The sequence below is a fragment of the Leguminivora glycinivorella genome, chromosome 5 (genome assembly GCF_023078275.1).
Source record: "Leguminivora glycinivorella isolate SPB_JAAS2020 chromosome 5, LegGlyc_1.1, whole genome shotgun sequence".
NCBI lineage: Eukaryota > Metazoa > Arthropoda > Insecta > Lepidoptera > Tortricidae > Leguminivora > Leguminivora glycinivorella.
Window position 1 is genome coordinate 14588940 of NC_062975.1, and position 144179 is coordinate 14733118.

The following is a 144179-nucleotide window of genomic DNA, read 5'->3' on the forward strand; positions in this document are numbered from 1 at the left end:
GACTCGCACTTGGCCGGTTTTTTAGATGCAATAGTCCCATATGACGGAAATTAGTCACCTTAATTTGTATACACATAATAGCGTAATATCAAATATGCATTATATGCATATCAACATATGTTTGTTCCTGAGTCATGGATGTTTTCTATGTACATATATAAGTATTTGTATATTATATATATCGTTGTCTGAGTACCCGCAACACAAGCCTTCTTGAGCTCGCCGTGGGACTCAGCCAATCTGTGTAAGAATGTCATTATATTTATTTATTTATTTATTTGCAGAATATTATAAAAATGGGACAAAAACGATTGAGGACACATTGGTTGGGGAAAACCGGTACCTATCGTTTCTTTCTGTTCACACAGGTGAACTTTTTGGATAAGTAAGTATTTTCCTTAGACTTTTATGATCCACATTTTATAATGTAGCAAGTTTCTGAATATAAGGATAAAAGAAGAAAATAAGGCGTTGAAGCCCGTATTTTTAAATTCACATGGTATTTAAACTAGTTGCTGTTCATCTCATCGCCAAACGATTTAGGTAGGTACCTACTTAGCTTCATAAAATTAAATTTCATAAATCGTAGTCCCATTGGCCATTAACCCTGAACGCGTCACAGTCTTCGCAGTGACAAAGTGTCGAAGCATCACAAAACACCTCAAATTACTATGGAATTAACACGTTTCTAATGAGATTCTGTGCAATTTATAGTTTGTCTAAGCTGAAGTTCTGCACTGATCGAAAAGTTTCAGGTTTTTTAGGCGTTCTAAATTTACGAATAGTACCTTCTTGAAATTATAGTAAACATACTTGAAGTTAAATTTTAGAAAATACTGACCAGGGAGAAGAAAAAGTGTCGAAAAAATAGTCGTCCATATACAAAATACTTAAACGCCTGCGAAGTACCTACATTCAAAGGTAACTCAAGAGTTTGTAACTGATTGTTACATGTAGGCGTTACTTACAATGAATACTTATCGCAATAATCATGTTTTAATTTTTAAATTGGATATTTATTTTATTGCGTATTTTGTTACTATTGTATGAGCCATGTTGCTTGATTTAAATATATGTATAAATGAAATGAAATAGCTTAGGCAGATGTATTAATTAAAGATACTACAAATGTATTGCGGAAAGATTTGCCTTCGTATTGTTACGGAAACGTACGAACGTGTCATGCTATTTCAGTCAATCTCAGTACAAGATGTACTGACATTGATTGAACTAACATGACAAATACGAACGTTTCCGGAGAAATATGAAGGAAAGTGACCCTGTTTTCGCACTATATCTATAAAGGGATTAGGTTCGAAAAAAAAACTTGAATAATGAGGTCAGTCAAATTCAACTTCTACATTATCAAATCTTTCTTTGAACAGCTTTGCTACATCTCGGAGATTACACAATACCGATGAATACTTGGTGTGACCATTTTTATCGTGTTCTGAATATTGCAGACACACTTTTTTTGACTTATTTTTACATTTTCTTTTCCGACGTCTCCTTCCCGAGCTACTTTTTCTTGAGCTATGTTCCAAATATGGTTTTCTATGAAGAGGAAGTAACTCTGAAGTTCCGAGATTGCTCACATATTCTTTAATATCCATTCGGTTTTCTCTTGGAAATCTTAAGTAACCAAAACCCACAAATAAATTCAAAATGAATATTAATAACAACAATTTCATCTGCAGCCACATTATCGAGCCGAATAAAAATCCTAAAAAGAAATTGACGATCAGTAATTGGTCGACTAACGTTAACATGTTTTATTTATAAATTTAGGGATAGATACTTACGGCTCTTACGAATACTCGTAATGTATATCTATTAATTCACAAGAGATCCCTTTATTTAATTATTTACTTCCAAAGTGACAATATTGTCATAAAACCCGTCCATAGAAGTTGCGACTTAACTGTACCTAATGAAACCATGCAAATTAATGAAAAATCATGATTTAATCATACAGAGATAAAAAAACTCTAAGAAACAATTGATGGGTTTTACAGGCGGGAAAACTGATTACCTCATACACTTTAGTTATGGTGAGTAAATCTGTCAATTGTGTTTGTTGAATTAAAGTTTACTTTGACTTAGATAAGTGAAAGTGAGCGTGAAGTTCCTAAGTGCGTTTTCGGTTCACATTATCCGATCCGATACCGGATGTAGAACCGCGATATCCTATAATAATTTTTAAGAAAAAAAAACCGTCGCCTTTTGGGTTCTGGTAAAAGCTACTTGCGAATGTTGGATTATGTAGAAATGTGTAAGTATTTTTTAAAACTGCTTTTAATGCTTTCATTATTAGATGGCAACACAAATGAATATACGTATAACGTTAAGGTTTGAGGAGTTTCCTCAATTCCTCATGAATCCGATTATATTATAAGAAATCGAAGCTTGACAAACTTTGACTTGAAAACTCAATATGCTTAACAAACATAACTAAATAAATGTCACTGTTCTGCACTTAAATGCATGCTTTTCTTACAAAAATACCAAAGTCACTATGAGTGTGCCGTTCAGGTTTGAGGAGTTTGGTTCTGGCCATCATCAGCAGTTCCACTGCACCAAATGTCACTGTTCTGGACGAAAGTGCATGCTGTTCTTATAAAAATACCAAAGTCACTATAAGCGTGCCGTTCAGATTTGAGGAGTTCGGTTCTGACCATCATCAGAAATTCCACTGCACCAAATGTCACTGTTCTGGACGAAAGTGCATGCTGTTCGTATAAAAATACCAAAGTCACTGTAAGCGTGCCGTTCAGATTTGAAGAGTTCCGTTCTGGCCATCATCAGCAGTTCCACTGCACCAAATGTCACTGTTCCGTACCTAAATGCATGCTGTTCCTTTAAAAACACAAAAATCACCATATGTATGCCTTTCAGATTCGAGGAGTTCCCTCGATTTCTCCAGGATCCCATCATCAGAACTGGATTCTGAGAAAAATGGGACCAATCTGTATGCATATAAATTCAATCAAAAAAAAAATTTTCAAAATCGGTCAAGTAACGACGGAGATATCGAGGAACAAACATAAAAAATAAAAAAATAAAAAAAAATAAAAACATACAGACGACTTGATAACCGTCCTTCTTGAGATATGAGGCGACGGTTAATAAGTATACTAAAGGCATCATCTTTGACATTTTTTCTACATCCGATATCGGATCGGGTGATGTGAAAACGCTCTAATAACAGCATAAATTGCATGTTTTTTTTACAACAATACAGTAAAATACACTCTCCAGCGATTAGCGATTAGGTTGCCGAAGTGGATCACTACAACAGAGAAAGATAATTGTATTAATAGGCATCTGTTTTTGTACAGAGTAACTAAAGTAGTAGGTACCTTTTACTTATTTGGAATTTATATACGTTGGTGTGGTGCCAAATTCTTTAGCACGTTTCAAGTGCCAAGTTTACACAAAAACTGGGTGGTTAATATAGATACTCCTACTTTCCCTGGACTTTCCAAGTAGAAAGTTAAAGGAAAATTCCTGAATTGGACATGTGGACATTTTACATAACGGCGTATATTTAATTCCTAAGAATTTAGGATTCTAGGCCAAAATTGACAGGATCCTTACATCCGATCCATCTGATAGGAATTCGAAAATATTGATGAACAATCCAATTGTATGTAAGTGTCAATATTACTTAATTAGCAAAATAATATTTTCATTCTCGTTAGAATTACCTTAATCCCAAAAATAATCTTTCTCAATCCCGGCCAATTGTTATTCCGAGCTGCGGATCGTAACACCAAGTTCCGGCTGTTACGTCGTGTGTTGTCCTGTCGGTACAGCTATAAAACGTACGCTAGGCGCTTACAAATTACGATATTTAGGCTTGTTGTTGCCCAATCCCTCATACTTGGGCTAGATTTAACACGAGTAGCAAATTTGAGAAAACAGTATTATAGTTCTTATAGGATAGGTATAAAACGTCGTGTTTCATGATTTTAATGGTCTGTTCATTTAAGCGTAAAGCGTACACTTTGTTGACAATAATACAGTTAAAAGTAGTACCTAGCAGATTTACAAATGTGAGTGTGCATGGGAAAACGTCCCACTGTGTCGATTTCTATAAAGCCGCTTTGTCAGTTTATTCGCATAAAGATACAATAGTAAATCTCGCTTTAATGGTAACCAACAAAGTGGGGCGTTTTACTAAACACACTCACAAATAATTATAAATATTTATTCATAAAATCACTAAATCTGCATAAAAACATAAAAATAACTTAAACTACTAAATTTATACTAACACAGAATAAATATATGTACCTACATAAAAATATTCACAAATAAAAGACAGGAGCAAGCTCGGCGCGGAATGGTAGGGTGCCCAGGGTACGTAGCCGAATGGCACAAAAGCCCACGAAACGAAAGACTCGTAGATATCTATCTCTATCGCTCTTGCTAGTCTGGCTCTGTCGCGCCAATACGCGCGACAGAGCCAGACTACCTTTCGCGGCGTTTCGTTTTCGTTTCGCGTCGCAGAAATGCCATTCGGCTACGGCACCTGAAGGCTGGTAGCATTGCCGTGCTGGATCGCGATGCTTAATTATCCGCTGGGCAAGAAAGCAGCCAGTCCTCTGGTCACCCGTAGCATCAACAAGACGTTTCGACAACTCCTTGAACACCGAGTGTACTCCGGGTCCCCAGGGTCCGAGGGTCGCCACCCCAAACGGCTCAAACATGCAACCAGAGTCTATGGTTGCATATTTGCGCCGTTTGAGGCGTTCGGCCGCTTCGGCGGCGTGCCAGCTTTGGTAGAACTCCCTGGGAGGCGGGACGGTGCCAAAAAAATCCACATATGTGGCGTCCCAGACTAAGGGCCGTCCTAGCTTCCAGGGAATGAGGGTCATGCCATCTGGCCGCTTACCATTATAAGTCGAATTCAAAGTTTCACTTACGCAGCTAACCGATCGCGTCAGGTGTCAAGTTGGTATAGAGGTTTTCGGAAGCTGCCTTGAAAACAGCTCTTCATGGTATGTAGATTAAAGAATACCTACAATATGCTAGATGGTTACTTCAGATGCCAATCGCTGACGCATTGCAGCAAAGGAAACGCCTTGCCAATCTTATAAATAAAGTCCTACATCGCATGTGCCTGTCTATGTTTGTTTTCCCAATAAAACCAAAAACTATTGAACAGATTTTAAATGGGATTTCTTTCACCTATCAATATTAGAATTCCTGAGGAAAGTTTTGGAGTATGTACTGTAATTTGTTAATACGCGCACGAATGCGACGCGGGTCGCCAGTCAGTTTATGATCATCATCTTCCTTGCATTGTTGTCCCGGCTTTTTGCCACGAGTAATGGGAGCCTTCGGGTCCGCTTGGAAACTTTTCTATTTTTTACTAAACGTCCGCACCATCTGGTCTTCCAATCCATAATTACCCTATGGATTGGAAGGTCAGATGGTGGACGTTAGCTCCTATATTGACATAAGTCCGATTTACTCACGATATTTTCTTTCACCGAAATTCTATGATATTTCCTACATAAATTCCGGAAACTTATTGATACGAGCCGGGGGTTTGAACCTGTGCCCGTCAAATTGACTTTATTAGCGGTGAAAGCTTAAAGATTAGTAGAGGAGATATAGCCTTGGGAGTCATAATAATTACCACAGAACCGAAGTTTGGTTTTTTTAGTTCTTTGTGTGTGTCTTTTTGACATACTAAAAATATAGTAAAATATATTTATGCAAAATGCGTTTTTTCGACCGCCAAAAGTTGTATGAAAAATTACTATGGAAAAAAAATCCTAAAATTTAAAAATCGTCTCTGGTATCAACTTATGGGGAATTAGGCGGCAAATTTTTTTATAGCGTTGATGTTTAGCAAAAATATAAATATTTTTCACTATTTTGGTAAAATAAAAAAAGATAAAAATCATAAATTTGATGAAAGGAAGTAATTAAAACATAAATTTCAGCAATGTAATTTTTTTCATATGTCCCACACCATGGTAAATACGGGTACGATCCGCCTGGTGATTAGCAGTTACGGTAGCCTATGACGCCTGCCAATCTAGAGCCTCCACATGCGCGTTGCTGGCCCTTTAGGGTACCTTTCCACTAGAGATGCGCAACGTGATAGTGTTTGATATCCACCAATCATGTTCACTGTTCACAAAGCGTAGCGCTAGTAGGAACGGGTTCGACTAAGCTGATTGTGGATATCAGAAGTATCCATAACACATCTCTGGTGGAAAGGCACCCTTAACAGTCCTCAGCTAGCTCGCAGGATAACGCGCGTCCGCGGGAGAAAAATCCTCCTATTGGGTAACCGTATTTACCATGAACTTGTATTTTGGTGGGGTTCAATATAAGTATATAAATTGTCGCATCCCATAAAAAAACTGTCGATAAAGCATTATATCGAACACGAGAGAAAACCAAAACCTAATAATCATCGGTTTTTCTAGTCATAAATCTGCGCATCCACACACCCTGGACCCGTATATGGTCGCACAGTGCGGCTTCTTCTTCTTCAACCTAGCGTTTTCCCGGCCTAGCGCCAGGGTCCGCTTTCCTACTCAGTCTTCTCCACTTTGCCCGGTCTTCAGCATACTTAGACGTGAGATTGTTCTCTTGTATGTCCGCTCCCACGACGTCCAGCCAGCGCTTCTTTGGGCTACCGGGGCCGCGTGACTTAGAGCCTTGGACAGCGAGATTAAGGCATCTGTTTTCGATGTAGGCTTAGGAGGATTTTTCTCCCGCGGACGCGCGTTATCCTGCGAGCTAGCTGAGGACTGTTAAGGGTGCCTTTCCACCAGAGATGTGTTATGGATGCTTCTGATATCCACAATCAGCTTAGTCGAACCCTAGCGCTACGCTTTGTGAACAGTGAACATGATTGGTGGATATCAAACACTATCACGTTGCGCATCTCTAGTGGAAAGGTACTCTAAAGGGCCAGCAACGCGCATGTGGAGGCTCTAGATTGGCAGGCGTCATAGGCTACCGTAACTGCTAATCACCAGGCGGATCGTACCCGTATTTACCATGGTGTGGGACATATGAAAAAAATTACATTGCTGAAATTTATGTTTTAATTACTTCCTTTCATCAAATTTATGATTTTTGTCATTTTTTATTTTACCAAAATAGTGAAAAATATTTATATTTTTGCTAAACATCAACGCTATAAAAAAAATTGCCGCCTAATTCCCCATAAGTTGATACCAGAGACGATTTTTAAATTTTAGGATTTTTTTTCCATAGTAATTTTTCATACAACTTTTGGCGGTCGAAAAAACGCATTTTGCATAAATATATTTTACTATATTTTTAGTATGTCAAAAAGGCACACACAAAGAACTAAAAAAAACAAACTTCGGTTCTGTGGGAATTATTATGACCACCCCCATACAAATTCTCATTCCACTCCTCTACTAGATCGCACTGCTTCAGTTTATAATGTACCTAGTAGCTAGTAGGTAAAAATATGCCGTCACAGTCACCGTGACATTGCTACGCCACGAGATTATATTTTTTACATTTTGCCGAAGTAAAACACTAAACTGATAATAGGTATTTGTTTAAAAATAATACAGCGTGTGGATTCCATACGGGCGAATAATGTATCCAGTTATAGTATCTGATCATACGAATCAAATAGGATAATGATTTTGTTAAAAAGTGTTATTAATTAAGAGTAATGATTTTTTTAAATCTGGCCAGCAGCAATGTACGCCTTCCAACTTAATTTAACATGACATAAACGTCATGTCGTAATTACGTTCAGGTAGGTACGCTAATTGACGTGGACATAATACATTGCGTGCTGAATTATTATGTATGAAAAAAAAAATATGTCATCTATTAAAAAAAAAACATGTAGTTGCTTCTTAGATCCGATACTAATCGTTATTAAGATATTCGGCCGTATGGAATACACACGCTGTATACCCAAAGTCATATGGACGTAAGAACTTCAACTTGTATACACATGACAAATGCACTTAATCGCACAGGTATCAATCGGAATCCCTACACAAACGTAGTGACGTAACGTGCCGGTACTATCAGCCCATTCATATGTCGATCACCAGGTAATTGACTCAGTTTCAGCCCAGCCCGAGCCACAAGCACCCGCGGGCCGCGTCCTCCTATATAAGGAGATCTTGCAAAATCGTCGCACATTCGAACATCAACCTGTCCAGGAAGTCATCCTTTTGCAATTCATTCACACATCATGTTTTTATTTCTGGTAGGTACGCTTTGTTTATCTCTAGTGCCGAAAAGTTTGTTTATTGTATTGTATCTGTCATCAGACGAGACGTGATGTCGCAATGACTGGGATTAGTATGTGAATATTTAACGATTGCGAATTTTTAGTATAAATGTGGCCTTGTCTGTCCTTAGTTCTAGCTTCGGGCATACAAGGTAATGTCATAGGTCCCACTTGTTTTTGAAACTCTTCAATATTTTGGTGTCGAAGTAGCGAGTAATATGAGGTCAAGTACTTGTAAATCATTAGGCAAATTAAAACGTTGAAGAGCAACTAACATGTGTTAAATAAAGTTCTCCAACAAGTCAAGAACGTTACTTTAATAAATCCTGAACTCTAGAATTAACACCGAGATGAGACATAATGGAATAGATTACTGAAACAATCCAGTACCCCAGTGATGAAAGGAAAACGACTTTACTACCTTAACCTAACACTGACTGATCATTGGTGTTCTCAGACTTTATATAATATAATATATACTTTTTATAATTATGTATAAATTAAACATATTATATAGGATATATTACCTGAGTATCTGTCAATATATGTATAAGTATATCTATGATATATGTATGTACTGTTCGAACTATGTAAGTGTTTCGTTCGTTTCGAACTGTTTATTTAAACACGTGTTTTGTCCTTTAATACCAGCGGGTTCGTTCTAGTAATAAAGTTTCGTTGTAGTTTCCTCGCTATAGTGAGGGGAAAAGTTTTGTGTTACCAAATATGTTTATTTATTCTCGACTCGCTTCGCTCGTGGTTCAACTATAGAATCCTTTCACTTGCTCGTTTTTCAATTCCACACTCGGCGTTAAAATACAACTTTGCCCCTTGTATAACAAATAACTATTACTGGCTCTGTTTGTTCATTGGTGACTCTCACGGCATAATGCAGACAGCAAAGTAGAATCGCTAAATCGCTGTACAATTACATATAAATATAATTAAAACTGACTTATATCGAACATTTACTGACAATACTAACTTAACGAACTTTTGATGCAGAATTATTATGTAAACAATTATATTGTTGTAAATAAAACGATAATTAATTGGTTTGATCCTAAACAAGTATAAGCAGGATTTCGTATACCAGGTAAATACACATTGTTTATTATTTTATTTCGAAGGTCCTCGGAGCAGTTCTGACGCAATGTTGGGCGAGCCCTGCAGTGGCCGGGCAGGCGAAACCGCAGGTTATACACTACGAGATGCAAACGGCCGATATGCCCAACTCCTACAATTTCTAGTAAGTACGATATATTCATATATCTTTTAACTTAGGTAAAAGGAGATCCCATTTTTTGTAAACCTCTAGTATCGAGCTAATCTTAGTTTTGTTGTTTTAATCAATATTAGAAAATTTGTATTGTTTCTAACAGATTACATTTTCCCACATCAAAATAATATTATGTGTTAAAACACTTATCTGCTATACAGGCTGTGTATTTTCATATTTGAAGGTTTATTAGTATAAGCCACGGAACATATTTTTAAATATATGATTTAATTAAATTTTATTTTTTTCATACAAAATAATTCAGCACGCCATGCGTGTTATTTTTGTTAGCTAACTTGACATATGAATAACTGTCAATTAGTTCCGCGTCTCCGAGATGTCAAATACTTAGGTGTACGCAATACATTGCTGCTCAATATATAAAAAAATACGCTCTGTCAGTTTGGACTAAACTTATAATTACTTGTTATATGGGTTCTTAGCACTAAAACCTTGGTCTGGTTAAAGTTTGAGGTAATATCAAAAATACACTCTGTATAGTACGTAAAGTTCCTAGGAAAATTACTGCATATTATTATCTGCTTAACACATCTTGACTTATTCAATTGACATTCATTTATCAATATATAAAAAGAATTTCCAGTAAATTCATAAAAGTAAATGAACAGAAGATGAAATACCTAACCAATGCATTCAATCATAATGTATAGGATAATCTTAACTCACGAGCAATCGATTTACAAGTTAATAAACATAATAAATGTGATAATTCTAAAATCAATTTACTGTCTAGATGTCAGTCACGTCCGTTATGATGTATGGTTGACGAGATAGTATGGTGATGTAATGCACCTAACTTCAAAATGCAACTTGTTTTTATCAACAGGTATTGCATCCAAAAAGATGGAGATGTTGGGGAGGCTATGATTTGGCTTTTTACGATGAATTTATTTGGTATATGTACCATTTCATGAATTAGTCTAGCGCGTCTACAAAAGCGCTAGTTTACTTAAGATTTTCATGTTAAATTTTCCTTTATTTTGTGAAAAACCACATGTTTCTACACACATTAATAACCTGCCTACCTACCATTACCTGCCATTGCCTGTGTGGTGACGGGTTAAGAATTTCACCACCCCCTTTCTTCCCGTGGGTGTCGTAGAAGGCGACTATGGGATATGGGTTAAATTGTGGCGTAGGCGAGAGGCTGGCAACCTGTCACTGCAATGCCACAGTTTCGTTTTCTTTCAACCCCTTATTTGCCAAGAGTGGCACTGAAGCTTTAGTAGTTTCATGTGCTCTGCCTACCCCTTTATGGGATACAGGCGTGATTGTATGTATGTTGTATGTATGTATGTACATTAATAACGATACACACTCGAAATAAATTTTACATGAAAGACTTTTTTTTAAACCGCTCTTCAATTAACGTTGGTCGTTTGGACTTGAAATCTCGTTTAATCCAGAAATGAAGTACCCAATATAAAACAAGCGTCTCATATCGAAAATAAAAGTCAATTTTAGGCCTACATACAAGAATCATCTCTGAATGTATAAATATTTGTGTTGACAGGTACTGTCGTTCCACCTTGATCCGCGTTTTTAACGAGTTTTCTACCTCCATATTCAATGAATCGTCTCTGTTTGTTTATCCTTATTAGCCTCACGTGCTCAGGCACATAATAACCCGATTACCGCGAACACGTAGCTGTATCCAAACTTGAATGTTTTTCTCGTTTATAATAGAGCATTTACTCTACCTGCCAGAAGCACGGTATAAGACAGGTATGAATGGAGCATTCCTATATCTGTGGTGCAGCACTATGAATTTGTAACGATGTCCATTCACACCATAATTTCCTTAGAAAATAGGAAGAAAATTTCCTGTGTTTGCGATTGGCTTTTAACAGTAGTAGTATTATACTCGTCTACTAAAAACACATAATGTAGGTACAATTAAGAACAGTACAAAGGAGAACGTCTCCTTTTGACCTTTGAACTTTTTGGACTTATTCCTTTATTGTGTTCTGCAAGTTATTATATTGCCACGGACCATAGAAAATATGAATTTATGACCAGACGATGCTTGTATGATTTTGAAATGCGCAGTAAATCATGGTTGTAAATGTTATATTAGCTCTATAAATGTTATGATCTTATAATAGCTCTTGGTTAAAATACCTATTTAAAAGCCTGAGTTTTATAAAGTGCTTACATGGAATTAAAAGGACTAGGTAAAAATATAATCGTATCGAACCGTTAATTTATTATGTAGTGACTGTAATAGGATAAAGACTATCAAAAATAGTATTTTATGCAACAGGCGTTTAAAGGAGGTCAAAAAAAACGAGTGGCGTGGGTAACAATTTGAGGCGAAGCCGAAAATTGTTATTAAGACGCCACGAGTATTTTTTGATTCAGTTAAACACCGTTGCATACAATACTTTTTCTACGATCATACACTTAGTTTTTAATAGTTTTCTTGAAAAAATTTCGTGAAATTCACACTGTTTCCTGTATTTTGACGCAAAGGTTTGCACTGTCAACTCAGCTACCCAAAGTGCGCAGTATCGTTATAACAATGCGTTGCCATGGTTACAGAGCCAAACAATGCGTTTTCAGTTTTTTCGATACTGCGCGCATGCGCGGAAAGCCGGCGGACGCTGGCTTTGGGGAATAGACTGTTATGAAGGGTTTTAAAGATCTATGCACGACCCTGTAAATGACGAATAACAGTTCGGGAGTAGAAAAAACTATTTTTTTTGTACAAAAAGAACAACTTTGTAACACTGTCACATGTCCTTTCACTCTTCGAACAAAAATTATCCGCAAAGCATTAAATCAATGAATCACCCGCTTTCGGAGTTGCCTTACTTTAGCACTGGCTTGTCGCCAAACGTGCTCAAAACACATAAACCCATTGTACCTATTCCGGACAAATAAGTGCATATCGATCGAATGCTGTTCAATATTTGTATGTGCATTAGTTGTATTTGTTTGCAAATTAAGCATGGATGTAATTAGCCGTGACTAGGAAATTTGTTGTTTTTTAATATCCAGCAGCGCCATCTACAGTGTATGTTTGAATAAGGAATGCAATGTTCTAAATATAATTTTAAATATGACATGATGTTCATGACGTTGTATTCTAGTTGTAACTCAATAAATCATCTTCGGAGCATTTACACGTATTTGATTAACAATAGGTTATGGGTATATTTTATTGATCAATACGGGGGTTTAGTCAAGTATTAGATTGCAGTTTACAGTGTATTGTGTTATTTATTTATATTGTGAAGTGATCTGTGACTAATCTCCGGAGATGTCGTCACCAAACTATGTGGCGAATGTGCCCAAGTTACGTGGCCGAGAAAATTATTGTGAGTGGGTTTTCGCAGCAGAGAATTTTCTTATCCTAGAAGGCACGCAGAAGTTTGTTACGCGTAAGCCAGAAGCTACGGGTACAGAAGTTGCAGATGACGAAAAAGCCCGTGCGAAATTGATTTTGACTATCGACCCTTCCTTGTATGTCCATGTAAAAGGTGTCAAAACTACGTTTGAATTGTGGACAAAACTCAAAAGCTTATTTGACGACTCTGGTTTCGCCAGAAGAATTACGTTGTTACGAAATTTAATTTCCATAAGGCTCGAAAATTCAAATTCGATGACAGAATACGTAACAAAAATGGTAGAAAATGGTCAGAAATTAAGTGGCACAGGTTTTGCCATTAGTGATGAGTGGATCGGCTCGCTATTATTAGCAGGTTTGCCTGAGAAATATTCCCCGATGATTATGGCAATAGAGCATTCCGGCATTTCCATCACGACAGACGCCATCAAAACAAAGCTTTTAGACATGGAAGAGAAAAATTCAAATTTGACAGGGAATGGGAACGAGACTGAGAATGCATTCGCGAGTACGTCAAGTTACCAACATAACAAGAAAAACAAAACGAAATTTGTCTGTGGTAAACAGGATGGCGGCGAAATGACAACAAAAGTCAGAAATGTCAAAGTCAATTGTTTCAGATGCAAAGAATCGGGTCATTATAGAAATCAATGCCCGAATTACGAAAAGAATTCAGTTAAAAATAAAACTGGTATACGGAAACAGTCTCATGCATTCAGTGCTGTGTTTTTTTAAGTGCCGATTTTAAGAAAGACGAGTACTATATTGATAGTGGCGCTAGTACCCATTTAACACCAAACGAATGTTGGGTTATGAATGCATCGTACGAGCCGGCAACTAGTGAAATTATAGTTGCAAATAAGGCATGTTTGCCTGTGTTGTGTACCGGAAACGTACAGATTGCGACTGTGACTCCAGATAGTGAATTCGACATAACAGTTGAAGATGTTCTATGTGTACCGAGTTTAACTACAAACCTTTTATCGGTCAGCCAACTGATAAAGAAAGGGAACAGAGTGGACTTCACTAAAAAGGATTGTAAGATTTACAATAGAAGTGGACAGCATGTTGCTACGGCCGCTCTGACAAATGGCGTTTACAAATTGAATATGCCAGAAGATACGACCAACGTTGCTATGGCAGTGTCTGCCGAGACTTGGCACCGACGTCTCGCACATGTTAATGGCTCCTACATGGCGAAACTGAAGGATGCAGTGCAAGGCTACAGTATTGGCGGCAAGATAGACATCAGTAATTGCAAGGTATGTTGTGAAGGCAAACAGTGCAGACTGCCATTTCCTAATAATTGCAACAGAAGTCAGGATTTATTAAATATTATTCACATGGATATAGCTGGTCCAATGGAAGTAAAATCTCTTGGAGGATCAAGATATTATTTGCTATTTGTGGATGACTATAGTCGTATGGCATTTATTTATTTTTTGAAGGAGAAAAGTCAAGCTCTTGATTGTTTTAAAGAGTTTAAAGCTAGAGTTGAAAATGAACTTGACAAAAAGATTAAGATTATAAGAAGTGATAATGGTCTTGAATTTTGCAGTAAGAAGTTCAACGAGTTCCTGAAGCTAAATGGGATACTGCATCAAAGGACAAATCCTTATACTCCTGAACAAGATGGATTATGTGAACGGCAGAATCGTGTGGTCTGTGAGAAAGGTACACAAAGTTACACAAAGTTACATTTTATACTGACCCCCACACTAGGCTAGGCCTGTCAGTGTGTGCAGTGGTGTGTGTAGTGTGGTAGGTGTGTGTGGTGTAAGCTAGATGCTTATTATTTGATGCTGAGCTACCCACAGAGTTCTGGGCAGAAGCGTGTAATTGTGCAGTTTACTTAAGGAACCGGACAATAGCTTCAGGTTTGAACAACAAAACTCCTTTTGAAATGTGGACAGGGACACAGCCAGACCTGAGCCATCTAAGGATTTTCGGCAGTACTGTCATGGTCCACATTCCCAAAGAGAAAAGGTTGAAGTGGCAGAAGTCTAAAGAAGCTATCCTAATGGGTTACCCAGAAGGGGTCAAAGGATATAGACTATTTGATCCAGAAAAGAGAACCTTTTTTACAGCAAGGGATGTTAAAATTATTGAAAATAAAGTGACGTATTGTCAAATTGAAGTTCAACCACAGATACAGAAAGCTGAGGTAGGATGTCAAAGTTCAGTGGGGGATGAGAGTCCAGATAATTCCAGAACTTTGACTGATACATCATATGATTCGATCAATCCTAGTGAGTATGAGGATCCAGATACCACAGCGGAAAGTGTTTCAGTTCCGGATAATGTTCCTGCTCCTGAGAGAACCGGGCCAGTCCTGAGAACAGCAGAACAAAGAAAAGCTCCTGAAAGGTATGGAATTTCAAATCTTTGTTCAGACGCTAGCCCGAGGGACGATGCCAGTGGTCTGTCACTATCTGAGGCTTTACGCGGACCAGAGAAAGAGCAATGGAGACAAGCTATGGCAGAAGAGTTGAATAGTTTTGAAGAAAACCAGGCCTGGGAGCTTGTCAGTATTCCAAAAGACTCTAGTGTGGTAAAGTGCAAGTGGCTGCTTAAAAAGAAGTATGATAGTGAGGGCAATGTGCGGTTCAGAGCCAGGTTAGTAGCCAAGGGCTATACTCAGAAGTATGGAGTGGACTATGAGGAAACATTCGCGCCAGTGGTAAGGCATACAACTTTAAGACTTTTATTTGCTCTCTCTGTGCAGTTGAACTTAGATATTTGTCATTTAGATGTGACCACTGCTTTCCTGAACGGCTACCTTGAGGAGGATATTTATATGGAGAAACCAGAAGGTTTTCCTTCGCCTGTAGGTAAAGGGCAGGTACTTAAGTTGAAGCGAGCCATATATGGGCTCAAACAATCCTCAAGAGCGTGGTACAGGAGGGTAGATGATTGTTTAACCGAGCATGGTTATACAAGGTCTAAATTAGAACCTTGTTTATATGTGAAAAACGATAACGGTTTGACTGTAGTAGCTCTATATGTCGATGATTTCTTTGTTTTTTCAAACAACGCTGAAGAAACAAAATGCTTGAAACAGGTACTGTCTTCACAATTTAAATTAAAAGATCTTGGTCAAGTGAAACAGTGTTTAGGCATGAATGTTTGTGTTGATAAAGAAAACAATGTTATAACTTTAGATCAAGAAGATTATGTCGACAAATTGTTGCATAAGTTCAATATGACAGACTGTAAGACTGTTCAGACTCCTATGGAGGAAAGGTTGAACTTAGATAAGGGTGAGTGCTGTGATACTGAATTACCTTATCAACAACTCATTGGTAGTCTCATGTACTTAGCAGTTTTGACGCGACCCGACATTTCTTTCAGTGTAGGTTATCTGAGCCAGTTTAATAAATGCCATGGTAAAGAACATTGGGCTCATGCTAAACGTGTTTTGCGTTATCTTAAGAAAACAAAACACTATTGCCTCAGGTATAGTAGTGATTCTGATTCAAAACTTACCGGGTTTGTTGATGCAGACTGGGGCAGTAATGTTCTTGATAGGAGGTCCTATTCAGGATATTGTTTCACTTTGTCGGGAAGTGTAATCTCATGGTGTAGTAAGAAACAGACTAGCGTGTCCTTGAGCAGTTGTGAATCGGAATTCATTAGTATTTCTGAATGTATCAAAGAAGCTATGTACTTACGGTCATTATACCATGAAATTACAAATAAAATTTCATTGATTAGAATATACAATGATAATCAAGGTGCTCTGAAGTTATTGGCCAACCCTGTGTTTCACAATAGGTCGAAACACATTGACATTCGTTATCACTTTAGTAGAGATATAGTTGCTAAAGGTTTAGTAGAAACAAAATACTTATCGACAGCTGAGATGCCAGCCGATTTGCTGACTAAGGGTCTAGGGTTTGTCAAGCACTTTAGATTCCTTGAGAAGTTAGGACTTGTGCCTAAGTAGTAGTAGTAGGTATGTTTAGTTGGTTTTAAACCTGTTTCGCTTAATGCTGATGATGCCGATGGCTATGCTTAGATATAGTGGGGGTGTTGTTTTTTAATATCCAGCAGCGCCATCTACAGTGTATGTTTGAATAAGGAATGCAATGTTCTAAATATAATTTTAAATATGACATGATGTTCATGACGTTGTATTCTAGTTGTAACTCAATAAATCATCTTCGGAGCATTTACACGTATTTGATTAACAATAAAATTATATAGGTATTATGTTCCATCAACATGCCTTGAGGCCAGTTCGGACTTATATTTGGATGTCAAATGATATCTAAATTGGATTTACTTGATATTGATCCCACATAGATATCGATGTTATTTATTTATTAGCCACACACGTACGATCATAATTACTCAATTCTACTTCATAATTTTATTATTTTTGTAACGCCAAAAATGTTTTCTTTGTCTTTGTTTTTTTTGCGATTTTTCTGATATTACATTGCACTGGAACCTCCACGGTGCCCAGACCAAGGAGGCCGACACTGAACCCGTCGCTTAGAGCGGCAATATGTTTGAAATGTATGTAAAGTTTAGGTAGGTGTTTAAATTTAGAATGTTTGCTAAATACAATTATATTTTAACAACGGTAGGGAAACGGACGAAACCACTATCTTCAATCTTAACGAGTGCCAGGATGTCTCGTTACATTTGGTTGCGTTTTTAAACAAAGTACCTTTTGTAACTTTGCAGTCAGATATTAACATTCTTAGAAAATTGCTACAGACAAAAAAATATGTTTAACCGTATATTTTAGTAGCTAGATATAGAATAAAAAAGGTTACGAATAAGGTTACGAATTACGAATATTACAGTTACTATATGAATAACTCGCGTCCATTTATCTTGTAACCTGTCAAATATCTAAATACAAATCAAACAGCTTTGATGTCACATCAGATCACAATGGTGTCCTAAAAAGTAGAACAGAGCATTCGTTGTAAGGATCAGTGTGACAAAAACATGATCAACCGCCTCCATTCAGTTCAATGCCCGTCCATCACATACCCATTGATCAAATTAAATACCAATGTAACGAAACAAAAACCCTTATCAAAACGTTCATTCTTAAGTCACCTGCCTACTTTTCATTTTTAAGTCTGATCGGCTAATGTGGCTGGGAATAAATGCTGGTCACTTCGGCAGTATGATAAGAATACATATAATTATGAATATGATGAATCATTCAATGACATCGGCAGTTAAGTTGTTATCAGACCAAATTATAATAAAATCAGCATACATTATTAATACCCTAACATTTTCAAAAATGTATCTTTCTTTAAAATTAAACGAAACAAAAGCATGATCTGCACGGGTAGCATGGTCGCGCGATAGACGATAAAATATCAGGCCAGGCAGGCAATCATGGTCGCGCAATAGACAATAAAATATCAGGCCGTCCCTATCGCACTATTAGTAAGTGCGATAGGGACGGCCAGATGTTTTATCATTTATCGCGTGACCATGCTACCCGTGCAGATGTTTTATCATTTATCGCGCGACCATAATTGCCTGCCTGTTCTATTTAATAATGTTTTTTGTGGAACTAAAGGAGGCTAGCAAATTCAGCAATTTAAATTTATATAATCATGTAGGTACGCATCCTAAAAAGAAGTGAGAATCGTAAATGGAATGACACTTTACGAATAAATAGTTTTTCACCACACCAACTGATAAAGGCTTACTTTGCTATTCGAAAACAGATAGCAAAATTGCATTTTATCCACAAGAGTGCAAAGTAAACTCATACAAATTTTAACTTGATATCTTGAACTAGCTGGTATAATTTACCAATAAATTATGATTTTTAATCATAAATATTTAATAAATTAATAGATTTGATTTAGTTTCATGTTTTATAGCCAGTATTTTGTTCGTGTTGGTGTGGTGAAAAATTTTGTGTTTCACTCGGCGGCAAAGTTTGTTTAACCTTCGTGCCTTGAAACTCTCGCAACGCTCAAGATTCCACTTTTGAACCACTCGCTACGCTCGCGATTCAATATTGGAATCTTTCGCTTGCTCGGGTATCAATATTGGCACGTGCGGTTAAACAACAACTTTGCCCCCTTGTAAAACAAATAACTATGTATTTATGAAAGTTAAAATGTACAACTTTTAGTAATGATAACGTAACGTTGACCGTTATGACTGTTTTTAAGAGCCCGTCACGATGGGTAAAAATTCAGTATCTGTCAAATTACCCCATTTACACACACTAACGCACGTCACACTCACCAACATACTTTTCGCACACTACCGCAATTTACTGGAAGAGGTCAGTGACCTAAGTGAGAGGAACTTAAGACAGGTCTATAGTTTCACTGAAGATCAGTTGTAACGTTAAAATCCCATCAAAACCAAAAAAGGGAAATATGAGCCAAGTTCAATATTATATATGCCTTGGTTGTTGGCGTCAACGACAAAAGCAATGAGATCTAAACGGGTGCCAAGTTCAATGGCAGTCCTCAAAATGTTTTATGACAATTGATGACATAAAATATTATTTCTTATAACTTTTATAATAGAATAGAATAGAATATAATTAATTTATTCATTAACACACACACAAAATAAACGTTACAAATAATAAGACATAAACAAGAAGGAGATCCAACGAAATGGTCTAATCTTCCGATCAGACCATCCGGTGAAACAATCACGCCAGGCACATATGTATGTCACAAATATCAATATAAGAGCCAAATTTAAGACGTTTATGTGAAATAGTTTTTGTTGTGAGGACGCCCATAGAAGCTCCAAATAGTTCGTGTAATATTACACACGATGTTGTCTGCCAGTTCGGTTACTTGAACTTGGCTTGACACGCTGCCGCGTGTTTAGATTGCGGACAGTGTCAATTTAGTGTTACCATCTCACACGAATTGACTCCAATTATTTTTCAAAATAAATTTATGCAAACACCATATAAAATCAAAACAACTCTGGTGTAAAAAACAGTCCTTCGTTTATTCTAATTATAAATGGTTAAACCCTTTTCCGAATGAATTAAAATAATTCACTGTTCCTGATCGGTTTAGCCATTATAACATCCGTTATAAATGCACTGAGACAAAGGTTGAGGTTATGTATGAACAGAGGTTGACAGTCAGTTTACATGTAAAATTGTTGCCATATATAGAATTCTTCATTAAAATAATAATTTTCAAAATTTAGTTAAAGTTGTCTGAATCTAAAATTACGTGCCCCGTGTGCAAACACCATTTAAAAATTATATTGAACATAAGAAGGTAAGTCATACAGAACAATTTTGTGATAAGATAATATATTATTACAATTAATAATTTCGCCATTTACGTAAATAATCATTTATAGAATATAATTATAATGATTAGTTCTCTTAGTTTTTTCATACGCCACACTGAATGTCTCTTCGCGAAAGAGAATGTACACACACTGACACACTAAATAATGTGACCAGTATAATGAAAATAAAGTCCAACGAGTTAAAATTAATTTTAAAACTCTTTCATTTTAATAAAGTTTAGAAGACAAAAAATACCTATATTTCTTATCATTGTATTAAAGTTACATAATTATATTTTTTTATTTCTCAACAATACAAAAAAAACAAGTAAACAACACAAAAAAAAAACGATTTTAAACTGAGACTCTTTTAGACGTGACGATATTTATTTACCTTATTACTTTTGAATACATTCATAGCACTGGCAATCTTTTTGTATCCGTATATGATTTCCAGTGTCAAAAACAAATGTCATTGGAGCAAATTTGGCGACACGTCTGCTCCGAACGAGCCCGATCGGGCGTCTGACTCAATAGAATCTGTTCGCAGTTTTGACGTTTGTATGGAAAATTTACGAAAGTTTATATTCAACATTGATTTTATTCGTTCTCTTTGTAAGGAAAAATATGAAAAGGTAATAATTCTGTAGTCCAGTTATCTAGCTTATAAAATAACATTATTTTAAAACTAAAACACGGTCGTACATATTCAAATTTATGAAGATGCCGACAGGGGCCGACCGCATTTTAGTTACAACTTTAAGTAAGTATGTATCTAAAATTGGAAGTGTTTTCTGATTTGTATTACACACTATTTTGCATACACATACTTAAAGTTTATAATTATCAAGAAAGCCTTTTGTTTGCCTAAAAGGTTTTCGAAGTAATTGCCATTTGATTCGAAGTATTTTTTAGACAAATATTGATGTCGTTTAAGTTCCATTTACTGTATTTTAGTAGCATGATAACACACATGTAAACTACTGAATTTTTAGTTTAGGATATAAGTAATGCGACAACATCAATTTTAGCAGCCTAAAGTATACAAAATTGAGCTCAGCTCACTCAGACGTGAGCACTATTTGCGGGTCTTCTTAAACTAGCGTCAGGAAAAAAATCATAATTAATTCAGGGAGTAACTTTTCCTTGATGTTAACTACTGATTTTGTAGATAAGAATACGCGCTGTTTAAAACAAGTGCTTTTCTTATCAATAAGTATATACTGAAACTAAAACCGGACGTAGAAAACTACCAATTTTACGATTTTCTACTTTTTGATATTGACGGCCTCTTAAGCGCATCCGTTCTCGTATATATTGTATTATGAATACGTTTCAAACTAAGTTCTCAACTCAGTGTGTCAGCACAAAAGTGTCAACATGTTAAAAAACATTTCGTCCTATATTTCCAGTTACGACACGAGCGACGGCTCATCACGGACGGAGCACGGCGCCATCCTGAACCCCGGCACGGACCAGGCGGCGCTCGACGTACTGGGCACGGTGCGCTGGTACGACAACAAGGGACAGCTGTACGAGATGTCCTACAAGGCTGGCAAGAGAGGCTACAGGACGGTCATCAAGAAAGTCAAGCAACGCTAACGAAGCTTAGGAGCCCACAGCTTCCCAGAGCCTGGGTTTTTTCGTTTTAGGAAAAGTTACTCGATAACGTCACGACAAATAACATTTATTGTCAGAAAGTGAACAGCATCCCTAAACGGTTACTCTAACTAAAACCAGAAATTGGTAACAATTCAACAACGTATTCAAAAACGGCTAAAACTCGTGGTAGCGATTTACTTCGCCGGTCCGCTCTGTCAGCTATTTCCCACTTTTACCTGCTGATATTGTCAGGCGACAAGGGTACCCAGCCAACGTCACTATCACTTCCGGTAATATCGTTATCTTGGTACCCTAGTTATGTTACCCTTTACTGTTAGTCAATTTTGTCGTTCCAGAATCATTTTCTACATAGTAATTAATTAATTATTGAAAAGAGAAACGACAGATTAAATAAAATTTGCTGCAAAAAACTATTGCCAATTAATTTAGATAGATATGATATTAATAGCATGTTAAGACGATACAGGAGCGAAAATGCTAAAAAGGAAAAACTTTCAAATTAGAAATTTTAGTTAAATATAGTAATGTTATTAATTAGATTATACGAAAACAAATTGTCCATTAAGAACAACTCAGTTAAAAGATATTCGAATATATTTTTATTCCATTCGGCGTCGAGACCCTTGGTCCGTGGGGCCCTAGCGCTCTGAGTCTCTTCAAGGACTTATCGAAGAGACTAAGAGACGCCACCGGCGACCGAAGAGCTGGCACCTTCCTCGCTCAGCGTATTAGCTTGACAATCCAGCGAGGAAATGCTGCCAGCGTCTTCGGTACTATGCCACAGGGGCCGTTTTTAGATTTACTTTAGTTTAATTTTAGATTTATTTAGTTTAATTTAATTTGAATTTTTATTTTATTATAATATAATTGTCATGTGATTGTAAGTTTCAATAATAGTTATTTGTTATACAAGGGGGCAAAATTGTATTTTAACGCCGAGTGTGGTATTGAAAAACGAGCAAGTGAAAGGATTCTACAGTTAAACCACGAGCGAAGCGAGAGGTTCGAGAATAGAATCCTGAACTTGCGAGTTTTTTAACACACGAGAAGTAAAATACATTTGCACCCGAGTGTAACACAAAACTTTTCCCCTCACTACAGCGAGGAATATACAACGCAAAAAATGCGTTTATCACTGCTTCCAGTAGTTCCACAGGTGGTAAATCATCTTTATTACTAGATTCACTTACTTTTATCAATTTTAAAGCAGTTAATTGAACTTTATTCAAGGTCAATTTACTTTACCCACTAGTGGATAAAATGCGTTTTTACCCGCTGGTATTAAAGGACAAAACACGTGTTTCCGAGCTAGTGAGCGGAAAAAAAATTATTCAGTTAAAAGATATTGCGATTTTTTTTTTAAATCGAGGTTCGGCTTTCGACTGTTTCCTCCTTCAAAACTTAATCAATCGGAACGAAATTTAAGAATCTGAATAACAATGAAATAATCTGTGTTGGACCGTTTGGTTTTTTTGGTTAATTGTTACCAATCTTGATTATCACACCTTTTTTTGCGCCATAATGAAAAAGGCCGTTTTTGGAAATTTTTGAAAAATATCAAAAAAATCAAAATGGTCCGACACAGATAAAAATAATAATAATCTGTGTTGAAAAAATCATTGCTCTATCTTCAAAAACCAGGGAGGAAATAGTAGAGAGCGTCTATTGTATGGAGAATTGACCCCTCCTGTATCGTCTTAAGATTGCTAATTAGGTATGTGTCTATGTTGTGGTATTGTAATTTTATGGCAATTTTTTGAGTTTCACCGAGTTGGGATCAAGACTGGATTTTTTATACAAAAAGTAAAACGTAATGAACGTATTTTTTAAGAAAGTGATTGATAGTTTTAGAATTTATATTTATTTATTTATTCAGTTATGTTTTTTATTTCTCATTATATTTTTTAAACAAATGATAGTTTTATTATTTAATTTATGTAATTTAAATCAAAAACTGGCATTGGTCATTCATCTTTTCTGCAACGACTAAAACAACTTCTTTGAAAAAGTTTAAAATGAAAAAAATTGTGTGAGTAATGACTAATATTTTACAAAACTATGTTTTTAAATTAGCTTTTTACGTTACTACGAGTTGCTACGAGTATTAATAAAACATTAATTACTCGTAAAAGTATAGTGACTATGCGAGGGACGAACAGCGGAGTCCTAGTAATAAAGTGCCGGTTACCTTTCGGCACGGAACCCTAAAAAGAAGACTTAAAGATAATATATTTTAAAGTTTATAAGATATTAGATGATAATGTGAATGTGACTATTCTAGCCATTCTTCAACAGTTGCATGTCACTTTGACATCCTTGGCTAACTCGTACAATAGAGTTCATAAACATGTGTACTTTCCTTCAGCTTAACTCACTGGAATAAGGTGAAAAACAGCATACATATTAATGAACTCGTACAGAGTAGGCCCGCGATATTTCCTCACTTGATTCGAGTTATCACCTCATACGCATACATACATTTGCACATTGTCAATTGCTGTAATATTTGCAAACAAAAGTCCTATTTAAAGAACACATTCTCAATTTTGAATCATTCCACGCCTTCAGTTCACAATGATTGCTTTGGTGAGTTTATTTTGTTGAACACCTTACTTATAAAATGTAATAGTATAAAATGATAAGAATTAAATTTAAGGGCAATTTACTTGCTGATTCATTGAAACTGATATTTATTTTAATCGCTTTAAATTTTTCACCGACCCATGCACGAGTACGAAGGCTGTAGTACGAAGTTACACGAAAATTTATCTTTTTTATCGGATTTCGGCGTCTTATATATCGGACTATGGCGCTGAAAGGGTCAAAGATGAATTGCACTTACTTACTGCTATAAGAAATCTAATAACCATGAATATTTACTTTTAGAAAGTTGTGTTTGTCGCCATTTTGGCAGTCAGCTTAGCTGCTGAAGACGCATCCAAACCAGAAGTAGAAGTCCTAACTGAAAGAACATTCGTCAAAGAAGATGGGTACAATTTCGAGTAAGTTCTTTTCTTAATGAGAAATTTAAGTTTTGTTGTGGTTTGTAACATTTTGTGACGTACAAATGATTTGTTTGAGTTTTGGAGGCCGATTGTTTTTTAACATTTCGATACGGTTTTATAAAATAAGTTTCGCGCGACTTGGAAAGTTAATACCAAACAATAAAAACATCTATCAATCAAGTTATTTGTTGTCTATTTCTTTTCTTCTAGAAATAACTATGGGTAATATAAATGTGGAGTTAACAGGATTGTGGTATAAAAATTATTTAATAAAATAATTTGATTTGTTCCATAGTTGTATAGATGGCAGCACCATCTCTCTAGCTATATCGCAATCCTGTAAAGGATTCGTATAGGAGGTGCAAGCACACATTAGAGCCCCCTTACCCTTAGAGTTGGTTAGCCTTGTCAGAAATAACATACACTAGAGAAATTTCGTCGGATACCACGGCGGGCGGGTGGTCTAGTGGTAATGACGTTAATAGGCGCGTAAGCTGAGTTCGATTCCCGGCTCGGCCTCCAGTGGGCCTTGTCGTTTTTTCCTTTCGTGTGTGATATCTATTTCACTTTATAATTTATATATGTAATTGACTAGTGTGACTACTTGAAAAACAACAAATCAAAAAATATTTAATATAATAATTTGATTTGTTCCAGTATTGTTATTTTGCTGTTTTGCCTAAAGGTTGACTTGTAGAGAATGCCTAATGGCATTAAGTTCGCCTTTTGTACTTTAAGGTTGTCTTTTGTGCAATAAAGGTTAAATAAACAAATAAGTAATAGTTGTATCACTTTTGGTGTTTGCTGCAGTCCCATAAAAAACATTGTGCATTTGAAGGCACTTCATGTCAAAGGTTTCAATTCGAATATACAAAAATATTCGTTGTTCAAATTTAACTGCTATGACTTTGACATAAAGTGTCCATGTCCAATACTAGTTCAGCGTCGAGCATTAGTTCTTTCAATTTACATCAATAGGTTTTTAAATTTTACAAAATGCTATTTTCATTTCAGATACAAGTTAAGCGATGGCGTCTCCCGGACAGAAGAAGGCTCTCTGATCACGGTGGGCGATCACCAGGGCATCGCCGTGCGTGGCCAGTACTCGTACGTGGCTCCCGACGGCCAGGAGTATACGGTCACCTACACTGCTGATGATAAGGGGTTCAATCCTGTCATCCGCGCCCGGCCCGCTAAGGGACAATAAAATATTCTAAACATTTTTTACAATTTTCTTTTTTATATTTATTTTAAGTTTTCTTAATTTTGCTATAGAAGCAGTCTCAATGTTGTACTTACAGTTGTTTATTGACTAAAAGTGTTTAAGATTTTTGAATGCTGGTGAAATGGAATGAAATTGGATTTAAATTCAGAATATTTTACATTTATGTGATACGTAAAAAGAAGTCGAAAATGAATAACTATTATATGAAAATAGGTACAACTATTTATCAGTTTTATATGATAAAATTCATGTAAAAACCGGCCAAGAGCGTGTCGGGCCACGCTCAGTGTAGGGTTCCGTAGTTTTCAGTATTTTTCTCAAAAACTACTGAACCTATCAAGTTCAAAACAATTTTCCTAGAAAGTCTTTATAAAGTTCTACTTTTGTGATTTTTTTCATATTTTTTAAACATATGGTTCAAAAGTTAGAGGGGGGGGACGCACTTTTTTTTACTTTAGGAGCGATTATTTCCGAAAATATAAATATTATCAAAAAACTATCTTAGCAAACCCTTATTCATTTTTAAATACCTATCCAACAATATAACACACGTGTTGGGGTTAGAATGAAAAAAATATCAGCCCCCACTTTACATGTAGGGGGGTACCCTAATAAAACATTTTTTTCATTTTTTATTTTTGCACTTTGTTGGCGTGATTGATATACATATTGGTACCAAATTTCAGCTTTCTAGTGCTAACGGTTACTGAGATTATCCGCGGACGGACGGGACGGACGGACGGACGGACGGACGGACGGACGGACGGACGGACGGACGGACGGACGGACGGACGGACGGACGGACGGACGGACGGACGGACGGACGGACGGACGGACGGACGGACAGACAGACATGGCGAAACTATAAGGGTTCCTAGTTGACTACGGAACCCTAAAAAGACGTGTAGGTAATTTAGGAATAGTGAGGGTTTGAAAATTGGAGGGTTTGACCTTTTTATTATAAAAGGAGCGACGAATTGACATGATTTTTTTAGTGGAGATAATTGAAGGTATGGAGAGTGACATAGGCTAGGTACTTATTGTCTCTTTCTAACACGAGCGAAGCCGTGGGCAAAAGCTAGTATTAGATATATGGATGACCTCATCAAAAAATCTGCACGATGTATCAATAATACAAAAAAGTTTGACACTATCTAAGATAAGTACCTATTACAGTTTTTGAGATTATAAGGACTCATGAAATAAAAGCATGGAAATGGATTATATCGCGTATAAAGAATCTACAATCTATCCCGACGTTTCGTATACTTTACAGCGTTTGTGGTCAACGGGTGACTGCGCAAAATTACAATGTGCAAAAACTACCCACATAACATATAGTACATTGTGCAACAAGGGAGGTAAGGAGGACATTAAAGACGCGTGTTATTATTCTCGACTGCCGCAGGCAGGAGTGAATAATAGACACAAGTCTTTAATGTCCTTACCTCCTGAGTTACACACAATGTTTTTCATCACATTTGAGAGGAAACAGTTATAAGGCAAAACCTTCAACCGGCGGCGTTGCTTGCGTGTATCTTGATCTAGATCAGATTATTCCTATTAAATCCATTGTTTTTGATAACAAACACTTTTTGAACGAAAACAAACACGAAAACACTGCATATAAATTAAATGCAATGTTCAAAAAAGCATATAAATCATATAATTGAACTTAAATTATACTTATTTTTCATACATTTAAATATTTTGATCTGTTGTACTATCCGTTGCTAGGCAACGGTGGGTGCCCGCGTACGCACGCGGTCAAGCGCGAGTAGAGAGCATATCGTCAGATTGTAAATTATAACAATTTATCTGAGTTAAATTTACGAAATAAATGCAAAACACACTAAAATAATTGTAAAAGATAAATAAAATGCATTTTTCATACCGTATAATATCTTTTACAGCTTAATAGTAAAATTTTGGTTGTGCAATAAAAATCCTTGGCAGATTGAAACATCCTTTGCCTGAAGTATTGTATTCATTTTTAAAACTAAATCCATTATTCCCTTGGGAATAAAATAGTACATTATGCTTCAGTACACGTAGACGCAATGATACCTTACCTTTAAACAGCAAATGTGACGAAAAAAATATTAGTGAACCATAAATAACTATGCCACCACCATAAAATGAGTTCGCCAGGCTCGGTCTATGTGTATGTTTCGACAAGTTTTAATTTGACATCCTGTTGCAAAGTAATCATTTAAATATCTAAATAATGTTTCCCAACTAGGATAAGCAGCTCTCAGGCCAATACTAATTTACAGTAATATCATTTGGACATGTACCTAAAGGATATCATTTAAATATAGTGCATGTTTCTTATACTTTTCCCCAGTTATGTTGCCTGATGCGAGAGAGATGGACGATAATTAAATAACATCTCTTTTGATGTCAGTATACTCGGACGTTTATTCTAAGTATTCTAACTTACATGAGGTTTTTAACAATGCAACCGTTACACGAAAATATACCTACTTTTATTCTCCATTTACGATTACAACAGCCTCTAAGTTTTTAATAGCAAAGCTCATATTATATGCGTATTATTATATTTCACCAGATATCTAAAAACTAATTTGTTTGTAAGTTTTCAAGAGATATTAACTTAGAGAATAACTTACAGCATGTTTTTACAGAAATACCTTTAAATAAAGAATTTAAACATCGAATTTTGAGTTCTAATTAATAAGCACCTTCAGATTTTTGATTCTGAATGTTAAGTAGGTAAACAACGTCTAATATAAAAACGTGTTTATGACCATGCTGAGAGTGTCATCAGGCTTTGAAAATTAGTTTATTCTGATAGAACTCTACAGTTAAGTTATATTATGGACTACATAAGTATTAAGGCTAAGTGAAAAAATAGAAACCATGTCATTATGTCATCAAGATGTTGATCTTTATTTTAATGAAAAATGTCACCATAGCGACTAGAGTATATTATTTCCTATAAAACATTTGGTTACAGCGAAGTGTGCTTTGATGTGGTCTTCAGGGTTGGGCAGCACCAGGAGCAGGCTCGTTGAAAAGGTGCTGGGTGGGCTGGTAGCCATTCTTGTCGGCCACGAAGGTCACGGAGATGTGTTGTCCATCAGGAGCCACGTACTTGTAACTGCCCTTCACGGCGAGACCTTGTTGGTCGGTGTCGTTCTTGTATTCACCCTGTTCCTGTCGGGCTGTGCCGTCACTTGTTTCGAAGCTGGAAAAAAGTGCATATTAGTGCATATTATTATGAGTATTTGATGCTTTAGCGAACTTAGGATTGTACTTAATGGCCAACAGGTCTCATTGACCATTCGGTAAGGTAACACTGCAATAATTTATTGTGATGGGTAAATTTTGGCCACAAACAACCTAATTTATTTAACTTGAATTTTCATTTAGGTACTGTCACTTATGGAAGAAAGAGAGGCAGACCAATTCCTAACCAAATAGACCAAATAAAAGAAGAGAACTGGCGTCATGTCGTATCAAAAATGAGTATACGAGAGAGAGAAATAGAGGAGACTCCAACGGGAGGGACATCCTTTAAATTGGAGAAGTATCTATTGGTTTATTAACCACTTACTCAAAATTGTATCCATTGATGTTTACTTCAGAGTCCTGCTTCACGATCGCGACCGGCGCGGCTCCAGCAGCTGCAGGCTGGTCCTGAGGCACAGCACATACGAGCGCCAGCGTGGCCAGAGCGAACAAAGTCTGTCACAAACCAAACTTTTTATTGCAATTGTATTAATATCTAGTACTAAGCCTAGAGATAGACTAATGTGTACATTAAATCAACTTTATTTGGTTTAAATTATTAAAATATAATTTTATTTTCACTAAGGAGATGAAATGAAAGGAAGAAATAAATAAAAAGCAAAATATTGTTTAGGGAGTTTTAAAAATCAACAACTAAATAGGCATTATATGAATCGATAATATTTACTTATCTTTACGATCACAAACAGTTGCTTTGCCCAACTATGTATGTTTTTATTAAAGATATGGAGAGGTGCCCGTTATATTAGACTTGAAAATAGCTATGCTGCTGAGGCAGTGGGATGACATTTTGTGTAAGCTCGGGTTTGAAGATTTGGCACGTCTGAGAGCAACTTCAAAGCCGGAGTCAGGCGCGTGGTTGCATGCCTTGCTATCACCGCATTTGGGTACACTGCTTGATAATGATTCTTTGAGGATAGCAGTGGCCTTGAGGTTGGGGGCTAAGGTGTGTGAGGCGCACCGTTGTATATGCGGTGTTATGGTGGAGCAGAATGGTCACCATGGGCTGAGTTGCCAGAAGTGTGCTGGACGTTTTCCGAGGCACCATTCAATAAACGATATAGTACGTCGGGCTATGGTGTCGGCTAATGTCCCGTGTGTTTTAGAGCCGCCGGGTTTGTCACGCACGGATGGCAAGAGACCTGACGGTTTGACGTTGGTCCCTTGGCGGAGGGGGCGTTGTCTCTTGTGGGATGCAACATGTGTAAGTACGTATGCTGCATCTCATTTGAGGCACACCCTTAAGTCAGCGGGAGCGGCGGCGGAGGCGGCTGCAAAACTAAAACATGCGAAGTACTCCACCTTGGAAGCGACGTACGATTTTGTACCGGTCGCTGTTGAGACTGCTGGACCCTGGGGTATTGAGGCGTTAGGGCTATTTAGGGAGTTGGGCAGATGTTTGCGGGACAAGGGTAGTGATCCCCGTTCTGGGTCTTGGCTGGTCCAACAAGTTTCCATCGCTATACAGCGTGGGAATGCGGCCAGTGTGATGGGAACTTTCGGGCCAGGCACGGTGCAGAGAGGGGATGGAAATAGTTTGTAGTTATGTTAGTTTTTGTGTGTTGACGAAGCGTGTTGCAGATATTGTGGTTTGTTTTATTGATAATGTAGAATAAGAATCTGACGACGCTTGGGCGGATTACATCTGTGTTTTGACGAAGCGTGTGGTGGATCAAGTAAATAAATTACAATAAATAGGTATTAATATACATTATGCTGTTTTAATCTAGTTGAAAATTTATTCCACATAACAATTTTTTCATTATACTTTGTTACAATGGAAATTATGTAAAAATTTTATTGTAGGTACAGGGGTATAAGACGGATTTCTGATCCGGAAGCTGTATAAGGTACATAATAATTTATAACAGTTGTTGTTTTAAAATTAAAAAAAAATTACAACTTACAATCTTCATCATTGTGCTGATATTTTGGATATGTCCCAACCAATGTGTTGCCGGTGCGGTGGGTCCCGAATGTTTAAAGTTCGGAGTGCGCACCTCGTATAAATATGGCCAGTTTATTATTGACAATTGCAAGTTTCGAGGCATCATTGGCAAGCCGAGGTGTTAATCACAATCACGCAAACAGTTTGTTTAAGGTGATCCATGAAAACGTTACGAGGATTTTGTCAATTGTGTAAATTGTTTGCGACGAGTGCATACACTTAACCTACATCGCGTGTGGTTTTCAGAGGATTTTTATGTATCGTCTTCGATCGTCCCATTCGTTATTTGTTAAGTTTTTTAATTCATCCCATTCTGTTTTCGTCACCTATACCTACTTCATTCCATATGGTACAGTCACATTGTCAAGCGATTAAAGGCGACAAGGTAGAGATATAATCATTTATACCGGTGACTGTACAGTTATTGTTCATCCGTTTATACTTAATCTATTGGTAACGTCTGCGTCCTCGTATGTTTAACTTTAAGTTTAAAATAGTATTTGTGCAGAACAAATAGAAATAGAAATATTTATTTACTTAAAAACACATATACAGTGGGCAAACAAGCCTTTGGCTTCTGAGCTAGGATATCCTGTGATACAGAACTCAGTGGTACTTAGAATTAAATTAAATAAATCTAAAATTATATTTACTTTAGGTACTTAACTAAGCACTTTATTCTCCATTAAATGCAGTAGGAACCATGATTGGGGTGTCTGTCAAAAGGATATATATCATAAACATATTATGTAAGTATAAGTAAGCCAAATAGTACCATATAAGTAAATAGCAAGCTTTTTTTTTATTAATATGATTGAATAAATCATGAACGAGTGTCAAAAAACTGTAATCAATCAAGTTATATCTGTTTTTACATACTAACTAAATACATGCTAATACATAAAACTAGTACATCGTAAGTTAAATAGATATAAAAAGAGAGAGAGATAACATATGTATGCTGCAGTTAAAACGTAACAGGCAATGGATTATAGATTACCTTTTCTAGACACCGAATTATCCAGCATATTATGCGAGGTCAACAAAGATATATTATATTATATTATTATTACTTATGGACTATGCTTTTATGATTGATCATCATAGCTCGAAAATAGTATTTTATGTAATCGTGATATAGGTAATACAGAGCTTTTCAGTCGAGTACCATGTTTAGGCCACGAAGCTTGCTGAGTGGCCTAATAGTACGGTACGAGAGGATAAAGCTTAATTATACTTTTTCTATGAGTCATCATTTTCATCATCAGTGGACGAACAATATCATCATTCAAGTAAAAACTAATATTAATAGCGTCGTTTACCGTTGTATCAGTATCGAATTTCCTTGCAACAACTGTTTGTAATAACTGCTTCTCATTGGTTGATAACGCGATAGATAAAAAAAAATGTGTTTCAGATGCAGAAAAAATTGTCAGGTGTCGTAAATTAGTATAGAACTTGTATGAAGTTCTATTTTTGAAATTATTTCAGTTAACTACAGTGAACTGTAATGAAATATTATAGTTGACTATACTCCAATTGCTAATTCGAGTCCAAAAAAACTACTACGATGTTGCCACTGCAATAAAATGTTTGTAAAATAGTATATTCCTTTTTTATAAAAACACACGCCAAGATAATTTATTTATTATTTATTTCAATCCTTTGATTTATATATTTAATAGTCTTTTATTATTTACATAAATACTAGGACGCTCGATCTTCTTTCTTTTTTCCGTGATTTTTAGTTGTAAAGTTGGTATTGCGCTTGTATCACTTCAGGTATCAATAACATTTGGTGCTATATTTTGCGGTATAGAACAAACTATTGATGATATAGATATTGTGACCAATTTTTTATACATATATTTTACAATTAGCTAATCAGCGAAATAATGTATATTGGGCTTTATGGTTGCCACGGCCGCCATTGTTTTGGAAGCGGCCATGACACCATGGTCTGTCAAACTGTATTTGAATTTACTATTATGCATGATACACAGATATACAGACTACATCTCTGATATATGATAGACAGACGTTAATATGCAAGTAGCGCTTTATTGACAACCGACACTTATGAACCTTTTAGATAAAAAATGGCACATGTAATGATCTATTGTTTTACCTTAAAGAGAGTATGTAAGTTTGAGTAATGTTCTTCAATTTATGGTTCCAAATCTCCTGAGGAGTCTCAGAGATACATTGGGCACTCGTTACTAAGGAAATACCTTTCGTGAGCCCCTGACTTCGCCACGCGCCATTCTGAGAGCCAGTTCAGGTGCTACCCTTCAGCAATAACATTCTAATATTGGTAATGGGTTGTTAGACTCCAATGACTAATTTAATAAACATTGGCGAAAATTGCACCTGACTGAGATAGGGCAGCTTTAGTGCATACATTTGTCTGGTTTAAGTTTTATTATTATTAGCAACGTGAATGAAGGTGATGTTGATTATCACATATACACGTAATATAATGCGAATTACCAACATTTATCATTAGTGGCGACCGGTGGAACTAATTTGACGTATGAGAATTAAAACAAAAAAACTAAAACGAATTTTCTTCACAATTTTATCATCAAGTATTCTTGGATTTCTTACGTGCCAAATAAAGAATGTAGAAGGTTGGCGAAACCTGAAAAGTATTTTGACAGTGACATAAGTGACATTGACAGCTGTGACATTGACGTATCTGTCGTAGTTTTTTTGGACTCGAATTAGCAATTGGAGTATAAGTGTCAAAGACTATCCAACACTGAAAAGTCAGCACTTACAGTTTAGTCTGTGGTCTAATTGACAGATTAAAGTCTGAAAGTTAAGTCTTCTCCGAGACCACGGGGACAACGCCGTCCTTGAAACGTTGGAGGTCAGTTTAATATGTAGTTATACGCGATTAAGTCCCGGTTTTTAAAAATAGTTATGTTAAAAATAGTTAGATTAAAGTCGACGAGTAGAAAAAGGGTTAGTTCTAATATAACGTCAGAAATACGTAACGTCACGAATAAAAAGGAAAATTATATTGGGTTGGTAAGAAAGTAATGAGCGAATCATAACCAATATTGTAATTTTTATTTAATTTATTATTTTAATCATTTATCAAAAATATAACGGCCTTCGTTATCTACTACTTGTCTCCATCGTTCTGGTAAAGAATGAATAGCATCGGCGAAGAAGTTCTTAGGTTTAGATTCAAAAAACTCAGCTATGTACTGTCGTAGATGGGATTGATCATCGAACTTTTTTTCATTCAAGGCATTGCTTAGCGATCTGAACAATGCGTAATCCGTAGGTGCCAATTCTGGAGAGTACGGTGGATGAGGTATCACTTTCCAACCTAGCTCCAATAGCTTTAGCCGAGTCACTTTTGCAATGTGTGGGCGAGCATTGTCGTGTAAGAAAAAACTTTAGCATGCTGTGGACGATTCTGACAGATTTTTTGGTTTAAATTTTCAAGCTGATTACAGTATACTGATGCGGTAACAGTCATTCCACTTGGTAGGAGTTCCCAGTGAATAATACCATGAATATCCCACCAAACGGACAGCATAACTTTTTTCGGGTGAGGCTCTGTTTTTGGTGCCTCTATTCCTTTTTCGTTTGGAGCTAGCCACTGACGTTTGCGTGTGTGATTTATATATAAGACCCATTTTTCATCTCCAGTGATAAGATGGTCCAACCAGTTGAATGTGCGGCGAAAAGACAGAAGTTGTATGCAGATATCGGCACGGCGGTTTAGTTGATCTCTATCAAGTTCGTGCGGTATCCAAACACTGTATTTGTAGTTTTTTCCCAACTCGTGTAAATGTGTTTCTATGGTGACATGAGAGCAGCCTAACTCGGTAGCAAGAGTACGACTCGTTAGCCTCGGATCTCCTTCAATTAAGGTTTTTAATTTGGCTACATCAATCTTCACCGGTCGACCAGACTTAGGTTGATCTGATAATGAAAAGTCGCCTCTACGAAACCGCTGGAACCATCGTTTCGCCGTGGCCTCAGACACAACTTCAGGAGCAACACGCTAACATATATTACGCACTGCTTCGGCGGTGAAATTCATATAGTAAGCAATGCCTTACATGCACTTTTAATTCGTCCATTTTCTTCCTTATATTAGCTCGGCGACAGCTAGTGAATGACTGACGAGAAAATGTGCGACTCGCCCTTTATATACTTTCGACCACAGAAGATTCTAGAACTCTCTCAAAAATTTTATGTGGAATTCAATCGATCGCTCATTACTTTCTTACCAACCCAATAGCTTATCATGTCTGACCACTGTTGATCATTGTTTTACTAGATGAAAGGAAGTCAAATTACAAACCTCTATGGAAAAAAATAGGAGTAGGGTGACAATAATTATTGATATAAAACGCCAATCTGTCACCTATCTGTCCGATAGGTATAAATTGAGATGTACCTACATTTTGTTCTTCCGACTGTGGATTGTTGATATCTCATCCAGCGCTAAAATAATCTGTGGAAATTATGTGCTAAACTAACCATTCAACAATCGTAGGTCAGTAAGTGGGGGTCAGAGTATAATATATGTACGAGTATATCAGTGGCAAAGATCATTGTAAGGCGCACTGAGCTACTGTCGACATATCTGATGGTGCTGAGAATCAAAATACGATGTCAATGGATGACCCAATACGTTAAATATTTGCTGATCGCATATGTGATTGTCAAAAGTTACATTTTTGTTTGAGGAAACCATGAGGAAACGTCATTTTTGACACCGAAAAATTTGATACACCGTATCTAGAACGATATCTTGGCGTTTTCGAAAATTTTATTATTTTATGTAGGAATGAAGTACCTAGCTGTGACTTTTATCAATACTACCTTTTCGCATTAAAGATTTTTTTTGAGCTTTTAATGAAATAAAAGAGACTGAGGCATATTGTAGAATTATTATATTTGTACATAGGTAAAAAACCCATCTCTGACATAGTTTTGTTTTAATACCTACTGCACTAATTTAACTGTAACAGATTATGAATTTGACCTGCATTTGTTCTGTAAGTAATTATGATATGTATGTGTCAGTCAGTCAAAAGTTCATATTTCTTCTTTCAATCAAAAATATTTCAACACTATAAATGTGGTTCCATATTTATTTTTTCCGATTTTCACTAAAATAAACATCATTAACGAGTTATAAAATTAATATTTCATCATGTTTTTGTACAATACGCTTTGACTATGACAGATACGTTTGTTTACTTTAAATGTGTATGACATTGAATATAATTATTGTTTGTTTACCCTTACGATTAATTATGTATTTATGTGGCTTTATAAATTCATAACCGTATTATGTTACACCATTAATTTATACTGGAATAATAATTAAATATATAATATCTCATTTTAATTCGGGATACAGCAAAATAAAAATAATATAGGAAATGTTTTAAATCGATACAATTTGCGAATTCCCTCTTTACACGTATATCGTACGACATTTTACAGTTTATACTATTATGGCCCCTTGAAGTTTCGACATAGGCGCATAAAGTACTACATTACGCATTAGCGCGAGAAAATAGCACCATATGTGCTGTGAAAACGAATACATTCAAAAAAATCTCTAGCAGAGAGTAATAATAGACCACTTGAAGTAGTAAGGTGTAACATACTATTACACGATCTGTAAAATACAGTTAAATTCCTTGAAACGTTCGGGTCAATGGCACCTTTGCTCCCCGATAATTATTATTAAGTTTTTTTTTGTTTTACTGACTAGGTAATTGTTTTGACTTTAAAAACATAGTAAGTACTAACATATACGTACTTATAACCTGATGGACTAGTCCGATCTACAAGCCGTCAAGGTAAATTTGAAAGTGAAGTACACATGTGTGTTATTTTGAAAAAGTATTTGCTGACCACTTTAGACTACGCCGATCCTAAGTTAAGGTCCACGAATGTTACGTAATCAGTAAACATCAACAATAGTTGCTCGCCACAACCCATATTAATGACCTAAGTCCACGAGAATCTTATAGCATTCTGAGGTATATTAGGCATACTATAAAGAACATATTTAGGAGTACCTTATAATAGATTTATGTTGCTTTAATTTTGATTCTTGTTATGTAAGAAAACTGTGCAATATGTCGTTGTAATTGTGTTTTCAATAACTTTAACAATGACATTATTAATGAAGTGAAGAATTTTATAGACATATTCGTGTCAGAGTTCACTTTGATTACACCTTTGTGCTGGATCAAATTTTAGGTACCTTCGTAAAATACAGTAGGATCAAAAGACTGAACATTTATATGTATTATTTTTGCAAGAGATACTAGGATTAAGAAATACTAGGATGCAAAGCGGTTCAACCTAGTATATAACAACTTATCGAGAAAATCATGATAAAGTTAATGAAGATGAGTTGTTGATATTATATTTATTACACTCATACGAGTATAGAGAGGTCTCACGTTCATCTATACCTTTCTTTTGATAAATCAGTTTACATGTATCGTGGCATGTTATGATGTCTGGGCGATTAAAGTATAGATATCTATTTACTGAGTGATTTCCTACCGCTCTTGGTTTGTTTACTTTTACACTATACTGCAAATTAGCTATTATTGGCTATTTGTTGATTTTTCTTCCGCCACCACAAAAAAATGCAAAAAATCAGCTGTTGCCAATTAGCAATTTACTACTTAAGCTCATATTTAGGAAGATCAAGTTTTGTTTTGCGATCTAACAATCTGGTGGGTATTTGGTCAAGTGGTCAAGGCCACTGTGTGCTAGTATAGTCGTACTTAATACATCAACCACATATTGTGCTACCTCGTGTTTACGAGTGTATTGACATGTTTGGCACACAATTACCGAGTAAATAAGTTTGTTATTTAATACATCTGTAATTGCTTAGGTACTTCCTCTTATTTTATTTTTTAGTAAGTAACTGTTTAGGGACGCTGTTTAATTTCTCCATACATTAAATAAACAATAAATAAATAAATATTATAGGATATTCTTATACATACTGACTGAGTCCCACGGTAAGATCAAGAAGGCTTGTGTTGTGGGTACTCAGACAACGTTTTATATAATATACAAATACTTATATACATAGAAAACATTCATGACTCAGGAACAAATATATATGCTCATCAGTCATCACACAAATAAATGCCCTTACTGGGATTTGAACCCGGGACCGCCGCGTAAATAGCAGGCAGTAGGGTCACTACGCGCTAGGCCAAGCCGGTTGTTAATGAATGATATTCTCCGTTTACGCCTATATAATAAACCATCAAAAACTCTATAGCTCATGACTTTGTTGTAATCGAAAACTTTGTGCTGTAACCAGAGAACCGGTTGTTCAAAACTGGCTGCTGACCCGGGCATTAGGGCGCATCTAATTCCCTGCTGCGTGACCAATATCCGCCAAGGCAAACATCCTACGTAATATTATTATTTACCTACTCGAAGATACAAAATAGTACAGCCAAGTGCAAACAATAATAAATTGTCAATCAAGAGATAAAATGGTTCATCATCCGACCTAAAGCGTTTTTTCAGTATCCGATCGAATATCTGATGTAGGAAGGATATCAATCTTTAATATTATTAAATACCTAAGCTAACAACATTGTCCTTTAATTAAGATAGTTACGGTAATACATACATTTACGAGTATTGCAACAGAGGCAAAGGTCAAGTCACAAAAGTGACAGCGATTCTCTTAAATTCACGCTTCACGCTAATTTACATAACTATTTATTTTTCCCCTCAGTAGCTCGGAAACACGTGTTTTGTCCTTTAATACCAGCGGTAAAAACGCATTTTATCCACTAGTGGGTAAAGTAATTTGACCTTGAATAAAGTCAATTTAATTGCTTTAAAATTGATAAAAGTAGGTGAATCTAGTAATAAAGATGATTTACCACCTGTGGAACTACTGGAAGCAGTGATAAACGCATTTTTTGCGTTGTAGTTTCCTCGCTATAGTGAGCGGAAAAGTTTTGTGTTACACTCGGGTGCAAATGTATTTTACTTCTCGTGTGTTAAAAAACTCGCAAGTTCAGGATTCTATTCTCGAACCACTCGCTTCGCTCGTCGTTCAACTATAGAATCCTTTCACTTGCTCGTTTTTCAATTCCACACTCGGCGTTAAAATACAACTTTGCCCCCTTGTATAACAAATAACTATTTCATTCCCATGATAATTAAGAGTCCTGAAGAACATTGTTCGTCTAATGTAATACATAATAGGAGATGACACTGGAGCAAAAACCTTTTTTGTTTAAATTGGAGCGGTAAAATGCATTACGCAGAGTCATATCTCATATACCACTCGGGTGCGGGGACGGACTCGATTGGTCTCGTGTGGGACTCCTTGTTAAGGGAATTATCTACCCTCTAAACAAACCCTCAAAGTCCTAGTGCTGTAGCGGTGGACTGTAGGAACGCTCTTTACTTGTAGGTACAGCAGTATCAGCACCAGTTTGCTTTGCAGAGCACTATCTCCGGAGACCCTTGACAGCCTCATTTTGCAACGACTTGACTTTACGTACGTAAGCCAGTCGGCAAAAAAAATGCCGAAGAATTAAAGCAAATAGTGTGTTTGGTCGGTAATCATTTTTATGTGCTCAACTGAAGCGTCAAATACTTTAGGCCCACAATGCTGAGACATGATTGAATTCAGCCCTAAAAGTTATTTTTGGTTAAAATCATTTATAATATTCATTTGCCTTGACATTACTACAGTCACTTTTCTAAGTGGAAATTAACTTATGCACATTAGTCCCATTTGACATTGAAACGCCAACGAATAAATAATCTTCGCGGCAAAAAGTTTGATTCATAAAAACTTTTTAATAAAGCCCTTGGTTGAAGAGACTCATCAAACCGCAGATTATCGGTTAGATTCCAATTTTAAGATACGTGAGATTAAGCTCTAGAATACGACACGGGTATAGGATTTGACAGTATAAGAAATGATTTATGTTCCTTCTAACAAAAACGTAACGCTGGATACCTACTGACCTATGCGAACTTTATGACTAGATATGATAATATCCATATCTGACATATATTGGAGATCGCATTGGGCCGTATATCTTGTGAATCAAGTAATTATCATTAACATATGTAATTTGAAGATTTTATGAAGGAAATTTTGCCTCCGTACTCTACATACTTACTTACCATAGTTTGAACAAAGTAACGGAGTGCTTTTAAATTTTTTATTGAGTTATGAGATTAATAATGATATTGGCCACACTTTGTCATTGCATACAGTCGCTATTTAAAGCAGTAGTCGTGGCAGAGGCTCTAAAGTCAATTAGTTACCTCTAACACACCCATGTCCATTAACAATCTATAGTGACTCGCGTATAGCAAACATCAATCTCAAAAGAAGTCGTAGTCATAGACAAATATATTACTTCGCAGGGACATGATATACGAACACACAAATGGTGCCGATTCATTAGCGTCAAAATCCCTTTGATTGACGCAAAGCGCGCGTCGCTTAGTCGAATCGTGTCGCGACTTACACAGTAGACAACGCTCGACCGGAATCGTATAAGATGTATAATCCATATAAATTGACATCGTTGCTTATAGTCATTTTTCTATTTCTACGGTACCTTATTTGCGACGAATCGACGATCACTTACACACAATTCCTAATATGGTTTTTTTTGAGTATTTTAGTGGTAGCTAGTTCCAGAAAGTAACTTATTTTATGTATGTAGATTTGTAGATTGTAGGTATTTAATCCTAAGCCTGTCGTTCGCTAGAATATGAGGGTGAGGTTTTTTTCAGCGGGCCGTGCAGGTTACTATTTGTGGTAAATGCTGTGGATGGAAACACAAAACAATCAAAACCATATAGGGTAGAACTTTGATATTAAAAAAATATTTTTAAAATGGAAACGCGATCCCAAAGTTTAAAGACTTTTGCACAAACGCAGTTGTGCGCGGAGACGTATCTATAAGTACTGAAAAAAAAAAAAAGGTATATACATCTTTGAAACTGCATAAATGAGCATGCAAAACTCCTCATTAGTTATTGCCGTAAACAATAAGATGTTATATTATTATTGTCATAACACGTTCTACGATCTATAATTACCGACAAAGGTGTTACCTAAGCAAATAGCGCAGTTTATCCTAGTAATTAACACTTAAGTGCGCACCCTATAAAATTCTCTTCCTTTTTAACCATATCTAAGTGACATTCGTAAGCTTAGTCGATTGTTTACCGTATTTTCATGCAATAAATTCCACATTGGAATTGATTTTACAATACCAGTTAAGATTGAAAATGCGTGTTCAACGTTCAGAGTTGTGATCGTGATCATGACCGGCATGGCATGACGATTGTAAATCTGTAGATTATCTTGTTCAGCTCATCTTGATATGCCAAACATATACTTGGATATTGTAATAATTATATAGTAAGTTCTGATACTTTATTCAATTTTTAACCCTTAAATGCATGAATTTTTCTTTTAACGAGAATATGTGATAGACAATAGTTTTCTGACTCTGGAAAAATAATAAAAAAAATGTTTAAGATCGATTTTTATACTAAATCAGTGTTAGAAGTTAAATAGGCCAAATCTTATTTATATAAATATATCGTAATTGGTGAGTTTTATTTTAAAAAAATGACTACTATTAAAAAGGTACACTATTTATGGAACATCTATGATAAAATGTTTAAACATAAACTAATTACTAACTCCGAAAAAATCAGCCTAAATCACATATTAAAAATCGCCGTCGTCCTGTTTTTTCGCACTTTTCCGCCATTTCATCTTAATCCTTAAATAATAACTAGTAAATCATTATATTATTTAATTTATTTAATTGTTTATTAAATAATAGTATGAGTAAGGCAGGTGCCATAGTTTTTCCAATAGCACCGGTTACGAATCCACTAGCAACTCAACATAATAGCCCGGTTTCTTTTTATACCTTTATCTTACAATAGCTCTACACTAACCGGGGCTTGTCCTTGGGTGCATTACTATAGTGCGGACAGGGATAATCGCTGGTTTGTGTCACATTACATTTAGATTAAACTGTTCTAAAGGGCCTCTGCGCTGTTGGCTTCGGCTCCACGTATGCCTTACAAAGGTCCGGGACCCCATGGTCCCGAGATATGTAAAGAACAAACTAATAAATAATAATTAAGCAATAAATGTGATTTTGGATAGCTACATATCGAGCCACGGGCCATCAAATATATGATGCATATATACATCACCATGCATTTAAGGGTTAAGATATAAATATGTACAGAATTCGATACAAATTTACATTATAAGGAGTTAACCCTTTACCAGGCGACGGTATGTATTCCTCCCACACCTTATATCGGTTACCGTAGTCAGGTTTTAACTCCAAACCTCCTACAAAATATTTTGTGAATCCCTGAAAATAGTATTTTATGATCTACATTCACAACACGCTTCTAAATCGCGTAATATATCTTTGGCAGTCGTTTAAATTCACTTGAACGCTAATTTCAGTAAACTACGGAGAAATTCGAACACTTTCCTTAATTTCTATGAAACAGAAGTACATAGGTCGAACAATTTTTTGACATTTTGTAGATTTTGAGTGTTGAAAAGTAATGTAATCGTAAACATTGCTAAATATTTACGCATTATTGTGTATGACCAGAATTAGGATGTGGGTTGACATTATCCCATGGCCTTATTAGAGTTTAACTGTGTGGGAGCTATTCTTCCCATGGCCCAGTAAATTGTCTTGTCATGTCATAAAAACTCAAGTTAGTAATAAAACTGTTTTTGTGTTCAACATAGAGTGAATTCATGTACCTAGCTATAAAATCCCCTTTTAAAGACTTTCCCTGAAAAATTTCTTCTTGAAGATAGTATCATAAAATTTAATAATTGTGTTGCTTTTAACCAAAAAATAATGAGGTAAGTATTTATCCCATTGCCTGTCTCGTGTTACATATATATAATATATATATAATATATATATATATATATATCATAGTTACAAAAAATAAATACGTACCGAGAATGCCTTTAAACGAAAACTCGTATTTTTGATAAACCCTGTATACTTAAAAATAAATAACAAAAACCAAAGAGACTCAAAATCTAATCGGGCCATGGGAATAATAGTTCCCACACAGGCAAATTCCAGCCAGGCAATGGGATAGAGTCATCCCACATCCTAATTCTGGTCATATCACAAGGACGCAGGAGTATTTAGCAAAATATATGATTATATTACCTGACAATCATTAAGATCATGAAAATACCAAAAAATGGTTCGATATATCTCCTTGTGTTATTCTTAAATTCAGTATAGTGTTCGGATTTGTAAACAAACCACTAACATCACTGGTCAAGTGAATTTAAACGACTGCCAAAGATATATTATGCGATTTAGAAGCGTGTTGTGAATGTAGATCATAAAATACTATTTTCAGGGATTCGCAAAATATTTTGTAGGAGGTTTGGAGTTAAAACCTGACTACGGTAACCGATATAAGGTGTGGGAGGAATACATACCTTCGCCTAGTAAAGAATATAATAAGACAAAATCGAGTATGACAGTTAGTTACTTGGCCAGGCGATGGGATAACCGTAACCCACATTTTTATTTCTGGTTTAAAGGAACATCTCCGACTTTCGTAAATGCATTTTTTACAAGGCGTTCAATACGGTTGTAACAGTATATACAGTACGTATGAAGACACGCTAGTTCTTTGGGGCCTGGTAAAGGGTTAAGGACCCGGCATGACACGACGTTTGAACTAAACCTGCGACCTCCGGAAAGTAGGGCACTATTTATGATATCTAAGGCTAAGTTACTAAAGCTTATCTAAACTTTTTATATAAAAAATACATCCCCATTTTCTGGTACCTAAATTGGTACAATATGAGGTTTGCGACTTATGCATAAAGAAATATTTATGTATTCACTACGAGAAAGTAGTTACCATCCGGTTTGTTAAAGGTCTTAGGTTAAAATGTATCTACTTACAGTGTTCCTTACATGTTGGTACTTCACAAGTAGGTACTAGCGCAGATGAAACCTGTCTACTCCTTTTGCAGTAACTACTTAGCAGCAAATTTCTGTTTTTCGATCCGTTATTTCCAACCACGATCAGTGTACCTTAATCAAAACTGTATCATTAAAATTGTCTATGACTTAACTTAATGCGTCAAGTGATAGTGCGATATGGCAATAGTTAGCTTAACGACCTTTACGTTTTTCTTTCTGTACTCCTAGCTGCAGCAAACAAGCAGAAGAGTCGCCTGATAAGAAGTAGTCTGTGATACTGATAGCCGTAGTATGCAATCATGATGGCAATAATCTGGAGTCAGTACTAAACGAAACATTGCTAACCATAAATGCCGTTTGGCAATACGGCTGTGTCCCCAAAAAGGATGAATGAACATCAAAACTCAAACAGAGACAATTACAGAGTACGTAGCCAACGTCATTCACAATCGTTTAAGCTTCGTAAGCGTTCCGTAGCGCTCTCACTATCGCTTTTCTGAGGTAGCGCGACAGAGCCAGATTGCTTTTCGATCGCCAGCACATAGCGTCAACGATTCTCACTTCGACTAGGCCGGTAGATGACAGAACTTTTGCAAAAGCCGCGCCCACTGCAATACCTGCAATAACCATCCATATCACTACGACATTAATAATAGAGACAGTTTTAGCATGGCAAGATTGTGAAGAGCCCAAACGAGTGTACTGTGTTTTCACACACGTTCTGTTGCTCAATTGTATTCGCTAATCCAGTGTTTAGGTGTTTTAATACCTGGTTAGTTAAATCGAAACGCCGTTGTAAAGCAGTTTATGCAATAAGTTTATAGTCTATTCGACTTTGACAGCAGGTCAGATGTAGGTTGATGCCAGACGTGAACCCTTATAATCCATGTTTTTAGAACTAATTCCTAACCAGTCATAACTCACAGAACACATCTAGTAAAATTAACGGACTTATTTAACTATGAAATTCTTCCCGATTATATTTAGATAGGTAAATAACTAAATACGGGTTTATGGGATCGGCGGCAAAAAACCTGGTATGTATTAGTAAAGTTCGAACTAAATACGGGTTTATGAGATCGGCGGCTAAAAACCTGGTATATATTAGTAAAGTTCGAACTAGAACATAATTATTAACATTACGTATCTTACAACAAGATACATTCAATTAAATACGAGTATTAGGTTTATCACCATTTAAGATTATTTAAGGTGCATTACGAGTATAATAGTATATCAATAATTTCGAGTGTAACACAAAACTTTTCCCCTCAATACAGAGGATTTTTATCACTGCACATTCATTTGAAAAAATTTTAAAGGTTATAGGTTAACTTTACCCGTCTCAATATTTTATACACCAACCAGGAAGGATAGTAAAATATTCAAATAAGAAATTAGCATGTTTATTCTAGCTCATACCTAAAATGAAGTCTATAAAGTCACAAGTAAGATGATGTCTCATTTATTTATAGACAAGAAACAACTTATTTATAAAGGCGAAGACTGTTGTGCAACGTATGTTTTCGGAGTATGTTTAATCAAACAAAATTTTTAAAAGGGCTTTTTAACCGTCACAAAAATGTGCACAACCTTTATACTTTGTTAGAAATTTTACCATAAGTAGATACGGTAATGACTCTTGTGGATTTCTGTATAAAGTGTAAAGTTATGGACATATACATAAAAAAAACAAGAACCGTCGAACCCGAATACAGAACCTCCTCGGGTAAATAAGTCGGTTAAAAATATTCGACGCTGTGAGATACGTTTACTTAAAAAAGCCGTATATTAGAATTATTAGAAGCTCGATTCTTGGCACCAGCAACATTTGTCTAGACGGAATCTAAAAGGTGTTCTTATGAAACACAAATATATTCTGATTAAGTTAAGGAGCGATGCATGCTAATTAATATAAAATTTAACTTCAACCTTAATTTATAATGCTATATTTAGTTGAAATTTCATTGGTGGATGTGTTTGTCGTTGACAAATCGTACCAAGCCTGAAAATGGGTTATGTAAATCATGATAGACTAAAAATGCACATAATATGTGCGTATTTCATGATTGTACTCGTATTAAATTTGCGTCTATCTCTTTCAATACCGTACTGTTAAAAAGTGACACCGCCGTTTCATTTGACCACATTAACCCTGCCGCTGGTTTATAAACTTCACTAATATTTCGTGGAAACTTTGATACTGAGTGTTATATTTTCGAGTGACATGAAGTGTATGGTCAAGGTCATTAAAGTTCCGACTCATCGCCTTAATAACTTTACATAATGTGAATGGAAATTCTAGCTTCCTCCTTGACCAACCAAACCATGGGGGGTCTTTACACATATCAAACAAACTTAAAATATACATAGAGAATATTATGTGCATTCATTAATATCTTAACAAACGACATTTTTGTCTCAATAGTTATTAAAGTAACTATCACAGAAATATGATAGTTGATGCATAGGCGAATTTATGCTTCGGTAAAGCTGCTTTACGAATTTTTATATTATTAATATAGGCTAGAGTAGTGCTACCTTTAGGCTAGAGTAGTGCTACCTCGTTTATTCCACGCAAAATAGGTACAATGGTTGTCGACTAGCGGAAAATGCCCAATAAAACTAACTAAAAGTATATTATAAAAATATACTCATATGCGACTCTGTCAATCCGTCCCATCAGTCACATAGACATTTGACAACAATTATGATTATTATGAAACTACGCAAAGATGCAATTATTCTGTTAGTGTAACTAAAAAATAAAAATAAATAATAGCAATTTATAATCACTAAGGCATATCATTTAAGTAAACGTTGAAGATTCATATTTATTTCGATGTGATGTAGATTTTCAAAGAAATTAAGTAATTTCTGAAAAAAATTGATTTCGACTTAAATGTAAGATAGGAAAGATTTTGGTTTTAATCTGTTTTTTATAAGTGAGAACCTGTAATTGGCTTTGTAATTTTATTTTGGATTGTATTGATAACTTCAGCTGTTGGTTTTCCATGTATGTAATAAAAATAAAAAAAAAATATAAAAATAAAATTGTCCAAATTTTACAAATAAGATCGACTAATTCAGGCTCTATGCGTGAATTTTTCTAAACGTGCTTTAGAGAAAAAATCATAATTAATTTAGTGACTTGGTTTTCAAAAATCCAGTCTTATAAAAATCAAGATAATAAGATGCTCTAACTGAAATTTGAATTAAATAAATCTATTGAATAACGGAAAGTGTAGTATTTCACCGACTAAAACTACCAATTTTACATTATTTTGACGTTTTTTTTTGAAAGCAGCCTTAAACATACACCAACACTTCGGCAACAATGCCTAATTCAGTTTGTTTATTGACACTAACCTAGCCTAACTTATTCTGAACTATACTTAATCAAATAACCAATATAAATATTCAATCAGTAATATAAAAAACCGGCCAAGTGCGAGTCGGACTCGCCCACCGAGGGTTCCGTACAAACTTTCTTTCAAACTACCTAGTAAAAATAATCTCATATTTTCATATAACTCTAATGACTTGACTAGACGACAAAAGTATAGGCACTAATGAGTATTATAGTGTATAGCGCCATCTCCCGGTCAATTTGCTAACTAATTTGCGCGACCTGGTTTTTCAGGGATAATTCTTTATAATGTTAACCGATTTAAACAGTTTTTACTTTATTGGACAGAAGATGGTTTACGTAACATCTCGTATTAATTTGAAGTACGATATACATCCGCAAGGGTGGGTAAATTGAAAGTAAAAATCTGAAAAGTTTTTTGTGAATTAAAAAAAAAGTATTCAAAATACAAACACGATTATATTTTTCCTGTAATATATAGCATAAATAAAAATGGAAATGTGAGGAGTCAAGTCAACATGTGAGGCGCAGCGACCACCCAGCGCATGATGTCAGATCCTGCAAGTGCAGCATCGCCGAATATATAAAATGAACGATCTCACACTAGTTACTCATTCGTTACTCTACACACCACGAATAAGCATCATGATCAAATACGTGAGTTTTTATATTTTTTTGACAAAATATTCACTAAGGTCAGTCTCTTAAAATATATAATCAATTTTTAATTATTGCCAAATTGTTTTGACTGTTCAATGACGTATGTGGCAAACGTAAATTTTAATTGCGATGCAGTCCAAGCTTGTCTTACTAGACTTATGATAATTGTTTTGTTTACATTATTTACTTGAGTTGAGCATATCAATTATTTAAAATATAAAATTAAATGCTCATGAAATACTCGGATAATTTTAATCGATGATTAATTATTATATACAAAACTGTGTAAGTAATAACGTAATACCCATTATTCTAAAACAATGTAATTAAATTCTATGACACATTTGTAAAATATCATAGAATAAAAAATAGTTCATTCAAAAATTTGTCCAGTTCCTAAACCATTCTGGATACCACAAAATTTCCTCATATTCTTATTTAAGTTTAATGTAGGACTCATTTGATTAGTATAGGGTGAGCCAATATTTTCTAATATTAAGTTATTAATTAATTAATATTTGATTAACAAAACACAAGGACAAACCAAGTAGGTAAATAATAAGTTGACAACGATTTTGACAACCTCGCCGGTACAAAATTATCTCCTAGGACTCACGTCCGGGCCGGTCCATCCGGGTAAAAGCTTCCAACTCTTTCTATGACCAGCGACCGGTGAAAATGCTAAAACGAAGCGCCGCCGGAAGGATTGACTCGGATCGAACCTGGCCTAGCTTTAAGTCATTCAGATTCAGAACCTTTTCGCCACCATTGCCTTGCAGTATGTATACCTATTACATGCCTCACACGCTACGACTTGATGTTTTATGGGTTGTTAAAGTGCAAGTTTTGACATGACGTAGATGACACCTAATAAAATTATTTTACTGCTCAGGTGTCGAAAAGGTTAAAAAGGATGCAATGTTTGTCAATTTGCGAAGAACATCCATTATTACTAGCAATGCGACAAAGAAAAATTGCCAATGCTTCCAAGAAAATTAAAAGGTATTGTTCTTTGCACATGTTGTCTATGGCATTTGATGAGTCGATAACAAACGCCAGTGTGTAACTCAAACATCAAAATGAAGCGGTCGTCGACTGTTCTCATGAAAATTTCCAGTACATACGTTTCTTTTGAGAAAGTTCTGCAGCTTGTTAAATTTACTAACAAAATTTCTTATTTCAGCCTCGACCACCGTTTCAGTCTCATGATAATTTTCTCATGAAAATGTCCATTAATTTACTGAAATTTTGCGAATCTTCTGGAAGCTGTTGTACCTAGGTATTACTAACAAATGTCCTGGTTCCAGCTGACCATCGTTTGCGTGCTGGCCGCCGTGTGCGCCGCGGCTCCACAGCAGGACGTGCAGATCCTGCGCTTTGACAGCGACGTGCAGCCCGATGGATACAGCTTCGCGTGAGTAACTTTAAACGGTTTATGAACAACTAGCTTTTTCCCACTGCTTCGAGCGTGTACGAAAGTTGAAAATAATTCAAATTTTGAACTCCCATTTCACCCCCGCCCCGTAGGAAGTGAATTTTGAAAAATCCTTCCTTAGTGCTCTACTACACCTTATTAGGAATCTACGTGCCAAATTTGTCAAATCTCTAGAATCAGCAGTTTCGGCTGTGCGTTAATACGTCAGTCAGTAAGTTTCTTCTTTTATATATTTAGATTATTGTGACGGAAAATAGAGTTCATACTTTTTCGTTAATAACATTTTCTCGAGAGTCGTAACTTGCGTAGGTGTAGTACTCGTGTAAACAAAATACTGAAGTTTTTGTGGCACCAAAACACAAAGCTAAGTGATGTACTCTACAAAAATTAAGGCATTATCACCTTTATTAGGCATTGATTACAACATGTTCAACGCAAAAAACTTCTACGAAAGTATCTATGTAAACGGATTATATCGCAATGAAGAATGTCAGCTCATACCGATGTTTCAAACTCTGTAGAGCATTCGTGGTCAACAGCCTTAAATTTCTATTAAATGTATAGTTCATTAATTTTCATTCACTCCTTGACCACGAACGACGTAAAAGGTTCGAAACGTCGCAATGTGTTATAAATTCTTTATATGTGATATAATCCGTTTCCGGAATGAGTAATTATCGCGTTAACCGAAGATATTAACTGTAAACTATTAATTCAGGTACGAGACGAGCGACGGCACCTCTCGCCAGGAGCAGGGCAAGCTTGACAACCCGCAGTCTGAAGACGCCGCCCTCACCGTGACCGGGGAGTACGCCTACGTCGCCCCTGACGGCAAGCACTACAAGGTCACCTTCACCGCCGGACCCAACGGCTTCCAGCCTAAGACTTCCCTTGGACAGTAAACGGACTTTCAAAGTTACGTCCTCAAACTAAATGGAAGCGCGGTCTGACATTTCCAATGGGGGCGCCAGCGAATCTTAACAGCGCCACAGCTCCGAATATTTTTCTTTGATCGTGGCACTATTAGGAAATTGCTTTAGATAAGCAATGTAAATACTCTTTTATTTTTTAAAAGCCATCACTTAAATAGAATCCCAATGAACAGATGCTCAATAATTGCGTCGCAGTGAACTTCGATCTCATTTATGCTGGAGCATTAAGAATGAGGAATTGTTGAATCTAAATTCTTGTGCCATAAGACCATCTTTTTGTATTTTTTATTTTATTTTGTACCACAATTTTGAGCATTTGCTCAAAATAAAGTATTTTTTTATATTTGTTCTGTTTTATTTGGTAATCTTATATCTACTAATAAATTGCTAATATAGCCTGGCAAATACAACTTATAATCAGTAGTAATTAACATTAGAAATGAAAAAACCCAGTTATTTTTTATTTAGTTAAGTGCTAGTCAAGTCTATGGGATGGGTGTACATAAGTTGCTCAAACATATTATCTTAATTCTTCGACGATACAAGGTTTCCCTCTGTCTGTATTGGAAACAATCCATACATATAAGATACTGGTCATAGTAGATACATCGATAATATTATTTTAGAAGGTAATGCTAGTTATCCACACTATTTAATGGTTATAAATTGCTTAATTAGTTAAACAAAACATTTAAGCAGTTCAGTGTCACTTAAAATCATAATATAAAAACTAAATGTAATCATTTTAATAGTCATTAAGTAAACAAACATTTTTAAACTTGTAAATTATTGTATTGTTAACACTACCTAATGTCGTCGACCAATATCATGACCTTTAAGAGCAACAATGGATAAATCGTATCCTTGAATCATACATATCCAAGCAAAACCTAAGTAATAAGGCAAAATGAGAATTCAATTACTATAAGGTCTATAAGGTCATCATTCCATGTGAACTGTTGCTTGATGGAACTGCGACACAGCAAAAACTATTTTAATACTCGTAGTGGCAATACTAGCAATTTGTTTTATGTACTTATCATAATGTCCAATCAGATTCCATCAAATGTATATGAAACTGACGATTTTGCCAACATTTTTGCTAGAGCAAACGTGTTTAGATAGTTGCTTTTGCACTAGCAATCACTTGGTAGCTGGACTTTTCGAATAGCTACGAAGTATTGACGAATGTCAACTATCTTCAGGACAGAAATAGGACTAGTTTAAGACATGTTTGCTGTTTCATTGTCTAATAACAAGAAATAATTAAGTATTTGAATATACCTCAGTTTCACGATAAAATCTAACCTCGCATGTGGGCATATTCACAAACTACACTAAAACGCAAACCGATACCATCACAAATGAACCTCAAGTCATTTAAATACGCGAAATAATTACTGCCACAAAACATATGTCGTAGATAATTGTATCCAAGGCAAAACTTGAAAACTCCTAATACCTGACTTTTCATGGGAAATTGAAAAACAATTAGAAGAGTCTAAGAAACATAAGTACGAGTCTACATTATAGTACAGTCAAGTTCGTTTCCACTTACGCCAACAAAAATGACTGAACACGCTTTCATGCTGAGACGTGTTCAGATATTTTTGCTAGCGCATATGCAAACGAAAACGACCGTGTAAGGAGAACGTTCAAATTGATTACAAATTTACAATTATCAATTCGATTCAGTCAACATTTCAAGCATCTAAAATTAAATGAAAACAAGTTTAAAAACTCAACAAAAAATGTTTTTGTTCTGACATCAAAACATATTATTTCGAACTGTTAACTCGTTAAGCTCAATCAACCAATTAACTGACCACGACTGCACAAAAAGTTTTCAAAACATACGTAGGAGTATTTAAGTACCCAATATTAATTGCTAATATAAACAAATCTTCAAAAAAACTATGTTACAAGGTAATACATTTTCTTAATGCTTATCTTACTATTTATGAGAAATGAAAAAAAACGTATAATAATAATTATAATGCACTTGAACCGTACAGAACCCATCTTTATACTGCGGCTAGCTGGAAATAGGTACTTTACACGTACTTACTATCTTCTAACGTTTAACAGTCCAATCATTAAAATATCGTTTTATGTTTATCCGTTACCTACGCATTAGTAATTTCACACCGCGGTGGGTGATGCATGTTTCGTAAACACACTTAAATGCCAATGTGCACGCATGTGCCGCCTGCTTAGAACTCATTTAACCTCCTGGGTCCCAGAAGATTTTATTTGTTTTTAAATTTAGTACTTGGATTGGCATGCAATAAAAGTTCAAAATAATTAAGTATTGAAACTTGTACAACATTTTGTACTGGACGACTTGGGAGGCTAAGTGTGCATACAAACATGAAGAGAATCGGTGAATATTCGTGTTGCCATCGCTATCCAAGGGAAATAACCGACACCGCCGGTCTGGCTTCGTGGGTAGTTCCACTGTCTCGGCCAATGGACCTGGGTTCGGAACTTCGGATCACAGTCGGGGCATTTATTATAAAATTAATTATAGTGTGAGTCGTTCATTTGGCTAATATTTTTGTACAAAATCCGTCCGCTCGTTAGTCTCTTTTCTTAACGAATAAAAAATGTAACGTGATCATATATTTCTCAAATACTTAATTTTTATTTATAGATAGGTATCTTATCACACCATGTACAAAATAATGTTTAATAATATAAATACAATGCTAATATTTTTGCAAATCCGAGAATGACACTTGTTTGTACAAATATTGCTCAACGCTGAGCATTGTAGCTGTTGGAGGACCTTCGTTATGTCAAATTTGTTTAAAATTCTCACAAAACCGTGTTGCAACTTGTAACCTTTAGTGCATGTCAAATGGCAAGGTTCTTAGACAGGCATTAGTTGTGTACTTTAGGATTATAATAATCCGCAGCTTCAAAGTGAAAAGCCGCATGTTGGACGTAGATATCAGATCTGGTGCCGTAGCCGAATGCCATTTCTGCGATGCAAAACGAAAACGAAACGCCGCGAAAGGTAGTCTGGCTCTGTCACGCCAATACGCAAGAGCGATAGAGATAGATATCTACTAGCGTTTGGTATCGTGAGGCGTTTCGTGAGCGTTCGTGCCATTCGGCTACGTACCCTGAGTATAAACTCAGATTCTATAATAATAACATTATGTTTTATGATATTCATAGGACTAAAATATAGCGTACCCATAGGCATAGGGGTCTCAGATTCGCGGCTTTTGTCCGTATTTGTGAGTATTTTTTTAATGGCTGTTCAATTGTGGCGTAAGTGAGAGGCTGGCAACCTGTCAGTGCAATGCAATTTTGTTTTCTTTCAACCCCTTAATTATAAAGAGTGGCACTGAAACTGAGCAGTATCATGTGCTCTACCTATATAGGCCTTATGGGAATGGCCTGAGGATATTATCTTCTTCTTCTTCTAACTTAAGAGCTGTGCTCTTGTCGGTGGAGCAATCTCCAACTCGTCCGGTCTTCTGCCAACTCCTTCACCTTCTGGTACGACACGACCTGAACCTTTTCTTTAATTTGGGTGAAATAGTTTCTCCTAGGTCTTCCTCTTCCCCTCTTTCCTTCTACTTTTCCTTCTACGATGTTTTTGAGAAACAGGTCGTGTCGTAGCAGATGTCCAACTAGTGTGCCTCTTCCGTTTTCTATTGTCTTTAATATATTTCTTTTTTCTTTAATCCTATCTAGAACTCTAACATTTGTCTGTCCAACTAATCCCTTCCATTCTCCGCCAGCATCACATCTCGAAGCTTTCCAATCTCTCTCTATCTCTTTTCGTCATTGTCCACGTTTCACAGGCGTATAATGAGGATATTATGTATGTCCCTAATTATTTTGAAAACGATAAGTTTATAAAATTATGTTTATAGGTTCATAACTGGGACATTGAAATTGTAACAGCATACGCCTTTATTTAAATATTAGCAATCATAAATGTATGATAACACTTCCCCTGATAAACCTCCGTTGAGAAAGTAACTTACAGGCGAATATGAACACATTCATTTTAAAGATATGTTGATTGTTGCTCAATGTCGAGAACGTCGCAGGAAACGAAATTCATTCTATTGAAAAAGTGAACACTATTAGAACCAAAAAGTACATAATATACAATGTACATGGTATGTAGTGTGTGTACCACACCTTGCCCACACATGTGCATAGCTTAGTATATATTGGCATGTACTTGTTATTTAAGACACATTAAACGTATACTCCATACGAAGTAGTTATCATTTACGCTCCACATCACATGGCGACCCTGCCAGTGCGGCCTCGAGCTGCACTGGCGGCGCGCTGCGCCAGCCAGTATTACTTACCGTGAACTTTCGTAAATAAATATTTGGAACTCTAAGTGAATGAAAAGGACTATTATATATTTATAGAGACAGTGAAAAGTTTCAAGAGAATAAATAGAACTTACGGATTGGTGTTATTGGACTAATATATCAAATATATGAGTATCATATAGTGAAAGTGAAAAGGTTACAGAGACTAAATCGAAAGTTACGGATTGGTGCTTATTGCAAATAAAAAAGAATATGTGCAGTGTGGACTAAGTTACATTTCTAATATCTACTAAATAGACTTATGTCATCAGGAGATTTTGAAAATAAATCTTTTTTTTTCGAATAAACGAAATTGGCAAGTTGTAAGTTGGACGTTGCAGCTGGGAGATTGTTCGCGTCACGGACCCCGGGCGTGGCCTTGCCGACGTTGGACGCGACGACGAGGAGACTGGACACGAAGTCCTGGTCCCGCCACACAACGGTCATGGAATGGTCGTAATCTAAACTAGGTGGTTATATGGTTTTAGTTAATAAGTATAAGCAGTTGATTGACAGTTTCTTCTTATGTTTAAAATAAATATGAAGCGTGTTATATGCATTATTTTCATTAGATAACTATTTTAAATTTCGTTTTTTGAGTAGGTAATAAAAATTAAGTTTCAAAATTGTGTCTGTGTGTACGTAATATTAGCAATTTCTATTATTTACGGAAATTAAGTTTAATAATATTGCGATGTAGGAATACAATGCATATGCAAATTAAATAGATTTAATAATTTTGTAAAATGTTAAAAGTGAATTGTTGGTATATGAAATGTTTTTGTTATTTAGGTATAGGAGTGTTCAAGTTTTGTTTTATTTTGCGACGGAGTTATGGCTAGAGGTTTTATTAATGTAGAGGGTGGAATAGAAAAGAATGGTTTGTTTTTTGAAATTAGGTATGTGTGCGAGATTTTGGAAGTCGAGTAAATTGAAGCAGGTAAGTTTTTCAAAGAGCGACTGGTCTGATCAACCAAGGGTTGTTGAAATTCTTATTTGTTGAAGTTTTATGGTGTTGGTTTAATTGTGGTTGGTAATTGAATGTTTTTTTAATGAGTGTTACTGAATCGATATACTTATAAATATGCCTATCGTATCATCGGCAGCCCGAGAGGGGTCATGAGCGATATGGTATAGCAAGGGTACGCCAGGGTACAAGGCAGGCAGGGAATCCTTGGAGATCTGATCATGATTTGATCGAGCATCAATCGTGAAGACTCCTTGGACACATGGAAGGTTATTATGTAAGGACGTGTTAAAAGAACTGCCTGTGTGAGTAAATATATTGTATGTGTGCGCGCTTAAAAATAAATATCCTTGTATCCTGAGCAAATAAATAAATAAATATATAGTAAGGTCGGCCGGCCAGGTAAGTAAATGCGTTGTGTACCCTTGCCATAAAAAAGAGAAGCACGCTTTAGATGCACAACTATATACAATGTTATTATTATAATAAACAAAATGAAGACGTCTATCAATTAAAAATAATACTTGCAAGTCAGTAAATTATGAAATAAGAAATATGATTGTTCCCAGGTACCCAGGGTTGGAATTATATACTCTTAACGTAGGTACGTTGAATTTGGATTTAAAATGTATCGACGGATACTTATTTGTCTGTGGAAATGATATATATACCTACTTAGTGATGGTTTTAAGGTTTTTTTTTTAAGTCTATGATGTTATTCGTAGTCTTTTCTTCTTAGTTTTATATAAATAGGTATATTGTTTAACACACGTTTCGTCATCAACGCCGTCATAAAAGTAACTGTATAACCTATAAGTTGTATAACCTTTATAAAAATACATGGGTACCCACCCATGGTAATAACTATTGTATGGTGCCTAGCGTATAATGGAAATTTGTGTTTATTTTAGACAAATTTTGTATAACTTGTAATTTTCATTTATTGAAAAATGTATGAGTAACTCTTTAAATTGAATTTATTAATCAGCAAATATTCTTTCTTTCAACTTCAAAGTGTTTTTGCTGTACCTACCTAATACTTGTATAAAAAAAAGATTTAATTTTGTATAATACATACTTTCACTAAGATCTTTTGCTTACATTAGATAATCTTCCTTACTTTTTACTTTGTGTAATTCTTTTTTTTTAATTTAGAAAAAAAATATTCCTCATAGTATAAAACAATATTTTTTTTTCTCTGAGGGGGAAGGTGTAGTGTGTGTACCACACCTTACCCACACATGTGCATAGCTTAGTATATATTGGCATGTACTTGTTATTTAAGACACATTAAACGTATACTCCATACGAAGTAGTTATCATTTACGCTCCACATCACAGTAGCCACAATCAATTTTATTTGGATCGAATTCATGTTAGAATAGTACACCTGTTGAGAAATCTGCATTTTACATGGGAAATGAAATTTATCAATTTCGTGACTGAAGATACCAAATTAAAGATATCTTGTTTCTATAGTCAAGTAGACAATTAACTTTAAAATTATATGATATCTACGAATTTTGTTATAATATTTTTAAGAAAAAAAAACCGCCGTTTTGGAATTCTGGTGAATGGTTCTTGCGAATGTTGGATTATGTAGAAATGAGTATTTTTTTCAACTGCTTAAAATGTAAGTATTTGATTATTTTATGGAAATACAAATGAATATACGTACGTATACCATTAAGGTTTGAGGAGTTCCCTCAATTCCTCATGAATCCGATATCCAATTACTCATAAGAATCAAGTTTGACAAAATTTCTCTTGAAAACTCAACATGCTTAACAAAAAGAACAAATCTCCTATCATGAGCTATGGGTGGCTGAGGAGTTCCGTTCTGGTCATCACCAGAAGTTCCACTGCACCAAATGTCACTGTTCTAAACATAAATGTATGCTGTTCTTATAAAAATACAAAAGTCACTATAAGTGTGCTGTTCAAATTTGAGGAGTTTCGTTCTGATCATCATGAGCAGTTCCACTGCACCAAATGTGTTCCGAACGTAAAAGGATGCTGTTCTTATAAAAACACAAAAATCACTACATGTATGCCTTTAAGATTTGTTCCCTCGATTTCTCCAGGATCCTATCATCAGAACTGGGTGCTGATAAAAATGGGACCAATCTGTATATCTATATTCTATACATTCAATCGAAAAAAAAAATCTAAATCGGTCCAGTAACGACGGAGACATCGAATAACAAACATAAAAAAACATACAGACGAATTGAGAACCCTTCCTCGAGATACATATGGGCGGCGGTTAAAAATATTATAAAGCAGTTATCACAAAAACAGCGCAACCACCATTAGCTACCCTACCTATTTAACTTACATTAAACTTAAACCAACATTTTCCTAGGATTATATTTAATGTCCTCTTAATAGCTATTTCATAATATTTACATTCGTCGTTAAAGTCAAATTACCTATAGATGAACATCACATAAACTATGCCTCTTATGAAGTTATCATGTTATAGCTGTACTGGCTAATCCAACTTGTTTTTAAGGCAATCAATATATCCGTGATGAAAGTTTCCGAATCCGAGAACCCGAGAGAACATCTAGAAGGTACAGATTAAATTTTATTTATTTGAATAACCTTCCCATCACGGAGCAATGATTTTTTGAACCTTTGAAAGGAGTACACAGAGATGAAGTTAACGCGTGAAATTTAAGGGATACGCAGAACAGACTGAGTAAATAATGTATGCAGACTATGCAGGGGCAGCACCAGACATGGCTCATGGAATCTAAAATGAACCGGGCCATCAGGTGATGGACTGAATACTGGGCCATGGGATATAATCCTGTTTATAAATTATTACTCATTATTTAAAATTAGTAAATGTAATAAGCAACTAAATTCTAAAATTACAGAATACGTAATACCATACATGCTCGGCGTAGTGCTACGCTTCTCTCAGATAACTCTTTTGGCGCCGGTGCGTCTACGCCGTGCGTATGATCGCTGGGCGGTGGTTAAAATATATCCTGGACTAGTAATGTTGCAACGACTACTTGTCTTTGCATGTGGTAAGTGTATTTATTAAGTTAGTATTTTTTGTGGTAACACGTGCTGAGGCATCCAAAGTTACAGCCACTTTTTAACCGCCTTCCAAATCTCAAAGGAAGGGGTTATCAAGTCGTCTGTACGTTTTTTTTTTTTTTTTTTAATGTTTGTTCCTCGATATCTCCGTCGTTACTAGACCGATTTTGAAATTTTTTTTTTTGATTGAATGTATATGCATACAGATTGGTCCCATTTTTCTCAGAACCCAGTTCTGATGATGGGATCCTGGAGAAATCGAGGGAACTCCTCAAATCTGAAAGGCATACATATGGTGATTTTTGTGTTTTTAAAGGAACAGCATGCATTTACGTACGGAACAGTGACATTTGGTGCAGTGGAACTCCTGATGATGGTCAGAATGGAACTCCTCAAATCTGAACGGCACACTTATAGTGACTTTGGTATTTTTATAAGAACAGCATGCACTTACGTCCAGAACAGTGATATTTGGTGCAGTGGAATTGCTGATGATGGTCAGAACGGAACTCCTCAAATCTGAACGGCACACTTATAGTGACTTTGGTATTTTTATAAGAACAGCATGCACTTACGTCCAGAACAGTGACATTTGGTGCAGTGGAACTGCTGATGAAGAGTGAGCCGCCCCTGGTTAGAGTTCCGTTCTGATAATCATTCTGATCTGTAAGTACTTCAGAATCATCCAGATTTCAAAATTGGTTCAGAAATGACGGAGATATCGAATAACAAACATTAAAAAATATACAGACGAATTGATAACATAATCCAACATTTGAAAGTATTTATCACCAGAACCCCAAAGGAAGGCGGTTTTTTTTTCTTAAAAATTATATGGCATGCAGTCATCAGTCTTGAATACGTGAAATCTGTGATAATAGCCTAAGATACTTCTGAGTCCCTATACTTACTACTTAATATACGGCCTTTCCAAAATTTTCTTCGCACATTTTTTAAAAGCCGGGACGTAAGGAGTTGCCAATGACAAATAAGAAATTATTTGTAACAAAACAGTTTATCATAATGCTGGAAATTATTTACGAATTTTTAAAGGTACTCTTGGGTCGTCTCATTCGTTTTTCGTCACGTTCCTAAATTTGTCCGATTCTGTTTTCATCAGCCATTCTTTATTCTTCATTCTTTATGATTTTTTTTATAAATTTGAGTAAAGATATACATATTAAATATAGTGGACTGTTTTATTATTACTTTTTCAGGTGTTCTTGTAATACCAACGGTACTTTATCACATTCTTAACAAAGACATTTTTATTGGCATATTTATCTGTTCTAACGTTCTTCTACCTATGTGGCCGTACAGCCTAGCAGTTTTGAATTCACCAGGAAAACTTCAGAGACATATAACATTATTGCGACAAATACAAAAGGTAAAGTGTTATGAAACATTATTAAACTTTTCAAGTCGGTAAAATAAACTGATAAACAATTTAATTTTTACCACAAATGTCATAAAGAACAAGATCGTGACTATTCGCTCAGTTACTAACTATTGAAGACATTCGTATTTGAGAGTGTTCGTCTAAAATTTAAATATAATATATGTTTTTTTTTATTTCCAGATTAATGAAAACTTCAAATGCACTAATGCAAAAAAGGATAGACAACTTAAGACATGGTTCATTTATGTATACATTGTTTGTGTATATGTTATACCGGCAATTGTATTGATGAATGAAAATTCAATACGTAAGTACAAACTACTTGTATATTGTATTACAAAAACGGTATATAAGACCAATTTCTTTTATGAGAATAATGTTAAAAAGTATAATTTTCATTTACATAAGTAGGTAAGGTCAGTGCGGGCAAGACCGGCATAGTTTATTTGAAATAAAGTTTGAGTGGATAAAACTCTATAATTAATGCAGTCTGGCGTAATGCGCATGGTCCTATGGGATAGCAAATATTATATTTTACAAAGCTTTTACAGTATTTTGGTGAAGTAAGGTACTTTTAAGTGATAAAAATCACTTTTTAGGGTTCCGTACCTCAAAGAGGAAAAACGGAACCCTTATAGGATCACTCGTGTGTCTGTCTGTCCCTCTGTTACAGCCGATTTCTCCGAAACTACTGGACCGATTTACTTGAAATTTGGTACACATATGTAAACCTGTGGCCCAAAGACGAACATGTAATTTTTTAAATGAAATTTAATCATAGGGGTCACTTTTGGGGGGTAAACTTGAAAATTAAAAATCAAAGTTATTAAAACTATATTGTGTTATATATCAAATGAAAGAGCATTTTATGAGCATTTGAAATATATTTTTTTTTAATTTTTAATTTTGGTACTTTAGAAGTAATTTAAGAAAATAGACAAAAAATGACCATCCCCCCCCTTATCTCCGAAACTACTTAGCGTAAAATTTAAAAATACTACACTCGTAAAAAAAATACACGAGATAGCCCTCTACCTGTAGATTACAGGAAAACCTATTAGAAATCTACAGTCAAGCGTAAGTCGGACTTACGAGAAAAAAACTCAAATTAAGATTTTCACTCACTGACGCTGCAAGCAGTTACTAAACGTCTTAAAATTTTGTAAGCGTGATGGACAGGTAGAAAGAAATTCATTTCTGTCTTTTTCTTTTTAGAAATTGTTCAATTTTTTTTTTCATTTGCCAATATGACTTAAGTTCCTACTAAAAAGGAGGCGCTTAAGACCGTTTGTAAGTGGACTGAGCAAAATTTTGTTCAAATCGGTCCAAAAAAAGGTCTCTGTTGACGAAAACATAGAATTTGTGGCAACGATAGCCCAAATCTGAAGTCCATTTTGCTCTATCTCTTATCGTTTCCGAGATATATACGTAAAGTCTTGAAAGTGCGAAAAGTTAACTTTGCCATCACAGTCGTTCAGGCGCTCATGAGTTCTTTGTATGGAAAAGTCGAAAACCGACTCACACTTGACCAATGTTCATAGAACGTGTTGTGGTTTTTTACGCGGGTCCGCGACTGACGACGTTCGAATGTTTTGTTCGAAAATGTTTGAGGGTGGTTTCTTTGAAACGTCGCCGGTGGCGGGTGGTTCGACGGGCGAAGGTCACACGCCGCACGCGACGGTCTGTATTCGTTTTGTACAATATAGCAACGGACGGCGGGTGGCGTCTTGATATGGAAAATGACTGACTTCACTAAAGATAATGATGAACTCATTGAGGTAATACTAGAGAGGACACTGCGAGCAAAACGTTTGCGCTACAAACATAAGTCCATTGGACTTATGTTTCTGCCTGCACACAAATAAAATGTAAAAATGCCTTCCTGCGCAACAAGATGCTGTTTAAGCCATACGAGAAAATCGAATAAAACTGACGTGTCACATTTCATCGGTTAGTATACACGCTATGTTAATCGATCTTTATTTAAGTAATTATTTCAATGAAGGGACGCGCTCCTCAAACGCGAAGCTATCGCTGCCATTTTGTTGAACGAAATCATAGATTAATCGCATCATAATCGCACAGACTTGACATGTAGGTAATGAAGTATAGTAATTGTGATTATATTCTGTTTGTAATATATAAAAGAGAAATGTTAAATTTATTTCACGTTATACTTATGAATACTACACAGTTCTAACACGAGTTGTAATCGATATTTTCATACAATAATAACCTATGATTTTCTTCAAGGGCAATTAAAGTAGGTATATGAAAAAATCAATAATGTATTTTTGTTTCACTTAGTAGAACTTAAACATAGCACAATGTATGATAGTGCTAAAATTAAACTACTTACCCCCTTATTCATAAACGTTCACTAAAGTTATCAAGCCGATAAAGTTCGTTTGTCCCTTTCTATCACACCAATACGCCGAAAAGGGACAAACGAACTTTATCGGCTTGATAACTTTAGTGTGCGTTTATGAATAAGGGGGTTAGTATTTTACAAAAAGTATAAAAAAGGTCTACACTAAGAGTGTCGCGTCTAGGTGGTCATTGGTCAAGTCTTACTCGACACGGTACCTCCCCACGCATGCGCCGCGCGCTGCCGGCCGGAGCACAGACTTTGTTTGGGGTGTAATTTCTAGTATGTTAGTACATAGTAATTCAATGAATGAATTGTACTTCTGTGAACTGTTTTCGATATACTTAATCGAATATATGATGTAAATTTTTCTTTACTACAATGAAAGTGTTTGAGTACCAAGTTAAAAATTTTACTTTCTTTTTGCCGGTTTCATACAAAAATATCGTTTGACTGTCTCTTTTTTGGGTAATATCAATATTTATATGGAAACGGATTAAGTCGCGTATAATCTTCTTCCTCTAAGAATTACAATGTAAGTATTTTTACATTCATTTTGATCAGAGCACAACACAACAGTTCAAAAATCAGTCTACCAGAGCTTCTGAGTTCCGTCGCCGACGACGGGTGACCAAGTGTCAGAAAACCCACGCACCCGCGACCGACAGCGTGTGGCACAGCGGCACATGCGGCTCACATCCAAACATTCCAAACGCCGCCGGGCGCGTGTGACGGGCCAGAGAAACCAGGGCCTTAGGGCTAGGTGATTATCGCCGCGCCGCAGAGGACGCGCTGAGGGGGGCGGTGCCTACAGCAGTTGTAGTTGTATGCATACCTAGCTCACGCACACAGACGCGTCCGCTGGCGCCGCCAGGGGCGGCTCACTCCGCTATCCTATCGCCGCGCTACAAGTATATCCTGGCGGCCGCGAGCTGTGGCCGCGAGTTCGCGGCCTACTCAGGGGTGGCGCACATTCTCACGGAATGCACGTTCGCACTTTCTATTGTTACTTTACGTCGCGAGGTTTTTTAAGCGATGTCCGCGGGTGGAATGGCTAATAATACTTAATTAAATAGACATATTGAATAAAATAAATACCAAAAGATATTCTTATACAGATCTACTACTGATTAAGTCCCACGGAAAAGTTCAATAAGGCTTGTGATGTTGGAACCTCGAACAAAAATATATAAATACAGCGTATATACCTAGAAAGTACTCAAGACTTGAATATAATAATATAACATTTAATGTGAGTATTAATTCGTTTGGATCCATTGGTAACCCTATCACCGGACGCCGCGCACGTGCGGCTCGTTTCTTTGTAAGAATGTTGTAGGTATTTAAAAAGGCGGCATTTCGGAAACATCAAAGCAGTGCGCCTTCTTTACTTGTGCTATTATATATTCTGTGGCGCCGCGCCGGTGTCCACGTGCGCTCTCTGCAGTGTGCGCTGCCGCTGCCACGAAACGTTTACCTACTCCGTGTAATACTGATAAAAGAAAGTATTGACATGAATTCACACGTTTCGGAAATGACTGTAGGTATTTTAAATATTTTAGCACAATATGTTTTTTGCCTCTTATTGCCTATTATACAATAATCTGGGCAACCGAGCTTCGCTCGGTTCTATTTCGTATCCTTGACATGTGTCGCCATCTAGTTCAAAAATGAATAGTACCTACATCGAGCGAAAGAATTCTCAGCCTTAACAACACAACTACTCCACACGAGATGGCGCGCATTTCGCCACAAAAACTCAAATAGTGTATTTTCTATTCGTTTTAGCCTTGACCTGTGTCGCCATCTAGTGTTTGCAATAAATAGTACTTACATCGACCGAAAGAATTCTGTCTTAACAGTACAACTACTGCACACGAGATGGCGCGCGAAGAAAAATGCATGAAAACTCGAAAATTCGCGTTTTCCGGGACCTAAGGATAAGTTAGACCGATTTTTCACCCCCAAAAACCCCCACATAACAAATTTCTGCGAAATCGTTAGAGCGGTTTTCGAGATCGTCAGTGTAAATAAATATATATATAAATAAATAAATAAATAAATATACAAGAATTGCTCGTTTAAAAGTATAAGATAGGTATACATACCTACTATGGCAACTCTATCACAGCGCAGAATATGCAGAAGCCACATGGTGGTCTGCGACAGAAACTCAATAGACATTTTCAGAGTTTTTAAAATAAGTACCTAAGTAGGTACGTGAAGTAACATGGTACAGTGAAACCTGGTTAAGTGGGACCTGGATAAGTGAGAAACCTCTTTAGCTGGGACCTAAGGAGCGGTCCCGACACTTTCGCACCGATTTACCTCTGTTAGTGAGACAAAACAGACCTCTATAACTGAGATTAACCTTTTCGATTTATTGTCACATTTCCCTCTGTTAGTAAGAAAGAGAGTGTATTTTACCTCTGTTACTGAGACTTTATTTAAAATTTATATTCACTTAATTGTTTGTTAAGAATTTTAAAGGAATTTACCTCTGTATCTGAGTTACAGTCAATCTATGACCTCTGTTACTTAGACTTTATTTAAATCAATTTCCATATTTTTAATAAGTCTTAACCCGTCTCTAAGTTACTAAAATATTATTACGTTAAGTAACATAAAAATATTAAAAAAAAACTTTGTGTGATGTAAAAGTTCTAAGACACAATGACGTTAAAATTGTATATTTTATTTAAAGACAATGCTTATTTAACTTTTCTTTTTGTTTGCAACTAATAATAACTATGTACATATATGCAAAACACCTTATTTATCACCTCTATAACTGACATATCCCCTATTCTGGCCTCTATTAGTGATACCCTCTATAAATGAGACAAACATTTTATTACACCTGTCTAACTGAGACCCTGAATAAGTAGAATACCTCTTTAAGTGAGACAAATTTTCTCGTCCCTTGAAGTCTCACTTATCCAGGTTTCACTGTAAATTAAAAAAATATCCCTAGTTGTAAATTTGTTCCCTAGTTGTAAAAAAATATCATTAGATACTTATTGCGAAGGTTTAAACTATTTCCTTCGTTTTGCCACATATCAATAATTACCTATCTATATTAAATTCATTAATCCGTATACAACTATACATTACATTTTTACAGTACGGTAATACTCACCCCGTTATTCATAAACGTACACTAAGTTATCAAGCCGATAAAGTTCGGTTGTCCCTTTCCGACGTATTGGTGTGATAGAAAGGGTTAAACGAACTTTATCGGCTGGATAACTTTAGTGTACGTTTATGAATAAAGGTGTTAAAATTTATAGCTACGAAATTTTACATAAAACACCTACTTTAAAATAAAATAAAAAATGTTGAATTTGGTTAACATTATAAAAGACCTCACGCAAGCTGTGCTAATTAGTTCGCGAATTCGTCGAGAGGTGGCGCTAAACACAATTATGCTCATTAGAGAACCTATACTTCTAGCCTAGCCCAGTCTTTAGACTTATGTGAGTAACGTAAAAGTACCTAATAGTTTTGTAGGTACGGAACCCTCGGTGGGCGAGTCCGACTCGCACTTGGCCGGTTTTTTAAGGCTCGGCGGGTTGACCGTCCTCCCGCGATGAGCACGGAAAGACCGTCTAGTGCTTGTTGTCGCGTAATTTCATATGGGACTAGGTTCCAAAATCATGATCATTGTTATTTTACGTAATAACGGGGCAGAATGTGCTAGATAACTATTAAAATAACGTTGAAATTTTGAACATATAAGCATTTTTCTATTTATAAGGCAAGACCGGCATAAGTCCCGTAGATGAGGTTCATAACCTTTTCTTTTCAGGTCCACTGATTTTCCAACGAACACCTGCGAATACAATTTAGTCACGATATTACAGGCTCATATAAATCCAACTACTTATCTGTTTTTGAAACTATGTTAATTAAGAAAACGTAATAGGATATTAAGATACGTGAATTAGTTTGGTAACATTTCTTAGCAATGCTTGGTTTTGCTATAGTCACCACAGTATGAATGAATGCGTAATTTCTTTTCATCACACTCTCACACTAAATGTGATTTTACACGCAGGCGGAGCGTGAGTTATAGAAAAATCGTTCTCCCAAGGGAGTTATGAAATTTCTAGTACCATTTTTTTTATCTTTTTACATATTTTTATGATGCAAGTGTGATGAAAAACATTGTGTGTAACTCGGGGAGTATGAATATTACAAACTCGAGTCTTGGAGGAGCTGAGTGGTTCTTTTCTGTTCAATGATTTTATGTCGCCAGTATAACATGTTAATTCAACGAAAAGAGTTTTGACATTATATTTCATGATCGTTTATAAATTGTTGTAATTTCCTCATAGGTGACGTGAAAAATTATATATGTCACATGGTAGCAAAATTATTTCCACCTTGAGCGTTAATACTTGAATCCCTCACTACGCTCAGGATTCTAATTTTGAATCCCGAGCGTAGCGAGATTAGAGATTCCTTTACTTCGTTCAGGATTCAATAAACACCCTTTGCCCCATTTTGCTCGATTACGACTTCAAAAACTCATAGTAGAGATTCAGATGTCATTAATACATATGTAAATATTTACATAAATATTTGTACACTTAATACATAAATATTTGTTTCAGTTATTAAAAATAGCAAACAATATACAAGTCATGTCTATACATCTTCCGAAGAATGTATTGATAGAATCTTTTTTTGATGCACTTCCTAACGCCAGCGTATATAGCGACGAGGAAGACGAAATGATTTTGCTTGAGAAGTGCACAGTTTGTGCCACTAGTCATAGTTTCGATATGACCCTCTGTGCCTCCAGGGTTCAGTTTCTGCCGTCTGACGAACAACCTTTATCAAATATGTTTTGTCAAGGGTGCGCAAATATTATGTTTTCTGTTTAAATAAATAATTGGATTCAAAATGCTTACTTTTATTTCTAAAATACATAACTCTCTTTGAAATATTTGTCGCCGCAAGTTGCACAATCTATACAAACACTACCAACTTAAATATGATGATGAGTAATGCAGTGTAAGTAGGCTTAGTTCTGTTCACCACTTATAATTCTTCACAACTATGCCATTTTTATTTAATACTTTCGAATGATATTAGTAACACCATACGAATCATTACCAAAACTGTATTTCGAAGTTAAAATCAAAAACGGTACAACTATCATAAGCCAAAAACTTACTTATATATTGATATTGTTTACACTCGACTTATTTCCAATAAAGCCTAAAAAAGGTTGGCAACTCCTTGTTTATCGTATGCCGGTCTTGCCTTTCTCTTTTATGCCGGACTTTCTGAGTAGGCACAATTTCTAAGTTACATATTTCAGAACATAAAACAAGAAATTGAACGCGTTTTGAGTAGATTAATAGTACTAGTCAGAAAGAACGGTTATTAAACGACTACGTTACATACATGATATACAAATATTCCGACTGCTTCTATTTTATTTTATTTTTTTGCGGAACCATGTTGAACTCGATGCTCGAGTTCGAAACACGAATCAAGTTTATTGTTAACTAGTGTTCGTCCTAGGGATATGTATTCAAGACCAATGGCTTAAGAATGAAAAACTGGTATACCTTCGGAGGTGTGAGAAGCGTAGATATATAAACACAAAAGTTATTGTCAATAGACGGTCTTTCCGGGTAGACGGTCTTCCCCGCACTGACCTTACTACCTCTTCGTCCTCTGAGCTGTTTAAATAATCATTGGACTGTTTATTCTTTCAGCGTTACAAAGTCCTGTTTGGGCAATCGTTTCGTATCAACATTTTGTCGTATTTTTGCAACTTTTGCAGTTGAGTTTAATTATTAATGAAATGATGTCCACGCTTATTATTATCAATGATGAACTTCAATCGTGGCTTGAATGTAAGTGTTATATAATAATGTGTGTACATGTATAGTTTGGTATGAGCTTTCAGAAAATTGGTAGCTGACGAAATAAATATTCTTAAAAAATAGGCAAGATTTCCATAACAACGTTTTATTATTTAAAAATATAAAAAAAAACATGGTTCGTTACCCAGTTTTTGTAAGGTAATCAAAGTTTTAAGTGTAGAGATAAGTAATGTCATACAAAGCCGAATAAGCAAAATATGCTACCTATAATGCGTAGGTTTAGTAGGCTTATTCGGCTTTATATGACATTTCACATTACTTATGTATACGAGGGGCTTGCCACTAAAAAAATCAAACGTACTCTGCTCACTGGCATAATTTTATATCTACAAGCTCCATCATAAAGGCTAATTAAATATTTGCTTATTTTAAAAGAGGATAGGTTAGTTTTGAAAATGTACATATGTTATTATTTAAATTAGGGTGACCCACAATGATGGATTCTTATAATATAACTACATAATACTACTACTTGTACTTTTGTTTTCTTTTTCTCTATGAAATCCTTAAATAACAAATATGAATTACTTGAAATTGTATCTATAAGGCATATTTGTTTTTTCAGCATCTACAATCACAAATATATCACACATTAAGCGAAACATGAACACGTATAAAGTTAAAAAAAAACCATTCCCATTAGAAGGTAATATATTTCAAATATAATTTATTTCCTTCAACATTATGGACTTGTATAAAAGTAGACAATTTATAATTAATATAGTCATAAAATGATCGTAGGTATCAAAAGTTCTAATTAAAAGAAACATTTGTATTTCAAATATGTTTAAAATCTAATCATTAGAGGTAGGTAAGTACCAGACATCGGATTCCGTGGGGCGAAACTTCTTGACAGCTAGGGACTTCCTATATCGATAAACTCATTTATCGATACTAGTTCTATATACTAGTGACCGCCCCCAATATTGTGTGTGTTTCTTGTAACTATTGTTCTGAAGACCAGTATGAAATTCATACATAGCGCAAAATAAATAGCGTCGAAATAAATTGTTACGAGTAAACTTTTAAAAACGTTTTCAAAAAAGAAGAAGAAAATTGAGTTCTTATTTTATTATATAATGTTTTTTTTATACTACGTCGGTGGCAACCAAGCCTACGGCCCGGTGCGGTGGAAAGCGGTTACCGTAACCTATGGACGCCTGCAACTCAAACAGTGTCACATGCGCATATTCTTTTAATAAAAAAATATTTTATAAGCAAACCTTTGTGTGATCACTAGTATTTAGAACTAGTATCGATAAATGAGTTTATCGATATAGAAAGTCCCTAGCTGTCAAGAAGTTTCGCCCCACGGAATCCGATGTCTGGCTAAGTACCTTTCTTTATGTTTAGAATGTGTAGTTAATATATTTTTTCATGTTTTACATTTTTAATTTGTGTTCTTCTAACACACGTAGGCATTATGTGTCGAGAACACATATGCCTACGAGAGAAACACATGACATTCTTTGAACATTTTGAATAGTTGAAATTATCATCCATTCGAGATTGGCCCCTGTATCTTACTTACAATTTGAACATGCTTTCTAAGCTTATTGAAGAGCCACACTAAAATGTTAGAATAACCGTTGTAAATTACAAAGGCAGCAAATAGACTAACCGTCCTTATAACTGGCATGAATACAATTAGAAAAAGACATGTGGTCTACCTCGCAGCAGCTTAGTGTTGCGCCAATCATGTGCTAGCCCTGCTGGAGTGACAAAATGTCAGTCTGCCTCCTCATTACAGTATAATAAATAGTACCATCGTACAGTAGGTATGGCCACTCTCGCTCCCCGTTGAAAGTGCCGCCCACCCCCTCTCGGTTACCTCACAGTTACAGCCTGTCAAAAACGCGACCAGTCGACCTGTCCTATCTCATTCATACAGGCATGGTACGCGTTCACCTACACGAGCTTAGAATGTGTGCTAGGAACGCGCCTCCTTCATATATTTGATCGTCAGTGTCCGAGATGTGTCCTCGTTCTATAAATTGTTCTTTGTGAATTCTCAGGTTTTACTAAAGTGCATCCAAGAGCAAGTATTTGCTACCTCAGTGACTGCTACGGAGAAATATGCGATTTAGTCGAGAAGATAAACGAGGACAACGGAACTTTTTTACTGATCCAAATCGTGCTGATATTTACGGACTTACTTCTCACTTGCCACAATTTTCTGACAGCTGTTGGTATGTACAATCACTTATGTCTAGGGTTGCAAAGAGAAAAAAAACAAATGTAAGTATTTTTTTTTTCAGATTTATGAAAAAAAACCGACCATCATTGTTTTTTTTTCTAAATATGTTTTTTTGTTCAGATGAACAAAAAAATCGACTATAACGATTTTTCATGAGTTTCAATAACAATAACGTACATTTTAATTCGACTAACATTCAGTATACAAACGTTTATTGGGTAATTCCCGATGCGGCGAAAAAAACAGTTTTTTTTTGCAACCACTTGTGTCTAATATTATTCACCTACTCCTTTTTCAAGTTGTTACGAAGAATAACCGTATAAACGTCAGTTACTAGAGTCACTTAATAGAGTCAGAGCGCTAGTTTCCGTCTCCTATGGCTGTCTTGTCTACCATTTGTCACCATGTCTGTCACGTTCTAACATGTAAGTGCGAAAGTGACGCATGATATGACGAGTGACAAAAATACGACCATGGTACGGCCACTGTGCTCACGCAGCTCAGCGCAGACGTGCACAATTGCACATAAGCGCTGGACAAGTCACAAAAATGTATATATTTCGTAAATAGTTCATTACAAAAGAAGGTGGTCTTGATTTGGTTATATGCAAAGAGAATGGAGGATATAGAGAATTACTTGTCAAAGTAAAATACCGCCGCGCGCCATCCCTCGACACGGGATTAAAACTTTTGAACCCAAATTTTGCGTGATACTCTGCAGCCGGACCACCTCGCTTTATATAACGCTATGATATGTGTTTAAAAGGGGTCCAGCTGCGGAGTGGTACTCCCCAGCCAGACCCCTTTTAAACACATATTTCTGGCAAACTACAGAGGTACATGTAATTTCCGACGAGGTACAAAAGGTACATCAGGGGTACATTCTACCATTGTGATCTGAGCACAATAAAGCGAGGTGGTCCGGCTGCAGAGTATCACGCAGATGAACATACCTACATTTTTCTTGATGGTTCTCGTACATTTTTTTCGTAGACTTGATCTGTCTAATGGAGTTATATATGTTTTTGGTTATAACTTATATGTTAGTTACGGTTGTTACCAGATTATATTTCTTTGTAATACTTCAACGAGATATGTTTTTACCTCTTAAGATTCCAACGATTTGATTGGCATGGTGCGGCAGGTGGCTTGGTGCTTGTTCCACCTTTCCCAGTTGCTGATATTGGTGGAACCAAATCATGGTCTAAATGAACAGGTATGACTCTATTTAACATGTTAGCATTCACCATCAGTAATAAAAAACTAACCACTAACACTTGAATTTGGACGACATGTAACATGTTAACAGATCAAATCATATCCTATGCTACAATCTACATTAGTTATGTATGCACCTACATAGTTGTTGTTTACATCTTACGCCGCCTCCCATGAAACACATTAAAGCTAATTCTTAATTAATTTATCTACGAACTAAATTTTGACAAAAACTAACATTAAAATCTGAGAGTACCTAATAGGAACTGTAGGAATAGGACATAGCATTAGCGAATTTGACCTTAATGTCATGGTTTTCTGTGATAGCTAATGAGATGTCCTATCACCCCCTTTCATTTTGGCGTTGGATGTGTTTGTTCGTAAATAATATATTTATTATCTTGCTATACTGTATTTCAGCAACAACGCACCCGCTGCATACTTTGCAAGTTGGCAGGCGAGCTGGGGCTTAGTGGCCGGGATGTGGCACACTTGGAGCCGTTCCTGCTGCAGGTTCAGATGAGGAATGCTGCAGTCGTACCCTTGGGGATGTTCCACATAGCGAGACCTCTTGTAGCCTCAGTTAGTATATGGTATTCTTCTTCTTCAACCTAGCGTTTTCCCCGCCTAGCGTCAGGGTCCGCTTTCCTACTCAGTCTTCTCCACTTCGCCCGCTCATCGGCATCCTTGTGAGATTATTCTCTTGCATGTCCGCTCTCACGACGTAAATAATTAATAATAATAAATATTGTGGGACACCTTACACAGATCAACCTAGCCCCAAACTAAGCAAAGCTTCTACTATGGGTACTAGGTGACGATATACTTACTTATAAAGATAAATACAAACTTGTATATGTCGCAGGGAAATGGCCAAAACAGAGATTTGATCAAATCTCTAAGGGATATGATCAAATCACGCAGGATGTCAAAATGACGAATCCATTTCATCATTTCTCTAGAAAATTTCAGTCATTTGACTAAGTCCCTGACTCTGTTTAGTGAAATCACAAAATCGGTCAATAGACGCGCCACGTTTTGTCATTTCACTAGATTTGTTTAGGGATTTGATAAAATCCCTGAACCACGATAGTAAGTTGACGAAACGTACTCAAAAAGTCGACTAGTTTTAACATTTCGCTAAACAAATTCAGGGAAATGATAAAGTCTCAACTGGTATATGGTGATTTGATCAAATCTCTGAAATGGTTTCGTGAATTGACGAAGGCAAAAATCTAATATATACCATTTGATTTATTAAATTCTTGCCTTTGTCACTTGATTTGATTAAATCTCTAACTAGATTAGTGAAATGGTAAAATAAAATGTCAAAATAGGTATTAAACTTCTTTTTAAAACCAGCTATTTTAATCAAATACTAGGTGGTTGTAAACTGAAACATAATTATTTGTATGTCTATCAAAGAATATTAATAAATGTCTATCCCATCATGGAAACCATAGGGTATTCCGGACCTTTGGGAGGCGTGCGCGGAACTGAAGCCAACATGTAGCACTTTAATGAAATGTAAGGTGTACAACGAGCAGATGCTGCCCTTGTCCGTGTCATGTGACGAACGCAGAGGCAGCACCCGGCAAGGTGTAAGGACTATTAAATAGTACTTACACCTTAGAAATTATTTTGATAGTTAATGGAATCTAAATCTAACAGAACTCCCCAGGAGCACGTGCGTGGGTACGTGAGGTCGCTGTTCCCCAACAGCTCGCCACAAGCGGCCCCGCATTGACTGACTGCACTGGTAAAATTAGTAGGCGATTTCTTTACAGCACTCATTTTACCCTGCTATCTGATCTGATCCATGAAGACATTTAAATAAGTAATTGAATCCGTTTAAAGAGTTTTTTTTCTATAAATACGAAAAAAAATAGAATAAGCGAAGAAACAAAGCTAAAAAATGTTTCATTTTTAGGGTTCCGTAGTCAACTAGGAACCCTTATAGTTTCGCCATGTCTGTCTGTCCGTCCGTCCGTCCGTCCGTCCGTCCGTCCGTCCGTCCGTCCGTCCGCGGATAATCTCAGTAACCATAAGCACTAGAAAGCTGAAATTTGGTACCAATATGTATATCAATCACGCCAACAAAGTGCAAGAATAAAAAATGGAAAAAAATGTTTTATTAGGGTACCCCCCCTACATGTAAAGTGGGGGCTGATATATTTTTTCATTCCAACCCCAACGTGTGATATATTGTTGGATAGGTATTTAAAAATGAGTAAGGGTTTACTAAGATCGTTTTTTGATAATATTAATATTTTCGGAAATAATCGCTCTTAAAGGAAAAAAAACGTGCGTCCCCCCCCCCCCCTCTAACTTTTGAACCATATGATTAAAAAATATGAAAAAATCACAAAAGTAGAACTTTATAAAGACTTTCTAGGAAAATTGTTTTGAACTTGATAGGTTCAGTAGTTTTTGAGAAAAATACGGAAAACTACGGAACCCTACACTGAGCGTGGTCCGACACGCTCTTGGCCGGTTTTAATTATTGTCTTATTTATTAAAGCATTTTGACTTTTCACTGTACTTGTTTAGCGAAATGATAAAACTAGTTGACTTTATAAGCTCGTTTCGTCAACTTACTGTCGTGGTTCAGGGATTTTATCAAATCCCTAAACAAATCTAGTAAAATGACAAAACGTGGCATGTCTGTTAGCCGATTTTGTGATTTCACTAAACAGAGTCAGGGATTTAGTCAAATGACTGAAATTTTCTAGAGAAATGATAAAATGGATTCGTTATTTTGACATCCTGCGTGATTTGATCATATCCCTTAGAGATTTGATCAAATCTCTGTTTTGGCCATTTCCATGCGACATATACATAGAAAACATCCATGACTCAGGAACAAATCCAGCCAGCGCTTCTTAGGCCTACCGTGGTGATATTAAATAAATATATGTATGGTTAAATTTGTGATATTGTGAGTTCAGGTCATATGTCAGACGTCAATTTATTTACCTGTTTTTGTTTCAGGTAATAGGTGGTGTGTCCACTTCTTTAATAATTATAGTTCAGTTTAGGAAAATGTCGGAACACGTGTGAACCGAAGAATCTAAATCGGTCCATCCGTTCGGGAGCTACGATGCCACAGACAGACACACACACAAACAGACAGACAGACAGGGCCGTCAAACTTATAACACCCCGTCGTTTTTGCGCTGGGGGTTAATTCTAAATTAGATTCATATAAGTACATAATTAATATGAATTTAAGTATGTCGTATGTCATTATGTATACATTCACAGCTACAAACGCTTATTATTTTTTTCTACTCCCGTACAGTATTCGTCATTTACAGTGCCGTGCATAGATCTAAAACCCTACATAAAAGATGCCAACCCCGACAAGCTCCCCTCGCACCCACGCAGATAGGTTATTGGCCTTTAACGCATTGTTACGAAGCATTTATGTACTAGTAATGGATATAGCGTGGATGCGCGTAGAGCCGGCCGGGGCTGGCGGTGGCGCTGGGGAGTGCGAGCGGCAGGATTGGGTGAAGGAAGGAACAGAGGGGAGGTCGACGCGTACAGGAAACAATGGGAATTTCATGAAAGTTATTCTAGAAAACTATTAAAAAGAAAAAGTTTTGTATGCAACGGTGTCTAACTGAGTCAAAATAGTCGTCTCTCTCGCCTTTTTTGACCTCGTTTAAACACCGATTTCATAAATAATACTATAATGTAACCATAGAATAATAAACGTAATTTACCGTTAATGTGTTAAGGAAGTAATAAAGTGTAAAAGTTAGAATGTTGGCTTTGTGTTCTTTGAATAAATGTTGGATGTACAAACCATGGAAATATTTGTTTTCTTTCACTCGCACATACCTAACGATTATTTACATACGTCATCAATCAAAGCAACATACTGATGATAGCAATTTGGACTACTCAGAACAAATTACTTTTTAATTCAACAGTGACACTCTTTTTTATAGAAGGGGACTAGATAAAATTGCCACGGAAGGTGGTGCTCATTTCCTTATAAAAATCTTTACTATAAATTAGTCAAATATGTCAAACAAAATCATATCATTCGAGTACCGTTCAAGGGATGAGAACAATGGTAAGACAGTAGATACTTAGTTACTTATTTATTGTTGAAGATAATTTATAATCATAGCCGGATTAAACAAAGAAAATCGAAGACCGGGTCAAAGCAAAGTTGTCAATGGGCGAAGCACAGGGGCGAAGCGAGCTTCGCTGCCAGAGTTATGAAGAACTATTTGTTTAATCCCTTATTGTTAGCCCTTACGGAAATACACGCGTTAGTATATACGAGTATTTGTTTACATTTCGAAGTTTTGAAAGTCTTAACTAAATTATACAAATACAAAACGAAATCAGCTTACATCTAATTATAGTAATATTTTTAATATTGTAATGTATGTGTATTGTAATAATGTTGTAGTAGTATTTTTAATATTGGTGTATATAATTATTTAACTTAATGTGTAATTTTCCTATTCCTTTAATTATTTCTTGCACTACCATTTTCAAAATGTCTGTTCTTTATTTCCTGCTACCCTAAGGTTGTTTGGTAGAGATCGCTTACAGCGATAAGACCGCCTGTTGCTACCTATGTTTAATGTCTGCTATTTGTAATCTGTTATCCTTGTGGTGCAATAAAGAATATTTACTTACTTTACTTTACTTTTATAGTTTACATTATGAAATGCAAAATGTCAAGTGTGTCAATATGAAATGTTCACACGTAGACTCAATAGGTATCCTCCTATTGATATCCAACAGATTTTTATTTTGCAGCTCTTTATAAAAGTGTCAAATTTTCGGTAAATGTAAGTTTTCTAATTGTTAAAAATGTAACAATAATTACAGAGGCTTTAATACCACCGGCGCTGCACACCCTGTTATGGATTGCAAGATTGCTGGGCGCAGTGCCGGCTCGTATGGTGCGTAAGCGCACCGGCTGGAGGCTCTCAGTGGCACCGGCACTCGTCAAACTACAGCGCCTGATTGTCGTCATGACCTGTGAGTTTATTTTACAAAACATAGGTGTCTGATTCGCAGGCGTCCATGTAAGTAAAAACTCTATCAATAAAAAAACGAAGAAACTGCATATGAAATGAAACATTGTTTTGAATGGTTTCCCTGGGGTTCAACTGAAACTATATTTATTTATATCTGTACTGTAATACTTATATTTGACCTTTCCCATCCGGTACATTCTGATTGACACACGGTCGAACGCGATTAAATATCATTATTTTTTTTTTCCGACGCTTCGGCCAGTGCAACCTGCATGGTTATGGAAGACCAGCTGATGGTGATGTGTCATCAAAATAAACAGCACAAAATTACCCGATATGAGTTTATATGTCGGCGGCCGAACGAAGAATCCGCCAGATCACGAGATTCCTAGGCATATCGTGAAACGGCGCCAAATCATGATTTGGCTTAGTAACATTCGCCATATCGTTCAAAACTCACCGTTTAACGATTTGCCCAGTGACGTTTAAGCAGATCATGAAATTCCTAGGCATATCATGATACGCCGCCATATCGTTCAATACTTAAGTAGGGTTCCAAATTGAAGTAAAAAATACAAGAAAATCATAATATAAAATCCAATAATTAAATTAAATAGGGATCATCCACATATTACACCGTCACACCAAATTTCAGGTTTTTGGACCCCTCCCCCCCTATGTCACGCTTTTTTGTATCCCTTTAACAGGGGTTGTCACATTTAGTATGACCCCCCCCCCCCCCTACACTGTGACGTAATATATGGATGACGCCATACTTTGTATTTTACAAATGAAATGAAACGAGACTTGTATTATTACCTAATTGGAATAAATATTAAATTAATAACCTTTTCAATAATTTGACCAGGTCTATAATTATACATTTAAATAATGCAAAAAAATAAATTTCCAAAATTTACCAAACAAGACATGTGTTAGTAATTATAATAATTATATCCGATAATGAATATTATAGTAATTGACAGATTAAAGTCGACGAGTAGAAAAAAGCTTCTTTTGTACTTCTATTTTCAATAACCACACTATTTTGCAGCACCACCAATGACCAAGAAAGAAACTATTCTACGAAGTGCCCGCTAATAATAGAGCTAGGAATATCGACGAATGCGTTGCTTTAATTGATCTGCCGTGTTGTTTATCAGGCACATCGTGATATGCCTGGACAACTTTTAGGCATTTCATGATTTGGCGCCGTTTCACAGGAATCTCGTGATCTGGCGGATTTTACGATCGTCCGCCGACATATCGATACCTCTGGGTTCAATTGGCGTAAAGGACATTTTGGCGAAAATGAGTTATATATACAGTTTTGTTCAGAATTTCAAGCGCTATCGATCTGTGTAGTTAAAATTTCGATATCTCTTAAAAAGTTGCCTTTACGACCAAGATTTTCTACTATGGACTTGCAAAAATAGCTTTTCTGAAGGGGCGTAAATATCAAGTCATTAATTATAAATTATTATTTGTGTCGTAAAGGAAATCTACAAATAAAAATATAGTCGTAAGTCACCTTGATATATATTGTTGCCCTTTAAGCCCTTACTTTTTAAGGATCACTTTCTATAGTAGTGTGGTAAAGTTGGGCGTAAAGGACAAGTTTTTTGTTCTTCGTCCTTTACGACCAGCACTAAAAATATTTTATCCGCAACTGTAATCGATATCATTGGATTCAATTGTCGTAAAGGACATATAATGCAGGTTTCCAAGAGAAAGATAAACCCACTTTTTTGTTTTTTTGACCTATATTTGTGACGTGCATAAGAAAAATATGCAGATTACGAGTATCTTTAACCTAGTGTAACAACCGTAGTGATAAACTAAACGATTTAGAAGATAGATGGTTGTAAAGGACACGTCAAAAGCTGTTAACGTCCTTTACACCCATGATTTGATAGGGTCGTAAATGACGGTCTTAGATGATTTTTATACAAAACCGGGGCGTAATTGTAACCGAAATGGTACAAATGTTGTGCTAAGTTTACAATTAAAAACTGGAAAAATGTGTCAAAACGTACTTAATATGGCATAGAATAGACATTAGTTTAATGCAGTGTATTATTTATCTAAGCTATCTTAGCAACAAAAAAGAACAAGACTATTTTATATCCAGTTTTGTAATAAAGAAACAATATTTGCTTAAAAACGATCTACTAATACTTTGGCAACAAGCTCAAAGTTATTTTCTTAGTATTCGCCGCTGTTGAATAGTCAGTAGGTTACGCGCTTTAATTCTAGCAGGGAAACGTTTTCGTAGTATTATTATACTGCGACGAGATGTACGTAATTAAAAAAAAACACTATGGTAATCAGGGTACGTACCCAAATGCACAAACGCTCACGATAATATCTATTTCGTAGCTATATATCTTTATCGCTCTTGCGTATTGCACCAGACTGCATTTTTGTCGGCGTCTGGCGTCGACGATTGCCATTCAGCTACGCCGCCAGTAAACTTTAACAGTAGACTATACTAACATTTAGTGCGACAATAACAGGTGCGTTTCGCTAGCGAATGAGCGTTAGCGTTTGGTGACTTGGCTATGTACCCACAGGTACTTAAAGCATTGACTATAATATTTCTAGGATTGAACTCATAATTAAGATTATTCTTATTTAACAGGTTAAAGACTAAATAACAATCTTCTGTTTTAAAATTATCAAAAATATTAATCAACATAGTAGGTAGTCTTGACTACAGTTACTATATATTATTTATTAGTTGGTCACAGTTTGTATACGCGTCCTAACTTGCGTTTATAAATTGGTACTTAACTCTTAGTTATTCTTAGAACTTCTTTCTACTTTAGACTTAAAATTACTGTCGTATGTTCACAGTTGCTGATTAAAGTTTACGTGATTACCATTAGTGTTTTTATATTTACTTAAACTACGAAAGCGTTTCCCTGCTAGAATTAAATACTGAATGCGTAACTTATTGAGAGCTGAGACAGCGGCGAGTACTAAAATAATAATTTTCCAAAATACTAGATAGTTTTTAAGTAAATGTTGTTTCTTTATTGCAAAACTGGGTATAAAATAGTCTTGTTCTTTGTCTTTGCTAAATATGTATTTAGATAAATATACACTGTAACACTATTGTGGCTATTCTATGGCATATTAACTACGTTTTGATACATTTTTCAAGTTTTTCAATTGTAAACTAAGCTAAAAACAGTTGCCATTTGTACCATTCCGGTTACATTTACGCCCCGAATTTGTATAAAAATCATCTAAGACCGTCATTTACGACCCTCTCAACTCTAATTGTTCAAAAAAATCGTGGGTGTAAAGGACGTTCATAGCATTTTGACATGTCCTTTACAACCATCTAACTTCTAAACCGTTTAGTTTATCACTACAGGTGCTACACTAGGTTAAGGATACTAAAAATCTACATATTTTTCTATATACGTCACAAATATAGGTCAAAAAACAAAAAAGATATAAATATTTTTCTAAAAAAAAAGTTGTTTTTTGCTTCTCCTGAAAACCTGCATTTTGTCCTTTACGCCAATTGAACCCAAAGGTATCGATATATAAAACATAAGGTAAAATAATGATTTTTTTATCGTGTTGACCTGTAGGTAAATGACTTTTAATAAGTTTCTATACACGAATTTACTAAAATTGCTTAGTAGAACTATAATTATTTATACTGTACATACTAATAAAACGAAACATTTTTCAGGTATAATTTTCCTATGTTTCGTAATTTACTTTTTAATGCGTCTATCTCCCCATTAAGTTTGTCGGATATCGTTTTTGACATGGTTTATATCCTCATAATGCTTACATACGTGTTCGGACTTTGGAATGTTCGGGACAAACTGAAACTGCTTGTAAATCTACTACGTCGACTGCAAAAGGTAAATCTGAGTATAAAATTCAATTTCCTATTTGTTATGAATGTTATGATAATTGAAGAACATTTATGAAAAAACTAGCTTTTGCCCGCGGCTTCGCTCGCGTTAAATTCGAAAATTTCTCCATGCTCCATATAAACTTCCACCCCCCATTTTGGGCAAGTGGAGCGTTAGTAAGGCAAGAGATAAAGGGTAGCCTATGTCACTCTCCATTTCTTCAATTATCTCCACTTAAAAAATCATGACAGTTCGTAGCCCCGTTTTGTCGTGAAAGACGGACAAACAAACAGACACACACACTTTCCCATTTATAATATTAGTATGGATAGTGGAAAAATCAGTTAGAAGCCAAAGACCTAGGCGAACTTTTCTCGATCAAGTAGGAAATACTTGATTCGGTCAAGTTGTGTTCGAATTTGAATGTAAGGGAAATTAAAAAAAAAATCAATCCAGCTAAACTTTAATGTAGTGTGGTACCTTAGGGTATGGTGCGTTGCGCACACTAGCGTCCCCTGCCGTCCCCCTGACGCAACACCCCCTTTTCCCCGTTAGTTGCCAAAATGAAGCTTCGGCCAAACGTTGTTTGGCAAATTAAATTCGGCCAAACATATTTCTGCGAAAAGGCAGAACACCCCCCATACTCAGCCAGCCTCATTTTAACTCTCTTAAAGGATACAAATCCAAAAACGCTGAAATTAGTTTCTTTCCTTTTTAATATAACCCTTTATACGAAGTTTTAAGCTCATATTCCCAAAATAAAGGTAGATCCTTATACGAATTTTGGACACCCATTTCACCCCCTTAGGGGATGAATTTTGAAAAATCCTTCCTTAGTGCGCCCGTATACCTTATAAGTAACCTACGTGAACGTGACACATTTGAATTCTCTAGCACCAGTGGTTTGGGCTGTGCCTTGATTTAAGTCAGTCAGTCACTCAGGACTTTGCCGTTTATATATAAATACATAATAAATAAATAACATGAAAATAGTGCATGATATAAAAAAATATTATATGACCTTTTTTATTGGAAATTTTATCAGCATTATTTCTTTCATTGACAACTTTTTTCTAAAATGTATACTTTCTCCAAAAATTAGAAAAAACGGAATTTTGGGACATATTTCACGGTAAAAGGGGGGCTGCGTCAGGTGGAGGGGGGGGACGCTAGTGAGCACAAAGCACCTTACCCTAAGGTATCAAACCGCATTTCTTTTTATTTGGATTTAATTTTTTTTTTCAAAAAACACAGTTTGTCCGAATCAATTCACCTGAAATCGACGAGCATGTAGGTATGGGAAACGTTACGAAAGTGGTTTGTCAGGGTCGTAGCAAATGAAGTCCGTGATCTCTGCTTACCCTTCTGGGAAACAGGCGGGAATATATGTATGTATATGTTGGGTTATTTACTGTTCGTTTCAGATATCTAACGCGCATTGAATTACATACTTATGTAAATATTTACTTTCTAGATGAACTGCAATGTTTATTTCACTTCTCGCAAAAACTGTTCTAAAGGAATAAATTATTTAATTACTATATTTACATCCTGGCAACTTGGAATGTCTGTTTTGGGTATGTGGTGGCACGGCTTGCGTCAGGACGTAAATAGTGATTGTGACAGTGAGTATGATATAATATTTATGTAAAAATATATCAACATTTTATTTTAACTTACTGTTATCATTACTGTTCATTAAACTTATCTATTACAGTGCCTCGGTTCGGTTTTTACTCCTTAATTATGTATGCCATAATGATTGGATCCTTAATCCGACTAATACTGAGCGTTATATTATTTGAACTAATATTCGCATTAATGATACTCAACGATCAACTGGAATATCTATTAACAGGTAAGAAGAAAGAAAGCTTACCAGTCCGTTTTGCAGACTGCAGGTGAATGACTGCTTTATAGACAAAATGTTGTGAAATAACCTAACCACAGATTAAAATTTTGAAAAAAATCCCCGACATTTGGACCGATTTTCACGAAACATAGCTAAGAACACTCCCGACTAATTCAGCTTTCAAACAAAAAATAACTAAATCTAAATCGGTTCATCCGTTCAGGAGCTACGATGCCACAGACAGACACACACAGACAGACAAACAGATTCGTCAAACTTATAACAACCCGTTGTTATTGCGTCGGGGGTTAAAAAGCAATTGATGAGCTGCGCCGTGCAGCTACAGTCGTGTGGTTTAAAATAGACAGTACCTTGACGTTTATCCCGTTTTAATTAAAACTAAAACTATTAATGTATCATATTTATAATAAATAAGCGCGGATAGTCCGGCGGTTCCTCTCTCTGCAGCCCTAACCACCGGCAGCTTGGGCCCTGCCCCGCTGCTGGCGGCACCCTAGGTTAGGTTTTTATACTGCGTTTATATGTTTTATATTGTTTTGTAAGTGTTTTTTTTTTTTTACTTTTATACTCATATTGTAAAAAACCTAGCCTAATAGAAAAGATAAATAAAGGTAATATTATTGCAGCTCCGACTACATTTTCGAAGGAAATTAAACTGGAATTGCATCTGAAGGAATTAAAACCGCAAAAAGCCAATGTTTTCAATCGCAGTACAGAAGGTGTGTATTCATTCATTACTTTCAGTAGAGTACTTAAGCTGTCGGGTTACGTATGATGGTTAGCTGGATTTTTTTCCCATCACCGAAACCATTCAGTATTCCGGACCTTTGAGGCGTGCGCGGAGCCGAAGCCATGTAGAGGCCCTTTTGACACTTCATGGGACGCACGCAGAGGCAGCACCCGCCAGGGCGTAAGGTGTAAGGAATATTTGAGAGTTTAATGGAATCTAAAATGAACTGGGCTATTGGATGAAAGTGATGGACTAAATACTGGACTATGGAATGAGAAAACCGGACGTCTGCCTAATAAAACGGTATTTATTCATTAGGCAGATTTTATTTCCGGCCGACGGTGACTCGCCCTACAAGATGGACTCCCGCAAAAAGCGACATCGAGTGTCGAGAGGTGTAAGTACACCGCTCTCTACCCGGTGTTGTTAAGTCACTGTGCCAACTAGTTCACTGGATTCATTTTTAAAAAATGTTTTGGTAAAACAATACTTTAAATTTCAGGTATTCAGTATATCAACCAATGCCACGGGGAGATATGTGACATCGTGGGAGATATTAACGACAACGAGGGACCGTTCCTGCTCATCTCATTTATGTACTTATTCCTGCAGTTACTGACAATGCCACAAGAATTGATAGTTAACTACGGTATGTATTCAATTGAAACTGAAATGCTATGATAGTTTTACCGATACACAGTGCCTAGATAAGGGAAAACAATTGCTTGAGCTTCGATATCGTAACGCTTTGTGTCTCTCTATCACTCTTCCGTATCGCCTTGGCTTCCGTGGGCGACGGTCGCGTGACCGTCGCCGTCGCGTCTCATACTTCCATATCGATAAGGTTTGATTTCGTATGCGTCGCATCGCCGTCGCCCACGCAAGCCACGGCGTATCAGTGGGACAATGACGGTTGCGTTTTGTTCGCTACTAAACGTAAGAGATTGTGTCATTGGCCAGGCGCGTGCAAGGCTTAACTTCGATTTTTTACGGCATCGGCTTTTAAGCGGAGGAGGGTTCGTGTAACTCTCGATTACTGAATATTTTATTTATTTATTTTGTAACAGGTTCATCCCCCACATACGAAATAATATTCCGGATAAATACAATTTTTGTCACTTTCTTGGACGTATTGGTTATGGTGGAACCGTGTCAGCGACTGCAGGATCAGGTGCGATAATGTGATTTATTATCCTTTATCAAGTTCCTGGTTGTTAGTAAAAATAAAATTCCTATATTATTGTAGAGTTTGATTACTATCACAGCAGTCAGCAATAATCAAAACAATAAAATCACGTGTACTTTTTGTATTCTAACAGCTAGAAACATTTTAGATGGTCCGCACCCGAAACTTATTGGTTCGGTTGGAGAGTCACACCCAGGATGAGCATTGCGGTCTCGACTGGGCCCAACTGGACTTGTTCAGCCTCCAGGCTCAGTTACGCGAAGCTGGTATATCGCCCATGGGCGTTATAGCCATCACCAGGCCGACAGTGGCGTCGGTAATATTTTTCTGTTGGTTTTGCTAAATAACAGAAAATTCACAAGCAAAATTATCTATAAATATAAATTATAAAAGCTCATATTGTACAGCTTGAATCTAATTAAACTTAACCCACCGTTTTTGGCGGAAGTTCTAAATTTGAAATTTTTGTACTGGTTTTTTTTCATGGATGTTTTTTTTATTTCTTTGTTGCAGTTAATCGGCGGCGTCGTTACCTTCTTGGTTATTGTATTTCAAATTACTAATACCTCAAAGACTACAATGTCGTAAATGAGCTAGTCAGTAATAATAATATAAATCAGTACCTAGACTTTCAATAAATTTAGCGAACATTTTAAGCCACGCGAAACCGCCACGCCACGCCGCCAAAAAAATGTTTGCTATTTCCATTGTATGAAATCCATACCAACTAACTACCCTTCGATCGTACTTATGGCAGCGCTTACGATAACGAACGATATACTTTGATTAGGTAGTTATGTTTCTTTAAGAAAACTGTAGTATTCGATGTATTACATAAATAGGTACCTAACAATTTTATTACAAACCTCATTTACCATTTGTATTTACACACTCCTCCATAATTTTGTTGCTGTAGGTATATCCGTGTTAAACATTGTTTACAGTGAAATTTAAGTCATTAAATTTAGATCAATCTTTTCCATATTTACCTACTTATTTATTCTTAAATATGTTATAATCGTATATGTACCTCTATTTGTTGATGTTTGCTTACATTTCAAACCCAACAACATTCATCATTCTTGTGAGGCCCGTAACAATATGTAATGCATTAACAGTATGTAAGGCACTGTTAGTTTCGCCAGCATCTAGGCAGATAAAATGGGGAAAGAAAATATAGATGAAATGCGAAAAGCAAATAACGAAAGGGAGGGTAAGTTAATAAGGATAGTATCTTTTTTTTGCTAACACAAATTTTGAACGCGTCTAATATTTTATTTAAATACTTAATTTAAAAAATAATAATTTTGAAAAGACCCCGACATAGTGGACCGATTTCCATCAAACACGGCTAAAAGAGTCCTGACTAATTCAGCTTTCGACCAAAAAAAATCAAAATTGGTTCGTTTGGGAGCTACGATGCCACAGACGTACACACATACAGACAGACACGTCAAACTTATAACACCCCGTCGTTATTGCGTCGAGGGTTAAAAGTAAGGTAAAATAAGGTAAAAAAATGTATTTATTGAATATATTAAATAGATAATTATCACCGTCATTACTTCAGGTACCTACTTCATGATCGCTTACTTTTTTTGGTTGACACTTTATATCCATACTTCCATACTAATATTATAAATGGGAACGTGTGTGTGTCTGTTTGTTTGTCCGTCTTTCACGGCAAAACGGAGCGACGTACTGACGTGATTTTTTAGGTGGAGATAGTTGAAGGGATGGAGAGTGACATAGGCTACTTTTTGTTTCGATCTAACCCCCACTTCCCTAAAATGGAAAATTGTATGGTGCATTCAGCAATTTTCAAATTTAACGCGAGCGAAGCCGCGAGCAAATCTAGTTTCTACATAAATACGACGATTTATTATTTATTTTTTCACTACAATATACATATTATTTCACCATTACAATATTTACTTCTAAAACCTAGAAGCTCTCGTACCCCTATATCTCCGCATCTCGCTGTGGGTGTCACGCGTTCTGTGCGTGGAGGCGGCGCAGTTGCTGCGCTCGCGCAACGGCTGGTGGCTCTCCGTGTCACGGCCGCTGGTCAAACTACAGCGCCTGACCATATTTATAACCAGTAAGTCTTATCATTTTGCTTATGGTATACTTATAGGCGTTAGGGTTACTTAAATTCTGAATTTTGAGGAACGCGACGCGACGGATGTAAGAACAAACGGAAAAAACATTTCATCGAATTTCACAGTTGGCGCTGTTTACCTCCGTATATGGTTGATAAAAATTAAGTTCGATTGTACTTTGTTTGACAAGCCTACCCTACACAGCCTACCACTACTTATTCTAAATACTTTTAGCGCGTTAGGATTACAATCAATCTTATTATGAACAACGGCAGAAAAATGCGTGAAAACTAAGCAAGGCTCATGATTAGAATTTCTACAGTCTATCGCTACATTATTTATATGTCGATAAGTATTTAACCCAATGTGATCCATCAGGCAACTTAAAAGAAAAATATATGATAAATGATAATGCAATACTATAGATATTATTATTGTAGACAATTAGTATACATTTGTCTTGTTTTAAAGTACTGTACGAAATTTGTAAAGGTACATTGTATTAAGAAAGTATATTATAATTTGACAGTTCTTCAAATGCTAGTGGTGCTAACCCTCGATATACTTTCGGAAACGAGCCAGCGCGTACGTTTAGGAACTACCTTACTCAGTGCGGGCATGTTCATCACCGAATCTATCCTATTGATGCTGGCGTATGGTATCGGAGCGTGGGCTGCCCCGAGACAACTGAAGCAGACCATCGTTGTGCTGCAACGATTAAATGAGGTAAGTTCACAAATACCTACACCACATCTCGGTCACTGGCGATCAAATATATGAAAGAGGCGCGTTCCTAGCACACATCCTAAGCTCGTGTAGGTGAACGCGTACCATGCTTGTGTGAGTGAGATATGACAGGTCGACTGTTCGCGTTTTTGACATGCGGTAACTGTGAGGTAACCGAGAGGGGGTGGGCGGCACTTTCAGAGGGGAGCGGGAGTGGCCATACTGTACGATAGTACTCTTTATTATACTGTGCCTACACGCCTGGGTACCTAGCCAACCTAACAACCACTTACGCTTAAGAGTATCGTAGCTGGCTCTCCGTATCGCTCTTCTGTAGCGACGCAACAGAGTCAGGCTGCGTTTCGATCGCCACGTAGCGTAAACGCTTGTCACTGCGCGCGCGCGCGTGATTGCAAGCGCATCTGAAACTGCTCATGAAAGTTTCAGTGCCACTCTTAATAGCAATTAAGAGGGGTTGGAAGAAAAATAAATTGTGATATTGCAGTGCCAAGTTGCTAGCTCATTGCCTACACTAGAATTAAGTCTCACCCTCTATGACACCCAGGGGAGGAATAGGGGTGAATTCTTAACCCGTCACTAAGCAGGGCAATATAAGGTATTGTTTATATACCTATATTAGGCGAAAACGTAGTATTCAAATAGATAATAAATACTAACTAACCTATCATGCGCTCACTTATGGAGAATAACTGGTGGCTCGGTTCAGCAAGAGCTCAGGGTGTTAGGGATGGGGTGGGAGAAGGTTACCCAAACTGCCCAAGACCGAAGTAAGTGGAGAAATATGATTCGAGCCCTACACCCCAGAGAAGAACCTAGCATACAAAGCATTTAGTTACAATATGAAAATAACCACGCTTATAACCGTTTTATCTTTTCAGATTAAAAACACCCTTAAAGGAAATAATAGACTGAAATACAGCAAAGCTAAACACGTCCTTCTAATTTTGTACATAATATGGCAAATTATATCCTATTTTATTATATATAGCTGGCTAACATTTTATGGAACAATGCATATAAATGGTAAGTGAAATGTTCCCATTTTGATTTCATAACATATCACTTAGCTGTTCAGATTTCATTCAGCCTATAAGACAAGGCAAAGACATATGTAACTCCGTATAGACAGCTACAGTCTAAGAAAATAACGTACCTCAGAACCATATAGAAAAAGGTACGAAATGAAATGAAATGAAATGAAATATTTATTTTCCAAGTAGGCATATTACAATGCGCTTATGAAAGTCAAATAAAACTACGCCGGCTCTAACCCTACGCCTCAGCCTCGAGAAGATTTCAGTCCCCCCTCAGTTGGAGGAGGGTATCCACTATGGGACCGGCAAGAAACTCGGCGGGCCACTTCTTTTCAAAACATTACATCTTATATTTAACATGCATTAAAAAAAAACAAGATACAATTTAATAAGCAAAAGTATTCATAAAAAAAAATATTAACACAAGAAATTATACAAAGTACAAAGCTATTATGATTATTAATAAGAGATGTTAGAGATGTATAGAGTCTCTAAGTGTCAAAGTACAACGGTGGCCTAGATGGCCTTACACCTTCGGGGGACGCTCGGCTAGATGGCGCTAATATGAATATTTGACATTTTAACCCATATCAGGCTAAGAATATGGGTCAAATTGTCAAAACGGAGATTTAAAAGGTTTAAGCAAGATCTAAGCTTTCTAAAAAAATTGTTTGTTCGTTGGCTTATAAAAAAATAGATTTAAACGCTCAAGATTCTCGCTACGCTCGCGGTTCAATATCAGAATCTTTCGCTTGATTGGGTATCAATATTAAACCACTGTCTTAACTACATTATTATTACAGTTTTAGTTTCCGGCATGTACGCTGTCTATGGGTTTGGGGCAATAACAATAGTACTTCTTCAGCTGAACTGGAGCATGTTGCTCGTAGAGATATATTCCACACTTAGCCTCGTAAATGATGAACTGGAGGCATTATTCACAAGTAAGTATGTTTCGGTCTTAGGTATACACGGTGTAACATGAAGAAACCGAATAATTTTAACAGCCTATTCCCGATCACATAAGAAGAACTAAGTGTCATATAAACTCTTCTGAATTACGCCTACTTTCAGACTTATTAGCATTGAAAAAAATAATTATTACTTATTATTTCTCACTACAAAACGCTCTATTGAAGGCGATGATGCCATTACGGGCATAATCTAACTATCCTCGTTGATAGATGTCAAAAAGTTACAAGTGACTCATTGTGTAAAGTATTTTTTGAGAAAATAATAACAACTTTTATTTGAAGTGCCACTTTTAAACATAACAAATAATAATAGAGAGCACCCCTACTGGAGTTTGTTTCATTGGTTTCACTAGACACGGTGAAATAAAACAAAAACATTTTTATTCAAGCTTGAACTTGCCATTTTATGCCATATTCAGAAACTTATTTTATTTCATAAATTATTATATCATGGCGCACATGATTGCCGCGGGAGTATGTCGCCGCGAGATAGATCACGCGTCTTCTTCTAACTGCGTTGTCGCGCGATTCAGAACTCGCGCTCGAGCGCGATTAGAACTCGCGCTCGAGAGTGCCAGTTGGACTAGACCGCCTTGTTGACACAATGGTGATGGTCAATCTTAGGATCCACTACTATATTATAGAGGTATAATAATATTGCGAAATAAAGTTGCAGCAAATTTCAATAGCTTTCTTTCAAGACCAAAATGGGGCCATATTTTTTTTTTCTTTTTTAGATGCTGTAGCCACTCGTTGTTACGGACATGAGAATGAATACGTCCATCGCCTTAACCTGGACTATGACACAATATGCGACTTAGTGATGAAAGTGGACAAAAACGACGGGCCCTTTATGTTCTTTAGCTTTACATTGCAATTCCTACATTTGTTGATAACTCCGTATAACGTTATTGCAGTTACACTGTGTATGTATTTATAATTAGGTAACTACTGTAACACTTTCACAGTGCAGTGCTCCATATTTGGATCACGACAAACTAGCTTCTCAAATCTATGCACCATACGGGTCATTATTAATGATAATACACCTACCGATTAGGTCTTATATCGATCGAAGCAATTTTATGTACTTATGAGGAGGTCTAAGTAATTTGTTTTGGGGACTCTGTTAACTCTACGAGTTTTTAACTACTAGTACCACAGAGAACCTCCTATAGAGTAGCAATATTGTATATTTTGTTCGCGATACGAGTCACCAGTGTTTGGGGTGCGAGGAGCGGGCGGGGAATGTGTTAAGCGCGCTGTGATTGGCCGTTTCAAGGACGGCGGGCAGTCGCGCCAGATGAAAAGGGACAGAAGTATGACTGTCCCTCTACTGACGCGTAAGTGGCCAATGTAAGTTGACCTATGCCGGCTCTGAATAAATTATAAATATGACTTATTTGTGGAATGTAATGCCGTCTGTTTTTAAATTTGAGCTTCTTGTTACCTTTCCACACCATTTCACACTACAGGTGGACATCTTTAAGGCATCAAAATACCCTTTTCCAATTTTTTAGTGCGAAAAACACGCGCTGCTTTCGGGTCTGTTACTTGGTCGATACTGATCGGGCACGGCGAGCGCCCGCGCTTATATCAGTGCAAATACTAGGAAGGCTGGCGACCGCGAGTCGTCTTGTAATGGATGTCTATAGGGGTTGGTCTGTGACTAGTACACTTTATTTTATTATTTTAGGTACTCATTGTAAGGATGAACAAGAGCGATATATGTCAATAGGAGTACAGTTAAACTGGTGTCTCCTACACTTGAGCCATCTTGTGGTCACGGTGGAACCATGTCATTGGCTCCAAAAACAGGTAACTCTCTATTTTACCAACATTCTTCACTAATTGATATTTTCAAGATCCTTTCGCATACTCAAGTCAAAACTTGTCCTTTGTGACTCAATCTTATTATTAAACATATCTTTATGTTGCTCATTTATATGGAGCAGGCCCCGTAGCCGAATGGCATTTCTGCGACGCTAAACGCCGCAGAAAACAATATATCTCTATCGTTCATGCGTATTGGCGTAACAGAGCTAGACTACATTTCTGCGGCGTTTAGCGTCGCCATTGGGCTACGGGGCCTGATCTGCTCCTAAGCATACGGTAATAGTACATTACATCAGAGGCCGGGAAAATGAGGATTTCCGACCAAGTGGGTATATACGGCCGAGCGAGCGTGCGGATAGGAATACGAGGCCGGGAATCCGTTTTCACGCCGAGGCATGTATAGTGCTTTTCTCAAACATACAATGAAATGAAAAAAAATGCTCTAAAGGACAATATTTTATTAAAAAAAGTTACTTTGCAGGCCTAGGCCTAAAAAATAATATGAAATCCTTTTACAGTCCTCTCGAGTTAATTGTTGCGCCCAAAAAGCGATACTTCCCAGCCCATTTTCAGGAACGTAGACAATATTTCATTGCGTGTTTGAGAAAAAATATTTTTTCATCACACCCGCACTTTAAATGTGCTACTGCACGTAGACGGAGCGTGAGTTAAGTATAGAAAAATCGTTCTCCCAAGGGAATAATGAAATTTCTTGGACCGTACTTAACTTTTTTACATCTATTTACATATTTTTTACATTGCGAGTGTGATGAAAAACATTGTGTGAGTTACAATATTACTAACTCGAGTCTTTAACTTACTTTCGTTAGTAATATTCAACTTCCTCCCCTTGTTGCACAATGTACTATTTTTTTTTCAGAGGGAACGTACGGGCCGCTTATTAAACAAGCTAGTATGCTACGCCGACCGCTGCGGCCTCGACCGCATGACGCTGGATCCGTTCCTATTGCAGACTCGCGTACAGAACTGCACACTATCGCCCTGTGGTGTATTCACCATCTCGAGGCCGCTATTGGCATCGGTAAGTCCTAACAGTTGCTGACTATGGTTATTTCAAAACGAATAAAGTAGAAAAAGAAGACTCACAGATTATATAGAGACCCATACGTTCCAAGACTCTTTCCGGTGTGGCCTTAGCCTTATTACGCTGGATCCGTTCCTATTACCGACTCGCGTACAGAACTGCACACTGGCGCCCTGTGGTGTGTTCACCATCTCGAGGCTGCTAATGCCTCGGTAAGGCCAAACTCCGGATATTTCAAAGCAAGAGTCTGAGTGGAAAGACAAGAATCGGAAGATGTAGGGTCATGGGTCTGGGGTCCAGGACTATTCTCTTTTCAAACAGACTCTAAGCGGTCGTAGAAGCTCGTAAGCCAGGCCGGCCACTGGGGCCTAAGATTTCATGGCTTTAGACGCATTCACATTCGTACAAAAGTGATGTTAATTGTTTCAGGTACTAGGAGGCGTCACTACTTATTTATTAATCATGGTTCAGTTTCAATCCATCACCGAAGTCGTGTAATGTATCAAAAATGTATAGCGAGAGCTATTCATTAAAATTATGATATAAGTATTAAGCTAAACTGTGGATTGAATTGTCGCCTGCGGTATTTCCGGAACGATGCGACCTTCAAACCTTCAAGAAAAGAGCGAACACCCATCTTAAAGGCCGGCAACGCACCTCCAACACTTCTGGTCGTAAATGTTTCGTAATGTGCATAATTTATGCTTAGAATAGATTATTAGCTATACATATTATACTTAGTTAACACTAAGGGCTCTTAGGTCATACCACATCTAAGTTATGCATTACTGTTTTAAATACAATACCCGTTATCACAGAAACATTTTTCCATCGTCGTGCGCGTACTAATGTCGTGACCGACCGACTGTTCCTGGATTTTATTATTTATTAATAGAACAAGGCTTTACAGTTTCTATGTATAGCTGGTAACGATAACTTGAGGACATTATATTGATAATCATTAAAGCTAATTTATTTTACAGAACCAACCTACTAAGCATAAATTATTAAAAAAAAAACCGAATACTGAACCCAACTTTTTTACCCTTTGGGTAAAGATGTCGGTTAAATATTAACAAGGGCCCTAAATTGTATTCAACTTTACCTATAATTAATTATATTGCACAAACTGTTGAACGCAGCAGAACTTTTTATTTCTCCTAGCCCCAAAGCACTGCAATAAATTTTGTCTCAATTTTTTTTGAGCGTCAATAGAAGTCGAAAAGGTAAGGTCGAAGGTCTCTGTCCTCCTATGACGCTGTGGTTAAAAATCGCGGTAGAAAACTCTATGCAATATTTGGTATTTTTGATTCATCAGCCGAGGTGATGTATGACCGGAAATAAACTTAACTCATCAAATTGTTAAATATCATAACAACATTCTAATAGAGATTTTCTCTTTAATCTAATATACACAGTCATGCTATGATACTTCGGTACCAATGTGCAGTCAGTTTGTATCCATTTAGTGAAAAATATAGCCTCTTTTAAGTTTTATCGTTGGACAATTAGAGTGTAATCACTAGTGAAACAAACTGTACTTAGATCAATTCAACTAACAGATATTACACATTTGGTACAAGCTACGCGGAAGACATAATGGAGCATCATTCACAAGATTAATCATTTCAAAGTTAATAAGCGACAAGCCTCCGCCTGATTCCCAAAGCTATGTATCACATTACTAAAATTTAATTAAACTTGACCCTGACGTCAGAATAATTTTGTTTGTATCGTAGATCAAACCACATATGTAGTAGTCAATAAGGAGTTATGTTGGTAAGCGTCGTAAAGAATCAAATGAAGCTCTCACAATCCATTCATAGTGCTAGCGACCTTGATTGTAGCGATACTTGTAAAATAAACACTAAACACTCAACACCGACCTTTGTCAATTAGAGATTTAACAGTTTTTCGGAGGTATTGTAACAAAACGGATACTGACGAATTTCGTTTTTAGGTACGTTGGTGCTTTCACTTTTGTGAAATTTATTATTTACCACAATGAGTGACCAAAGAATGTAACATAAGGAATAAACAACTCAAAATTTGCAGGAAAAAAAAATCAGCAAACAAAAGAGGCCTAAACCAGACCAGTTGGTTTGGTGGAAGAAACATTTAGAGAGTAATCAAATAGTTTAAATGAAATTAGAAAAAAAAATATCATCATGAAGTATCACAACATAAGTCTGTCTACTCTTAATCATACAAAAATCATCTAAATATATAAAAGAAGAAACTGACTGACTGACATATCAACGCACAGCCGAAACCGTTGGTCCTAGAGATTTCAAATTTAGCACGTAGGTGCCTTATAAAGTGTAGAGGAGCACTAAGACAGGATTTTTCAAAATTCACATCCTAAGGGGTCCAAAGACAAGACAACACTTTGTATAAGATTACTTTTAGTACGCGGGCGAAGCCGCGGGAAAAAGCTAGTTAGGTATATTTACAAATCGTGCCAATTACTTTATAATCACATAAATAAGCCGACATCGACACGTGTAAAATATACTTATTTAAGTACCACAAAAACTTTAGGTACTTAAATAAGTATAATTATAAACACATATAAGTAATTATAAATTTTTTCTACTCCAGCACTTAAATCTGTCAATTAGATTATTGTCAGCGGTATCCAAATTAAGTTCATTTGAGTAACGATAGAAAAGTCTATTTGTCTATAGGTTCATATGATAACTGCTGAGCAGTATTCATATGAATATAGGAGTTCTGTAAGTTTATTTTTAAAAGTACAACTTCCATTTATCAGGTATGTTTTCATTTGCAGTAATAAATAACTCTTAATAAATAATATAATATTTAGGTTCATAATTTAAATCAAGATGAAACAATAAACTGAAATGCGTTTTACATATTAGATATCGCAAAACAAAGGTAAAAATCATAAGTTTATCAAATAATTTTACATTCGACATTTAAATATTCTTGAACGCAACCATATTTTTCGTAATTGAAAACCGGCTTATTTTCTATTTCTCTTGTCTATGGCATGAAGAGTTCGGTTAATGTACGACCCAGAAATGTACAACCCAAAATCGGCGTCCACTTTTTTGGACGCGAATTACGGGGTCGTACAATACTGCCGCCCTGTAAAAAAAGTGGCTTCGAATTATCGCCCGGACCAACGTGTACAGACCGAGAATGCCCAACCCATCAATTCACGGCCCAAGAACTCTCGTACATCATGGACGCCAATTCCTGGGTCGTAAATTCTTGGGTTGAGCATTTTCTGGCTGTGTATTAGTGGTTCCCACATTTGTAAACTTTTTAAAAAAATATTTGAACTATTTTAGTGTTTTATACTGTATTTTAAGTCGACTTTGTGCAAAAACTTAAGTAATTATGAGTGATTCTGGTAAACAATATACTCCCCAAGAAATCAAGGCTATGGCGTTCAAAGTGACTGACAATTTGTTACCTGAAAAGCAAAAATGTTATGATTGTTTTATGACATGGAAATTGCAAAAAAATGTTTCAACTTTCTCTGAAACCGCATTGTTGGCATATTTTGAAGAATTGTGCAACAATATCTCGCCATCAACATTTTGTGGACAGAATACTCAATGCTACGACGATCCACACAAATATTCCCATTCATTATATGAAGTAAGTAACTAACTCATTTTATTATTCTCGAATAAGTATGTATGTGGCTGTCGTAGAAAAAGTATAGTATACAATCGTAACATTATGAAGGCTATAAAAGTCTCGTACCTTACTTAGGCCACTCGGCAAGCCTTCGTGGCCTAACCGCGGTACTCAACTTTTATAGCCTTCATAACGTTACCGTTATATAATATACTATTACGACTTACTATGTAGAATAAGCATGTTTTAGCTATTTCCTTAGTTATAAATATTACTCACTTACATATTATTATTTATTGATGTCAAGCCCAAGCGGTATTTGGATCTAGAAATCTGTTTAATGTTAAATATTCTCCAAGAATCGCAGATCGCACACACGGTCAATATATTTAAGAAGCTCGAGAAATATGAAAATATGTGTCTATCGTGTTATAGTGTCATTGGTATTAATATCATATCAATAACATCTTTTGACAATCCAAATGCTGCCTACTCCTGGATGTCCGAGACGATTATTTATATGCGGTAGTGAATAATTTCATATGCAATGTACTATAATATATTACGTATATATATATTATTTATAAACAAGGATGGGATCGATAGTACTGAAGGTGAAGATTCAGTCAAAGAATAAAACAAAAATAGTGAACAGAGTAACCAAAAAAAATAATAACGTAAGCATACATTAATCTCTATGAGGTTTGAGTAGCTATCTAAGTACATGAATGAATTTAATTGTTTAAAATGCACTCAAGCCACTACTCACGTACCAAAAATATAGGTTTTAACGGCCAAGTTCGTCTTGAGATGTAATCATTTTTACCCGAACGAAATCAATTGAATATAAGCAGTAATTCAATAAAAAATAATTAAAACATCTAAATTGTAATAGTCTTATCGACCAAAAGAAACAAATACGGCGTTAAAAACGAACAAAACAATTAACATCGTGATATTTAACTATTACTTATCTGACATATTGTTAACATCCTTGGAAATAAGGAAATAGGAATTTTACGTTATTATTTTATTGCTTTAATTGTTCTGTGGCCCTATCATACAAGGAATATAGCTTATCACGTGTATGCATCCCTTTCTCACTTACTAAAGGTGCAAAAAAGACGCAATGACGTGATATGCTACATCACACATTACACTACTGTGCTAGACCGCTGATATGAAAACATGAACTGCGTAGGTAACTTTGCCTATGTACATATTTACAAAATGAGCTTCGATACAAATCAAAAGCCCGTTTCAATTATGAAATCAAATAATACGTGTAGTTTTGATCATTATTGGTGCAGTTTTAATTAATACGTTAAGGAATCCAAAAGAACTCTTACAACAAATTCTCTATTGTGGAAGGCGAACTGGTGGAGTAGTAGTAGTAGTAGTAGTAAACACTTTATTGTACAGAACAAATTACATGTACAGAGAATAATTATAACGGTTATGTACAAAGGCGAGCTTATCCCTTTAAGGGATCTCTTCCAGCTAACCTTAGAATAACTGGAGTAATGCACCGGAAGGTATATTTTTCAGATTTTACTTGTATCTCTAAAACCTTAAAAAATATTTCTTGTATACTTCTATATCTATACTAAATCTTTTACAAGCAACGCTGTAGGTACTGACGGCATCACACGAGATATGATCGATCTAACGTTACCAAGGACATTACAGATTATCACTAAAATGATTAACCAATCTATCATTACCGGTACCTTCCCAGAAAACTGGAAATCGGCCATAGTTAGGCCAATACCTAAAACCTCGGAGCCTACTGATTTAAAGGACCTCAGACCAATTAGTGTTCTCTGCTCATTGTCTAAAGTATTGGAAAAGATAGTCTGCCTCCAGCTGACTGCTTTCTTAGAAACTAACAATATATTGCCGTACAAGCAGTCTGGGTTTCGAAAAGCGCGTAGCACCGCCACGGCTCTTCTTGATGTAATAGATGATGTACTTACAGCACAAGACAAAGGAGAGGCATCCATCTTAGTGCTACTGGATTTCTCTCGTGCCTTCGACACCATAAACATCTCATTGCTCTTGTCCAAGCTTGCGTACTATGGTTTTGATGAGGGAACAATAAAATGGTTTGATAGTTACCTCTCTGGCCGCTCCCAAAGAGTAGGGCTACGTAATTCATTCGGATTAACAGATTTTTCTCAAAACACCTTTGTAAATTGTGGAGTCCCTCAGGGATCGATTTTAGGACCCATATTGTTTATTTTGTACGTGGCGGACATTTCGAGTTGCATACGTAATTGTAACTTTCACATGTACGCAGACGATCTGCAAATCTACAAAACATTCCTTCCCCGAGAGACTCCAGCTGCCGTTGAGTTGCTGAATAGGGATCTTGCTCGTATTGTCGACTGGTCTGGACAATGTAATCTAGTTCTCAACCCCAAAAAGTCTCAATTTCTAGTGCTCGGTACCAAATGTCAGGTTGAAAAAGTCGCCAGTTTGAACCCTGGAGTACTACTCGGTAAGGACCCTCTTGAACGAGTCCCCTTGGCACGTAACCTTGGATTGCTTGTGGACGAACAGCTTCGTTTTGAAAAGCATGTTCTTGAAGCAGCTAAAAGTTGCTTTTATAGACTACGAGTCCTGTACCAGGTGCGTGATCATCTTAGCGTAGACCTCAGAATAAAATTATGTGACACACTGGTACTGTCCAGGCTTAATTATGTCGATACAGTAGTTAACGGTTGTTTGCTGGCTCGGTCTAAAGCTCTTCTTCAACGCATCCAAAACGCCTGTGCCCGTTTTTGCTTTCCCATACCGCCACGAACTCATGTGACTCCCTATCTTAACAGCGGTAAAATGTTAAAAATGGATGCACGACGTTCTTTGCATTTTGCGTGTCTACTTTTCGGTGTGATCCATCATCAACAACCCCCGTATTTGTTTGATAAATTAAAGTTTTCCTCGCGTCCCACTAGAGAGGCCACTCGACTAATCTGTCCAAGACACGGTGTCGCAGCAGCATTTCGTGGCAGTTTTCGTTACTCTGCCACGAAGTGCTGGAACAACATACCCCCTCCTATACGTAACTCCACTTCGCTATATTCATTTAAATGCAAATTTAAAAAATATCTTTTTAATCTGCAGATGCCGTGTCCGTTACGTAACGTGGATTACTGAAATCTTGTTGGGATATTAATATGACTTACTACACATATTTATTTATTTATTTATTGTACTCGTATAGCCTGTTTCTTTCTTATCTATATTCCTATCTGTATTAAATAAATGATTTTAGCTGTATTGGATGTGCAAAACTATTATTTATTTATTCTATTAATATATAAACATAAGTATACATAGGTACTCACTATCGGAATCTTTTAACTAATTTGCTATTTTTATATGTCTGAATGATTGTGTATGCATATTTTCAACTGTGTCTGTATAGATCTGTTTTCTTGAGCAATGTTATATGCTTGTCATTACCTTAGGTAATAGTTCATAAAGCTACCCCTCAGCCCGGGGCGCGACGGAAGACCAGCGCTGTGGTACTTATACCAGAGCATATGCTGAGTGGCGTCCCTTTGTAGCGACTACACCAGCGCCAGCACCAATGTTTTTAACTTCAATACTCCTCTTTTTGTTGTGTAACTGATGCATCTTCTCTTTTGTTGTTATTTAGTATATAGTTTTAAGTGTTTAGAAAGTAAGTAATTTGGTTTTAAGGCGCTGTATGTAGGTTTTTACAATAAATGATTTTATTATTTTATTATTATTATTCTCTTTATTTCTTTCAAATCTTAGGCTAGGCTGTTTATAATATGAATATAAAAGTAAAATACAAAAACACATACAAAACAATATAAAACCCATATAAACACATTATAAAAAACCTAACCTAGGGTGCCGCCAGCAGCGGGGCAGGGCCCAAGCTGCCGGTGGTTAGGGCTGCAGAGAGAGGAACCGTCGAACTATCCGTGCTGTGTCCAAGATCACCGCCTTCTGCATCTGGCCCTTGATCCAGCCACCTAGCGAGAGTCTCTTAAGATGTTGGTCGAGACTCTTCGCTATGAGACCGTTCGCTGAAACGACTATCGGAACAATGATCGTTGATTCAACATCCCACATGGCGGTTATCTCGTGAGCCAAGTCTAGGTACTTACTGGACTTGTCCTTCTCGGCTTTCACGAGATTCTCATCATGGGGGATGGTGATGTCAACGAGCACTGCCCGGCTTATTATTATTATTATTAAATTATAAACATTAAATTATGATGACACGATATTTAGGACTATTCCCCTCGCTCACCGGAGCGGCGTGCGAACGTGGACCCGCGGTCAATGTAATATCCGTCTAATGGCCATATCACAAATATCCACAATAGCGCGAAGTGTCTAACTGTCTACGTACAAGTTAGTCTGTGTGGACGTATTAATAAATTACGTGATGTGAGGAATCGGCACAGTCTCGTGCGATTTCTTACGCAACAGGTCGCGGTGGCTGCCACATGGTCTCGGCATCTTCGCACCCTCTCCATACCACATAATAAGCGAGGTACGTATCTGTTCTATATTTTGTATCCAAATGAAGTAAATTAGATTTGTAACTAAGTCCTCATTAATCAAGGTGAGTTTTAAAAAAAATCGCAAAATCATTTGTTGAGGTAAAATGGTACCTATATAACTGATATTTTACAATTCAAAAAGCTTTCATTAAACTATAAAGTTTTAAAATAAAACCTTCATTATATACGTTAATTTTAAACATAAACAAACGATAAAAATCATTGTTTTTTTTTGAATATTTATTTATAAACGCCTAGCTTGCTCCATATATTTGCTCTTGTTTCGACAAAATTGAATAAATTATTATAATTTTATAAAGACATTTAGAACAACGATAAAGCTCAGTCAACGCCATTTAGTATTTAAAAATTAAACAAATTGGTTTATTTACATTTTTTATACAACATCCGTTTCAAACAAGCACATGGCATGGCACGTCTAATGGTCAGCAGTAACCGTAGCCTGCATCTCCTTGCTGACCCGTAGGTACATACTTACTAATTGTAGCCCAAAAATATTATTTAGGTACCCCATGGGAAACCAATTATATTTATATTTGCTTGCTTATTTATATCTTTTAGAATTATTTTGTGCATATGTACCTACTTTTAACCAAAAGTTCGTTTGATTCGGGGTTTTCATTTGGCAATAAATTATTTATTTATTTAATCTTTATTACACGAAAGAAAAACCTTGCAGTACAAAAAGGCGGACTTAATGCTTTAAAGCATTCTCTACCAGTCAACCTCGAGGCTAAGCAGAGCCGAGGATGCTAAATTTACAGTTCCTCGAGCTTGTTTGGGAATAATTGTATTTTTTAAGATAAGGGCCAAACAAATATTATACTCGTATAATATTTTTCATTTCTCTGGGTACTGTTGCGGAGGGCGACTGGCTAGGCGGTTTCAAAAATGTCAAGTAAAAATAGTGGACACATAAAAATTGCTTAACGTGTCAGATTAATGCAAGTTAGGTTATTTATCCTCTACTTAAATAGTATGTGCTGTTAAAATCTGTCTAAGGCACTGGTCCCACGGCGAGCTAGCAAACTATAAGCTATCGGCTATTTGTGCGACAAAAGATAGTCGCTCCCGTGTAAATAAAAGTGACAGATGTATTATAGCTGAGCTATTGACTATTTTATAGTTCATCGCTCAGCTATAATACATCTCTTTCTTTTGTTTACACGGCAACGACTATCTTTTGTCGCATAAATAGCCGATAGCTCATCGCTTTACTAGCTAGTGGTGGGACCAGTGCCTAAGATCTATGAGAATCACAAATTTGTAAACCAAAAATTGGAAAAAGTCACTAAGGTGTGGTGAGGTGAGGGGAGACAATAATCTGCTTATTTCAGTTAGCTGAAGTATAAATATCTCCCCCCCCCCTTCACAAAAGGTTCACATGACGTAGTTCAGTCAGTGCACACTATTCTACAGTGTGCAAGATATCCCTCGTGTCTTAATCTGACGCGCTCGAGATACCGCAAAAAACCCCTCTTGGGCTCTCCTACCCTCATGGCTGTTACTAGGTTTCAGCTGTTATAACAACCTACTTTTACTTGTCTGTAAGACGACATAAGAATAAAATTACAAACATAATGTATTTGAAAAGGTCAATTACTATTTATAATTGGCATCTGTACAACCATTTGATTTTTCTAGTCGCAGCTTTTCGGGTATTATTCGATGGTTTTCTGTCCGCACAATCAGTAATGCGCTTTCATTCTATGCGTCCAGTAATGAAATTCTGTAAACTCACAAGAAAGCTACAAATATCTAATAGTAAACAAAATAGATCTAGATGAATAAAATATCCCTATGAAATCGAATGTCGCTTATAACCTATTATATATTTTTTTAATATATAAGTACATTCTTTTAGAATATAATTAATAATTATATTGTTATTTCAAATTAAAGTAAAAGTCACGTTTGAGAACTTTATTTAGCTACCACGTTTTGGATATTACCGTTATATATTACGGCTATTTTTGTATTTATAGTTGAAGGTACCACTTTTCATTAGATCCATTTTATTCAACGGCTTTTTGTTCAAAACAAAACAATATAAAGGGTGATTCTCTGTAAGGATGTTCAACAAACAGTCCCCTGGCAATGATTTTTTAAAATATTTATTTATAAAATCAGAAATAGTTTGTATAATTTAATTAAGGCAAATGGGTTTTATTAAATTATACTAACTATTTAGGATTTCATTAATAAATATTTCAAAAAATCATTGCCAGGGGACTGTTTGTTGAACATCCTTACAGAGAATCACCCATAAAATCAATTAATCGTAGGTGTTCTGTTGGCGACAAAAGCAGTTTGCAGTCATAAAAATAATATATGCCGTTTATCTATAAAACCTTAATTAAATCCATTCATATGTATGTTTTATATTTATTTGCATAATGCTAAAATATATGAAGAATGAAGTAAGTAAGATATTTATAATATTATTTAAAAAAATTGTCTACCGAGATCATTGGGAAGATTCGCGTGACTTGAAACGTGTTAAGGAGTCTTAAATTGATTGAAACCGGAATAGCAGGTGGTGTATGCTGGTGGTTAGTAACTAATAATAATAACCACATTGACACCGCCGCTAACAAGCCATCTTCGGGTTTTTTGTAACCTTTTAATATTATAAATATTATAATTCGCCATTCAAATTATCGGCAGCCTTTCCATGGAGGGATTTATTTTCTTATAACCATTATACAGACGATAAAACTTTAAGTTATGGTTTTTAGGTAATGTTAAAGGTAAATGAACTTTGTAACACCTAGGTGACTTTCCTATATTTATTTTTGTTTGTAATGTTATAGTTCGTAGTTTGGTCATTATAATAGTAGGCATCTGGCCCCGTAGCCGAATGGCATTTCTCCGACGCCAAACGAAAGCGATACGCAGCTGGCTCTGTCGCGCCAATACGCAAGCGCGATAGAGATAGATATCTACTAGCGCTTCGTTTCGTGAGCGTTTCGTGAGCGTTTGTGCCATTCGGCTAGCCACCCTGATGTCTACAAACTCCATTGCAAGCCTTATTTAATTAAAGCAATTCACACAACTGTGTTATAACTGAATGTATCTAATCAATTTGTTATCCGGAACCTTCCTATTCAGAAAATCAATAAAAAGAGACGCAATATTTTTTTTAAGTACCTACCATCATAAATTACCTCATATCAAGGCCTATGGCGTAAGTACTTACCATAAAAATAGATGGATACTAAGATTAAATTTAAGTAGGTGTATAATACAAATTTATTGATTTTTAGACATTATAAGAGTACAAACTTGTCAATGAAGCCTCGATTGTTAGGGTCCGACGAAGCTGTCTAGTTTTTTGTATGACAGACTTTGCACGTGTTATGTAAACGTTATAATATGATAAGGTTTATACGTTTAATATAAACCCTTTCGTAAGCTGTGTGAGTAAAAAACGTGGTTCATTTTCAACTCAGCTTGGACTATTTTAATATTATGTAAGGCCTCAAAGAAAAAAAATTAAACGCCGATGTATTGAAGCAAATAGCAGTTAACAAACATTTATGTTTATATTATTATAGTTATTTGCAAAACTTATTTAACAACTGCCTTGAACCTCGTTCTAACAAAGTAACTTTAAGTGTTCATCACAAGAACACTTAAACCGAACTCATAAATGACAAGTTTTGCTATATCGAAGGTCGAGGCTTGACAAAAAAACTTCTAAAGTGAAGTGACATACGAGTTGCCTAATAAAATGTTTTTATAAAAAACATAGTTACTGCAGTCATAGTTAAATTTGTTTTGTCCTTAGTCAATAGCTGTTTAAAAAACAAATACATCAAATACTAAATAAACAATAAATCCGATCAAGGATAAAATTTCAGTACCTAATTGTTATTACATAAAATATAAGGTCAGTGTGGAAAAGACCGTCTACCCGGAAAGACCGTCTATTGACTCTAACTTTTGTGTTTATATATCTACGCCTCTCACACCTCCGGAGGTATACCAGTTTTTAATCCTTAATCCATTGGTCTTCAATACCTATCTCTAGGACGAACACTAGTTAACATAAAACTTGATTTGTGTTTCGAACTCGAACATCGAGTTCAACATGGTTCCGCAAAAAATTAAAATAAAATAGAAGCAGTCGGAATATTTGTATATTGTGTATGTAACGGAGTCATTTAATAACCGTTCTTTCTGACTAGTACTATTAATCGACTGAAAACGCGCTCAATTTCTAGTTTTATGTTCTGAAATATGTAACTTAGAAATTGTGCCTACTCAGAAAGTCCGGCATAAAAGAGAAAGGCAAGACCGGCATATGATAAACAAGGAGTTGCCAACCTTTTTTAGGCTTTATTGGAAATAAGTCGAGTGTAAACAATATCAATATATAAGTACGTTTTTGGCTTATGGTAGATGTACCATTTTTGAATTTAACTTCGAAATATAGTTTTGATAATGATTCGTATGGTGTTACAAAAATCATTCGAATGTATTAAGTGAAAAAAAATATATGTGACATAGTTGTGAAGAATGATAAGAGGTGAAGAGAAGTAAGCCTACACTGCATTATTCATCATCGTATTCAAGTTGGTAGAATTATCGTAAGTTCTACCCGTTTTTTATTATTTTTGTTTAAGTATAAATATGTATATTGTGCAACATACGACGACAAATATTTCCAAAGAGAGTAGGGTTTCAAGTTGGTCATTTATATTTTTATGATCAGCATTACCCAACAGGGACCGTATGGGTACCCTTTAAAACGGTTTTGACCGACTCTTTAACGGCTACCCGACCGTTAATTGACATTGCTGACTGTCACTTTGACATAAAAGTGATCATGGCTGTGGTCAAATAGGTTTGTGGGGGTGCTGACTTCAAAATTAATGACCAATTGGAAATCTGACATTGCTGACTGTCACTTTGACATAAAAGTGGTCATGGGTGTGGTCAAATAGGTTCTCAGGGGTGCTGATTCCAAAATTAATAACCAATCTGGAATCTGACATTGCTGCCTGTCACTTGACACAAAAGTCGTCATGGGTGTCGTCAAATAGGGTTTTGGGGGTGCTGACTTCAAAATTAATGACCAATTGGAAATCTGACATTGCTGACTGTCACTTTGACATAAAAGTTGTCATGGGTCAACGGGTCATGGGTCAGCGTGTCATGGGTCAATTATCGTGACTAAATTGGATTCGCAGGTGTTCGTTGGAAAAACAGTATTATCTGGACCTGAAAAGAAAAGGTTATGAACCCCATCTACGGGACATATCGGCGGTCTTGCCTTATAAATAGAAAAATGCTTATATGTTCAAAATTTCAACGTTATTTTATTAATTATCTAGCACATTCTGCTCTGTTATTACGTGAAATAACAATGATCATGATTTTGGAACCTAGTCTCATATGAAATTACGCGACAACAAGCACTAGACGGTCTTTCCGTACACATCGCGGGAGGACGGTCAACCCGCCGAGCCTTATAAAATGTGATTTTTATCACTTAAAAGTACCTTAATTCACCAAAATGTTGTATAAGCTTTGTAAAATATAATATTTGCTATCCCATAGGACCATGCGCATAACGCCAGACTACATTAATTATAGAGTTTTATCCACTCAAACTTTAATTCAAATAAACTAAGCCGGTCTTGCCCGCACTGACCTTACTTTGACAGGATAGAAAAAGTATAAATGTATGGTGATTAAATATATCGATCGATGTGCCAAATATACCGATGAATTGAAATTGACTTATTATAAGTATTCGTAAAAATAGTGTGAAGTAAGTACCTAACTACTTTAAGATTTTACATTATCAAGAGCCATCCAACCTTCTTAAGATTTTTGTGAAGGCAGTTATTTAAGTAAATAATATTTAATGAATACTCGGTTCAGTACTAATCGCTTACGCATTCGGTCAATTTTATAAATCGTCGTTTTAGCAAATTGTAACTGAACAAATATCCGGGTAGGTGTCCACAACTTTATAGATATGTCAATAAACAGCCTCAAAATCTAAATTTATGCTTAAATTAATTTGAAGTACTTAACGCCAAGTCAAACATTATGCACTGATATATATTTATGTATGTATGTATTATGCATAAATCTGCTGTCTTGGCTCACATTTGTCATACCTAAGCCGACTTGTGACTTTTAGAGTTAGATTATAAATTATTAGTTTTTTTATGAACATAACAAATCCGAATTATTATATCATTAATTTCACTATTTTTATGAGCTATAAAATGCCTTAAAAAGTATTGTATATGTATATCCTTATCAAACGATATCTAATTTTATGGATCATCAGACAGTAAGTAACAATCATACTACAACTGTTACCTTTCAGTGTCTGTGACATAATTTTCCTACATAATTTTAGTTGATAAAAGTCATAGAAGAAGTACAGTTACATACTTTAAAATACGTGTTTATTAGATTATTCTTCGTTTTACATTACATATGAATGAAACATGTTAAAAGTATCTTACTTATGAATAAATAATATTATGTATAGTACCTATTGCTTTTAAATCACGTCTGGGGTTAAACGAATTTTGTCATCAAATATCCTTGACTTTGACTGGGATGACTAGTGTTAGTAGATTTTCATATTTTTGATAAGAATTTCATTTATATTGTTTGTGTCGACTTTTTGGTTTTACATACTTAACAACTTTTTTCCGGTATTTAATTGTACTTTTTGTGCATACATATAATACCTATTAACATTTCCTAACAATATATTTCTAGAAATAAGTTATTAAATTACTTAAATTTAACTAATATTAATGATTTTATTTTTCAGATGCTTCAACTAAGGAGGCTGTTTGTCCTGGCGACCATTGTGACCTGTTGTCTGCAGGCCCAAGGTGCCGACAAGTACACAGACGAGAACAGACCCTACGAGTTCGGCTTCAATATCGATGGAGAACAACATCGACATGAGAAGAAAGGTAGGAAATCAATCAGACTTAGAACCACTAGACAGAGAGAAACCTTGGGACTCTTGGGAGCCCCTTTCCTCGTAATATGCTAGTTTCCTACTAGTCAAATCAGCTCCTTTTTAAGAACCGTCAAAACGATTTACTAATATGGAATTAATATGAAATCGTGAGGAGTGACGTCACGATCAATTCATTTACTTTATATCTTTCTCTTTGACTTATTAAATAGAAATTATGTTTTCCCCTCACTAGCTCGGAAACACGTGTTTTGTCCTTTAATACCAGCGGGTAAAAACGCATTTTATCCACTAGTGGGTAAAGTAATTTGACCTTGAATAAAGTCAAATTAACTGCTTAAAAATTTATAAAAGTAGGTGAATCTAGTAATAAAGATGATTTACCACCTGTGGAACTACTAAAATAAATAAATAAATATTATACGAGTAGGACATCTTACACAGATTGACTGAGGCCCACGGTAAGCTCAAGTTGGCTTGTGTTGTGGGTACTCAGACAACGATATATATAATATATAAATACTTATATACTTAGACTAAATTAAATATCTAATATAGACGCACATTCCCGAACAAAAAAGTCGAAAAAAATGGCCTCAAATGACATTCCAACTTTATTCAGATAGGTGCAAATAACGCTAACTTAAACCTAAAATCAAAATATATCTGTTTTTTGAAAACCGAATTTGTTATGTAAGCCGTAAGAATCAAATTCGTGAACCGTTCGATACGAGTTTTCAAATAAGTAACATATAAACCGTTTTCGTCCGATCACCGCGATACTGGCAACTACTGAAACGTCATTAGAAAAACAATCAATGTCAAAACTACAAATCATCAGAATATCGGATGCATGGAGTCGCATAAATAATATTAGGCACGTTGAGTAATAAAAAACCTCTTATAACAAAATAAGTTTATTTACACTTTTTACATTTTATATACAAGGTTTGACTTAAGACATCTATTATAATAAACAAATTCACTTGTTTGCCAAATTGGCAGTATACCTAGGTTTTCATTGTAAATATAATCTTTTTTTATGGTTTCGTACCCAATGGGTAAAAACGGTACCCTATTACTAAGACTTTCCGTCTAGCCGTCCGTCTGCCTGTCTGTCTGTCACCAGGCTTTATCTCAAGAATCGTGATAGCTAGAGAGTTGATATTTTCACAGATTATGTATTTCTGTTGCCGCTATAACAACAAATACTAAAAACAAAATAAAATATGTTTTTAAGGGGGCTCCCATACAACAATCGTGAAAACCTTTAACCACCTGTAAAACCGGCAACAATATTTATTTCGATAAATACAACCCAAATAATAGATTGTGTCTCAGGGGAGCAAAATGATAAATTTACGGCGAGGGCGTACATTGAATCCTAAAGGTAGCGGAGGATTATATAATAGAATCCGGAGCGTAGCGAGGGATTCTAAAATGGAATCCTGAGCGTAATGAGGGATTCAAGTGTTAACGCCCAAGGTGAAAATAATTTTGCTACCGTGTGACACATACTGCTTTTCACACCACCTAAGAGAAAAATGAAGGAACATAGAGATGAAACAGATTTATTTAATACTATTAGATAATAACTCAGCAAAGCGGACCCCTAAGGCTCTCCCTGAGCCGAGGCATAGGCCGGGAAAACGCTAGGGGGATGATGAGATAATAACTCAACAAATCAACAAGTTTATCAAAAAAATATATTTTATACCGGCAAATAAATGTCCTTGAACAGAAAAGTGCCACTTTGATCCCTCCTAGCAGGGAAGAAAAGTACCACTTTGATCTCTCCTAGCGGGGAAGAAAAAGTCCATTTAAGGACGGAAGGTGATGTGAATAAGTAATTTGTGCACTGGTAGGTATACTTTCTTCCAATTACGATAATGAAGGGATTCGGGATAGCAAGTAGACATGAGTCTTGAAACTAATACTTCCTGACAAAATAGATACAGAGTAATTACAGTATAAATGAAACTAAAAACTTAATTCTAATATAGGCCTATATTAGAGCCACTTAACCGAGGATGCTGATGGCATTTCTTAGTTTATTTTGAGTATATTTGGTTAAGTTTTAATTAGTAATGTAGACGGACGGTGTTGTCACCACCTTGGGATCCCGAGGGAATCTTGAATTAAAATATAACGCTATTAAAGTACATACGAGACAAAGTGATGAAATCTGCCATTTCAAGTTTGCTACACGTATTTTAAAAATATACAGTCAGATATATCGCAACGTACGAGTTACTCAAAGATATCAGAAAACGTGTGAGTGTATGTTCAGATATTTTTGAACATCTCGTTCGTTGCCATATATCTGATGGCTACTGTACACTGCCTACCTACTTTTTCGACAATAGGCACATGTATAAGAAAACGCATGTAAGTAGATGTAAATAAAATAATAGCGACTCCGTACCTTTTTGTTCCATGAAAATCCTTTATTTTTGCAATTAATTAAATTTATTCTAAAACACGAAATTGCATCGAGTTTATACATAATTTGTCAATACATTTGAATTACTTACGTAAAAAAACTCATCCCACTGTCTTTCTTGTGTTTTTTTGTGCTATTTTTACAATTCTTAACCGAGCACGACGACATTGTCATTCGACGCCGGTCGGCGAATGACTAAGTCACCAACTCTGTACTTTTTCGTAAGATCTAGAGTTTGACTGTAGCCATTTTTTTCGCCTGACTGTGTATCTAGTACTAATGATACATCAATGCGGAACAAATATCTGTGCTCATCACACAAATAAATGCCCTTACCGGGATTCGAACCCGGGACCGCGGCACAGCAGGCAGGGTCACTACCGACTGCGCCAGACCGGTCGTCAAAGCAAAAGCAGTGATAAACGCATTTTTTGCGTTTTATTTAGTTTCCTCGCTATAGTGAGGGGAAAAGTTTTGTGTTACACTCGGGTGCAAATGTATTTTACTTCTCATGTGTTAAAAAACTCGCAAGTTCAGGATTCTATTCTCGAACCACTCGCTTCGCTCGTGGTTCAACTATAGAATCGTTTCACTTGCTCGTTTTTCAATTCCACACTTGGCGTTAAAATACAACTTTGCCCCCTTGTATAACAAATAACTATTAAAAATAACTGCTGTCCATATTTTTATTCTAATTATTTGGTATTTTATTTCGTGCACTGCATAATAGTATTTTATGCAACTGGTGGTTAAAAGAGGTCAAAAAAGGTGAGTGGCGTGGGTAAAGACGCCACGAGCATTTTTTGACTCAGTTAAACACCGTTGCATACAATACTTTTTCTACGACCAAGCACTTACTTTGAAAGAAAATTATAAATTCAACAAATACCACCACCATTTTGAATATGCCATTTGAGTGCAAACATGAAAATAAAACTGTCTATGGTATGGTTCTCTGAAGCCTGGCCACTAAGACGAATCGAGCCGCGTCGAATCGAGTTCTCATACATTTCAATGCGATTCGACGCGTCGCCAATGAACGCAGCAGAAAACGAACAAGACTCGACTCTGCGAATGCCAGGCTTTATCTGACATTCTAAGGTTGGCAACAATGTACCTATTTAATACAATATTTTAATTTTCTACGATGAAGTGATTGGTTTGTTAAGTTGGTAGCAATGTATTACAGAGCTTTAACAGCTATAACGTGCTACTGCTACAAAATGTTTTCAGGGTATAGACTAGATAGACTTGTCCTGACATCTTTTATGTAGGGTTTTAAAGTTCTATGCACTACCTTGTAACTCACGAATAACTAACAGTACGGGAGTAGAAAAAATATTTTATTTCAAGTATAGGAAACTAGCCTATTGAAATAAAAGCCACGTGAGTTTTCGACATGTGTTGTGGCATGGGCTATCTATATCTTACATATAAAATACAAATTCATATTCGTCAGTTACTTAATTACCATTACTGGAGATATTTTAATCAAGTTTCAAAATGGCATTAACAGCATTTTAACATTAACATTATCTGATACTTTAGATAATAGGGACAATAACATCAAACTGTCCATCCAAATAAATAATTTAGATGTAACTTATGATTAAGAGAATTGGAATCAAATACAACTGCCATATATCTAGTGAAAATAAGGTTCAGTTTTTAATTAATTATCAATTTATGTGACCAGTGACGGCAGTGACCACTCACCGGATGTGTGAAGAAAATTGTATTAACATGAGACCAGTCGACGCCGAAACCGGTCAACTACCATAACATTACCATGATTATGTCATAAATATATTGTATTTTAGAAATTAGCAAAACGTTTTGTCTATCGTCCTCAGTAAGACAATAAGCCTGTTTATAATATAAAATTGAATTAGGATATTTTGGCCATTTGAAAGTAATAAAAACTTACCTAAAACATTATGTAAATTTACTGCATAATTTTAATATTATAATAAACAATACTTTGTAAGACTATGTAACAATTATAGTGTGGAATGAAGATAGTTTTTACCGAGTACCTAGTTGTTCAATATTTTTGAGATCTTATACATTTGTCACTCCTTTGACGTACATCATGCGACGTAAACGATGGATGACTCTCTACGTATTGAACAAGATTAACATCCATGAATGATTCAAAACTCCTGTGAAAATAATAAGAAATTTATTTAAATCAACGGCTCGCGAACAACGCTGTAAAAATTGAGATACTTACTTTCATTTTACCTATTTGATTTAGACGAAGTACAATGCAACGTTTACAATGAATTTAGAACTATGTCTTATGGTTTTATTTGATGTTAATTTATCGACATGTTCAATGACTTATTATTTATTATTATTTATTTTTTCAAATACGTTACACGGCTTAACAGTGAAAACCAAAACACGGTGAAACTAAAACATACGAAATACAAACAAGTAAAAAAAGGAAACCAAAAATTAAAACGGGACTTAATCGCGTAAAACTTACGTTTTATATTTAACCCGACGTTTCGGACATGACATTAAACGGGTACATAGTTGAAATACTTCTAGCTGTAAGTTTTTCAACTAACTTGATTGTCAACTTTTACGCTAGGACTCTGCCTGGTTGGGTAGTTCGAAAAACTCACAAGAAGATGTTGATAAACAAGACCCGTGACCACGGACGTATTATGTTGGGTTAAATATAAAACGTAAGTTTTACGCGATTAAGTCCGATTTAATAATATGCGTGTTAGTTTAAATCAATATAAAACAAGAGATTATGTTGCCGATGCCGTTTAGTTTTGAATGACATATTGATTTGAAAAGTAAGCTGTCAAGAAGAAGGCTGCATAACCTAACTTAGCTATCTGAGTCACCTAGTCAAATGGTCGAGTCCAGTCGTCGTGAGCAAATATTGATTTACAATTTATTGGTCTCAAGGCACTTCAAACAAATAAATCTGCGATAATCATAACGTTTGTTTGCAGACGAGAATGGTATCATCATGGGCGAATTCGGATTCATCACGGCAGATGGCGTTTACCATGTAACTGTCTATGCTACTGACGAAAATGGAAATTTCAAGATCCTGTCTATGAAGAACATTCGAGTCAAACCATGTAAGTTGCACAATAATAGTTACTAGTATCATAAAAGCATGCGTACAATATTTGTCGACTTCTATTTCATTTATTTATATTTCTTTATATCAATATTAGATTCATTAATAATACCTTGATGTGTCCCTACTTATGTACAATGTTATGTATGTATGTATAAGCTTTATTGTACATAAAGGAAACAAAAGAGACACAGTTACAGAGTCAGTAATATACAATGTAGGCGGACTTATCCCTTAATGGGATCTCTTCCAGTCAACCTTTGAGGAAATGAGTAGTGTGTGTGAGTTATTGTCTTATGTCAGTTATAACGTCAGGTACAGAATCAAGTTAAACGCAAATAGTTACTTATATTAATTATTTCGTTACACTCTACAAACGGATTTGATATGGTAAACCTTTAAGAGTTTTTTATTGACTGCCACGCCTTTTAACATGAATATTACTCATCATATCCACGTAAAATAGCCGTGCTTGTAGCATGCGCGGATCCAGGGGGGTCATGGGGGTCATGACCCCCCCCTGGAGCCTAAGTTGGCCATACAAATAGACCACGTGACCCCCCCCCCCTGGGGCCCCAGGCCTTTACCACGTGACCCCCCCCTGGGCACGAAGCTGAATCCGCGCTTGGCTTGTAGTCATTATAACTTAATATTATTGTATTAAATACTAATGTATTGAATACATTAATAGGCATGTTTAAGAAATATAGAAATATGAGGAACCGAGTCACACGAGATGAGGAATCACAGTCATAGAATTGTGCTTGTTATTTTCAGATCCAACGTCACCTGAAGTACCTTCTAGAAAAGGCAACTCTCTACCTTTCCCGCCATCGCAACAAGCGCCAATAACCCAGGGTCCCACTCCCCAGCAGCCGAAACCAAACCAGCCCTCTAAATCCTGCTCACACTGTAGCTTGCCTGCAACCACAACGCAAGCGCCAAAATTGACAGACGTCGCGGTAGTTTCTCGGGATCCTCTGCCATCTTCTGTCCTGGGAACAAACCCCGCCACCCCACCGAAGTATCCTCAGGCAGCTGATGGCTTTCAAAACTTCCCGCAAGGACACCAAAATCTTCCAACTCAAGGAGGCGCCGGGGCGGCCGCTCCCAACTTCCCTCAACAAGGATCAGCCGGTGAAACAAACTACCCAGGACGTGGACAAAATTCCCAACCGAATTATCCTCAGGGGCCAGGCTTACCCCAACAGGGCCCCAATAGTTATAATCCTCAAGGACAAGGCCCGCAAGCCGGGCCGAATTACCAGCAACCGGGACAGCAGTATCCTCAAGAAGGACAAAACTACCCGCAGCCAGGACAGAACTATCCCCAAGGTGGACAAAACTCCCCACAATCTGGACAAAATGTGCCACAATCTGGACAAAATGCCCCATCAGGCAACTTTCCTCAAAGACCAGAACAAAATCTTTTACCTCCGTCCGGAGAGAGAAATCCAAAACAAATTGAGTCACGTTTTGGTGAAACGCCTGGAGCCCAAAATAACCAAATTGGCGCTCAAGGTCCTAGCAAGCCGCAGCTTATTTCAGCCCAAATGCAAATCGTTGATAAGAACACAGATGTAAATTACAAAGCTCCTGGTGAAAGGCAAGGACTGCCAAACGGATTGACAAAGGATGATATGACAACACTTTTATACACCTTTAATTACACGGTCGGTTTCCATGGTCACCACGAGGAAGGCTACACCAACGGTGCTAAGAAAGGTTACTACTATGTTACTGGTAGGAACGGAGTAAGGACGAGAGTAGACTACGTGGCCGATGAAAATGGATTCCGCCCTAAGATAACCCAAGAAGTACTCGATCTTCTCTCGGAAGACGTGCCTAAGCCAGAAACTGAAAAAGATGAAAAATATGGCCTTAAAGGTTACGAATTCAAATGGCTTTACTATCCAGTTGACTCCAAAACTCGGTAGAAACCTAGTTTTGTATTTATTTATATTTAGTTTAAATACTAACTTACCATATTAGTATTATAATTAGGGTACATTTTTATAGATTGTAATTTAAGTATGTAATAAAACTTAATATAGCAACTGAACTAAACACTGCCAAGAGAACTGCCACATAGGAGACATATCGTACAGTCGGTACAATAAGGTAGTGAACGTATACCCACCTACTAACCTATCCTATTGTATTAATGAAATATTGCATATACCTACTATAATTTATTAATAAGTTTTATATAAAACCTTTTTATACTAAAATTGACTTTTTTTCTGTTAAAATACGAATTTTCTAAAATTTAAACGCTTACACATTGTCCAATATCTACAAAGCACCTAAACTTATCTAGATATAAATCTGGGGGCACGGTTAAAGACGAACCAAGCAACGAAGCAAAAGAAGAGATCTTTTCTCAAGATTCGTCGTTTTTTTGTAACTCTGGATCATTTCAGATAAACAAAATTTTAGGATATAAAATCAATAGCAACCAAAATGATCATCAAAAGTGCAGGGTATTTCCTGGAGTCCAAGAAAGCTGAAATTTGGTATGTAACCTATTAAAAACAATAATTCTTAAAGGTGGAACTCACCTCCCTTGCCCTTAAACGGGGTCTGAAGGTATGAGGCTTAAATTTAATGCAAGAAGTCTGAAAATTGATACAGAGAGATCTTATTAGTAGGTATGTTACCTAAATATTAAATTAGTATTTCGAAATCCTAAGGCCTTACAGAAAAAAAAACCGGCCAAGTGCGAATTTTTTCAGACTTAACTAAATCCCTCAAGACAAGACTCAATTTCCCATACTAATAACAGGTAATATTTTAATACACAATTTTATTGTTTAGACAACGTCCAAAGAAAATCAAGACTATCCGACGTCAATAGTTTACGACATGTCCTAAGGACGCTACTGAACAGACATCATTATATTATATTAGGAAAAACGCGATGTAGGAAATGAGCGTTCAGCGTACAACGATATCTATCGGACAATTAAGTAAACTTATGTGCGCGAGCTAGTATGGAAGATGATTTTTATGGGATAATTATTTATTGCGTGATTTTAACAATTTTTCCTTTATTTGAAAGCAGGTACTTTCATTGCTATTCTGTAAAAAAATACAGGTACAATGAATAGCCGCAAGGGTGTTGAAATTGTAAATAAAAATCTGAAAGGTTTTTATAAATTAAAAAAAGATTTCAAGATACGTGTACCAACGATTTTATTTTTCCTGTAATATTCATTAGAATAGCCATATTTGGTAAAAATGTCATAAATTTATGTTGGTAAACATCGGAGATAGCCCCGGAGGGGGGCGGTATTTTTTTTACATTTTCCTTTAAAAAACATTTTTTACCACAACCAAGGACGATTATTATAAAGGACCAGCAGAGTCCATACTAAATACCGTACCCCGTTGGCAGCCGTAAATCTATGTCACTAGATGTCACTAAGAGTGTCATTTGAATAAAAATGTCGTTTTTTTTTTAAATACGCACGCGGTAGTTCAACGGCATTACAAGTGATACAGTGAAAAGTATATAGATGACACTAGGGACCCGTGTCATGTTTCAGTCCCTGTTTACAACGCAAGCCATCGTTCTTATTTTGAATTATGACAATCATGCAAAAGAGTAGGTACCATACTGTCAAATTTTCTGTCTCTTTCATTTTGAGCGTGACGTCAATGATTAGTAATATTACTAAACTTTCAATATATTTAAAATTTAGATTTTAATGAGGCCATTTCGAACGGTGTTTATGATAGATATCATGTTGACAATCAATCTCCTGACCGTCTCGCTCATACCAATCCTATCCTATATTTGAACGAGTGCGACCGAAACAGTTGAGTATTATTGAAAATTTTTGAATGTCTAAAATCTTATTGGTAGTTGTCGAAAACCCGCTTTTTCCATAAAGTGTTGGCGCGACGTCAAGTGGGTGATAGGCGTACGAGCAAGTACGCGTTGGATGGTCGACTACTATGCGCAGCGGTTTTTACGCGTACTTACGGTGACACACAATCGAAAAAGGTCGTCGAGCCATAAGTACGCATACCTGCTCTTATCGTACGTTTATCACCCACTTCAGACTGCGTTTCGATCGGCGTTTAGCGACAATGATTATCAGCTCGGCTTCATGGCTTTACGAACCTTAGCTCGGACCATCGAATATGAAATGTATAAACTTCTTTATACACAAGGGTATAAAGAAGTTTATAACCAGGTGCTCCATGACACCATTGCACCAATCTGTCGCCAGCACCGCTACACTTCAACGGCCAAGTCACACAACATCCATACTAATATTATAAATGGGAAAGTGTGTGTGTCTGTTTGTTTGTCCATCTTTCACGGCAAAATGGAGCGAAGTATTGACGTGATTTTTTAAGTGGAGATAGTTAAAGGAATGGAAAGTGACATAGGCTACTTTTTGTCTCTTTTTATATCCCCCCACTTCCTTAGAATGGAGGATGGAAGTTTGTGGAGAGATTTTCGAATTTAACGCGAGCGAAGCCGCGGGCAAAGGCTAGTTAACTATAATAATAAAGAAATCGCAGTAAGGAACTTTATGTAGATTTCATTACTTTTTAGAGATAAACAAGCAGCTCCATCGAGACGGCTATTTTTTACAGAATGTTTTTGGTGGGATATACATAGGCATAGGTATATAACACTAACAAGGTATCTATTGTCTTAGTCCGTTTTTACATTATCCGATCCGATATCGGATGTCGGAAGGATTTAAATGGAAAAAATCCAAGATAGCGCCTGTAATGTATGGGGTATCAGTCCTACATCCGATATCGGATCGGATAATGTGAAAACGCATTTAGTCTCATTAATTATTACTTATGTCAGAGTTTCACTAATTATTTCCTTTTATTCATTTATTATCTCAGTTTAAGTTTATACGAGTACCAAACGAGTAGTATACGAGTAGAAAATATATTACCAAAACAATACAAACTAACTTATCATTAATTTATTATAAAAACGTAATCCAAAGTGCCACACCTGGCGGCCTAACTATCCGCGTTGTGTCCAAGACGAAGCCTGACCGACGAAGCTAGCAAGTCTCTCTACATGTTAGCTGAAATACTGTCAAACCATTCACTGTGATTACTCAGATTATTATAAGCAAAATGATCTTCGAATGAACTTTCTGGACAATTGAGATGCATGGGCGCAGTCGAAACCAGCTCGCCCCTTCAGCCGTGTCCCGTTGAAAATCGGAAAGATTCTTTTCCTTAGCACATTTAATGTTTACAAATTGGATTCGCCTTCTGTCACCTAAACTGGTAATTTTATGTATGAGGTCATTGGTCATACAATTATTAATTTATACAGTTATTAATTCTGTATCTCTACTCGCATTGCTGCTGCGATTCTAAAATATTTAATATCCATATATTATGAATATTCAATATCATACAATGACATTTGTGATGTGACATGGATGTCAGATGTCACATCTGTTGGCACAATGATTGCGTTTTGTTGAACGTATTTGAGCTCAACATATAGGTTTATTATCACTAAGTATATTATATTAATGAACAACGAAACGGATGTGACATTTTCCTAGTCCACCAACGTCATCTAGTCATTTTCTTTGGCAATAATTAGACAACATGCGAACAAATTTAGCCAGCGAAGCGATCACAACTACGTCGAGGCCGACCAAAAAATATAATTTGTAAAAATTGTATTTTGAGCAAATATTTTGATATTAAAATAAAGTTTTTTGATAGTTATTCATAGTATAATATAAAAACCGGCCAAGAGCGTGTCGGGCCACGCTCAGTGTAGGGTTCCGTAGTTTTTCGTATTTTTCTCAAAAACTACTGAACCTATCAAGTTCAAAACAATTTTCCTAGAAAGTCTTTATAAAGTTCTACTTTTGTGATTTTTTTCATATTTTTTAAACATATGGTTCAAAAGTTAGAGGGGGGGGGAACGCACTTTTTTTTCTTTAGAAGCGATTATTTCCGAAAATATTAATATTATCAAAAAACGATCTTAGTAAACCCGTATTCATTTTTAAATACCTATCCAACAATATATCACACGTTGGGGTTGGAATGAAAAAAAATATCAGCCCCCACTTTACATGTAGGGGGGGTACCCCAATAAAACATTTTTTTCCATTTTTTATTTTTGCACTTTGTTGGCGTTAATGATATACATATTGGTACCAAATTTCAGCTTTCTAGTGCTTACGGTTACTGAGATTATCCGCGGACGGACGGACGGACGGACGGACGGACGGACGGACGGACGGACGGACGGACGGACGGACGGACGGACGGACGGACGGACAGACAGACATGGCGAAACTATAAGGGTTCCTAGTTGACTACAGAACCCTAAAAACAAGTAAAAATATGTGTAAAAATATGTTTTTTTCCACTCCCGGGTTACGAAACAACGCCATCTAGTTTTAAAGCAAAAACTAAGCTTTTTTCAGGGGTACGCTTTTTTGTATGGGCTATATCAGTCTAGTATTAAATGATCCTTGCCACAACAAAAAAATATAAAAAATAGTTTTGATATGTACAGTTTGAGCTGTTTCTAACGATACCCCACTTGACCTAGTAACTTGAAATTTACAGTTTGCCCCCCTTTCATTTTGGCCATTTTCTGTAATTAATATTAATAAATTAAAAAAATATATACTTTCAATTTGTAGAGGTTAACGATGTTCATAAGTATTCCAAATTTCAAAGCGATAGCATAAGTACTTTTCGAGATATTTAATAATGTGACAGACAGACAGACAGACAGACAGACAGACAGACAGACAGACAGACAGACAAACATACAGACAGACAGACAGACGGACAGAGTAGCACCATAAGGGTTCCTTTTGTACCTTTTCGGTACGGAACCCTAAAAAGTGAACTCCAACCAAAAACATTTTCATGTAAAATGTTATCAAGTCGATACCAACCACGTTACGATCTCCTGTTTAGATTTTATTAAATAGGTAGTAACGACGAATTATGCTTATGGTATGTATTTATATGAATAATGATGTAATAGGTAATATCTGTGCCAGTAAAATTTGCATGAAAAGGTGATAATTATTTAGACTTTTATATATAATTTATCACATTAATATACACTAGTGGCACGTGTTATGTAATGCGACACTTGCCGTAGGACAGAGTACCTAGCCAACGTCACAATCGCTTACGCTTCGTCGATAGATACATATACGTCTTTTGAGCAAATTGTATACAATTTATTAATAGCGAAAAATTTTTTTTTTGCTTAACTTTATTACATTACAGGGACAACGTCAGTGAAATCAAATGCTACTTACGCAGCTGATGTGTTTGTACATTGTTCGAAATTGAACTGTGGGGTAAATTACGTGTTTATTTGATTGCCCATCCGTATAGTGTTTTAGTGGTGTCACCTTGTTTCCTATTTTCTACTAAAAATATTACTGTTATCCATACTATCCATCCATACTAATATTATATTTAAATGGGAAAGTGTGTGTGTCTGTTTGTTTGTCCGTCTTTCACGGCAAAACGGAGCGACGAATTGACGTGATTTTTTAAGTGGAGATAGTTGAAGGGATAATCAATCAATCAATCAATCAATCAAATTTTTATTTGCTGATAAAACATAATACAATGCATGCAAACATAGTTGTAACGAACATTACATCACTGGTAATGTAAAAATAATAATTAAAATAGATATAGATTACAATTAGAATAAAAAAAAACAAAATTATAAATTATAAAAAGGGAATACGATTAAAAATAAAATAATAATAATAATTTAAAAGTCAGGTACTAAGAATAATTGCATATTGAGAAACTAAAAATGTCAAGATAGAAGAGATACAAAGATAATGTGATGTAGATGACCGGAGTGTATAATTATGTGTCGATTTTTTATTTTATTTTACATTCTAAATGTTTAATCTAATGCTCTAGCAAAGTACTCTTTGATGGAATAATATGGCTTACTTGTAAAATATTGTCTAAGTTTTCTTTGAAACGTTCTAAGATCTGGGCATTCTTTAATATCTTTATCCAACTTATTATAAACTCTTACAGCGGTGTTGTTTAAACTCTTGTCAAAATACATAAAATTACTCTTAATTACTAACATGTCATCCTTATTTCTAAAATTACTACGTACATTTTGTCTGGCTATTTTAAAAAGGTGTTTGTTTTTAAAGACAATATCTGGGCGACCGAGCTTCGCTCGGTTCTATTTTAATATATCACGTCTTTAGATAAAAAAAAACTCTTATAAATACAAAAACAAAAAAAAAGACAAAAACAAAAACTTTATTTCTGGCCGGGATTCGAAACCCTGACACCTACGATCTATCTGCGTACATTAGACCGACCTCGTGCGACTGAGCTAAGCGGAATCGATGCGCGCGCGGCGAAATTAAGGACCATATTTTACGTTTACAAATGCGAAAGAAAAACTCATGAAAACTCGAAAATTCGCGTTTTCCGGGATCTAAGGCTACGCTAGATCGATTTTACACCCCCGAAAACCCCCACAAAACAAATTTCAGCGAAATCGTTAGAGCGGTTTCCGAGATCGTCGGTATATATAAATAAATAAATAAATAAATAAATAAATAAATATACAAGAATTGCTCGTTTAATAGTATAAGATATAGGCATATAGGGTAAATTAGGTAAAGGGAGACAACTGTTAAGATGACATAGGCTACTTTTTGTCTCTTTCTAACCATATGTTGCATTAACGTGATATTATTACCATAATTATCATCGCTTCGCTCGGCGTTCTATTTTATTATATCGTGTTTTTAGATGATATACCATAAGTAGGTACAATAATTATTAATGATATACCGTATTTTTGTAAACTCGAAAATTCGCGTTTCCCGGGACCTAAGACTAAAGAGAACTAGATCGATTTTTCACCCCCGGAAACCCCCACATCACAAATCTCAGCAAAACCGTTATGTACTAAGCGCACAGAGCCGCCAGACCATCCTCATTTTCTCAAGGATGAAACTTTACTACTTATAAATTAATAAATAAATATACAAAAATTGCACATTTAAAGCTATCAATGTATGATTATAATAAATACCTCTATTGATAGCTGGTCGGCGGCAGCAACAGTTCACGTCGTCGACTGCAATGAAAATATCGACTGAAAACTCGAAATCACCGAAAACTCACAAATTGTGATTCTGTAACATGATTGGAACAGAGCCTCTATTTAAAATTGTATTTAAAGTCTCATTATTACCGAATTTGCAAGTTCAAGCACTATTTTTAGATGATTTTTAGACATAAATCCGATTATTTTCACTCACTGAAAACTTGCGTAAACCGACAACACAAAATGACAATAAAATTCAAAACAACTGAAAAACGAGCGATGCGTTTTTCAGGGCCTGTTCACATCTCAAGATTTGCGTGCGACAAGTGATTGATCGCTAAGTATGTAGACGGTCAACCAAATATTGGCACTTGGCACTAAAAAATGGCGCAAAATTAAACCTCGACCCTACATTTTCAATCAATTTATCTTCTACTCTCTTTTGCCAAGCTGTAAAACGCTTGCCTTCCTAAACCTTGACGTTGGCGGAATCATCACTTCAAAATTGATTGAAAATGTAGGGGCGAAGGTTTAATTGCCTAAAAAATGTTGAATTTCGCGCCTTTTAGTGCCTACATTTGATTGACCGTCTATATTAAAATCCTTAACACACGACCGCACCGAACCACGACCATGAATCATTTCGCGTAAGTAAAAGCGACAAAAAATATAACTCTTTCTCGCTCTCACTAACAGGGTGGTCTTGGTGTGGTGCGATAATGTGTTAAGGCTCCAGTACACAATGGCCCATGCTGGCCCACTACAGGCCATCGCCATTGTGTACAGGGGGTAATGGTGTATGATGGCGGACAATGAGGTGCTTTATGAGGCGGCTTTATGAGGTGTACGGAAGCCATCCGAACTCCACCACCTAAGAAGCGACTTGAGCAATGGGAAAGTACCCGCGCCCCTCCCGACGACTACGTCCGTCCCGCCGAACTGCTCCCCGCTGGGCATAAGCAGCCGTGGCCGATCTGGAAAGCCTTGAACAGACTGCGCTCCCAGGCCGGCCGCAGTAAGGAGAACTTGCTGAAGTGGGGCGCCCTACACGGCTCAGATACCCAATGCTCATGTGGGACGGCTCCACAAACGATGGAGCACATGCTGTCCTGTCCAGCGTGCCCGTTCGCCTGCTCTCAACAGGACCTCCGTGATGCGACAGACAGGGCGATAAATGTCGCTACCTTTTGGGCCCGCACAGTCTGAGACCATCGACACGAGAAGAAGAAGAAGATGGCGGACAATTGTCAATCGTGGTGCGCAATCGGGGAGTTGTCGGTTTTTTGGGCACACTTCAAAGGAATCGTGGCGTAGCGTGGCCTGTGGTGTTCACACAATCGGCCATTGTTTAGTTTGTCACCGACCGCCTGACCGGGATAGTGCACTTTTTTGTTGCTAGAACTAGAATTTTTGATCGCCCAAAGTATCAGTATCGTGGAGCAATGAAGAAACTTTTAAGTTTATTGATTTATATCAATCTGAGCCTGTAATACTTGTAAACAGTTTATAAATAAATAGCCACAGCCGTAATTGCTTCTATGTCCATCGCAAGTGGTTTGCCAGCCAGCAATGAGACATGCGCCACTGTGTGAACACCAAGTGATCGTGGCCTACAATTGTGCATTGCAAAGCGTGGCCCATCACAGGCCATTGTGTACTGGAGCCTTTAGTAGAACAACTCTTCGTGTTTAAAAATGTGGGTCGCCCTTTAAAAGCCGTTCAAAAACCCAGTTATATAAAATATTTTTCATAGATATTTGAAGAACGTTTATTGTGGGGACTGTACATTATAGCATGATTATTTTAAGAGGAAAGTATATAATATTACATTTGATAATGTACGAATAATTTTAAAGTGGATTAAAATATATCTGAAACTAAAATAATACAAAGGCAAAAAGAAAATAAATTGTTACTTCTGAAACACTTCTTATAAAATTGACACATGACATCTGATGAGTGACAATTCAAGATGACAACCGTTGAAAGTAGGAGTAGGAGATAAGTAGGAGCGTTTCATGACGGTTCAGCTAACTCGTCATTACACTTTCATTCGTGTATTATTGTGAATTGTAGAGTACTTTCAGTTGGAATAACTAAACAATACTCAAATAGTTCGTGTAAAAACACAGTGTAACTAAAGAACTTACCGTAAGATGTCTCATCAAACGGGTATTCAAGGTAGGTACATCGTGTAATCAGTATAGCTCAAAATAACACCACTTTTCACCTATTTTATCTTGTACACAACAGCTGCAAGCCCACGCCTTTATTCCTTGATTTGATTCATATCTTTAAATAACTTTGGTTATATAAAATCTGTAATGTTATTATTTCATAAACTTTTAAAATCTCTTTGTGTTTACTGTATGTATTTGTAATAAAACCATGGGGACATTGACGTCGTGTGTTGTAAGGAAAGACAGATGGTTCTGAAAGGAACATTTTAATAATATCAACTATGAAACAGTGAATATAGTCTAACTAGATCATTTCCATTATGCAACTGAAAAGGGCAGGTGCATGTTGGCTTGAAAAAAACAGACACAAACCTGCAGTTCCCTTGTCGAAGTTGTCATGTCTTTTACCAGTAGAGCATCATTCTGCATAGTAAGGAACAGCACACAATGTCAATCAATGTACACATATGTATTCATATTATATATGTGTGTACACAGTATGGATGTTTCTGTTTTATAAGTCCTTTTTTCTACTGTAGTGAAGAGCAATAATATATATTAATATATCTTCTTTATTTACCACTAGCTTTTGTCCGTGGCTTCGCTCACATTAGAAAGAGACAAAAAGTAGCCTATGTCACTCTCCATCCCTTCAACTACCTCCACCTAAAAAATCACGTCAATTTGGTGCTCCGTTTTGCCGTGAAAGACGGACAAACAAACAGACACACACACTTTCCCATTTATAATTGGATTAGTATGGATTGTCATTGAAATTTTTTTTATAAAGCCTGATGAATAAATATTCTATTAAAAAAGACTTACTATATTTCTTTCCTATTTTTTGTTTTCATACAAAAATACAATACAATCTTTATTATGCCTTTGTTGATAAAATAGAATATTACACGTCAGGTCAGGTACATAGGTCATAGTGTGGGCATAGTATTAGTAATGTGCTGACTTCCTTACATTTACTGAGCTAGTTGACCTATGTTATTGTTGTGTGAATGTTTTTCTTCAACAACTAAATAGTTATATATAAGAATATGTATGTAGGTATGTGGGTAGGTTTTGCACATTGTAATTTTTCCTCAGTCACCCGTTGAGCTCAGAGACCACGAACGCTATAGTGTTCGAAACGTCGGGATGAATTGTAAATTCATTATATACGATTTAATCCGTTTTCATAGTTTTTATTTCATGAGTAACTATCGCGGTAACTGAAGACAATATTAACTAAATGGTTACAAATAATAATTATCATCAATATAATCTGGTCCAGGCAGGCAATTATGGTCGCGCGATAAATGATAAAACATCTGGCCGTCCCTATAATCGCACTTACTAATAGTGCGACAGGGACGGCCTGATATTTTATCGTCTATCGCGCGACCATGCTACCCGTGCTGTACAGTCAAGTGCAAAAATACGTATCGATTTTATCCGCTCAAAAATATGTACCGAGACCTTATTTCGCCGACATAAAGTGCTATGGGACATATTTTTGATAAGTTGTACGCACCCATATTTTTACACTTGACTGTACTAGCTTTTGCCCGCGGCTTCGCTTGCGTTAGAAAGAGACAAAAGTAGCATATTATGTCACTCTCCATCCCTTCAACTATCTCCACTTAAAAAACATGTCAATCCGTCGCTGCGTTTGGCCGTGAAAGACGGACAAACAAACACACATTACTTTGGTGAAACAACGAATTCTTCCACTTCAGATTATAGAGTAACCAGCTTTTTCCCATTTATAATAAACTAGGTTTTGACCGCGGCTTCGCTCGCGTAAGAAAGAGACAAAAGGTAGAGCCTATGTCACCCTCCATCCCTTCAACTAAATCCCCTTAAATAATCACGTCAATTCGTCGCTCCGGTTTTGCCGTGAAAGACGGACAAACAAACAGACACACACCCTTTCTTATTTGTAATTTTAGTATGGATTTGACATTATTATTTATATTTAAATAATTATATACGTATAGCCTAATTTCGTCGGTAACAGCGTGTTATGTAATGGCGTCGTTGGTGAAGAGTCGCCTGTCACGCCGTGAAACTGCGTTCGAATCCCGGGATTCTATAAACTTTTTGTATTTTTTTTGGATATAAATTTCGTATTTTTTATTGACCGAGCAAGAATAGAGAGCCGAAGGTATCAATTTTATCTTAGAGAACATATTGATTTTTTTATTGTCATTTTGATTTTCTATTTATTAAGTTGAGATATAAAACACAACTTTTAATACCCTCGCTTAAATATAATATATTCTCGAAATTACTCCTTAGATAAAAAAAGTCCACTTGAGTTTTTAAAGCACTACGATACTCAGTTACCTATTGCATTTTCATTTACTATTACCCAAAAATTATTACCATGTAAGAGAATAGGTTTTTAATCTTTTTTGTGGAAAACGCTCAGTAACTACTGGACGAGTACATATACATTTATGTATAATAATAAAACAAAAAATAGTGTCTCATAGGGTTGTGTTCCTGCCGGTGAGTAAGGCTGCCAGAGCTCAACGAGGGTGCGGGGTGCTGACGATTAACGATTTTCAATAATTTTTACCGGTCTCAATTTTTTATCGAAAAATACATAGGTATGTGAGTGGTATTGTTACAATGGAATGTATGTTGTAATACGTAATTTGAAGCAGAGAAATGCTCTCCACAAAAAAAATAAGGTAATTTCAGAAAGGGAGCTTCGGGTAATCTTGATATGATAGAAATAATAGTGATTTTCATGTGAGTTACGAAATTAGACCACTTTCAAAACTACCCCAATGTAGGTACTATATGTATTTTGTTTGGATTTTGATTCTTTGTTTATATTTGTTTTGCAGCTAATGAAGACTTGAAAAAGTATTTCAACAAATGTAGGGATGGAAAAATACGGGTCATGAAAATCAGTATAGAAAATGGTAAGTTTACACATCTGATAGGACTGGAATTCAATGAGTTTAATACATATACACCCTTATTCATAAACGTTTACTAAAGTTACCAAGCCGATAAAGTTCGTTTGTCCTTTTCCGACCTATTGGTGTGATAGAAAGGGACAAACGAACTTTATTGGCTTGATAACTTTAGTCAACGTTTATGAATAAGGGGGATAATGTTTAATTTGTAATATTTTTTGTATTATTTATCGTTTATGTCTTGTTTTGTATTTTGTAGTTTCACAGTGCCTTAGTGTAAACTGTAATGCTGTGTTACTTTTTGATTAAATTAAATAAAATATAGTCTGGATAGTAGCAATAGTATGGATGGATTGTGTTGCTTGCTTCTGGCTTAGGCTTATACCAGTAGTTCCCTCTATAGACTTATTGGCACCAAGATTATATTTTAAAATGGCAATGACTTTCAAATTATCAAGATTAATAAATATTGGGTACCCTTATTTGTACAATAGCATAGAGGAATAAGGGCCAGTTGCATCAGCCACATTTGACAGACACATCATCGTCACCCAGCAGAGGTCTATGGAACTTCCCATACAATAGAATTTAACGAATCCTTTAACGGTGACACTTCCTTTTTTTCACACTTGTATCGAAATGTAGGTACTATTTCAGTACAGATAGTGTTTTTTCTACGCACTAGTGCGAGAAGGGGTTCATTATATGCCAGGTCGAAACTTCGGAGGCTCATCTGTACTGAAAAACGTCGTACGATACACGTGCGAAAAGGAAATTCTTTTTTTCGCACTTAAATCGTAATGTACTATTTCAGTACAGATGGTGCTTTTTTACGCACTAGTGCGAGAAATGGTTCATTTCTTGTCAGGTCGAAACTTCGGAGGGCCATCCGTACTGAAAAACGACGTATGATACTCTGCGAAAAAGAAATTACACTTGAATCGTAATGTACTATTATGTTATTGTGTTAAATATGTTTCAGAGCAGTTGACCCTCGCCAAGAAAGAGAATGTAAAAGGGACTTGGGAACAGGACTTCGACAAATATCTACCTTCTCTGATTGTGGAAGATATGCCCTGCTACATGCTATATAGGTGAGACTATTAAATGTAACTTTTTAGTAAAATATACTTTCACTTAATCAGGCAAAAACTACATTAGCCAAGTCAATCTATAGGTTGTCTGTGCATGACGTAAATCGAATTGAACACGGAATTTTCTGACATTAAAGTATGAGGCATAAAGTTCATTATGCCAGTGATTGACTCGACATGAAGTTAAGTTAGGTTCTATGACGTCACTACATGGTCTGACAGCGTTTTCAGTGGCCAATGTTAAAAAAATATTACACGCATTTTTAATCGTAAAATACGTAGCCATCATACACTTTTAATTGCCAAAATCTGTAAATATTGGTTTCTTATGCCAAATACTACAGAAAACAATCATTTTTTAGTGCCAAACTCGATAAAGAGTCTAGTAAGTGAGTAAGAGTCTCGTGAGTAGTAAGTAACAAAAGTATGAACTCGCAAAAACACCTCTTAGAACCACTCTCAGACCTCGCGTTACACCTCTGTTCGTAATACCCAGGACCAGTACAATGACACTAGTGACTAGTCTTCTAATATGTTGCACTTAACCATATTAATAACATAATTTTACATAATCTCACTCTTGACATTTTCTCGCAGACAGAGCCTAAGGTCCTAGCCACTACCTCTGCAGCCCGCTACCTCAAGTCCATATCCACTCCCACATCTATTAATATTAATTGATTTTAGTTATAAGCTTATTGTTAGTTTTAAGTGTTTGTAACCCATAAAATTGCATGCCTGGATTCTCTGTACATGTAAGTTGGTTAAATAAATAAATGAATAAATCACCTCTGATAATTAGTAAAAAGGTAAAATGTGAAGCCTAGACACACTTATCCGTATTGACCGTATCCCTTTTTATTCAATTTCCAGGTTTGACTCTACAAACTCTCTGGGCCACGAGTGGCTGCTGCTCAGCTGGTCTCCAGACTCGGCGGCGGTGCGGCACAAAATGCTGTACGCTTCTACCAAGGCCACACTTAAACAGGAGTTCGGCTCTGCACACATCAAGGACGAGATGCACGCAACTGCTAAGGTGAGAAACGAGAAGCATTGAAAATAGGTGTAGCTATATAGCTTGAAGAAGCAGGTTTTTTGTCCAGTAGACGTGGCTTTATGGACTATCTCATAACTTAGGTTGAGTTAGTATGGTGTTGGATTTTTGTCTTAAGTGACAGGATAGATGGCTGTCTTATTTGTCAAAAAAAATTGCCTGAGATTATCTCCTAAGGGGCCAGGGAATAGAGTGGATCTATCCGAGTTTGAAGGTAAACAACACATAAAGCTATCTAATTCACAGAGAACCTCCTATAGAGTGGCAGTCTTGTATATTTGGTTCGCGATACGAGTCACCAGTGTTTGGGGTGCGAGGAGCGGGCGGGGAATGTGTTAAGCGCGCTGTGATTGGCCGTTTCAAGGACGGCGGGCAGTCGCGCCAGATGAAAAGGGACAGAAGTATGACTGTCCCTCTACTGACGCGTAAGTGGCCAATGTAAGTTGACCTATGCCGGCTCTGAATAAATTATAAATATGACTTATTTGTGGAATGTAATGCCGTCTGTTTTTAAATTTGAGCTTCTTGTTACCTTTCCACACCATTTCACACTACAGGTGGACATCTTTAAGGCATCAAAATACCCTTTTCCAATTTTTTTGTGCGAAAAACACGCGCTGCTTTCGGGTCTGTTACTTGGTCGATACTGATCGGGCACGGCGAGCGCCCGCGCTTATATCAGTGCAAATACTAGGAAGGCTGGCCACCGCGAGTCGTCTTGTAATAGATGTCTATAGGGGTTGGTCTGTGTATCTAATTAATCCATAACGGCAACAAACAAGCATACGGCATATGGACTACTCCAGACTCCAGAGGACAAAAGTTTACTCTCTCACGTATTTTTAAGATTTATATTGTTTAGGTATCTATTAATAAAACAGATTTTTGGTTAAGGCGGGGAAATTACCAAATACCAACCATATCAGTAGTCGTAACTTACCTGCCTGCTTATTCAATCATAAATAACTTTTATTCCAGGACGAAGTATCACTGAAAGGGTATAAGGCACACTTGACAGGCATCAGCGCACCGGCGCCGCTGACAGAAAGAGAGGAGGCATTGAAAGAGCTGCAGCAGACTGACCATAGCACCAACTACAGTACTGACTCTAGGTAAGAGCAATCTTCGTACTGACATCAAAAAAACACATATAATATACCTGTGGAGCTGTACAGCGTTTTTCGTTTGGCAGTCAAATTAAATAGTATTTTATGCAACAGGCGTTTAAAGGAGGTCAAAAAAGACGAGTGGTGTGGGTAACAATTTGAGGCGAAGCCGAAAATTGTTATTGAGACGCCACTATTTTTTGACTCATCAAATACAATACTTTTTCTACGACCATGCACTTAGTTTTTAATAGTTTTCTTGAATAACTTTCGTGAAATTCACACTGCTTCCTGTATTTTGACGCAAAGGTTTGCACTGTCAGCTCGGCTGCCCAGCCTTTCCGCGCACTCGCGCAGTGTCGTTATAAGGCGTTGCCATGGTTACAGAGCCAAACAATGCGTTTTCAGTTTTTTCGATACTGCGCGCATGCGCGGAAAACCGGCGGACGCTGGCTTTGGGGAATAGACCTTTATGTAGGGTTTTAAAGATCTATGCACGACCCTGTAAATGACGAATAACAGTTCGGGAGTAGAAAAAAAACTTAATGGTATTTGACTTTCTACATTAATATACACTAGATCTAGACCGGTTCCTAAACTTGCCTCTGTGCTGTCCAAAACGAAATGTTTCAAATTCCCTCAATATAAGGCTGATGAGCCAAAACTATGTAACCAGTTTTGGCTTCATTCTTGTTGCCAGGCACACATGTGGAATAGCTACAGTCAACTATGTTTTAGTTTGGTAAAGAATATCATTTATTTCGGTAAAGATATTAAAATAGAATAAAATACAGTAATTTTCAGGCAATCAACTATGGGCGGCGTTTCGTTTCCCATCACGGAAGCTGCCGAGCAAGCTATAGTGGATCTACAGAGGGGTTCCTACAACTACATACAATTTAAAATCGGTGAGAAACACCTCTGTATAAATATAGTAACACTACAGCATGGATACATTTTTTCAACTATATAAAACAAATGCTTCCAGGACTTAGAAGGATCCTACATGATTGGCCCAAAATGATGCCCGTCCTTACTTCATTAATATCTTCAATTAGAAAAAGACGTGTGATCTACGTCGCGGCGAAACACTATCGCGCTAATCATATACTAGTCCAGCAGGACTAGCACAAAAAAAAATCCTTTGATATTTTCTCGTTATTGAAAGGATGTTTGACAAATCATCCTTTAAATAACGAGAAAATATCAATTTATTAATCCGTTTCCATAGTTTTATTTCATGATTTTTTGAGAAAATATCAATTTAGGATTTTTTTTCAGGCTAACGACTTCTTTTTGTGCAAATAAAAATATTTTCAATGTACCTTGTCGGTGTGTTTTATATGGGCAAAGAGGATCGAGTATTCAAGAGTTACTGTCGAAGTAAAATGTGTAATCACAGTGCTTAGACGCAGTGCACAGTGCATAATTTCAGTAGCATAATTTTGCATAAAACCAGCGTGACTCAGGGGACCGTAACCATGGCAATAACAGGCAAGAAAAAGTTGATTCGCCCATATTGATTGTAATGGTTTAACTTGAAACATTACAGACCTAGAAGAAGAGAAGATCCACCTATCGAAAGCGGCCAACATCCCCCTAGTGAGCCTGCCCGAGCAAGTGCCGAGCGACCAGGCGAGGTACCACCTCTACGTGTTCAAACACAGTCACGAGGGCGACCACGTGGATAGCATAGGTAACACGTTCGAGAACCCGCCTAGTAGGCACTCGTAATCTTTGCTCAGGTACTGAAGAACCCGCTGGGCGGAGTATTCGCTATACAAGCGGGCCATTATAAATTACAACCGGCTTCTGACGTAGTGCGCCGTTTTTTGTCTGGTAGTGAATGTGTTAAAGACACTACTGGCAATCAATAATAGTACGAAAAGGAAAGTTTCTACAAAACCGTAACATGCGCGGATCCAGGGGGGAGGTCATGACCCCTCCCCCTGGGGCCCCCCGGGCACGAAGCTGGAACCGCCCTTGCCGTAAGTTGATAGCGGCTCAGTGCTATACCGTATTTTGTACACTTTCTACCTACCAGATTCTAAAATGGCGCACTAAAGTCGCCGTCAATAGAAATTGCGAACAATGTAAACAAACTGAATGGTAAAAATATCCATTATAAATTGAAATAGATATCATACACGAAAGAAAAAACGGCAAGGCCCACTGGTGGCCGAGCCGGGAATCGAACCCGGGTCTTCAGCTTATGCGGCTAACGTCTTTACCACTAGACCACACGCCCGCCGCTTTCTTGTATGATATCTATTTCAATTTATAATTTATATATAGTAGTGTGACTACTTGAAAAAAGAACAAATCAAAAATATTCAATAAAATAATTTGATTTGTTCCCTAGTTGAAATATCCATCATATTTCAACACTTATTGTTTTAATGGTCTAGGATCATGGTGTGATATTAATTGACTGAATAACACATTATAAAGCTAGTATTTGATTAGTCAGAATGGAAATTAAATACATTTTGAATACAAGGTTTGTTTACATTGTTCGCAAATTCTGTTGACGGCGACAGCTCCGAGTGCCTACCAGACGGTTTGGTTGCGAAAGGGTTAATAAGTCTTTCAAATATTTAGAGTTGCCAAAATCTTATTTGTGGTAGCGCACGGCAAGTTTTGTCAACCTTAATAATTGCTACGTAGCAATAGCAATGACGAGCCGAGTTCCCCCCAACTGAATAGTGGCTCACCTCACCACTAGCACATCTCGGCCACTGGCAATCAAATATATGAAAGGGGCGCGTTCCAACACACATTCCAAGCTCGTGTAGGTAAACGCGTACCATGCTTGTATGAGTGAGATATGACAGATCGACTGTTCGCGTTTTTGACAGGCAGTAACTGTGAGGCACAGACCATTCCCTATAGACATCCATTACAAGACGACTCGCGGTCACCAGCCTTACTTGTATTTGCCATGATATAAGCGCGGGCGCTCGCCGTGCCCGATCAGTAGCGACCAAGTAACCGACCCGAAAGCAGCGCGTGTTTTTCGCAATAAAAAAATTGAAAAAGGGTATTTTGATGCCTTAAAGATGTCCACCTGTAGTGTGAAATGGTGTGAAAAGGTAACAACAAGCTCAAATTTAAAAACAGACGGCATTACATTCCACAAATAAGTCATATTTTTATCTGGCGCGACTGCCCACCGTCCTTGAAACGACCAATCGCAGCGCGCTAAATACATTCCCCTCCCGCTCCTCGCGCCCCAACCACTGGTGATTTGTACCGCGCACTAAATTTACAATATTGGTACTCTATAGGAGGTTCTCTGTGCTGTGAGGTAACCGAGAGGGGGTGGGTGGCACTTTCAGCGGGGAGCGGGAGTGGCCATACTGTACGATAGTGCTCCTTATTATACTGTGCCACTAGGCTAGCTATGTCCCGTATACTATTTTCGGTCAAATCTCTTATAAAATGTTACGTGACTAATGCTTATTATTTTAGCAGGTTTTTCTGAATATTTTATGATCATAATCTCTTCATATTACGTTTGTATTTTTAATTTTCAGTGTTCATCTATTCAATGCCCGGATACAGTTGTTCTATCAAAGAGAGGATGTTGTATTCAAGCTGTAAAGGACAGTTCCTAGATATCATAGAGAAAATTGGAGTGGCGGTAGAAAAACGAGTAAGTACATACATCACAAGTGAAACGTAGTAAATTTGTAATGAGTGAAAGCGTAAAAAAATTTGCTTTAACTATGTACCTATGGGATGTAATAAAAAATGCTCTGGTAACGTGGTGGCAACCAGTCGGAATAAGTCTATGTAGCGTAGCGTCTCTTTTCTACCTTAAATTGGTCATATGAAAGCATTTTTAGCTAGCTTAAACGTATTTTAGTTTCCGCTCTGACATACTTAAAGAGCTTAAGAGAATTCAGTTTATTCAGTCAAATATTGTTAGTTTCTATTAATAACGTAGACTTGTTACTACAGCAAAGATCATTTTTATTGGGTGAATTCACAAAGAGCCATGTGGGACCAATGTCTCCACTCGATAAACGATCAAAGTAGCCGTGACTCGGCCGACAAAAACGCCGCGCTGCCACGAACGAGGCAAGACATTAGCCATTCGCCCCGCAACTCGGCTCCGGTCGCTCTATGTTGATCCGTTTAAAAAAAGCTGCGTTATCGTCTTTCAGATCGAAATCGACGACGGCAAAGAGTTGACAGAAGAGTTCCTGTACGACGAGATCCACCCCAAGCGGAACCTGCACCGGCCCGCGTTCGCCAAGCCCAAGGGCCCGCCCAACCGCGGCGCCAAGCGCATCACCAAGTCGCAGCCCGCGCAGTGAGTGAGCCGAGCAGGTGCAGGGGCCCTAGGCGCGCGGCCTCTTAAAGATACAAGGGGCCCCTAAATTTTGCACATTCAATGTCAATATCCAGACTGTCGCTTATATGATTTCGTTTCTAGCCGGACGACTGCGACTTGATATTTGGGACCTTGATACGGTCAGCATCAAAAGTTGCGAATTATAATGCTTCAGAAGTAACTAGCCTAACTATACCGTTCTGTAAGCCCTACACGAAAAGAGAATAATTAATCTTTAACATCTATGACCGCAAACTGTACACATATATCTATATTTAAAAAAGTTACGCGTTATTCATCTATGCTGCTAAGGCCCTATTATATCTGTAGGTTTCAATTCAAATTATATTAAATTGAAACAGAGTTACATTCATTTTGTGTATCGTTTTCAAACGAAATAAAATAAATTCCAGCGCCGTAGTAGAATGTTTGGTCAAACATAACTAACAGCCACGGCTGCAGACCCAATATTAAGGGCTTTTTTTGTCGAGCAAAGTACTCCACTCTCAGAATCCTGTATCCATCCAGTTTCGTGGCACTGATGGCTAGTTTGGCCGAGTGGCAATGAATGTGTGTTAATAGGGCCCCTTCGTCATCTTAAAACGGGTTGCCTTGGCCCCCAAATCTGCAAAATCCGGCCCTGAGCTTAACTATTACAGGTGTAGTGCGGAAAGCTTTTTTGCAACTACTTTTCGCACTACATCAGGGGTGTTACCATGACGTGCTAAAGCCGTTCAGTTTAGGTTGAGAGAGAGGACGGAGCTATGTAACTGCTATAGCTGTGTCCCTTTCTCTCAACCTAAACTGAACGTCTTTAGTACGTCATGGTAACCCCCCAGATCTGTATTACTGACTTTATTTACGCAATGCAAACATAATGCAAAGTGTCTGTCTATGTCAAGAAAGTCGAACAGCTCAAGTTTATGACAGTCTGTGAGAATTGTGAAGTGTTTGAGGTATAAAAGCTGTATTCAATAAATTCTTAATAATATTTTATGTGGAATTCAAAATATATCTTTCAATTTGCTCTTATCTACTATGACATAAAATGTATCTTAAATTTTTGCACACTTCAAATTAAGTACATTTTACATACATATCAATAAATAAAACGCACTTGAGATACCCGTTATTCTGTTGTACGAATTAATGTTCCGTGTTTTAAATATACCTCATGCGATCCGACTAACCGCGACAGTTCATCTAGTAAAATTTTACTAATATATAAGGTATTTTTATATTTGCTCATATTATAATAAGAACAATTTTGTGTCAATCTATGTACAAGAGACTTGTTCGACTCCGGCTTACGTCATAACGATTTATTACATTATATATACAGGTCCCTTGTATACAGAGCGACACATTTTATAATACATATACGAAACAGTAAGACTGGCCGACCGTCTTCTGTAGTTCACTTGTTTATATTTCACTATATTATATATGATACTCTATTAAGTTAAGAACAGTATTAATACTTTACATAATATGTATTGATTAGACTGCTATACTAAACTTCTGTAAATCATAAATAAATAACAGAACAAAGATGGCGCTGTACTCCCCTTTGTCAAAAGCTTTGGTGTTGGAGTAGCAAATGTGGACACATAGAAACATCGCCGTCGCATGTGACTTTTATGACATTTCGACGTTCTGGCATTTAAAAAAAATGCTACCTTAGTGGAACTACAATGTAGTGCGAAATGGGTTTCGTTCGTATTTTTCCGGAATCGTTCGTATTTGTCATGCTAGTTCAGTCAATGACAGTACATCTTGTACTGAGACTGACTGAAATAGCATGACACATTCGTACGTTTCCGTAACAATCCGAAGGCAAATCTTTTCGCACTACATCGTAACAACGTTTTGCACTCTTTGTTTGTTTGTACATTACATATATGGTGTCAAATCAGTGAATAGTTCAATACACTATAAATTGTAAACTTACCTACATACTATATCCGAAAAACTAGATAATTAAATGTCGAAATAATTATGGATTATTTATTTTAGCATAAACTGTCATTGTGTTCATGTTCCATATGTGGTAAATATGTCAAGAAGAATCATAAAATATTTTATATTTGTTCAAAAATATTTATTATTAATAAACAATCACTATAATATATGATTCTTAAAGATTGTAATTAAATTATTATATTCACTAGCTCGCACAATAATTTATTATAATTATACACGTATATTGACTGATATTTTGCACTTAATTTATTAATATTCGGTTGCCGCGATATTAAAATACAATAATTATTTAAAATATATATCTTTCTTTTAAATTTGGTATACAGTATACGATCCTTTTGCTTGTTATTGTTTTAATCATTGTTAGTTATATTTAACACGTTCACTGTCCCGTTGTGAATTGTAAACCTTACGGCTTTGCAATAGGACTTGCCGTGCCACATTTGTTGGGGCACTGGACAGTGAAAGTGTTAACCAGAAACTTGCCAATAATAATAACTAGAATCATTACTATTCATACTTTTTCAGACCATGAACTGTTGTTATATATAGCGTACTATTTGTTCATGAAACATTTGTAAGAACGTTACATAAGGCACATATATGAGCTAAGAACATGAATGAAATGCACAAAATACGTAATATGGGACGTATTTTGTACATGGCGCGAGATATAAATATAGCGTGCAATATCGTTGTAATTTGAATAAACGCTTTTAAATAGCTGTTGTGGTATTTCTATATATATTTTCCCCCTATACATAATATTATGTAAGTATATTGTTATGAAATCAAAATTGGAGGCATGTAAAGTAATTATAATTTGAATTGAAAATGTGAGACTGTAATAGAGATGGCTATTTTAAATGACGCATTTGTCAATTTCTAGATTGCGGATTCGCTCAAGTCACCTCGGTTATCAGTGCATTCTGTCCGTCTTTGGATTTTTTTTTATATATTTTTTAAATGGAATATTTGACTATTACTATATTGCTTTCCTATTTTTTATTTTCATACAAAAATACAATACAATCCTTTATTATGACTTTGTTGATAAAATAAAATATTACACGTCTGGTATAATACATTATACATAGGTCAAAGTGTGGGCATAGTATTAGTAATGTATTGCATTTACTGAGCTGGTTGACCTATGTTATTGTTGTGTGAATGTTTTTCTTCAACAACTAAATGGTTATATACAAGAATATGGGTAGCTTTTGCACATTGTAATTTTTCCTCAGTCACCCGTTGACCACGAACGCTGTAAAAGTGTTCGAAACATCGGGATGAATTTTAAACTCATTATACGCGATTTAATCCGTTTTCATAGTTTTTATTTCATGAGTAACTATCGCGGTAACTGAAGACAATATTAACTAATTGGTTACAAATAATAATTATCATCAAATTATCATCAATATAATCTGGTCCAGGCAGGCAATTATGGTCACGCGATAAATGATAAAACATCTGGCCGTCCCTATAATCGCACTTACTAATAGTGCGACAGGGACGGCCTGATATTTTATCGTCTATCGCGCGACCATGCTTCCCGTGCTGTACTAGCTTTAGCCCGCGGCTTCGCTTGCGTTAGAAAGAGACAAAAGTAGCATATGTCACTCTCCATCCCTTCAACTATCTCCACTTAAAAAACATGTCAATCCGTCGCTCCGTTTGGCCGTGAAAGACGGACAAACAAACAAACACACACCCTTTCCCATTTGTAATATTAGTATGGATTTGACATTATTATTTATATTTAAATAATTATATATGCATAGCCCAATTTCGTCGGTAATAGCGTGTTATGTAATGGCGTCGTTGGGGAACAATCGTCTGTCACGCCGTGAAGGTGCGTTCGATTCCCAGGATTCTATAAACTTTTTGTATTTTTTTGGATATAAATTTCGTTTTTAGGGTTCCGTAGTCAACTAGGAACCCTTATAGTTTCGCCATGTCTGTCTGTCCGTCCGTCCGTCCGTCCGTCCGCGGATAATCTCAGTAACCGTTAGCACTAGAAAGCTGAAATTTGGTACCGATATGTATATCAATCACGCCGACAAAGTGCAAAAATAAAAAATGGAAAATAATGTTTTATTAGGGTACCTCCCGTACATGTAAAGTGGGGGCTGATATTTTTTTTCATTCCAACCCCAACGTGTGATATATTGTTGGATAGGTATTTAAAAATGAATAAGGGTTTACTAAAATCGTTTTTTGATAATATTAATATTTTCGGAAATAATCGCTCCTAAAGGAAAAAAAAGTGCGTCCCCCCCCTCTAACTTTTGAACCATATGGTTAAAAAATATGAAAAAAATCACAAAAGTAGAACTTTATAAAGACTTTCTAGGAAAATTATTTTGAACTTAATACGTTCAGTAGTTTTTGAGAAAAATACGGAGAACTACGGAACCCTACACTGAGCGTGGCCCGACACGCTCTTGGCTGGTTTTCTTTTTTTATTGACCGAGCAAGAATGGAGAGCCGAAGGTATCAATTTTATCTTAGAGAACATATTGATTTTTTTATTGTCATTTTGATTTTCTATTTATTAAGTTGAGATATAAAACACAACTTTTAATACCCTCGCTAAATATAATATTTTATCGAAATCACTCCTTAGATAAAAAAAGTCCACTTGAGTTTTTAAAGCATTACGTTACTCAGTTAACTATTGCATTTTCATTTACTAATTTAAGATTTCAAAAGCGATTTGAATACCCTTGCTCCATCCAAACTAAACAATTAGAAAAAAAAAATCATTCGGATCGTAGTTTAGAAACTAAAATTTATCTATACTTTTTGGAATTTTTTAAAATATCAGATTAGGATAATTATGTTAGAAATTCTGAGTTCGACGAACCCAAAAATTATTACCATGTTTTGTGGAAAACGCTCAGTAACTACTGTACGAGTACATACTTAAACTAAACTTAGTTCCTGGCAGCAGTAATAATCTAATAATAAATACTAAGATTTGAAAGAAATAAAGAGATTATAATACGTAGTAACAAAAACATAATTTATTCACCATAACTATCTTTTGTTAATTAAATAATTATATTATTTATAAGTAATTTAAAAAATATTGTTAATTAATATCATCTATTTTAATTTCGCCTTTAGTTTCAACTATAAAGTCGTGGTGTCTTGTGAGTGCGTCATTTTTTTCTTCCGCCGCCTTTTCTAGTGCTTGGTTGTACTGATCCACTCTGAAAACAAGAAAAGTTACCATATTTCAGCACATAAATTACACATTCATAAAACTTTAAATTTGATTTGATAAGTATCTTTTTAACCCCCGACGAAAAAACGACGGAGTGTTATAAGTTTGACGTGTCTGTCTGTCTGTCTGTCTGTCCGTCTGTCTGTCTGTCTGTTTGTCTGTCTGTGTGTGTGTCTGTCTGTGGCATCGTAGCTCCTGAATGGATGAACCGATTTCGATTTAGTTTTTTTATTTGAAAGCTGTGTTAGTCGGGAGTGTTCTTTGCCATGTTTCATGAAAATCGGTCCACAAGGTCGCGGTCGGGGGTTTTTTCAAAATTTTAATTTTGTGGTTAGGTTATTTTAAGAGTACATAGGATCCAGATAAATAATTAATAGGTAATTGAGATCTATAGTGTACTAGCTTTTGCTCGCGGCTTCGCTCGTGTTTAATTGGAAAATGCGGAATGCTCCATATAAACTTCCATCCCTCATTTTAGGGAAGTAGAGGGTTAGAAAGAGACAAAAATTAGCCTATGTCACTCCCCGTCCCTTAAACTAATTCCAATTAAAAAAAATCACTTCAATTCGTCGCTCCGTTTTGCCGTGAAAGGACAAACAGACACACACATTTACTCATTTATAATATTAGTATGGACATAAATTAAATATAACAAACAAGATCATACCATCCCATACATTAAAATGCGACCGCCTACGAACGCGCTTACACTCCACCACACATAGGTGGCGCCACAAAAAATGCCTTGTTGCCACCGATTATTTGTAAATTGGCATTAAGTGTCAATTCCGAGCCGTAAATCTATGTCAAAAGTGACACTTAACGCCATCTCACAGACCAACCCCTATAGACATCTATTACAAGACGACTCGCGGTCGCCAGCCTTCCTAGTATTTGCACTGATATAAGCGCGGGCGCTCGCCGTGCCCGATCAGTATCGACCAAGTAACAGACCCGAAAGCAGCGCGTGTTTTTCGCACAAAAAAATTGGAAAAGGGTATTTTGATGCCTTAAAGATGTCCACCTGTAGTGTGAAATGGTGTGGAAAGGTAACAAGAAGCTCAAATTTAAAAACAGACGGCATTACATTCCACAAATAAGTCATATTTATAATTTATTCAGAGCCGGCATAGGTCAACTTACATTGGCCACTTACGCGTCAGTAGAGGGACAGTCATATTTCTGTCCCTTTTCATCTGGCGCGACTGCCCGCCGTCCTTGAAACGGCCAATCACAGCGCGCTTAACACATTCCCCGCCCGCTCCTCGCACCCCAAACACTGGTGACTCGTATCGCGAACCAAATATACAAGACTGCCACTCTATAGGAGGTTCTCTGTGCGCCATCTACAAGAAGTATAATCGAAAGCTACAAGACATTTTTTTTGTGGCGCCATCTATGTGTGGTGGAGTGTAAGCGCGGTCTTAAGCAGTCGCATTTTAATGTATGGGATGGTATGATCTTGTTATATTTAATTTATGGTATGGATTAATCACAAAATTTTGTAGTTACAGATTCCCATGGTCCGTTCAGCTTTTTAAAGGCTCAGCAATGTGTATGTGCCACTTATAAGAGTTACAAGCATTCATAGGCGACGGTGACTGCTTATCATCAGTCAGTGGCCCATTTCTCAAAACTGAATGTTACAAGTTACAAGCGGAAGTCACTTTCCAACTTGTCATATTAGACTTGTAAATTGAATCTGTTTAATGAAGAATCTCAGAATCTGTTTAATGTAAATTAGTTTAGAAATAATACATTGATATTTCAAAACTATACTTAAACTTGAACACTTTTATAATACGAGTAATTATTTACATCCAACAGTTATTTTACGCTTAACTGAATTATCGTATTGTCTTTATTATTATCTATCTTTAGCAGCGCGACTCGGCCAATAAAATCGGTAAATTAAATTACATCTAAAGTCGAATGTACCTAATGTAATGTGTTTTATTTGAATTGAATTTAATATTTATTTCATTAACGAACTATTTCACGTCACTGTACTTGACATTGTATATTGCATGTTAGATCCTAAGAAATACAAAACTAATTAGCACGTAAGGTTAACTGTAAGTATTAATTTGATGCAATAAATTGAAATTGTAACTTGTAGCTTCGAGAAATGGGACCCAGTATGCTTTTTGGCCACTATGTGATGTAAAAGTAATAATCTTACAAACCGATACTATGCAGTTAAGCTTCGCTATTATTATGGCCTTGGATGGACATAGCAAAAGATTAGTCAAACTCAGAAAACTAACCTAGCTTCGTTTATTTTACTCAAGGCGCGCCTGATATCTCGCATGGACACTCCAGTTACGTGCAAGATACCCAAGATAGCTGCTCCACCTATTGTACTTAAAACAGCTCCTGTAAAAACAAAACACAAATTATTTGATTAAAACTTTTTTACTCGTCAACTTTAATCTGTCAATTAGGACACCACAGACACTTAGTCAACTATAATTTCACTACAGTTCACTTTACTTCTATAGGTACTAATTTGCGATACGGCAAATTTTTCTGCATCTGAAACACATTTTTTTCTATCTATCGCGTTATCAATTAGTTGCCAGGATTTGATGTTGACACAACGGTGAACGACCTTATTAACATTAATTTTAACTGAATGATGATATTGCTCGTCCATTGATGATGAAGATGATGACTCATAGAAAAAGTATTCAATGGTGGTATAATTGAACTTTTCACTCTCGTACCGTACTTTAGGCCACTCAGCAAGCTTCGTGGCCTAAACATGGTACTGGACTGAAAAGCTCTGTATTATATCACGATTGTATAAAATGCTATTAAATTAGGTACCTACTAATACTTTCCTATTTGGAAAAAAATTGAACAATACCCAAGAAACCGACAAGCAACACAATGCCACTCGCCGCGTGTTCAGGTTCATTTAAAAGTTAAATCTTTTCTATTGCCAAACTATGTAACAGCAATTCCCGTCAACTTTGTACAATGCCACATCAGCAAATTTTAATTGATCCTATTTTGTTACCAACATTTAGTAATATAACTCGACTTTCGTAAGATATATACAGGATAATTGTTATAATTAAGAAAATATAGATACTAGAGAACCTTAATGACGAAATAAAACTTAATAAAATCTCAATTCATCAACAAAATCTTGGTAACAAAATAGGAAATAATAAAAACAAATTTAACTTTTCCCTTAATTTTTGTACAAAGTTGACGGGAATTGCTGGTAAATATCTCTTTAAAAGTAAAATGTAAAGGAAATACCTAGTCCCGCACCAACCATCATGGCCGCCATGCCCAAGTTCATTTTATACATGGCTCCGGTGATAGCTCCAGCCACAATGTACTCTGTGATCGAGGTCTGGTCCTTGTACACTGATATTGTTGTTGCTATCAAACTGAAATAGAAGCAGCAACGATTGAAACAATGTTACTTAAGCACTTGACCTATTTTACCAAGGCTTGGTTGCACCAAATGGTCTGTTACAGAATTTAGGGTTTGTAAAATTTATTGTATGGGATATCCATAGACTTCTGCTCTCTGAAGTTGATGTGTCTGTAACTGTCGCTGATGAAACTGGCCCTAAGCCTCAGCAATAATAGAAGTCAAAGAGTGTAAATATTGTAGTGTCATCCTGTTTTCTCACTACAATGTTGCCAATTTTGAATTTTTGCTCTTTTTTTTTGCAGACTAACATCTGATAAGTAAAATAAAGAATTTTATATGCAATGCAGTAAGTTTGTTACCTGAATGTTCCAGTAAAAATTCCAAGTCTCCAACCCCAATGGTATGCTCCTCTTGCAAAGGCTAATGTTACATGGTCTTGCAATTTTTTCTGAAACCATAGTAAATTTTATAATGATGACAATTAAACCTCAGCTAGGTATACCTGCCTATAGGCCGTATAGGCCATAT

The 144179-nt window shown here is 36.3% G+C and overlaps 10 protein-coding genes, 2 long non-coding RNA genes and 1 other non-coding gene across 14 annotated transcripts in view; 9 read left to right on the forward strand and 4 right to left on the reverse strand.

Moving 5' to 3' along the window:
* Window positions 1-1332: 1332 nt before the first annotated feature.
* Window positions 1333-1926, reverse strand: LOC125226496. The gene is made up of 2 exons (XR_007177082.1): window positions 1803-1926; window positions 1333-1723 (listed from the first exon to the last, which is right to left on the reverse strand). It is a non-coding gene; the product is annotated as an uncharacterized LOC125226496 (long non-coding RNA).
* Window positions 1927-8080: 6154 nt separating this feature from the next.
* On the forward strand, window positions 8081-22472 carry LOC125226494 (endocuticle structural protein SgAbd-6-like). The gene is made up of 3 exons (XM_048130480.1): window positions 8081-8236; window positions 9391-9509; window positions 21588-22472. Exons 1-3 carry the CDS (start codon window positions 8222-8224, stop codon window positions 21775-21777), a joined length of 324 nt encoding a protein of 107 aa, XP_047986437.1. The 5' UTR covers window positions 8081-8221; the 3' UTR covers window positions 21778-22472.
* LOC125226497 lies at window positions 14114-14904 on the forward strand. The gene is made up of 3 exons (XR_007177083.1): window positions 14114-14171; window positions 14468-14583; window positions 14691-14904. It is a non-coding gene; the product is annotated as an uncharacterized LOC125226497 (long non-coding RNA).
* Window positions 22473-24099: 1627 nt separating the features above from the next.
* LOC125226613 (endocuticle structural glycoprotein SgAbd-5-like) lies at window positions 24100-26025 on the forward strand. Its single transcript, XM_048130643.1, has 3 exons — window positions 24100-24384; window positions 24685-24800; window positions 25818-26025. Exons 1-3 carry the CDS (start codon window positions 24373-24375, stop codon window positions 26008-26010), a joined length of 321 nt encoding a protein of 106 aa, XP_047986600.1. The 5' UTR covers window positions 24100-24372; the 3' UTR covers window positions 26011-26025.
* Window positions 26026-28917: 2892 nt separating this feature from the next.
* Window positions 28918-31319, reverse strand: LOC125226612 (endocuticle structural protein SgAbd-6-like). Its single transcript, XM_048130642.1, has 3 exons — window positions 31212-31319; window positions 29609-29739; window positions 28918-29239 (listed from the first exon to the last, which is right to left on the reverse strand). Exons 1-3 carry the CDS (start codon window positions 31221-31223, stop codon window positions 29032-29034), a joined length of 351 nt encoding a protein of 116 aa, XP_047986599.1. The 5' UTR covers window positions 31224-31319; the 3' UTR covers window positions 28918-29031.
* Window positions 31320-48182: 16863 nt separating this feature from the next.
* Window positions 48183-51026, forward strand: LOC125226512 (endocuticle structural glycoprotein ABD-5-like). The gene is made up of 3 exons (XM_048130494.1): window positions 48183-48313; window positions 49624-49730; window positions 50470-51026. Exons 1-3 carry the CDS (start codon window positions 48245-48247, stop codon window positions 50651-50653), a joined length of 360 nt encoding a protein of 119 aa, XP_047986451.1. The 5' UTR covers window positions 48183-48244; the 3' UTR covers window positions 50654-51026.
* Window positions 51027-54956: 3930 nt separating this feature from the next.
* LOC125226532 lies at window positions 54957-75872 on the forward strand. The gene is made up of 11 exons (XM_048130521.1): window positions 54957-55012; window positions 55374-55488; window positions 58515-58575; window positions 58885-59040; window positions 60271-60440; window positions 60633-60759; window positions 68553-68693; window positions 70739-70912; window positions 72033-72136; window positions 72559-72720; window positions 75130-75872. The coding sequence occupies exons 1-11, from the start codon at window positions 54957-54959 to the stop codon at window positions 75196-75198; spliced, it is 1335 nt and encodes a 444-aa protein (XP_047986478.1). The 3' UTR covers window positions 75199-75872.
* On the forward strand, window positions 75576-85417 carry LOC125226533. Its single transcript, XM_048130522.1, has 6 exons — window positions 75576-75681; window positions 76996-77148; window positions 84134-84280; window positions 84699-84802; window positions 84966-85133; window positions 85331-85417. Exons 1-6 carry the CDS (start codon window positions 75576-75578, stop codon window positions 85403-85405), a joined length of 753 nt encoding a protein of 250 aa, XP_047986479.1. The 3' UTR covers window positions 85406-85417.
* A 561-nt stretch (window positions 85418-85978) lies between these two features.
* LOC125226534 (gustatory receptor 68a-like) lies at window positions 85979-93053 on the forward strand. Its single transcript, XM_048130523.1, has 9 exons — window positions 85979-86030; window positions 86766-86918; window positions 87449-87645; window positions 88373-88433; window positions 89504-89644; window positions 90412-90600; window positions 91371-91492; window positions 92391-92552; window positions 92985-93053. The coding sequence occupies exons 1-9, from the start codon at window positions 85979-85981 to the stop codon at window positions 93051-93053; spliced, it is 1146 nt and encodes a 381-aa protein (XP_047986480.1).
* A 4815-nt stretch (window positions 93054-97868) lies between these two features.
* On the forward strand, window positions 97869-115490 carry LOC125226535. Its single transcript, XM_048130525.1, has 6 exons — window positions 97869-98316; window positions 98467-98667; window positions 100604-100704; window positions 107544-107691; window positions 113118-113249; window positions 114029-115490. The coding sequence occupies exons 1-6, from the start codon at window positions 97869-97871 to the stop codon at window positions 115186-115188; spliced, it is 2190 nt and encodes a 729-aa protein (XP_047986482.1). The 3' UTR covers window positions 115189-115490.
* An 8868-nt stretch (window positions 115491-124358) lies between these two features.
* On the forward strand, window positions 124359-135796 carry LOC125226361 (twinfilin). 2 transcript variants are annotated; one of them, XM_048130324.1, is made up of 9 exons: window positions 124359-124526; window positions 127375-127452; window positions 128432-128543; window positions 129417-129579; window positions 130576-130709; window positions 131508-131611; window positions 132256-132399; window positions 134240-134358; window positions 134873-135796. In XM_048130324.1, exons 1-9 carry the CDS (start codon window positions 124502-124504, stop codon window positions 135023-135025), a joined length of 1032 nt encoding a protein of 343 aa, XP_047986281.1. In that variant the 5' UTR covers window positions 124359-124501; the 3' UTR covers window positions 135026-135796. The 2 variants fall into 2 exon arrangements, with proteins under 2 accessions (XP_047986281.1, XP_047986282.1); XM_048130325.1 differs by lacking the exon at window positions 124359-124526 and having other exon boundaries at window positions 127397-127452; window positions 128437-128543.
* Window positions 132880-132951, reverse strand: Trnam-cau. Its single transcript has one exon. It is a non-coding gene; the product is annotated as a tRNA-Met (tRNA).
* A 4236-nt stretch (window positions 135797-140032) lies between the features above and the next one.
* The window catches only part of LOC125226362 (RPII140-upstream gene protein), a 5904-nt gene continuing 1757 nt past the window's right edge, over window positions 140033-144179 (reverse strand). Inside the window, 4 exon segments of the mRNA XM_048130326.1 lie at window positions 140033-140243; window positions 142525-142633; window positions 143528-143661; window positions 144011-144099. Coding sequence (XP_047986283.1) covers window positions 140123-140243; window positions 142525-142633; window positions 143528-143661; window positions 144011-144099 — 453 coding nt within the window. The 3' untranslated portion in view covers window positions 140033-140122.

What these genes read in the sequence shown, in the direction of transcription:
- LOC125226494 (XM_048130480.1), top strand. An exon ending in CCCAACTCCTACAATTTCTA is followed by an intron (nt 9,510 to 21,587) that starts GTAAGTACGATA and finishes CTATATTTCCAG; the next exon opens with TTACGACACGAGCGACGGCT.
- LOC125226613 (XM_048130643.1), top strand. An exon ending in GAAGATGGGTACAATTTCGA is followed by an intron (nt 24,801 to 25,817) that starts GTAAGTTCTTTT and finishes TTTTCATTTCAG; the next exon opens with ATACAAGTTAAGCGATGGCG.
- LOC125226612 (XM_048130642.1), bottom strand. An exon ending in ATCAATGGATACAATTTTGA is followed by an intron (nt 29,240 to 29,608) that starts GTAAGTGGTTAA and finishes ACTTTTTTCCAG; the next exon opens with CTTCGAAACAAGTGACGGCA.
- LOC125226512 (XM_048130494.1), top strand. Translation starts at nt 48,245, where the DNA reads ATGAACGATCTCACACTAGTTACTCATTCGTTACTCTACACACCACGA. An exon ending in TAAGCATCATGATCAAATAC is followed by an intron (nt 48,314 to 49,623) that starts GTGAGTTTTTAT and finishes TCCTGGTTCCAG; the next exon opens with CTGACCATCGTTTGCGTGCT. An exon ending in CCCGATGGATACAGCTTCGC is followed by an intron (nt 49,731 to 50,469) that starts GTGAGTAACTTT and finishes CTATTAATTCAG; the next exon opens with GTACGAGACGAGCGACGGCA.
- LOC125226532 (XM_048130521.1), top strand. Translation starts at nt 54,957, where the DNA reads ATGGCGACCCTGCCAGTGCGGCCTCGAGCTGCACTGGCGGCGCGCTGC. An exon ending in ACTACTTGTCTTTGCATGTG is followed by an intron (nt 59,041 to 60,270) that starts GTAAGTGTATTT and finishes TTACTTTTTCAG; the next exon opens with GTGTTCTTGTAATACCAACG. An exon ending in ATCATGGTCTAAATGAACAG is followed by an intron (nt 72,137 to 72,558) that starts GTATGACTCTAT and finishes ACTGTATTTCAG; the next exon opens with CAACAACGCACCCGCTGCAT.
- LOC125226533 (XM_048130522.1), top strand. Translation starts at nt 75,576, where the DNA reads ATGGATATAGCGTGGATGCGCGTAGAGCCGGCCGGGGCTGGCGGTGGC. An exon ending in AGAATTGATAGTTAACTACG is followed by an intron (nt 84,281 to 84,698) that starts GTATGTATTCAA and finishes ATTTTGTAACAG; the next exon opens with GTTCATCCCCCACATACGAA. An exon ending in GTCAGCGACTGCAGGATCAG is followed by an intron (nt 84,803 to 84,965) that starts GTGCGATAATGT and finishes GAAACATTTTAG; the next exon opens with ATGGTCCGCACCCGAAACTT.
- LOC125226534 (XM_048130523.1), top strand. Translation starts at nt 85,979, where the DNA reads ATGGGGAAAGAAAATATAGATGAAATGCGAAAAGCAAATAACGAAAGG. An exon ending in AGCAAATAACGAAAGGGAGG is followed by an intron (nt 86,031 to 86,765) that starts GTAAGTTAATAA and finishes TCTAAAACCTAG; the next exon opens with AAGCTCTCGTACCCCTATAT. An exon ending in CCTGACCATATTTATAACCA is followed by an intron (nt 86,919 to 87,448) that starts GTAAGTCTTATC and finishes ATAATTTGACAG; the next exon opens with TTCTTCAAATGCTAGTGGTG.
- LOC125226535 (XM_048130525.1), top strand. Translation starts at nt 97,869, where the DNA reads ATGATTAACCAATCTATCATTACCGGTACCTTCCCAGAAAACTGGAAA. An exon ending in CATACCACATAATAAGCGAG is followed by an intron (nt 100,705 to 107,543) that starts GTACGTATCTGT and finishes TTTATTTTTCAG; the next exon opens with ATGCTTCAACTAAGGAGGCT. An exon ending in ACATCGACATGAGAAGAAAG is followed by an intron (nt 107,692 to 113,117) that starts GTAGGAAATCAA and finishes GTTTGTTTGCAG; the next exon opens with ACGAGAATGGTATCATCATG.
- LOC125226361 (XM_048130324.1), top strand. Translation starts at nt 124,502, where the DNA reads ATGTCTCATCAAACGGGTATTCAAG. An exon ending in AGATGCACGCAACTGCTAAG is followed by an intron (nt 129,580 to 130,575) that starts GTGAGAAACGAG and finishes CTTTTATTCCAG; the next exon opens with GACGAAGTATCACTGAAAGG. An exon ending in AACTACAGTACTGACTCTAG is followed by an intron (nt 130,710 to 131,507) that starts GTAAGAGCAATC and finishes AGTAATTTTCAG; the next exon opens with GCAATCAACTATGGGCGGCG.